The following is a 144,179-nucleotide window of genomic DNA, read 5'->3' on the forward strand; positions in this document are numbered from 1 at the left end:
TACTTCTGCTAAATTGTAGACCATGCTATAGTCACTCAGCTGATTATTAGATCTCTCTCTCTCTCTCTCTCTCTCTCTCTCTCTCTCTCTCTCTCTCTCTCCCATACCACCACAGAACAGCAGGTCATAACACAGAGAAGGTCTAAGGTCTTCATCATGGGCTGGGAGTCAGATGAAATCATATGATCTAAAGAATATAGGATTTAGAGCTGGTAGAAACCTTAAAGGTCATCTGGTCAAACCCTTTCATTTTACAAATAAAAAAAACTGGAACATACTAATATAATATAATATATAAGATTCCACCATGGAATAGTAATTGAGTCTTGGTTAAGAATGTGTGAGAAGAAAGGAGAAAAAGTAATGTTCAGAGACCCCAATAAGGTTGGCTTCACCTGCCCAGATTTCTCAATAAATAGTGGATCTTGGCCCCTAGCCCTTGAAACCTCTTCATCTCTTTTACTCTTATGAAAATACCCTCATTGGAAGTTTAAAATTGACATTCAGAATTAGCAAGAGGCTGATATTTCCCCCCCTTTATTTAAAAAAGAAAAATTAAACTGGGCTAACAGGGATGGAAATGATACAGCTGTGGTTGTGATTAACTCTGCTCAGGGTTGAAGTTAATATTGCTTCTCCCCTGCAGTATTTTTAATTACACTCTTGATTTTATATTTGGAGACGTCACAGCCCTGTTCTGGTAAGTTGTCAAGCAACCACAAGTCAAATATGTGTTAAATATGAGAAAATTCTGCCATTTTTATCTGATTTGTGGTTCATTCACGCTGTTATCTACTTTTAATTAAATACCATAAAATACACATGGTCAGCAGTTTGACTTTTCATTTCCTTACAATGTCAGTAATTCAGTATGATTGTTGCCACCTACCACAGAATTGCATTTTAAACATATTACCCTGGGATAGTACAGAGCCAATCACTGGACAAGTTAAGTCTGTGCTAAAAGTAGCTACTGCCACATCAAGTGACAACCTTACCTTGGATAATCACAGGAACTTCCTAACATACCTCCTACTGTTGCTGTCCGTCCGCCACCACTACCATCTGTCAATGTCTGAAATACAAGAGAGCACATGGTTGGTACAGGAGTAGTGGCCATAGCCTATTTCTGTTAGATTTCCTCTGTTAGGTTGCCTGCATAGTGTCATATCCTTTGTTGATTTATATCTTCTAAGTTCATTAATGATCAAGCTTAGCTCCTGCAGAACTGCCTGAGGCTCTAAAAGAAAGAACTTTCCTGATACTACAGGCTACTCAGAGTTCACCATTTCATTAATACTGTTCCTCAACTGGACATTTAAAAAATTGCTCTGTGATTTTTTTTAAAAAAAGCATTTGAATTCTTCTCTCCTCAAAGAAAGAGGAGGGTCTCACTTTCCAATAATATTTTTAGTTCTAAAATATAACAGATATTCTTTCAGAGGTTTTTATTTTCCCCTTTCAGGAACTATATCTTAGACATAATCTCTCCAAAGGAAACTTCAATCCAATATGGATCATGTACCATTTTCTTTGGTGGGTATGAAGTCCTTTCTAGGGAACGTATTCCTGACCACCTTAAGGGGAAAAATGAAAACATCTATTGAAGTTTGTTTTCCCAGGATAGTTCAGAAAAATACCCTAAAGAAGTGACTATTTCAAGAAGCAGAGGATCTATTTCTCACCCTAACTGGAGTAAAAGATGTTAAGTGATAATAATCAGTATGTTACCATGAAAGGACATTTTTCTTTATAAATCATCTTCATTTATTTACAATTATGTTTTTAAATTGGCAGAAAATCTGCTTGTTATTATTAATACTTATCACGTATATAGCTACTTTATATTGGCAAAGTGCTTAACAAATATTAACTAATTAATCATTAACAATACCCCAGTATGAAGATAAACATTATTCAAGTATTCTCTTGAAGGTTCAATTCTGGATTAAAGTGAATGGAGAGTGGGTTTTTAGTTGTTGGTTGTTGTGTGAGTGTGTGTATGTGCTTTCTATTTTACTCTTACTAAGTACAGGACTTTGGAGTGTATTATAAATAGAAAGAGGACTCATCTGACAAGTATTTGAAGTCTTCCTCAAACTATGGGCTTTGGAGTTTCCATATTTAGAAACAAATTCTATGAGGTACAGTAAATTTTCCAAATCCTATTCAGTTTCTGATATTGCTATCCACCACAATGTATCCTGCTACTGTATGGTGGACTCTATAACTAGTGAGCATGTGGTAACATTAAGAACTGGTCAATCTTCTTACCAAAAGTAAGCACTTTTTCCTTTGAGCAGAAACACCCAAAATGGAATTTCAAAGGAAGCAGGTAGCAATCAACTTTCTTAACACTGTGACATTTGTCTTTGTGAAACATCACTTGGATCTCATTTCTTCATTACTCAGAAACCTCCGAAGGACATATCTCTAATGTCTTTAATAATCTGACCCAACTCTGAAACTTCATCATAGCATGGAGGTGACCCTTGATTCTCAGAAATATAAATGAAATGAAGTGTAATATAAATACCAGGAAGTCCTACCAAGATAAAAATTCTTCTACCATTGACTGTTCCCTATTCTTGGAACATACTCCCCTTCTTACCTTGATCTCTTTAGATCTCTCTAATATCCTTCAGTTCTTAGCTCAAGTACCATCTTCTACATGAGATGTTTCATGATTTCCCCAAGAGATGATTCCTTCCCACCAAAATTACCTCGTATCTACTTTTTGAATATTTTGTATATCTATATGTGTATCTGTTGTATCCTTCAGTTAAACTATAAGTACTTTGAGGTCAGGGACACTTCACATTTGTCTTTGCAGTCTCCAGAGCTAAAGCACAGAGCCTACCACATGGTAGGTGTTCAAAATGTTTTGTTTATATACTATATGACTTTTATCTAAGGGTCAGTCTAGTTAAGATAGGAAGGACTCACCACAGAATTGTCCAACACATAACAAATTCTTTTCACCCAACAAAATATTAAGATGTCTCTGAAGGTATAAAAGAGATGGAGAGTACCTACAGTAGGGTTATCACAGAAAGTTTCCTTTTTCTTCTCTGATTGAATTATAAAATAGCAACAAATGTGTCTCATGTATCTTCATAATCCCCTTCATGACCAGAAGAGTTGTTTTCTGTTCTTGTTCTCTCTCCCTCCCCCCCCACACATACACATACATACACACACACACACACGTGTGTATGTGACAGGAAAAGCTCCCATTAAAATTTTTTAAAAATCAGCTGTGTTATCAATGCCTATTATTTTGGGGGAGTTTGGATGTGACAGTTACTATGAGTTCACTTACAGAGGCCAGGGAACAATATGTTGACCTGATCTCCAAGAACTATCCTTCCTTTTTATCCAGGAACCTGAAGAGCAAACCCTTAGTTTGCAACAAAGGGGAAATTACCCTTGAACTAGGGTCTCTGTAATGCCAGAGGCTTATAACTAGGATAAATGTCTCCCCTTCTTTAAATTGAGAATATCCAGGCCTCTTCAGTTCAAGTCTAAAATCATTCCCATGCCATACATAAACATGCTTTCTCTGAAGATTCCACCCAGCTTTTCCAAGTCTCCCCATAGGCTTAAAAGTAGGTTTTGAACTAATAATTTATTCCAGTCTTTGGTCTTCATTTGAAAAATTCCAGAATGACACTAGTATCACTGTAGAAATGAGCAAGGGAACTCAACTTATTTATTTATTGGGAAGAAAAGAACACAGGTAAATTCATGATTATAAAAAATGTTTTGAAATGCATTTGAGTGAATGAGATTAGCTTTGTACTACTAATGTCCACCAAACACTAAAATAATGATTAAACTAAAAAATGCAAATATCCAAGATGTTTCATGCTGCAGGGCAAGATGAGTTGATTCAAAAGAGCCTCACAAACATACTTAATGCTGTACTATGTACTAGAAACAGCAAAGAAGCCATATGGCCAATGCTGATAGTCCACAACCAAGAGGAAAAAAAAGGAAGGAAAGAGGGAGGGAGAAGAAGAAAGGAAGGAGGAAAAGAAGAAAAAGGAGGAAGAAGATATGGTGAGGGAATATGTTGCTCTTACTTTCTCTTACTCTAACATTTGCTCAATGAATTCAGAATGATTTGTGACTGTGCATAGGGCTGTATCTTAGAAATCAAATCTGGAGGCAGTTTGAAAGAGATCATACTTGAATTTTGAACAGAGCCTGGTGATTTTTGTCTAAATGGAGAATAATCATGTCACTGTAATTTCCAACACTTTTCTCTACTACTAGTCATACCAACTAGGGTTGAAATACCATGAGGCTATGCTAGTAATGATTTAAGAGAGATCTGGGACACAGGAGACATCTCAGACCTTAACTTTTTAGTAAATATTTCTACATTTCAAAGCCTGAATTTTAGTAACTACAGCTCACCTTCTCAAATTACCTTCCCAACCTACTACTTTGATATATTCCTCTCTTTCTCAGCTTTTATCTAATTGTTACTGCCCAATACTATTAGAATTCTTGTCTAATTGGAACCTTTTGTAATCTTAGAATTTCAAAGTTGGAAGGAACTTCAGATATTACCCCATTTCAACCCATGACTGAACAGGAATCCCCTCCACAAATTCCATGATAAGATTATTCAACTTCTCCTTGAAGAACTACAGTAATGGGGAAACAATTACCTATCAAGAGACTATATTCACTTTGGGGTACAGTTAACAGGAAGATTTTCCTTAAAAGAAACCTATATGTGCCTCTAAGTTCCTATTTCTTCCATCCATTACTCCTACTTATGACCACTTGGACCAATACTCTCCCACATGATACCTTCCCCTAAATAGTGGAAAACAGCTATCCAATCTCCCTCTCTACTAGGAATTTCCTTAAAACATTCTGCATATGACATGGTTTCAAGTTTCCTAATCATCAGGAATATCCTGCTCTGAATTTGGTTTAACTTGGAAATGTCCTTCCTGAAATGTGGCATGCAGAACTGAGAGACTCCAAATGTTATTTAATAATGACAACATATACTAGGACTATCCCTTTCCTAATCTTTAATATATTTACATTAGTTCAATTTTACAACATTATCTTTTTTTGATAGTTGTTTCATACTTTTTTACTCTTATTGAACACATTCTTTAAAAGTATTTTTCACATAAACAACTAAATGACACCAAATGCTATCTAACAATGGCAACATATAAATAGGATTATCCCTTTCCAAATTTTTGATATATTTTCATTAATGCAATTTTAGAATATTATAATTTTTGATAACTCTATCATACTTTTTAACTCTTATTGAACACGTACTTTTTCACATATACTATTGTCCAGTCCATTTTCAAGTCATTGATCCAGATAGAATGTATAGATATAGATAGACAGACAGATAGATGGATATACAACTTCTTTATATATAGTCTGATAAATCCTATGGACCACCTTTCTGAATAATATTTTAAGTACATAAAATAAAATCCATATATAGGATTATAAAGGAAACTATATTAAAGTACAGTTATCAAAACTTTTTTTAAAAGTTCTCAGATGGGGGGAGGGGGGCAGTTAGGTGGCACAGAGGATAGAGTACCAGTCCTAGAGACAGGAGGTCCTGAGTTCAAAACCAGCCTCAGACATTTAATAATTACCTAGCTGTGTGACCTTGGGCAAGTCACTTAACCCTATTGCCTTGCAAAAAACAAAACAAAAAAAAGTTCTCAGACCTCATTAGGAGCCTCCAGTGTGCTTTACATCCCCTTTACCCTTTACTTATACAATTGACTATTTGAATCTAAGTGAAAGATTTTACATTGGCCTCTGTAAATTTCATCTGGCTATATTTATTCGATCACTCTAATCTATGGATAACTTTTTGGATCACAATTCTTACCTAATACATTAATTGATTTCTCTCCTAGCTTTGCGCCATTTACAAATTTAATAACCTTTCCATTTATGCCTCCAAACTGGTCACTGATAAAAAAAAAGTGTTGTTCAGAGTCAAGAACAGAACCCTGAAGATGACCATTAAGGTCTATCTTCCAGATTCCAACTATCTTTGCATTCAGGCTAAACTTTAAAAACTAACTTCATAGGCAAGCACTGGACTTTTATTTCCTTTATTTCCATGGGATTCTCATGTATGAGATTCTCATGCATGATTTTAGGGAAATAGACATTATAATCAAATCTGATTATACTGGTTTTGAGAGGTAGAACATCTACCTTACAGGTGAGAAAGCTATACTATGTGTGAACATAACTTGTAAGACATAATGCGAGCTAAATAATTTAGAAAGGGAAGGGCTCTGTGGAGAAGGCTCTACTGTATTTCCAATTATTATTTATGAATGGAGCATCTAAACTTATTCAGATATCACTTCTATTCCTTTACACAACAAGCATGAACAGAAGAAAGTTAACAAGCCACATCATTCAATACACGCATACATATGTATAGATTCTACAAAAATATCAGGACTCTTCCATTTCATGAATATGGACACTATCGATTCAGATCAGAGTCTATGATGGAGTCTTTAGGAACTATTATGGCCAAAAACCAATTATTATCCAGCATCATAATAAAGAATGAGATCCCCACTTTTGCAGGATAGTCTTCAAACAATAGATTAGTCCAGTGGTTTGACACAACCCATGTGTCAAACTCAACATAAAATTAGGTTCTAGTCCATAACTCCACCTGCACTTAAAGTCTTTCCAGTTTGATAAAATTTCCTAGACACAGACAAAGCCTCAAAAACCCAAGTCTAACATTCCATTGAAACAGTTAAATTGTGTGTTAATTAAGAGTATTGGATTTAGAGTCAGGAAGACCTGAATCTGAATAATACCTCAAACATATTAGAGCTGTATGACCTGGATAAATCACTCAATCTCTCTCAGTTTGTTTCTTCATCTGTAAGATGGTAATAACAATGGAATCTACTTCACACAATAGTTGTGAAGATAACATGAGAAACCTACATATGAAAAACCTTTGCAAAGGAAAAATATATAAATCATTATTAATAGGCATCAAAGTAATACTTAGGTGAAATATATTTTTGTATTGTTTTCTCCAATTTATTTAGGAATAAAACTTTAGAGTTTGGCGTGAATACATGTGTCCATGCATGTACCCTAGAATTACAACTAGTAATTCTGCTCCCAAGGAAAATTCAGTTGAGGGGATCAAGGAAATGACAAGAGGAACATTCTTGAGAATAAATGGTACCCAAGAGAGGAGCAGATATTAGGACTGCTGGACAATGGATGAAACAGACCCTGGTGCAAAAGATGGCAGGGGACCACAAGATTTGGACTGAAGTTCAAAGTCAGCAAGTTAAATACTAAATCAAGGAGGAAACTGGCCCTGACACTTTGATACCTTTAAACAAAACTCTCATTATCCCACCCTAGCTGAATGACACATACTAAAAGTTATTAAGTGAGGTATCAGGATGGCTAATTTTAGTTCTTTCATGTCTGTTTGACTCAGGGTTCAGATTTCCAGGCTTGTGTTCAAATCTGCCTTGAGACTTTTATCAGTAGGTTGACCCTGTTTGCTTTAGTTTCCTCATCTATAAAATGGGATGAAGAAGAAAGTAGTAAACTACTTCAGTATCTTTGTCCAGAAATCCCTAAATGAAGAAGAATACACAATTGAAACAACTAGTCAACAAAAAACTCTCAAGACCAGAGTTCCAAAGGGCACATGCCCAAAGTTCATGAACCAGTTTTGGGTCCCTTTTCTTTGGTGGGGTATTCTAGCCTCAGAACCATAAATAGGCATAAAGAGTATGCTGATCCATCTGATAAACCCTCCAACTATGTCTATACCTAGAAATGCTTAGCATACCTGTTTTGAGAAGGGAAGAAAAGGTCTGTCAAGGTTTGAAGGTAGGTGTTGTGGTTGTTCTGGTTGTTTGTCTTTTGTTCTCAAAGAGGACCATGACATCAGGGGTATGATGCTATACCATGTAAATAAATTAGATTTATGTGAGGAAGAGCTTTGCAAAGTCATCAATCTCACTTTCTCCTCTGGAGCCATCTGGATCCAGTGGCCAGATAGAAGTCAGAACAATTGAAGATGGCCCTCGAAAGGTAGGGCAGGCTTTCCAGAATCACAGATATAAAATAGGAAGGAACTTTACAATTCATTCATCCAACCTCATAATTTTTTTAGTTGAAAAAACTGAGTTCCAGGGAGAGGACAAGGTTTGCCTAAAGTCACGCAGTAAGCCATCTGACTCCATATCTAACATGCTTTCTACTACTTCAGACTTCAGTTACCATTTCCAGTTGATTACAAAGACTCCCTGACTCTCAACTCAACCTCATTTTTTTACATTCTGGGAGAACAATAGTATCAACCAAGGCAAGATATTCAATCTTCCCAAAGGAAAGCAACCTCTAGTATTATATACAGCATTGTTGATGATGTTGATCCTCCATTCTGGAAAAGGAAAATGGCATTATAGGTAATGTCTTGACTGGGGTGAGAAGAATTGAGCAAAGTCATCAATTTCTTTCTTCCAGAGTCATCAAAATCCTGTGGCAAGACAAAAATCAGTATGACTGGCAACAGTCCAGGATGCAGTGGATGACCTTGGCAACTTTGATACCTGACCAAGCTCTAAGTGCTCCGTAGCACCTCCACAGCACAGCCGCCTTCATGACCACTGGAACCAATGTTTACAGGTCTAGAAAGAAAAACACAGGATCTGTATGCCAGAAGATATGATTTCTAATTCAGGCTCTGAAGTACACTTCAAATCATGAAGTTACAATCTCTCAACCATTAAATGGGGACAATGTTACTGCTTGCATTTAACTAGCTCAAAGGGTTTGGGGGAAGCATACAAAGAGATAGTCCAGGTGAAAGCACTCTTTAAGAAGTAAATGTGTCATATAGATGCCAGTATTCTTTTAATTAGTTTTGACACTTTCTTATGAAGGACTGGATAATGAAACAAACTCAGGACAACCAATTATCCCTTCATCCTTAAGTGATCTGAATACCCTCTGGGGAGGTTCCGAAAAGTACAGCTTGCATGTTTGTTCTTGTTCTTGCTCACCTACGTAAATAAGTCCTTAAAGCATGATCAGAGAACCTTTTCCCAGAAAGGATCAAGCCTATTGTTCAGTCATGCTTCTACCTTTCTCGTCCCTGGATCTGAACTCAATGATATCCATCTCAAACAGCTTCAATACAGCTAATTTGGAGCCACAACCTGGTCCTGTGGATTTAGAGTCAAGAGAATCTCAACTCTGACTGTGTGACCTTGGGCAAATAATGTGACCTCCAATTTTCTCATCTGTAAAATGAAGTTGGACTATGTAGCACAGTGGGCAGAAAGCCAGACCTAGACTCAAAAAGACTCAACTTTGTGAATTCAAAACTGACCTCAAACACTTATGAGCTGTGATATCCTGGACTCAGTTTCCTCATCTGTAAAAATGAGCTAGAGAAGGAAATGGCAAGCTCCTCCAATATCTTTGCCAAGAAAATCTCAAATGAAGTCACAAAGAGTTGTACACAACTGAAAATAACTGAATTGACATGGTCCCTTCCAGCTCTGAGCCTCTTTTTAGACTTAAGTCAAAGGAAGCACCTTAGGAGTATTTCCTGGTATTAATGCCAACATAATGATTGCTTGTATTAACTAACCTCTCACCTACTTATTCCGGTAGCCCAGATTCAAGTTGAGTTACCCAAAAGGCCCACTTGTGTAGAAATGTAGCATTATTTAAAACAATGATTCTTAGACAATTTTTGTCTCATGAACCATCACCCCTCTCACCCATATCCCCCACTCCCCACAGTCTGGTGAAACTTATGGACCCCTATTCCAATTAATGTTTTAAAATGCATAAAATAGAACTCACATTCAGGATTGTGAAGGAAACTAATCATATTAAAATAAAGTTATAAATATAGAACAGCAATATACTAGCAGCAGTAATTTTGAGTAGTAATGAAAATAAACAAAATTCTGACATATCTGAAACACCTGACATGTGATATGAAATTATCTATGATTTCTATTGATGACAAAATAGTTTCTCTTAACAGTATTTGTGATTTGTGACCCACATTCAAAATGGAAAGAAATACTAAAGTTAAGTTAGAGATTAGTGAAAATAAAAGTATAATTTTTTTTCTATCTAAGTTCATATACCCCCTTAAAATCCATATGGGGCTGTTGGATCTCCAAGTTAAAAATCCCTGTGAATTAAGTAATCTGGAATTTAATATGGTTGCCGTTACTAGCTGTGAATTCAGAGTCAAAAGCCCTTCAGGTTTGCCCCTTACTACCTATGTAAAAATCATTTCACCTCTCAGACTATTTCCTCATCTGCAAAATGAATAGTTTGAACCAGATGATCTTGGGCTCTTTCCAGATATAAAATTGTATGACTTCATGCAAGCCAAAAGGTTGTCTGACTTCCAGAACCTTCAATCAAGAGAGAATGTTAGTAGGATACCAGATTAGTTGAGGTGGGGCAAAGAAGGGGGGCAAAATTGTCTGAGGAGAACAGCTGTCCTTAGGATGGGGGATTCTTTGCCCCAGATGAGTGATGAAGCCAGTGTAAACTTAGGTGTATCCACCTGGTGCCCTAGATCCCATCAAGTTAGTTGTAAATGATAGCAGATAAAAAAGGGGGAAAATCAGAAAAAAAACCTGTCAAAACTAGAAGGAAATTTCAAGTTGAATTAGTTCAACTCTGTTGTTTAACATTTGAGAAAATTGAATCCCATAGAGGTAAAATATTTTATCCATGTCATACAATAATTAACTAGCAGAGTCAAAATTAGATCTGAGATCTGAGATCTATTCCAATAGACCAAGTTGTTCTCTTCCATGTCATTATTTCATTGCATTCTGAGATGATACGCAATTAACCTGATTCATATTATTTTTTAATCATTTGTCTGTTAATACCCAAAGCCAGGCTACCTCCAAATCTGTCAGTCAGCATTTATTTACTTGGACAGTATTGGGTCAGGGGGTAAAGAAAAGATCAGACAAGAATATAAAGGGATACAAGGCACAAGGGTGTTGGTGATTTAGTAAATTATTCCTTCCAAGGATATTCACATTTTAAAAGAGAACTATGATAAATAAGGTCCCAAATCCCAAAGAAATGAGTGAATTATGGGAGAATATAAAATTATGGTGGGGAAAACATATTGGCACTGTAGACCACTATCTACTCCAGGATACTTAGAGAGAGCCTTACATGAGAAATCTTATTCTGCCAAAAACATATCACCACAATACTCCAAAATCCTGGAAGTAGAACTATGGTCCCCACCAATTCATTACTCCAAAGAATCCTCTTTCATGGAATGGAGAGGAAGTCTGAAGACCTGGAAATAGCCAGTCATATAACCTGGGCCAAGTCCAGTCCGAAAACATTGGTAAAGCACATCATTTTTTTTGAAATTTAATAATTTATCTGTAAAATGAAGGAGATGGACTTCATGAGTGTCAGGAATTCTTTTCTCTTTGGGTCTTTCTTAGGTTTGAATCACAACCCTATGCCTACTTCCTTGTGCCTTGGGAAAGGGGTTCCAGATTTGGAGTCAGATAACCAGATCTGAATCCTAGCTGTTACACTGACCACTTGGATGATGGTGTGCCAATCACAACAGCAAATTGCACCTCAGTTTCATCATCTGTAGACTGAGGGTATTGAATTTGATCTCTCAGATACACATCCAAGGGACAAAAAAAATGGCAACAAAGGAAGACTAGAGAGGTCAGATCTGAGGAATTCATCAAGGGAGTCAATGAGAAAAAAAGAAAGAGAATCCAAGAGAAGTCAACTTGCCAGGGTGACTACAACTACAACTAACTGGGAGGAGAGTTGGGGAGAGTTGAGGAGCAGACTCCTCAACAAGGAATCTGAAATCAGAGCCCAATTTGTGCCCTTGCTTTACATTTACTGATAAAGTCTCTGGAAAGCTCTAGAAACTAGATGTCTCTTTACTTGGAAATAAACAGTCTAATGGCCTGTCATACTCCAAGGGAAATTCTGGAATGTGACTTTCTCCAACTGCAAACTAGAATTGTTGAAACCTCACCCCAACTCTGCCAGATAACCTTTGTTCAATAATGGTCAGTTGACATGTGCTATCAATGGATAGCTGCCAAAGCCTAAAACAATACTTAGACATCCAGTTCTCCCTTAAATTCCCCAAGAGCTAATTTCTTCCTTTTCATGGACTTTTGAGGGCAAATGAACCAAAGTTCTGATGTGGGAGACTGAGTACCATTCTAACTGCTATTAATATCTCTGGTTTTGGAGTTCAGATCTTCCCTCAGATACATGTTAGCCGTGTGATCCTAGACAAGTCACTTAATCTGTCTACCTTAATTTCTTCAGCTATAAAATGGGAATAATAACAATACCTATCTTCCAGCATTTTTGAAGATCAAATAAGATAATATATTAAAAAGCACTTTGCAAATGCTAAAGTTCTATGTAAATATTAGCTATCATTGTTGTTATTGGAGTTTTCTATGAAAAGTTGACTCTAATAAATCCCTAGCCTCTTGTTAATGCGATTCCATCCCTCTGTCTAAAATCTCAGGGTGAAGAGTGTGTGTGTGTGTGTGTGTGTGTGTGTGTGTTGTTGGTTGTTGGATTTTTTTTTTTGGAGTTACAGTCTGGCATAAAAGTGTCAGTTTGTTATGTGGGTGGGTAATGGTATGTTTTTAATTAGGTAGGTAGAGACTAAATTAAACCACATCAAATGGCTAGTGTTTCTTTAATTTCAGATTGTGGTGTCCCTCACCCTGTGCAAGAGGGGCTGGGCTTGATCTCGATTCCCCTTTAATGGTTCTTGCTAAAAACCTCCATCTCGTGACTGGCTCCATAATTGATTAAACACAACTGTGGACTCCCATTATCAGGAAGTGTAATTTTGCCAGTGTCGCTTCAAGTCTAAAATACCTCAAGGGTAATTACAGACTCAGATGCAACACAGAAGACTTTGAAGTGGGGAAAGAAAAAAAGATTAGGGGGAGTTGAGACTATCTGTGCCTGTTCATTTGTCCTTCATGGCGAAGTCTTTAAGCCTCTATGAAAAGATGCCCCTGTCTGTGGGGAGTTCCTGGGGCCTGGGTCTGGCTGCAGATGTGGGGAGGCAGGGGGGAGGCAGAGAAAGGGGGTGCCCCACTGGTCATGGTCAGCTTCAGGGGTCACTGAGGATTCCCCTAAGAGAGGCTGCCTTTTCCTGTCGGCCTCTAATGAAAGTTTCATGCGGCTTTGATTCTCTTTGCCTTGGATTTAGTATGCTTGACTGGTTGTGACTGGGGCTGTCCACTCCAAGCAGACAGAGGAGTACACTTTCTCTGACCAGCTAAATTATTTACCCTTAGAGCAATTATATACCTCTACAAGCTACATTTATAAGAGGCCTCTCAGCAGTTCAAGCAGAAAGGCTCTAAAACCTTCAACAGAAATGGAGAGAAGAGAGCTTTTTACCCCCTCCCTTGTAATTTTTTAATTAATAATAGGTTAGAAGTAAAAACCATTATTAGTGACAGTACATAATGGGAAAACTAGACCTGCATTGTTAAGAGGACTATTTAAAGAAATGTTAATGAATTGGATTTGAAGTTCTTCTTAGTCAACCTGGAGACAACTAATGGCTCCAAAGTGGGAAAGTGAAGAGTTATTAAATGTTGTGTATTTATTGCACTAATAATCAGATCGCCACAGGCTGGGAGAGATGCAAATATCAGTCTGAGTACCGTTTAACTATTTCACTGTAGGAAAGAAAGAACACCACAGAGGAAAGATGTCACAATCCAGCACCGTTTACCAGAGCTTTGGGAACAAATAGTGTGGATTAGGTAAATAATGTGCCACTGCCAGGCAAGTCCACATCAGCAGAGGATGGACCCATAATTTAATCTTTCATGGACACTTGAAGAAAAACAAAACTAGTATTTCTGGGAACTACTATTGTAGTTTGCTTTTCTTTATTTTTTTAAAACTTTCTCTACCTCCTAAATTTTCTACTTCTTCCAGAATGACTTAAAAGCCCCTCATGTTCTGACATGTTGGAGGGAAAAGGGTGTTTTCTATGACACAAAGGACCTAGACAAGAATCCTCTATGAGGCAAAATTCAAATTAGTAGCCAGATTTTTTTCCATTAAAATCTTCAGTTGAAAACAGGATACTCTGCTTTTAGGATTACTAAGAACTTCTTCCCTAGGCATATTTACACTAATTGATTTCTTTCTTTTAGGTTTTTGCAAGGCAATGGGGTTAAGTGGCTTGCCCAAGACCACACAGCTAGGTAATTATTAAGTGTCTGAGGCTGGATTTGAACTCAGATACTCCTGACTCCAGGGCTGGTGCTCTATCCACCATGCTACCTAGCGGCCCCTACTAATTGATATTTTAAAAACTATATTTTTAATTATTTCACTGAATATTTCCCAATTTCATATACAAAGTTAACATTTATTTTTTAAAATTATGAATTCTAAATTCTCTCCCTTCTTCCCATTCCCTCCTGCCCAACTTGAGAAGTCAAGAAATTTGATATCTGTTATGAATGTGAAGGGGCAGCTATGTGACGCAGTAGATAGAATGTCAGGCCTGGAGTCAAGAAAATTCGTCTTCCAGAGTTCAAATCTGGCCTAAGTCATTTACTAGCTATATGATCCTGGGCAAGTCATTTAACCTTGTTGGTCTCAGTTTCTTCATCTGTAAAATGAGTTGGAATGTCTTTCCCAAGAATGACCCAAAAAGGGATCATGAAGGCTCAGATATGACTAAAGACAACCAACAGTAATATATATAGATATATATATATAGATAGATAGATAGATAGATAGATAGATAGATAGATATAGATATAGATATAGATATAGATATAGATATAGATATATGAAGTCATGGAAAACATTTCCATATAAGTCATGCTGCAAAAAAAAAAACAGAACAAAAAAAGAAAAATTTACATATATATGCATGAAATATATTTTAATCTGTATTTAGAATTTATTATTTCTCTCTGTGCAGGTAGGTAGTCTTTGGGAATTGCCTTGCATTTCTCAGAGAAGCAAAGTTGATCTAGGTTCTCCTGGTTCTGATTGCTTCACTTTGCATCAGTTTCTTGAAGTCTTTCCAGGTGTTTCTGAAATCATCCTGCTCATCATTTCTTACAGCACAGCAATATTTCATCACAATTATAAACTACATCTTGTTCATTCTCCAGTTAATGTATATTCCCTTGATTTACAATTTTTGTTCCAAATTGTTCTAAAGAATAGTTGGACTGGTTCATAACTTTACCAACTGTGCTTTTGTGTCCTAATTTCTCTACATTCCTTTTAACATTTGTTATCTTCCTTATTTGTCATGTTAACCAATCCAACAGGAATGAGGGGATATCTCAAAATTGTTTTAATTTTTATTTCTTCAATAAGTGGTGGTTTAGAGAATATTTTTCATGTGACTATTTATAGCTTTGATTTCTTCTTCTGAAAACTGTCTGTTCATACCCTTTGGTTATTTATCAATTGAGGAATGTTTCCTTATTTTTATAAATTTGCTTTAACTATATATTTGAGAAAGAAAGCATTTATTAAAGAAACGTTATAATTTTTTCTCCAGTTTCTGGTTTCTTTTCTAATTTTTTTTAAATTTTTTAAGGTTTCTTTTTTTTTTTTTGCAAGGCAATGGGGTTAAGTGGCTTGTCCAAGGCCACACAGCTAGGTAATTATTAAGTGTCTGAGGTCAGATTTGAACTCAGGTACTCCTGCCTCCAGGGCCGGTGCTCTATCCACTGCACCACCTAGCTGCCCCTCTTTTCTAATTTTGACTACATTTGTTTTGTTTGGGCAAAAGTTTTTAATTTCATGGAATCAAATTATACATTTTATTTCCCCAAATCCCCCCTCTTATTAGTTATAAATTCTTCTCTTATTTAGATCTTATAGGTATATTTGTCCCATAGGTCCCCTTATTACTTATGATATTAGCCTTAAAATCTAAATCATGCATTTGACTTTATTTTGGTATGTATTTTGAAATGTTGGTTCATTCCTACTTCCTGCCAAATTGCTTTCCAGTTTTCCCAGAAATTTTTGTCAAATGGTGAGTTCTTCCTTCAAAGACTTGAATATTTGGATTCACCAACTGAGTTTTAATTAGAAGTCTTTAAATCAAAATAAGATTCGCTACTAGATGTATTAGGACAGTAGTATCAAATTCAAATGGAAACAGAAGCCACTATACCACATATTAGCATGATCTCTTTTTTATTGTATATTAAATTTTTGTCAAATATTTCCCAATTTCATTTTAATCTAGTTTGGGAAACACTTTGGCAGTGATTATTTGACACCTCTGCTTTAGGAGATTGTTTGTCCTTTGTGATTCAAAGCCATGCAAGTGAATTGGATTTACATGAGGGAGTCACTGTGCAAAGTTGTCAGCCTCACTCTTTCCTCTGGTCCAGTGGATCAGGGTATCTAGAGAGATATACTGGGAGACTTACTTAGGGAATGACAAGAAGTGAAAAATCAATTCCTGTTCTCAGATATCATTTATGGTCTCATTAGAAAAATATAATTTTAATTCCTCTAGACCCCAGTTTTCTCAACTAAAGGGTTGAGATTATTAGACTTTGGGGGCATTCTAAGACTGCAGTCCATTAACTCACTTTAAAAAATATTTTGATTACTATGTCAATATACTTGATTTCCTTTGTAGTACTATATATCTTAGTTTATGCATTTAAAATTATTTTGAGGAAAATATTCTGATAAAGGTTCACCAGAATGCCAGAGGGGTTTATGACACAAATGAGGTTAAGAACCACTGGACTTTAATTCTACTGTCCCCTCAAGCTATGACTCTTTCTTTCTCTTCCAGTTCATAGTCAAACTTGTGGAAAAAGTTACCCATATTTTTTTCTTCTTTCTCACATCCCACTCATTTCTCATTCCCCTTGGGATTTAACTTCTTTAACTATCAGTCTCTCCCAAATCAGCAATGACATGTTCATTGCTAATTTCAACAGCCATTTTTCACTTTTTATATTTGACTTTTCTACAGCATTTTGCACTGTGGATACCCCCATCCTCTGGACTGGAAGTATTTGGCAATATTTTCATGGTTCTCCTCTTGACTCATTCTTAGACTCCCTTGCAGGCTTAAGCAGGTTTCCCCTAAACTGAATTATGTCAAGAATCTGTCCTGACCTCTCTTATCTTTAAGTCTCTCAGAGATGTTCTTATACATCTCCTGAGTTCTAATCCTATATTTGCAACTGATACAACTAGTGCACCTGATGGACCTCTCCATCTCAATGAGCTATAGGCATCACAAATCTTTTATTCTTTTCTTTAAAATAACTCAGTTTTCCCCAAATTCTAACCAATTAGGAAGAACCTAAGAGCCCTATAACAGTTAAGGGTACCATGAATTTTCAAATGACCTCAATTCCCAAATTATGGGTTATCCTCAAATCTTCACTCTCACTCACTCCAGACCCTACCTCTCCAATATCCATTCAGTTACTGAGTTGTCAGTCCTACAGTTACCTTCATAAGTTTCTTGTGTGTATTGCCTTCTCTACATTCATTCTCCCTCTTCTCCCAAGCTCAGTCCATAACATTATCATTTCTCCCCTAGACTATGGGAGTCTCCTTACTGACCTTCTTGCCTCCAGTCTATGCTCTCTCCACCCTTTGTTCCTTATAGCTACCATATCAACATCCCTAAAGAAAAGATCTGATGAGTTTATTCCACACCCCACCAGCACCATTCCAGAGGTTACAGTGACTTTTTGTTCCCTCCAGGATAAAGTACAAACTCACAATCTAGCTCCAACCAATTATGCAGGGCTCATTTCACATTCACCTCATCTAGATTCTATGTTTCAGCCTGGATTGGTAATTTTTTTCTCCCACAGAAATAATCTACTTTTTTGCCCCCTACTTATTGTAATCAAGTCTCAGTTCAAGTACAAACTCCTTCAAAAGGCTATACATGATTCTCCCAGCTCCCAGAGATGTGGACTCACACACACATACACACACACACACACACACACACACAAACATACACATGCAAATATATATATATATATATATATATATATATATATATATATATATAGTGATAATATATTTACTTATCTTTAATGTGTCTACACCCAGTAGAAATTCAGCTACTTGAAAGAAGAAAATGTTTTGTTTCTAATCTCAGGGCTCAGCACATAAAAATGTTTAATATATATCTGCAAATTTATTCCTTTACACCAGATCCTCAGATATTCATTGAGTCATAGAAGATAGAACTAAAAGAAACCTTAGAATTTATCTGGTCAGGGGTGGCTAGGTGGCACAGTGGATAGAGGACTGACCCTGGAGTCAGGAGTACCTGAGTTCAAATCTGGCCTCAGACACTTAATAATTACCTAGCTGTGTGGTCTTGGGCAAGCCACTTAATCCCATTACCCTGTAAAAAATAAAAAAACAAAAAAGAATTTATCTGGTCAAATCCCACCTTTGTACAGATGTGAATATAGCCTAGAAAAGATAAGTGGATTTTATAAGGCCTTTCATCATAGGTTTCACATCCTGGGTTCCTAGATTTAAAGCTGGAGGGGACCCTCAAGGCATTTAGTCCAATCTCTTCATTTTAAAGTTAAGGAAACTGAGGTCTAAAGAGATTGGATCATTTGCAAAAAAATTCCCACAGATAGTACATAAAAAGTCAAGATTCAAATCCATGTCCTCTCTTAAATCCAATCTTCCTCCTTGGACCTACATTTTTAGGAAGGATGTCTAGGTCAATCACATCTTCATTCTGCTCTATTTCTCAGAAGTCTCTTATGTTAGAAGCTCACTACACCCTGCACTACTTCTTACATTAGAGAAGTATCCCTCAACCCAAAGGCCTCTCCTTCTGACATTTCTCTTAGAACTTCCAATTGAAGAAGATTTAGATAGCTATTCCTTCATTCCTCTTCAGGATACACAGTTGATTCACTTCCACATCATGCTTTCCATCATGGCTCTGACCTTAAACCCTTTTTCAGCTCCTTTTTATGTAGTTCCTCTCTACCATTATAAGTTCCTTGAGGGGTGGAACTATCTTTCTTTCTGTTTGTATTTGAATTCTCAGCATTTAATCCATATCTGGCAAGTAAAAAAAGGTTTAATATATATTTTTGACTTGACAACATATGGAGATGAAAAATGAATCACATAGGGGCGGCTAGGTGACGCAGTGGATAGAGCACAGGCCCTGGAGACAGGGGTACCTCAGTTCAAATCCGACCTCAGACACTTAATAATTACCTAGATGTGTGGCCTTGGGCAAGCTACTTAACCCATTTGCCTTGCAATAGCCTAAAACAAAAAAAAATGAATCACATAAAGAATACTAAATTGAAAATAGGACCAAGATGGTAGAGTAGAGATTGAAACCCAGCTGAACTCTCCCAATATTCTTCCAGAAAAAACTTTTTAAAAATGCCTTAAATTGAGTTCTGGAGAGGCAGAGTTAACAAAAGATTGGGTAACATTTTTTTCTGGCCTTAGACCATTAAGGAGGTCAGTAAGAGAAAACTGTGATACCAAAATGGTGTCATACAGTGACAGCACCAATAGTGGGACTTGTAAGGAGCTGCTTCCAAGGTGCTCAACTCAAAGATAGTAAGGGAGTCAGACAACTATTCAGAGATTACAGGAGACCCTTTGATAGCACTGGAAGCAAGACTTAGTAATATTTATTGTCTATATGAAGTTCTAGATCACAGTTCTGGAGTGAAGAGGACCTCGTGGTAGATCAAAAGGGACAAGGGGCCTTGGTCAGAGAGGAGCTCTACTAGCATTTGTGGCAGCAGGAGAACAGAAGACCTGGTCAGGGTTCCAGGACCAAGAGGAATACTAACACTTGTGGCTACAGGAACCCTTCCTGATTAAAGACCAGAGCACAAACCAGGAAAGCAGTGAACATTTCTCTCCCTAGATTACCACCCCTTAGAAGCATCAAAAATATGTAGAACCCCAGAAATAATTCTTAAAATAACAGCATGAAAAAGTCTGAAGATTGGGATAATGCCTCCTCAGTTCCAAGTAAACAGAGCCAAAATTTAACAGAAAGTTCAAAGTCAAAATATAGGCTGGAAAATGAGCAAACAACAACAAAAAGAACTTGACCATTAAATGCTACTATGGTGAAAGGGAAGATCTAGACACAAACTCAGAAGGCAACATGAAAACTTACAAATAAAGCCTCAAAGAAAAAATACAAATTGGATACAAATCCTACAAAAAATTCCTAGAACAAGTTAAAAGAGAGATGAGTAGTAGAGGAAAAATTGGGAAAAGAAATAAGGGTGATGCAAAACATATATAAAAGAAATAACAACTTGGTTAAAAAGCACAAAAATATTGAAGAAAAATAACACCTGAAGAAACAAAATTGAGCTAATGGCAAAAGAGCCACAAAAATTCAATGAAGGAAAAAACTTTAGAAAGCAGAATTAAATAAATGGAAAAAACTCACTGAAGAAAATAATTTATTAAAAATTAGGGCAAGTGGGGACTAATGACTTCATAAGATGTCAAGAAAAAATAAAACAAAGTCAAAAGTATTAAAAAAAAGAAGAAAATGTAGACTATATTATGGGAAAAATAACTGATCTGATAGTTTGAGGAGAGATAATTTAAGAATTATTGGAGTGCTTGAAAGTCATGATCAAAGAAAGAGCTTAGGCATATTTCAAGAAATAAGAAATAAAGGAAAATTGCCCCAATATCTTAGACCTGGAGTATAAAATAATTATTGAAAGAATCTGGAGATCACTTCCTGAAAGAGATATCAAAATGAAAATTTCTAAGAATATTTTAGAAATTTTATGTCAAGAACAAAATATTGAAAGTAGTCAGAAAAAGTTCATTCAAATATTGTACAGCCAGAGTCAGGATCACATATGATTTAATGGCTTCCACATTAAAGGAGTGGAAGGTTTAGAAGATGATATTCCAGAAGACAAATGAGCTAAGATTAAAATCAAGAATAACCTGCCCAAATTAGATTTCAGAAAAAACCTGGAAAGACTTAGATGAACTGATGCTGAGTGAAGTGAGCAGAACCAGGGGAACATGGTACCCAGTAAAAGCAACTATGATAGACTTAACTCCCTTCAACAATATGGTGATCAAGGCTTATGATGGAAAATATTATCCATGTTCAATGAAAGAACCACAGTGTCTGAATGAAGATTGAAGCAGACTATTTTCACTATTTTATTTAGGTTTTTTGTTTTTTCTTTCTCCTGGTTTTTATTTTTTATTCTGATTCTTCTTTCACAACTTTACCAATATGGAAATAAGTTTAACATGATTTTACATGTATAACTTAAAAAAAAAGAAGCTGCACAGCAAAACTGAATATACTCCTTGGGGGTAGGACATTTAATGAAAGACAGGACTTTCAATCATTCAAGTACAATATTCAAGAAAAGAATAATGTAAACATGAAAGAAAAATCATGAGGGAATCAATAAGATTCCATTACTTAGAATCTTATATGGAAAGATGATATGTTAGCTCCTAAGAACTTTATTATTATTATTAGAACAATTCAAAGGAATCTATATAAAGGGAATGCGTGTGAGTTGAATAGTTTGAGCTGATCAGAAAAAAAATGGGTGAGAAATAGGGTTGCCCTGGGAAGAAGAAGAAAAAAATAAAGTAGGAAAAATTATTTCACATAAAAGAGACTTAGAAGGAATAACTTTTACAATGGTAAGGGAAATGGGAAGGCAGGCAATGCCCTTCTCTCATAGAAATTGGTTCAAAGAGGAAAAAATATAGTTATATGATCAGTTGAATATAGACATCTATCGTATCGAACAGAGAAGTAGCAGGGGAAGGGAATGAGAAAAGAAGGGGGTATGATTTTAAAAAAAAAGTGAAGTGGATTAAGGGAGCCAGTGTGATAAATGCTGGGATACAAAAATAGACAGACAAAAGACAGTTCTTGCCCTCAAGAAGTTTACATTTTAATGGAGAAAAATAAGACATGGAAGGGAAGGGGAGATGCCAGGAAGTAATGGTGATAATTCAGATGCAGTGACAGGAAATGGAACAAGCAGACCAATTTGACTGGAACATAAATAAAAGGGAGCTAAATGTGTATAATTAGCCTAGAAAATAGGCTAGTACCATCTATAGTACTTAACTATAGACAGACTGTTCCTTAAAAAAAAAAAAGCCAGTTCCACAATCATAAAAACACTTCTTAAAGTCTAAAAGGTTTCAATATGACTAGACCTTTAGTTTATACATGAATAGTCTCAAAGTACTATTTAGTAATCCTAAAAAAACTTCACAGAGTATTTCTTCTCCTGGCAGAAGACCCTTATATAATACAATGACATATTATCTAATTAAAGTGTTAACTTTCTGTAGAGACTCTGATGTTTGCTCAGAAGAGGACTAAAGCTGGGATGTTTGCAGATATCATTTCAGTTGCACTGCTTCCAGGGACTGTTTTATTTGTGCAAATTTGAAATCCTTTTCTATCTCATGTAAAAAGTAGATTAGTCCCTTGGTAGCCCTGAAAGTTAAATCATTTGCAAGAAAATTAATAATGCATTACATTATATTTAAATTTTTAAAATTAGAGGAGGTAGCCTAATGGTTTGAAGACCACTATCCAGACTCAGTTTTCAATTGTATATCTGGCCTGGACTCCTTCAGTGACCCTAAAAGATTGGTGAAAATCACATCAAACAAGTTGGCTCATAACCTTCTTCAGTCATTCCAGTTGGTGATATACCAATCTCTAAAGTGATGAGGGTAAGACTTGTTGGAAGAAGAAATGAAAATATTCCTCAGTATCAATCTAAGGAGTCCTTTGGAAGCCCAAGTCAAAAGCCCAGTGTAATATGGACATCAATATTTCTCAGAAACACTAATACATTTTCTGTATATTGTTGCTAGTCATAGCAAAACTTTCACAGAAGACACTGTTTGTGTCCCATATGTGATCACTGTCAGTTTGACAAGTGTAGGTGTGGTTTGCCAATCAATGGGAGTGGTAACATAGGAAAATGTGAACAAAAGATACTATTCCCAGGTCTCTGGAATTTTTTAAACTTCCATGTTATACAAAGTGCCCATCAAATCTCTAAGATTTTTTTTTTGTCTTTGGACTTATGAGTTAGCCTACACATTATTACATATATATATATATATATATATATATATATATATATATATGTATGTATATATTCAAATGAGAACTTGCCCTCAAAAAGTCACTTTGTGAAACTGAGAAGATGCTATTTTGAAGATATCATTTTCAAAATATTTTTAGAATATCTTTGGAGAAAATATTAAGAGTTTATGGTATATCCTTTTGAATGTCCTCATTAGTGACCAATCTTCATTCTTTGAAGGTTTGGTTCATTAAAAACAAACTAACAAAAACAAGCAAAAATCTTGAGAATAAGGCAGGCTACTAAGCTAAATAATGTTTTGTTTTTTAAAATGCAACCCTGAGGTATAAGATGAAACCTTATACCCAACAAATTAGCAAAGATGACAAACACAGGAAGACTCCATATTGGAAAGGGTATAGAAAAGCACTAATACATTAGTGTTTGGAACTGTGAATTAGTAAAAACAACTATAGAAAGCAGTTTGGAATGGTGTATATAAAAAAGTAAAATATTCATATCCCAAGATTCTGCTACTGGACTTATATACCAAATAGACCATTGATTAAAAAAAAAACATGCAACACATCAAAATATTTATAGTTGTACTTTTTGGGGGTTTGTATTGTAGGGCAATAGGGTTAAATGACTTGCTTAAAGTCACACAGAGAATGGGAAACAAGTGTCTGAGACCATATTTGAACTCAGGTTCTCCTGACTCCAGGGCTGGTGCTCTATTCACTGAACCAATGAGTTGCCCCTATAGAAGTACTTATGGTGGGGGGAGGATAAGCAAAAACTGGAAATAAAGTTGATGACTTTAAAAAATTGTAGTAGCTGAATATAATAGAATAATACTGGGCCCTAAGGAATGACAAATATTATGAATACAGAAAAGCACAAAAATACTTAAATAAATTATTAGAAAATGAAGTATTCAGAGCCAGAAAACATTAAATGTGATTACAACAATGGAAATAACAATTACAAAACAATTGAAGATGTAGGTTGCAAAATGACAAAAAAAAAACAACTTAGATTTGCTTAGGACTCTATTGCAAACTGTTTTCTTTATTTTCCATATTTCCTTGGTGTTCATGTCATTTATTCTTTCACTCTGTAATAAATAAGCATCGGTTCCCACAATCCCATGGGTTCATTTATCACCTCTAAGAGAGACCTCATTCTCTCTTGGATTTCTAGTCCTATAGGTAGATGGATTACGTGCTTGATACTCCTTTCTGAATGTTCCAAAAGTGTCTTCAACTTAATATATCTAAAATCAGATTTTTTTTCTTCTTCCACCTAAACCCATACCTTCTCCAAATCCCTATATTTCTACTGAGGACATCACCATCTTTCTAATCACCCAGGTTCTCAATTTCTTTCCTCTACAACTTGTCCATGACATCTCTTATGTCTATTCTTTTATCTCTATACACAACCATCATTCTAGCTTAGATCTCATTTTCTGTTATCTAAACTACTACAATAGCCTTCTTATTGGTCTTTATTCCTATATTATCTTCTCCAATCCATCTTCCACAAAACCGCCAATCAATATTGCTGAATCCCAAGTATAACCATATCCTATTCTCCCACTTTATAAACTCCTTACTGATTCCTAATTCCTTCTGTATATGCATATATATATGTAAATTCCAATGATACTTTATTGTTCCTAAGATTTAAAAGTATAAATAAATGTATACATTAGGCATATATATATATATACATATATATATATATATATATATATATATATATATATATATAAAACTAACATATTTTTCTTGGTTACATACTACCTTTTCTGACACTTCACATTATTTCCCTCTTGCTCACTTTATGTTTCTAGACATCAATGTATGGCTCATTATTTCTTGTATTAAAAAAATCATCTCTTGACATCATGCCTTAGCTATCCCAAGCACAGAATGTGCTCCTTCCTACCTTCTGCCTCTTGGAATTCCTAGTTGCCTCTAAGGTTCAAGAAGGAGAGAGACAAAGGGAGAAAGGGAAGGGAAGAATTGTTTGTTTTTAGTTACCTGTGTACATGCTCTTCCTATCTAATAGAATGTAAGCTTCTTTAGAGCAGGACAATTCCTTATATATCTATATATTCCTAGATCAGGACTTTATACAAAGTTCACAAGTGCTTCCACATCTTTTTAAATGGAATTAAATGCTCACTGAAAGATCAATATTCTCACTTTTTTAAATTCATCTCTTATATATGGCAGAAGAAATATAAGCTTGTATAGAAATTTCAAGAAAATGTGACATAGTTAGGGATAATTAGGAAGAAACAGACAGAAGAAATTGTGGGATATGGACTCTGTGGATATTTTATTTTTTTATTTTATTTTTTAGGTTTTTGCAAGGCAAATGGGGTTAAGTGGCTTGCCCAAGGCCACACAGCTAGGTAATTGTTACATGTCTGAGACCGGATTTGAACCCAGGCACTCCCAACTCCAGGGTGGTGCTTCATCCACTGCACCACCTAGCCACCCTCCTCTGTGGATATTTTAGAGTTGAATTCATGGCTTACAATTAATGACTGATTTTCATGCCCTTTCTAGAATCCTTTTGATGACTTTCTTTCAGTTCTACATCAGTCATCAGCTTGCTTTGTAACCTTGGGAAAATCATTTGTCCTCTCTAGACTTCAGTTTCCTTAACTGTGAGCAAAGAGGTTAGAATTGATAATCTTGAATGTACCTTCTATTTCTAAGATTCTAGGATTCCATGATTTCTATGAATTACAGAATGGTATCCTTTCCAGTTCTAAAGTATTAAGGATGTTATCAAAAGTTTTCTTCACTCATCTCCTCCTCAATCTCTTTCCTTTAGCCCTGGCCTACATGCCATCTCAAAATATCCTCTGGCTTCTTCTACTTGCCCTTCCTGATCTTTGGAATAGTTTCTTCTATCCTTAGCCATCAAGTGGTTTTGATTCTGTTAACTTTCTCTGGAATACTCCTATCTTTGGGGAAATCCATCGTCAGCTCTTCCCTTCCATCCCCATACTTTCTTAGTTCTAAGATTCCATACTCAATGGGCTTCATGCCGCTCAGTTGCTTCATCTTATTTGGAACCATGACAGGCTAGGAAAGGGTCTCAGTTTGTTCTCAGCAAGTAAACTGTCAATATTTAACAAAGAAAAATATGGCTATAACATCACTCCATATTCCTCTAGCTATCATGTGACTGAAGCCAAAATTATTTCTTTTTCCACTTTGAATAAGTCTTACCTTTGTTTTTGTTTAGGGAAATGTTTAAGAAAAGTCGCACCAACATGTAGTGTTCCACAACCTTTACTGGTACACAGGGAATAATGCCAGGGGCATTCCTAAAAATGGTCAAGCTTTCAAGATCAAGTGAGAAAACAGTTTCTCTCTCCATTACCACCTGGTCTTGTTTTTCCTGATTAAAAGGGCATCAGACCACCATTGAAGATAATGAGGAGGGATTCAACCTAGATAATTAAGCTCTTAAATTTCCCTTCTAACCACTGTGTCAATATTGCACAAGGCAGGACTTTTGAAGCCATCCCATTAACCCCACCTCACCCCCTTTCATTAATAGAGGCTGGATTTGCACTAAATCCCTTAGTCCATCTTCCAAAAGAGTAGGTATTTAGCACTTGGAATGGAATTCTCACCTCTTTATAAATCCTTTTCTTAAACTTTTTACTTCTCTTTCTGAACAGCTTAACTATTGGAGGGGGTGCTCTTTATTTTTTTCAACATTTTTAAATTATATTTTGAGCATAAAACAGTGTTTAAATAGTGTTTTCCTCACCTCCCCACCATCCTTCCCTAAGTACATAGTGCTGCCTGATAGCAAATGAGGAGCCCATCCAAAGGGTAGTTACTTAGCTTCAACACTGTGTTTATATCATCAGGGAACTAGAACTAGTACCAGTGCAAAGAGCTCATCAAACAGCTTATTAAGACTAGCCTTTGCCAGGCACCTGATTTCTCCCCCAGGGAATGGTAGTCAGTGCCTTCCCAAGCTACTGTGGAACAAGGACATATGTGTGGCAAAAGGATTTCTATGAAAGCACAGAATGTTAGTGTTAGAAGAATTTAGTGATCATACAGTTCAAATCTCTCTTTTACAGATAAAGAGACTGAGGCTCAGAAAGTTGAAATGTCTTATCCAGAATAATAAATTAGTGGAGATAGGACGCAAACTCAGGTCTCCTAATTCTAGCTCTCTCTCCACCAGAGTTAGCCTCACACATGGAAAGAGTCATAGTACTACTATATACATATACATTATATATATATATATATATATATATATATATATGTGTGTGTGTGTGTGTGTGTGTGTGTGTGTGTGTATAATTTGAAATGTAAAAGAAAAAATACCTCCCCATATCTGCCTAACACTGCCTAAAATTCCTTCACAAAGAATATAGCTTTAAATTTCATATTGACAGAAAAGACTTTAAATGAATGAATGTATGAGTGAATGAATGAATGAAAATAACTCAAAAAGAGAGTTAATACCTAGATTTAAAAAAATCACCCTAAGGTGTAAATTTACATGACAGGAATTGGTATCAGTACTGTGTTAAGGATGAGTAGATTGCATTGAGGACAGAGGGTAAGAGTATAAAGACAGGAAGAATATTCATGTCTTCCTCCCAAACTTTGGGTGCCCTCTAAGGCTCCATCCAGGGACCTATTTTGAATCTATTCTCTTTCTCTTGATAATCTCATTGACTTTCATGGGTTCAATCAGTCAACCAACCAGCATTTCTTAGGGACCTACTGTGTTCCTTTTACTTCACTTGTTTTCAGACTATTTAGTGTCTAAGTCACAAAATAACAATAAACAACAAATAAAATAATAGACAGGAAAAATTTGAGATAATCAACAGAGGATAGGCATTAATATTAAGGAAAATGAAGAAAGACTTTTTTTGCAATTGATGGGACACACCTGAGATTTGAAAGAAGCCAGGGAGACCAAGAGGAAATGATCATCTCTAAGCAGATGATTATAGTGGCAAGTTTACATTTCCAATCTTCATCCTTCTCTTAACTTCTAGTCACTGTTAACTGCCTTTTAAACATTTCCACTCACATATCCAAAATATATATACCCAAGGTAATATCCACTATCTTTCCCACCTTCCTTTAAAAAAAGAATATAACCTTCCATCAACTTCCCTATTTCTATTGAGACCACTATCTTTTCAAATATTCAAGTGTATAACTTTGAACTAATTCTTGAAACTGTCCTCTTCTGTACCCCTCATGTCTAACCATTTGCCAAGTCTTATAAATACTACCTCCAAAACACCAAATAAATGATTCCCTTTTTTTCTACATTCACAATCTAGTTTAGACCCTCATCATCTCTTACCTCAACTATAGTACTAGGTCTCTTAATTTATCTCTCTGCTTCCAAAAGTCTCATTTTCTTCTCCAATACATTTTCCACATAACTGTCAAAACAAAAATCCAAAACTAACCACTTCATCCTCCTAATCCAGAAGTATTTCTCCAAGAACAAAGAGAAAATGCTAATTATGCAAAAAAAGATATCCTATCTAGCCCCCTTTGCCTGCTGAATTCCTAACTGTCCATTACACTCCCAACTTTTATGCCTCCTCCTCTATGAAGACATCCCTGACCTTTTCTCCCCCTCTTCCACTCCTGATTGATTGATGTTTGGTCCTTCATTCTCAAAGAACACCATGACCTCAGGGAGATGATGCCATGACATAGAAGTGAATTTGGATTTGAGGGAGGGAGGGTTGTGCTAAGTCACCAACTTCACTTTCTCTTCTGGAACCACCTGGATCCAGTAGTGAAATGTGGATCAGGATGACTAAAGATGAATCTTCTCTCTCAAATAGCATTCAGTATTAGTCTAATACCCTTACCAGATGATAACTATAATATTGTATTTTATCCCTTATAATCAACAATATTAATTTAGAGACCTACTACATCCCAAGCACTGTGCTAGGAGCTAGATATCCAAGTCTAAAGAAAGAAACAATCTCTTCTTATAAAGAATGGAAAGGACAACAAGTACATATAAAATATATGTAGCAGAAAGTAAATAAATACAAATAATTACAAAGTAGCTAAAGTAATTTGAGAAGTAGGGAAGGAGGATTAAAAAAAGGCTTTCTGCAAAAAAAAAAAAAACAGTACTCAAGCTGGATCTTAATGGAAAAGAGGGATTCTCTAAGGTAGCATATTCCAGCAGTGTATTCCACTTTGTGAGATGGACACACAATGTATAAAACTATAAGATCCATGAAGGTCAGAAGCCAAGACATATTTAACTTTTGTGTCTTGCAAAGAGGCTGGTATATAGCTGATATTTAGCTCCTTGATAAATCTTTTGCATTGATAACAAAACTTGTACAAATAAAACTATAAAATACATATAAGATAAGGACCCAAAAAGTAGAGCTAGGTGGCATGGTGATTAGGACATTGACCTTGGAGTAAGGAGGACCTGAGTTCAAATCCAGCCTGTGAGACTTACTAGCTGTGTGACCTAGGGCAAGTCACTCAACTCTGTTTGCCTCAGTTTCCTCACCTATAAAATGAACTGAAGAAGGAAATGGTAAACCACTCTAGTACCTTTGCCAAGAAAATCCTATATGGAGTCATGGAAAGTCAGGCACAACTGAAACTACTCAACAACAGCAATAAACCTAAAGAGTACTACAAATAAAAGACCTTAAGAGTTCAGGAGAAGAAGGGTTTACTTTCAGCTAGGCATCATTAGTTTTCATGTTCAGTTACTGCCTGAGTTAGCTGATAGGTTGAAGTCAATGAAATTATTAAAGCTATTAGTATATAGTTTCCATCTCCACCCCTAAGAGACAATAGGTTACGGGACAACATATTTGGGGTCCTTTCTAAGGAAAATGATATTAGATGAAATAAAACATTTATCTAGCACAAACTCTGTGCTAAGGCTAATTGATGGAAATGAAAATATGTATTTGTATATTTACAAATATGTAAAATGGAGATAATAGGAGCCCCTCCTCCCCTGCCTAATAATCCTAAAGCAATTGGAACAGTATTGGTTACTAAATAAGCACCATGTAAATGTTAATTGTTACTATTTTGTGACATGGATCTCTTTGGCAATAGTTTAGGAGATCCTTTCTTAGGGTAATGCTTCAAAATTCTTAAAATAAAATAAAATACATAGCATTAGAAAAGAAACCAATTACATCAATGTGGAATTATGGAAATATTCTAAAAAAAACATGGGGCAGCTAGATGGCACAGTGGATAGAACACTGGCCCTGGAGTCAGGAGTACCTGAGTTCAAATTCAACCTTAGACACTTAATAATTACCTAGCTGTGTGGCCTTAAGCAAGACACTTAACCCCATTTGCCTTGCAAAAACCTAAAAAGAAATAAAAAAGAAATATTCTAGGGAAAAAAAAACAGTGGATGGACCTCTGCTGAAGAGCTACCAGTGATGCACACAGATTTGGCCTCAGAGTCAGGAAGGGCCACTTTTGACACATAACAACTGGATGTCTGAACCTCTCCCACAACCACAATACAGGTAATGATCAGCATGAATGGAGAGTTTGCTCTTTGGGAGTTCCCTACAAAATGCAATCATAACTATGCACCCTTCCTTTCCCCCCAAATTCTGACACATGAAGCCCAAAGAGGACACAAAATAATTTATTCTATTTGTTTTCCTTTGGACTACAAACTTAATATCAGTGAAATATGAACTTAAAATACTGTACCCTCATTATGGCATAGCTGCTGGGGCAAAGTAATGAGCAATTGGATCCATCTTGAAACCTGCCTAAGGGTTTTGTTTTGTGTTTTCCTAAGAGACCTTATTATTACACTTTTACTTATGACATGACCCTACAGCATATCTCTGCCAAAGACAGTCTCTACCAAGAATCTAGTGAATTTATACCTTGAATCCAGAAGTTGGGGTATAATCAGTCATCTAACACTTATTAATCACCTGTTATTAATCACCAAGTACTGCCAAACATTGAGAATACAAAGAAAGGCTACAGGCATTCCCTGCTCTCATCGAATGGGGGGGGGGATAACATTCAAATTTTGGGCTAACAGCTCATATTTAGGATAATTTGGAGATAATCTCAGAAATTTGCACTAAGATTAAGAGGAATGGAAAAGGCTTCTTATAGACAATGGAATTTTAGCTGGGACTTGAAGGAAACCAGTGGTAAAAATAAGGAGAGCAGATTGTGCCAAACATAGAGGAGAGCTGATGAAAACACTCAAGCAAGGAGACAAAATATCCCATGCAAGGAAAAACAAGGAGAACAGAATCATTGAATCAGAGTAAGCAGGGAATGAAGAAGGGGTTGTTTAAGATAACAGAAATCTGGAAAAAGAGGAAGGAGCCAGATTATGGAAGACTTTAAAGTTGAACTCAATATTGTTCAGTCATTTTAGATGTGTTGGACTCTTTATGACCCCCTTGGGGTTTTCTTAGTAAAGATACTAGAATACCAAAATGCTTTTATGATGCCTGAAGGCTATTATGGGCCAAAGACCTATGATGCATCTCAGCTACTCAGTACTGATGGGGCCACCTTGATTAATGATAGGGACATGATCCTAGAGAGATGGGATGAACAATTTCATAGTGTTCTCAACAGACCATCATCAATCAATGCAGGAGCCATTGACCAATTTACCTCAAGTTGAAGTCAATCAGTCCCTAGCTGAAGTTCCAACTAGAGAAGAGGATTGGAATGCCATTAGACTTCTTTCAAGTTGCAAAGTACCTCATGCTGATTCCATTCCAGCTATGATCTATGAGATGATGGATCCATTGCTCATCCAAAAATTGAAATTTTCCAGATTATATAGCATGAAGAGATTATCCCCCAAGAATTCAAGGATGCCACCATCATCCATCGCTATAAAGGTAAAGGAAATAGATTGTCCTGTGACAATCACAGGGGTATTTCTCTTTTAGTCATTGCTGGCAGGATTCTTGCCAGAGTCCTTCTCAATGTGTTCACCTGGAAGATGGTCACCTCCCTGAGAGCAACTACAATGGGCTGTTCATGTTGTTAGAATGCCAGAAGTAGATTTGCCAAAAAGACTATTCTATGGAGAACTCACACAGGGCAAGCACTCACAAGGGGGTCAGAAGTGATACCAGATCACCCTGAAGGTCTCTCTCTTTTTTAATTTTTTTTAATTTTATTTAAGGCAATGGTGTTAAGTGACCTGCCCAAGGTCACACAGCTAGGCAATTATTATTAAGTGTCTGAGTCCTCCTGACTCCAGAGCTGATGCCCTATCCACTGCATCACCTAGCTGCCCCTTGAAGGTCATTCTTAAAAAACTTTGGAATTGATTGTGCAGCAGGCACAGGACCCTGCCCTCATCAGTGAGGGTGCTGCGTTCTCTGAGATGGGCAGAATTGAAGCAGCCCAAAAGAAACATGATATATATTAGATAGATAGACAGATAGATAGAATAGTTTAGAGTACCCATCCCAGGTGTTCACATGGACTATTTGTGCCCAACTTTGACAGAGCATTCTGAACTCATATTGGGCTAATCAGTCACAGTCAGACACACTGTAATTTGTCTCAAACATATTGATGTTATTTTGATCTTCCTCCTTAACAAAATACAAGAACCAACCCAGAATGGGTTTCTTCAGCAGATCATTTTATAGATAAGGAAATTGAGGTAAACAGGGTTAAGTGACTCACCCAAGGTCAAACAGCTGATAAGTGTTTGGGACCAGATTTGAACTGGCAAGGATGAGTCTACCTGATTCTGTGTCTGTATAAAGTCACCTAGAGTCTGCACTGTATCATCTAGCTGCCCCAAAAGCCCAACAGAAGACTTTATATTTGATTCTGGAGGTTATAATCTTAGGTTTTGAATTAATTTGGTCCAGGGGAAGGAGGGTCAGATTAAAAGTCAAAAGACTTTGTTTCAGTCTAGCTTCTGCTACTCACTACCCATCTGGCTTTGACACATTAATTTAACCTCTATAGGTCCCAGTTTCCTCAGCTGTTAAATAAAGAAGTTGGATTAAAAAAGCACTAAAGTCCCTTGCAGCTCTAAAACTGTGGTCCTAGTCATAACGTGTGTGACCTTAGCAAGTCAGTTCAATGTTTTAGGCTTCAGGTTCTTCACCTCTAAAATAGGGAGATTGTGTTTAGCTTTTCTCTAAAGTCTAGGAACCTTCAATTCTATGAATTAGGAATACTTACCACATTGAAAGAGCCCCCTCTTGCCTCTCTTCATTTCTGTTTTCCTGCAGCACATGATTTCAGGGGATATTTGAGAGTGTCAGACCTTATGGTGGCATAAGCATTTTTCAGACAACTGGTCTCAATATGCATTATCAAAATTAGATCTGTTCTCAACAGATAATAATTACGTATTGTGTGTTTAGACGCTCATGAATCTATGCCACCCTTTTGTTAGATTTTAGGGCATTGACTTTTAACAATATGTTACCTTATTATATTTGGTATCCTATTATGCCTGGATTGTAGCATTTGTCCTGTGGCCTCATTCATCCTTCAATTAATCTCTCAATAATTATAAAGTTATGTGGGGGGGGGGGAGCTGAAAGCCAGGGAGTTTTCTTTTGCAACTATCACCTCCCTGTTCTGCTACTAGCAATATCACTCCATTTTAGCTGTAGAGGGGTAGTCAGTGAAATAAGTTTTTATAAGGATGACATGCCATACCATACCACTGAGAGAAGGTTTTGGCAGTGATACCCTTGCTCTCTCCTTTGTTCCAAAGATGAAAATTGAGGTGGATAATCTGAAACTAAAAAAACTGAAATAAGCATATCCTTGTGCACAGAATGACCAACTTCTTCATATCTGTGCTCCAACCAAATGTGTCACAATCCTTCTATGAAGTTTTCAGAAAGGGGACAATTCTGCAAAAATGGATTCGGATGAAAAGGGAAACCCTATGCTATAAATGGCTCTTATGCTGATTTGATACTTTGTTTCTATATTTTTTAAACTGAATTCTATAAACTAGTATTAAATACATCATGATAAGTGCATTGTAATATAATTGGTTTCTTTTATAATGCTATGTAGTTTATTTTGTGAATTTAAAGGAATTATTTTGAGATTGTGTCTATAGGTTTTATAAGACTGAAAAAGGAGATCATGACCTCTACAAATTTTAAGAACCACTGATCCTACCTGAGAAAAGACCCCCTAAAGACAGTGAATGAACATAAATGACAGCTCATAAATATATATATATATGTATATTTATACATATATACCAAGATATTTTGTCAAATGCTTTCAAAAATATTCTAAATTGGAAATATGTTAAACATGATTGCACATTCATAACTATATCAGACTATTTGCTGTCATGGGAAGGGATACAGAAGGGAGGAAGGGAGAAAAATATGAAAGTCAAACTCTTACAAAAAGAAAATAGTTGAAAACTCTCTGCACGTAATTGGGAAAAAATAATATTTTGAAAAATACACTAAAAAACTCCTTCCCAATGTCTATTTTATCTTTACCTTCAACAACCTCAGAAGCTATGTGGGGATAAGTCTTCATTGAGTTTTGACCCCCTAAATGAGAGATTTTTTCATCATTCTTCCAGAAAACGGAAACCTTTTGCAGGAGCAAGAGGAAGAAAGATTACAAGGGAAACTTCTAATCTCATATTTCTGGGACTGAAATTCAAATCTAGGGAGACCTTTGGACACCTTTCGTGTCCACAGTGCCCAACCACTACCTTAGGCATAGAAGTCTGGAAGATAGCTTCACAATGCCTAAGTGTTGAAGATTAGACTGTCGGCAATAAAAACACAGTCTATGACCCAGAATCAACTACTTCCAAAGGAAAATCTAAATATTGTGTTACCCTTCCCTGGCCTACATAATCTTAGAAGATCATTGGGATCACTTAAATTGCCCTCAAAATGGAGCCAAATGGGTTTCTGATGTCTTCGAGTCAAAATATGACTGTGCCAACATGAAAAAATCAAGGCAAATATCTTCAAGTCATGTATAAAATGTTAATGCCATATTTAATAGGCACAGAGTTAGAAATAGTAAATATTCCTACCTCACACCTTGACTTATAAACCTGGTGATCCAGTCTCCAACAATTCTGTAATTTGATATCCCTTAATTTATTTGATTTCAGGTTAAATGTGTGCTCCGATAAGCCCATCCACTGAAAATTCTGATTGCAACATTAACACTGATTGCCATCATTTAAATAGTGCTCTATGGTTTGAAAACTGCTTTATATTCAGTATCTCTTTAGATCTTCACCACCTTTTCAATAAACCCTATAAAGAAGATAATCAGATACTAATATGTCAATTTATAAATGTGGAAACTAAATCTCTGAGAGGCTAAAAGATATATCAACCCAAGGACACATTTCCTAGTAGCAAAAGATTTGAACTCAAGTTCTCTCCTGAGTCTAAGTCTAGAGGGTTTGCCACAGCATCACTCTGCTTTTTCCCTAAGAGTGAGGGGAAAATAATTCATAAAACTCATATCCCTCATTCATTGAAAAAAGAAAAAATGAATAATACAATCACTAAGTTTATCCCTATAGTTCATGGTCATCAAATCAGTCCATTAGACTGTTAACTCCTTGAAAACAGAAACCCTCTTTGTATTCCCTAGTGCTTACTATAGTGCTTAATACATAATTTTTAAAAAATATATAATTTTTAAAGTACAATTTTTTAAAACGATGATTGCACATGAAACTGAAAATCTATTATATAAAACTTACTATTCCTTTTCAATATATAAGAGTTATCATGTAATTTTTTCTTTTTTTCTTCACTCCCCCTGCTTCCTCCCTGGAGATGGCTACAATTATACTCTGAATAAATGCTATTTAATTGATTTATAATAAGTATGAGAGATAGGACTTAAATTCAGTTCTCCTTTTCTGGAACATTTCCCTTTTAAACAATGTTCATCTACTTTGTATACATCCTGTATGTATTTAGCTATTTACAAGCAGTCTCTCCCATTAGATTGTGAGCTCCTCAGGGAAAGAGACTACTTTTACCTTTGCATCCACAGAATTTAGCGCATAGTAGGCACTAAACAAATGCTTATTGTTTAACTAACTGTATACAAGTTTATCACATTTTCAACACACCACTCTACATAGTAATAAGATGGTGACCATATGCCATCATACCTGTTTCCCTCATAAAGAGGACTCAAGCATTCAAAGATCATCAACTAAGTTCTCAATGAGTTAATGAGAACCAGCAGAGAAAATAATGTTGTACTCTTACCTCCACATCATTTTTGTTTTCTTCACCAACAGTGATTCCAGAGGCCCTTGGAAGAAGCCAAAAATAAGGTGACAAGAAAGGAGGAAGGAGGTAGGAGATAAAGGGCATCTCTCCATTTTTATGAGTACAAACTGGATGCTCCTGAAAGTTTTATACATGTTAAAAAGAGCTCAAGGTAGCCTGTTACTCTGCCATATATTTTTATAGGCTTTTCTGAATGGTTTCAAATTTGACATAGTAACTGACTGTTACTAGAAATAAACTGTAAGTCAATTCCATGCTTCCATAATTCACTACCCAGGGTTGTTCAAAAAGATTTAGTGATACTTTTGACAGACAAGCAAGTCTCTTGATGTTTTCATTTTCATTTAGTGCTGGTAACTCTTCCAACTTGCTTCTGACCTCTACAGAACTAAGGAAAAAAGTGTTCCCCAACTTTTCAGTGTTTATCCCCATTATTGAATCTCCATCTCATACTCCCCTCCCCACTTTGCTCTCCTCTTCCTCTTTTCCTCCCTGCCATTCTTCTCTTCGCCCCTCCTTTTCTCTAGAATCCCCAATCATTGACTTTGTATCAGTGACCTTGCTTCTGAAAGGCTAAACTAATCCAGAAGTTTAGGCTTGAAAAAAAGTGTTAATGTCCAAAGAGTAATAAAACTATTCATACCCTTTGACCCAACAATTCCAGTTCAAGGTCTATATCCAAAAGAAATTATAAAAAAAAGGAAAAGTCCAACATGTTCCAAAATATTTGTAACAGCCCTTTTATGTAGTGGCAAAGAATTAGAAATTGAGGGGATGCCCATCAATTGGGGAATGGCTAAATAAGTTATAATACATGAATACTATGGAATATTAGTTTTCTATAAGAAACCATAAATGGTTGGACTCTAGAGAAGCATGGAATGATTTACAGGATCTGATACTGAGAGAAGGGACTAGAACTAAGAGAACAAGGTATACATTAACAACAGCATTGTGAGGTGATCAACCTTGTGGGAAGCAGCTTCTCTCAGCAGTTCAGAGAACTGGGACAATTGTATTAGAATGGCTATGGACAATGTTATCCCCAACCAGAGGAAGCAAAACAAAATAAAACACACAGACACAAAAAACAACCCTTCAGAATCTGGTGAACACTTTATAAAAATTATCTCTTGGGGCAGCTAGGTGGTGCAGTGGATAAAAGCACCGGCCCTGGAGTCAGGAGTACCTAAGTTCAAATCCGGTCTCAGACACTTAAAAATTGCCTAGCTGTGTGGCCTTGGGCAAGCCACTTAACCCCATTTGCCTTGCAAAAATATAAAAAAAAATTAAATTGAATTAAAAAAAATATCTCTTAAATATCTCTTTTCCTTAATCCTAATGCCTCATATGGAAAATAACTAATGTGTAAACATGTCTATCAAATTATGTATGTACAATACTAACCTGACTATTCGCTGCTGAGGGGAGGGAAGTGGAAAGGGAGGGTAGTGGGAAGGAAGGGTGGAAGGAAATTTTGTAACAAAAATATGTGTGTGCATATGGATGAAAATAAAGAAAAAATTTTTTTTAAAAAAAGAAGTGTTATAGGGAATAGGGAGGGAATAGCAGAGACCCAGAAACAAGGCAAGTATCCATCAACTGGAAAATAAATGAACTGTGATATATAAGAATAATATGTTATTGTCCTACAAGAAATCATAAATATAGAGGATTCAGAGAGACATGAGATTTCTTTGATCTGATAAAGGTCAAACATAAACATACCTAAAAAAGCAATCAATATTAGGGTTATAATCAAATAAATGAACAACTCTAAATAGAAACCAAACTTTGAGTAATTACCTTCAACATTGGCATCAGTCAGTAGAATATTATCTCCTTCATCTTGGTGGAGGGGGGGGAGATTTAGGGGAGGAGAATCTAGCTATAGATACATATAGTATACACTCTATAAGGTGTCATTACTCTAACAATTTGTTGAATTTTTATTGGCTTTTTTTAATAAGGGAAGGTTCAATGTGGGGAGGAGATTATAAATGGAACTGATTGATGTTAAAACAAAAACAAAATCAGAAAAGAAGAAAAGCAGGAAAAATTTATCAAGCACCTACTGTGTGCCAGTTACTATATTTTTTTACAATTATTATTTCATTTGATTCTCATAATAATTCTGTAAGTCATTTATTATCCCCATTTTAAATTGGAGAAACTGAGGCAGAGAAAGGTTAAGAGAAGGAAACATAGCCCAAATTTAAATTCATATCTTCTTGACTCCAGAACCAGAAATTTCTATATTAGCTGACTCTGGAAAGGAGGAAGGGAAGGAGAGAGGAAAGGAGGGAAAAAAAGAAAGAAGGAGGAAGGGAGGGAAGAGTGGGATGTTGTTTCTTCTTTTTGCATGCAATCTGGCCAGTAACTACAGAATATCAATCACTTGTATAAAAAATTGACAAATATGGTCAGTGTTCTGGATGCTGGAGTCTATACAACATACGTGTACATGTAATGATGTGATACATGGACCAAGTCGTTTACCTTTCTATTGAATTTTTTTATGTCATAAGATTCAGAATGTTCTAGCACTTTTCAAGTGTAAAATATTCACAAAATTACACATTTTCAGATTTGGAGTGGATCTCGGTGCTCATCTAACCCAGCTTACATCTCAATAAATATCTCTTCTATTTCAGCATATCTATCATGCAAGCCTTTGCTTGAAGCCACCATTTTTTCAGGGCAATCCAATATAGCCTTGGATCCCTGTAATTAGTGGAAAGTTTGTGTTTCTTTCCCCCCACCTAACACTAAACCTCAATTGGTCACTTAGAGACATCTAATCATTGTGAAAGTTCCTCCCACAAGTTCATTTCTGACAATTCTGCATGGTACAATAGAAACTGTTGTAATAGGAGATGGTGACCTACCTCTTCTCTTTGCTAGCTTACAAGACTTTGGACAGGTCACAATCTCTCTGGGCCTCAGTTTCCTCATCTCTAAGATGAGATGGTTGGATGAGGCGACTTCAGGGTCCCTTCCACCTCTAAATCATTAATCCTTTATTTTCAAATCTCAAAATTTACTGTAAATTCTGCCACCTAGGGTCAAATGGAATAAGTTTAAGCATTCTCCTATGTGACAACCCCACTTCTAGTCTTCTCTTCTTCAGACTAGACTTTCCTAGCTAGGTTTTACATATAGCAGGAGTTCTTAACCTTCTTGTATGTCATGGACTTGTTGGTCAGTCTGGTGGAGCCTGTAGATATTTTCTGAGAATAAAGTTTTTAAATGAATAAAAATCCAAAAGGCTATAAAGGATAACATTTCTATTAAAACACAATTATCAAAATTTATTTTTAAGTTCATAGATCCCAGGCTATATGGCATAAGCTCAAAAACCTGAATCTAGGTTCATACCAGTCTACTGTTAAATTTTCAGTGTGATCACTTAAAGCTAGGAAAGCAGCAAATGCTACAGATCACAGCAGGTTTTATTTTTTATTTGGTTTTCTAGACTTAAAAAAAAAGTGATAGAAAATGTTAACAATAAAAATTAAACTTTAATACTCCAGCCTTTCATGATTCTGGTAGCCCTCATTTAGATGCTTTACAGTTTATTGAAGTTATAATAAATTATTATGGCTAAAACATTATTCTATCATTTTTAAGGGTTCCTTCCACCCCCCCCAAAAAAAAACAATATAATGGTTATTATGGTTCTTGCTTATTCCAAACAATGAACTAATGCTTAAGGGCAATTTTAAGTTGGACATAAAGTCCCAAAGAGCATCTCTAAGGGTATTAGGCATCTTTACATGCATCAGTATTATATCTTATATTGAAACCTCTATCTGCTCTTCTGGATTATTAGAAGTATATTTGTCAAGCATTTCCTAAGAAATATGTTCAGGTTGCAAGTGTAAATTATAAGAACTTGGTACCTTAGCTATATAGCAGGTCCCCATAAAAATGTATATTGGGGGGATATAACTGTTTCCCTATTATTATAATTAAAAATCTTAAATTTCTATCATGTTTCCCTCCCATGAGCCCATTTCTGATTCTTTCCTTAAAAAAGTGTACATTTCCTAGAACTCCCAATATCTGCAAAAAAAATTGCAATATGGGAACAATCCCAGCAACTTCATCTCTATTTGTGTTTTTCTAGCTAATTCAATGCAATTCTTTTTGCTTTTTCTCATGTATCATGAGGCAAAATACCAATATGCCAATGACCTGTGGTTCTAATATGTCAATGTCCAGTGGTTTTGTGAGAGAAAAAAACATCTTCCACTCATTCAGGTCACAAAAATCTGAAACTCTGAACCTCAGAGAGTTGCAAAAGAGTCATCAAGATTGAAAGAAATTTCCATGGTCTCATGCCAAGTAAGTAACCAAGTTGAAATATGAACCTAGGTCTTCCTGACTCTAAGTTTGGGGGCTTCTTAAACTAAAGTATGCTACATCTTTTGCATCTGGTCAAAAAAAATATAGACATATACAGATATCACATATAATTCCATATATATGTATAAGCATATACATTTATCTATGGGTCTGCATTTGCATTATGCATACACATCTTGTCTGTGTGTGTGTGTATATATAAACATACTCAGATCAGATGCTAAATGTGACATACAGATGAAGGGAAATTTCAAGTCAGTAAGTCATTTTTCCCCACTGTCTTTTTTGAGATATTACCTTCTTTTTACCCAAAGCAGCTGGGTTTTCCTCTAACCTACAGGGCATTCTGAGAATCTCTCGCTAGTCAAGAAAGGCCATTCCAACCAATTCTCTCCCAGTGGTTCTTATTGACTTAGAGCCCTTGAAGCAGGAGATGGTGGAGCCAACTTGTACAGCCAATGAAGCTTCCTCTAGCTTTCCTGGGGAGGAGAAGGATATTAGATCTTCAAGATATTAAGGGTGAAATGAGGTTCTAAAAGTTGGCCTTCAACAACAAAGTGCCTTGTACCCTTCCCTCCTCCACCCCCATCTAAGTACAGGAAACCCCCCCCTGCATACTTAAATGGTTTGAGCACTTTTTATGAATCAGACCCTTAGTTTTAATTGCTTCTAGCAGCATAGGCCAATTAAGGATGGGTCGGAGGGCAGGGATCATTCCCACAGCCTTTGAAGTTTAGGGAGGTGGAGTTTGTTTTGCCTGGGGCTCCCATTCACACATTTGTCCAAAAAAAAAAAAAAAAAAAGAAATGAACACCATTAAACACCTCTGGTTCTAATGCTTACTTTATATGGGTTGAAAGCAAAAACTCAAGACCAAAAGTTCCCCTTTGGCCCCATCTCTTGCTTTCAAATAAAATCAATTACAACGTCTCTACTTGTCTGAGCCTTGGAAAGCTAAATACCAATATATACAGACCCAGAACTGTACCTTGAGAAACTGCCAATAGGTTTCCTAGTCCTTTGAGATCTCCCCTCTTTTTATCTATAATTGATCCTCTGCACCTTTATGTAGTACTGAGGTTAAAGATTAAGAGGTTTTTTTTAAATATTATATGTAATGCCGAGTACATATGATACACATCTTAATGGACTGCCAGTTCCCACAATGCAGCTGCTCTATTGTGAATTACTGAAGTCAGTAGTAAAACTTAAGGAGAGGAATCATAAAGTATATTCTTAAGTGATATTTTAAAGAGATTCAATCTCTATCTTTTGCCTGTGTATGCACAATATTTTCTAATACTCCCTTGTGTACAAGTTCATGAAAGTACATTAAATATAGTTTATCTGAGAGTACCTTTTAATAAAAAAGTTTTTAAATAAAAGTTTATCTAAAACTGTGGGTAGAAGTGGGACTAGATGCAGTAGAACATCCCATCTATCAGCTCTAACCAAGTTTGAATGCTAATTTTGAGAAACCATTAGGAATGGGAAGAGGATCAGTTAGTTAATAAGCACTTATTATACTATATTATCATATTAAATTAATATATAATATTGTCATATATGCTGAATTCTGAGGATGCAAAGAGAAAGGCAAAAGACAATCATTATTATTAAGGAGCTAATAGGAGAGGCAACTTGCAAATAACAATGTACAAGTAAGATATATACAGTCTAAATTGGAGATGGCCAATAGTGGGAAGTTGGGATTTGGGGATATTAAGACTGGCAAGAACAAACAGAATTTCTTGTTTTTTAGGTCACTGGTTCAAATTCCTGCCTTACCAGCAGCCATCAAAAGCTATATGGGGGTCTGGGGAAATGGAGATAACTGTGCATTAACTCACATTCTTATAGAGCTTTAAAGTCTGCAAAAATGTTTTTCTTACTCATAGCACCTGTTTTATAAATAAGGAAACAAGTTTTAAATGACTTGCCCACAATGATTCAACTAATAAGTATCACAGGTAGGATTTGAACCTGGCTCTCTTGAAAGAGAGTACTCTTTCCATTACTTCTTGCTATTACCCATAAAAAGGTGAAAGAAGTGAAAGAAGTCTAATATCCATCAAGCCTAGACATACATTCAAAATAACTAAATTGTACTTCACTCTTATTTCTCTGAGTCTCTCCCCTCCAACTCCTACCCATACCTTATTCACATTTATCATAGAGTCCTTACTAAGGAAACCAAAATGACTAAGACAGGAAATATAAAACAAGTTCCCCTTTTCTCTGGCCAAGTTTGCTGTCATACTACCCAACAAAAATGGTGACTAGGCACATACATAGAGTTTCAGTTATCATTGATAATCTCTGGGGGCAAATCAACCTCAAATTACAAATGTCACTAATCCAGTACTAGTCATTATCACCAAATTAGCTTGCAATATTTTCTTAAATATTTACACTAGTAAACGCCCAATAACTGAATTGTATAAAAATATTTTCTCTATGATAAACATTACAATGAAGCTTCCTCATTTTTCTAATGAAGAAACTAAGCATTAAAACAAAAGGAAAATGATTTATTAGATTTTTTTTCAGGAACCATTGAAATAAAGTAGTAAATCATCTGAATAGTGGGTCGTACAGTTCAGATTGCACTCGTTAACTTTTGGCAGCAGTAACAGTGGTTTTAAGGGCCCCATTTTAATTCCATAATCCAGCCCATAATCCAGTTCTAAACAACAATTAGTTTGGACTTGTTAAACAGCAGTTGAAGCCTTTCTTCCATCATTCCAAAATGTGCTCATATGGCCAACAAGGTCTTTGACAAAAGGAAAGATGGGTTGGAGAATGGATGGGAAGATGAACAGGGAGAGTTCATACTTTTTTTAACTATAGAAAAAGAATGCCTCTCCTGCCTGATAGCCATCAAAGGATTTAGCCATTATTTCCAAGCCCACACAGGTCCTTTTTGAATCCCTCTGCCTATTTCCCATTGACCATTGTGTGTAAGTTTTTGCTTCACTAATAGCTTCCTCCCTCTGCACTAAACCCCCTCCCTCTTCTCTTTTGCATTGTTGTAAGGACCAAATGTTGGACAATTTTCTTCCCTTCTCTAATGTAGTTTAAACCCTTTCCTGCTAATGGTTCTTTTCATCCCATGCATCAAGGTTCGTTTAAAATCAACAATGAATGAAGACCTCTGGCCCCATGTATTTTCCGTGGGCGCTGTTTATTGTCCAATTGTGTATTTAGATAAACAAGAGGAGACATTGACCACATTTACTAGATAAGTACTAAATGTGCCAATCTGACAGAGGAAACCATGGGCTATAAACCGTGGGTATGAGTTTTAAAAAGGAAAAAAAAAAAACTACACACGTAGAAATAATGGCTTACCAATCATTGTCCCTTTACTTTGGGTTTTCATTTTGATTGTGAATTTCAAAGTTACTTTGAGGGAAGCACAAAGAACAGTGGACCAGAGTTCAAATCTGACACTTTTGGTGCAATTTATTTCAATCTCTCAGAGCCTCAGTTTCCTCCTCATAAAATGGAGGTAATCATGCTAAGGGAAGGTGGATGACCATTAGGGAGGGTTTATAGATGCAATTCCTCATCTGATTAGGTGTTAACTAGATTACTGCTGTAATACTACTATTTTGTAATTCTTCAGTTCTACAAGTATGCCAACACCTGCCCTGCCCACTCCCAGGCTTGTTACAAAGATGGAATGAGATAATATGTGTGGAAGCACTCTGTAACCAGAGAGCAATCTATAACCATCAACTAGTATTATTCTCCCTCTGGTATCTCATGACAAATAAAGTTGGAATCAAAGCCTCACTGTTCTCTTAAAATCTACCAACACATAACCTTTTCAGTTCCACCAGAACTGCTTATGTACCCAGGACTCATAAACTGAGCTGCTGGGAGGCTTCCTACTTATTCTCCACCTCTCCCACCTCCACCCCCCCACCCCCCAAGCACAGTGCACCTGTGAAAATGAACAAAGCTAAGGAGCATGGGAATTCGACTTTCATATAACAACCAGCAAATCCTATTTCACAAACACAGGCAAATAAAATGGAGGTCAATTAGAGTTAACTTCAAGAATCATTTATTTATAGTGTATCTACAGTGGGTCTAGAACTGGTAGAAATACAGATAAAGAGAGTCAGCAGAACCTAAAAGTTAAAATACAAATAGATAATAAATATCTAAGGCAGGATTTGAACCTGGGTTCTCCCATCTTTAGATCTGAAGACAGAAGATTGTAGGTTTAACTCTTCCTTTGTGACCAAGGGCAAGTTACTTAACCATCCCACATAAGAAATACTTAACTTCACTCACTTTTGTCATCCATAAAATAAAGATGAAAATATTTGCATTAGTGTAAACATAAGAGGAAAGCACTTTGTAGACTTTAAAAAGAAAGCATTATAAAATTGGGTAAGGAAAGTGCTTTGCAAATTTTAAGGCATCGTATAAATGTGTGTTACTATTACATATGTTCCTTACCCTTGGGGACTTTATAGTATAGTCAAAGACAAAGTATTAACATATAGGCAGAGCAAAATTCAAAAGAGTACAAAAAAAGGAAATAGTTATTTGTTTAATAAATGCAATAGGAATTCAGAGAAGAGAGAGATTTTTGAGCTCTAGAGTATTCAGAAAAGGTTTTAGGAAGGAAATAGATTATTAAACAGGTCTTAAATGATAGTCAGAACTTGGAGATGTAGAATGGAAAAAGGCAAAGTTTCAGAATCAAAAACTAAGAATTCTCCTCCTTTCCATGACTAACTTCTCCATCTAAACCTTCAGTCTAACCACCTTCCATATGATCTGGGAGTTTGTCTCCTTAGAAGACCTAAATACTTATTTTGATTTAAGACACATTCACAAGATTCATTCATACTCCCTCTGGACTGCCAGCACTGCACCAGAAATTCTCAAGATGATAGTTAATGAGAAAACATGAGTTACTGAAAGTCATACTGGATTTGGAGGTAGAAGACACAAGTTTGAATCCCATATCTTCTGTTTCTACTTATAGAACTCCAATCAAGTCACTTAGCATTGTTGGATCATCTGAAAAAAATGAAGGGTTTTGGACCAGATGATCTCTGAAGTCAGTTCTAAAGCTCTGATCCTATAATGTTTTTGGGGGGGAGGGTTAGGCACTGTCTCCAGAAGGTCATTGTTAATATGGGAAATATAGCACTTGAAACAGTAATGAGTTTATTTATTTAGACTAAAAGGAGTGAGGATTGAACTTGGAAACAAAGGCTTAGTATACAACCCTTCCGAAGGGGTATATTGTGACTGATAGGAAGAAAGGAATTATCTGGATTATTGGGTGCCCCCTCAATGAAAGTCTGCAACATCGTGGAGCTATGGATGCCCAGAGAAGTGGAGCGAAAAGAGGAACAAGAGATTCTAATCAGAGAAGATGCCAAAGATAAAGTCTGTCTACATAACAGTTTGGCTAAAGACCAAGGGTTCTAGGTTGGTCTCCTGATGTATTTAAGGTGTAAAGTCTAAACTCAAGTGTGAAGGAATTAAGTGCTTCTACTACAGTAAACCACAGATTTCACAGCTCAAACTATAGCAGTACAAATGAAGCTAAAAAAATTAACAGTATATTGTTAGACTAAGATCTCTCTTAAAGAAAGAATACTATTACAGAAATCACCAAGAATTAGACTAGTCTGGCCTCTATTCCTGGCTAGGTCATTTTTCCTCTCTGGGTCTTTTCCCCTCATCTACAAAATTATGGGGAGCACATACAGCTCTAAAATTCTATTATTACATGATTAGAATTTAACATGAAATCCATAAGGAAAAACTCAGCCATGAATCATGGCAAGCTTTTAGTTTGAAAGGAGAAAACATATGAAGGCTAACAGTCTGCATCAGACCTTCATGGGGAAGATAGGTGGTGGGAATTTGGTTGAATTTATGATAGGAAATATTGGTTGAATTTAAGGTGGAAAAATGTGGTTGAATGTAAGGTGGGAAATATTGAGTATCATGAATTGTTGGTAAGTACACCTACAATTTAAATAAAAGTAAATCACAGGGCTGGGTTGCTCCTCAAAAACAAAATCAACTAGCCCAATCATCCTGAAAGAGGGCTGAATTTTCAACTCAGTCTCTTTTATTGTAAGTATAGTTTTTATTTGCAATTAGGTCTTTTATTCCTCAATATAAGGGTCAGCCAGTTAATTGTGCATACAAATGGCTAATTGCTTTGACAAAAGATAATAGTTGCACACTCTTTCTGTATACCCATGTGACTTTTGCACATGAAACCTACACACATTGGAATAAAATTAAATGGTCTTTGTGAGACATTACAAATGAGCTAGTGGAGCCAAAAGGCAATGCAGAGAGATCTGGAAATGTGATAATTCCTGAGGTCAGGCACAGAAACTATCAGAGGAAAGAACCAAAAGAACTGTTGCCATCCTCATGTTTCAGATGTAGTATTTGTGAATAAATGGAGAAAAGTTTTCAGGGTTAAGTTGGAATGGTAATAAACAAGGAGAATGAGAATAAGGAAAATAGCAGCCAACAGGTCTAACATTTCAGTCTCTAGAGGTAGACCTTCCCCAGTACTATACAAATGCCACCAAGGATTGGCATGAATGGAATTCTGTTTGAGATTTAGCTGAGCTTGCAAACATGAGCAGCTCCAAAACAGAAACAAACACACCCATACCTGTAAAGTAATCTACAGAATCTCATGGTGCCAGGCCATAGTGAAGAAGTTACAGGATCTCCCTCCTTCCCCAAAATGTGAAATATAAAGGTCCTCCCTCAAACTAATAAACTTCCTTTGGAGGAGGGTTGAACAAATTTATACTCTTGCAAATACTGGACTTATATAAAGACTGGATACCCATAATATCAGATGTAGCAGGCCAAATTTAGAAGACAAAGCATTTCCACTATCTCTCTAATTCCCCCCTTAGATACCATATTTTAACAGTATTGAATATTCGTTTCATAAATATGTACATCTTGGATAAGTCTTGCAGGTGATCAATGAATTGGCTCACAATGGAGAAAACTGCACATACCTTTCCAATAATCTCAAATTGCCCTCCACCCCATGACACATTTCCATACCACTTATATCCTCCCAGTGATACACAATGACTAAGAATCTTGGGATATTATGATCTCAGAAGAATGAAAATTACAAATGACCCAAAGGATAATTCAAAAATGGGCATAATTAAGCCACTGTATTATTCCTAACAACTTAAGTATGAGAAGTGAAGATAATGTGACACAATGAAATCACATATTCACTGTCCTATCAAAGTAAGAAAATTCACTCCTTAGCACAGTACCTTCAGACACTTGCTGATTGGATGATTAATGTCTAAAGATAAGGTCAATTGGTCTTCCCAAATGTCATGATGGGGGGGGGGAGTACCAGGAGGTGATACTTCTGGGCAGAGGATCTCTGAATTTACCTTACCAAACTTACTTACCAAACAAGGGCAAATTGTGAAATCAGATTCTCATTTGAGTTTTCCAATCCTTCCCTGCCCCCATGCCAGTGACCTTCCTGGTATTCAGATGCCCCCTATTTCTGCCTTTTATTTAGTTCTACTCTCTACCAGGAAGCTCTTAGCCAATGCTTCCCTTACCCTCATCAAAACTGGCCTAATATCCCATTCCCTCAGAATCTTTGATCCAGCCAGCTTCCATCCCTAATAGGCTAATTGTTACCAGGATGTAGATACCTGATAATGCCTTTTTAAATTATCTGTCCTGAAGCATTTGCATTTGAACTGAAATGTCTTAATGCTTTAACCCAAAGCAATGATTGGATCTCCAATAGTGGGTATTTTAGACATTGAAAAAATTTGGTACAAATTGTCATCCCTTGAAGCCTCCTCAGAAATAACTTACTCTTCAGGATATAATCAGGAAGTACCTGGGATCACTAAGGACCTGGAACTTGATAAAAAGCTACCAAAGCTTCCTTCTCATCCCCCTGCTTCTTCCCCCAGGCCCTGCATGCACACAGGAAAGCTTCCTGCTAATCTGTGAAACACTAGGCAATCCTACCTATTCCAGGGCTCTCTGCCCCGCTTAGGCAGGATGGTGACTTGGGTTGTTTCCCCTACTTTGGTTCACTGAATTCAACACCCCCCCCAAACCATTACCTTACCATCAGGGGTTTCTTATTACCATTTAATTTTTCTTCCTCACTCACCAAGGTCTTAATCTGCATCACACCAACAGTGGGAACATTTTTAAGAATCATTTCCCAAGACAGTTTTAATACATTTCCAGTAAATTGTACCTCAACCTGTCCAGCTGGCTGGGTCATTTAGCAACTGACACACCCACTGCGTACATGATGCCCCTAGAGATTTACCTCTGTGCTTTCCAAAACAAAAAAAGCTAGCCGCCATGATGGGATAAAGCTTTTCTAATGTGCCAGGGCTATGGGGAATACAATGATAACTGCCCACTAGGGAGTGGCAGGATCTTTTAAAGTTTCGTTATGGGAAAGCTTATACACAGGATTAGACAAAAGGGGTTTTGAAGATCAGCATTGAAATTACACCAGCTTTAAGAAAAGCAGCATTCAAAAAAAAAAAAAAAGCTGGGTGATTATTTAAAGCCCTTTAAAACAGACGGTATAGTTTATCGAGTATTTTTAGCCAAATTCACTGCTGCTTCCAGGGACTTAAAAGCACATTGCCAAATGTAAACAAAGTTCTCACAGGATAGAAGCCAGTGAACAATCTCCCCAGAATCTGCAAAGTCAGAAGGAAAATCTAATTAATCACAACTCACTACTAGATAGGTAGTTGAAGGATTTCAAATGAGAAAAAGTTAATGATGGGTTTGTAATGTGAGGAGGGGGCACTGAACTAGAGGATGAGGACAGAGTTTCTATGGTAGGGGGTATTTCTTAGTTTCTACTTGATTTTTGTATTTATATTCATGCTGTTGTGGACTCCAGCCCATGAAATAAGCAGCTCGCTCTTTTTTGTGGAATTAGATTTTCATTTTTGTCATGATCCACTTGATTTGACTTTTATTTTTCAGATAATGAAGGGTGGGGGGAAATGTGGCAAAGATAGATTCCTCAGAACTATAATGGGTGAGGCCAAAGACTGTTCTGTCCATAATGCAACTGACCCCAAGGGAGAGTCCTTGTTTAGTTCTTCTATTTCACTTTTTAAGCTGACTTTTTGAAAAATCCCTCCTTTCAGTGATGGGGGAAGGACAATGAATTAATTAATTAATTGTTTGAATGAAGCAAAGAAATGCTCTTCTAAATACAATCCCTAGTAGGAAAGTTCCTGAGATCAGGGTCTCTTTCTCTATTTTTTCTAGAAAAAAAAATGAATATTACATTTATTTTCACAAATAATAGTGAGAATCCATTTGAGGAAAGTAATCTTAACATCTCACAGGTAAACTCATCAGCAGTGCATTAACTGGAGCTTTGAAGTTCCACACAGCATGTGTGGAAGCCATGTCCTCTTTCAAGAGCTACCCCAAATGCACATATTTACCCAGAAGGCAAAGAATAGGGAGATAGTCAGTTAAAGCCAGATCCTCCTCCGAAATCAGCAACCTACTCCCATCTTATTCGATTCATAAAAGTTTAGAAATTCTGACATCTTTGTGACTTTTCATCAACGCCATCCAAGCGAATTTGGAAAAAATAATTTTATTAAAATGTTTTAGATGCCATATCTCCAATCCATAAAATTTATTGTACCTTTATGCAGAATTATACTGGAGTTGAAACATATAAATCAATTTATAAGGTCTAATGACATACAAACGCTTAAAAACTAAAGGCGATGTAGTAAATTCAAATTACCATTACAAATGTAAGCTTTGTAGTCAGTGTGTGACCCGCTAAGGATTATATTTAACTCCCCTGAGAGTGGTTTATCATAAAACTTTATACTTTTATTACGGTGAATTATTAACTCCTCCATGATATGAGTCATTCTCTGCTCTGACTATAGCTTTTTTAATGACACTATAATAGACATCTTGCTAATAGCAGGAGGATTGCTACCTCTGAGGTAAGGGGGTTGAGGAAGAAAAAAGAAGGAAAAAAAAACAGGAGGACAAATGCATGGAAATAGCACATTTCCCCAGGGTATCAAAACAACCATTCATAGGAAGAATTGTTTGAGGCTCTGGAATGCCAAAACCTCTACATTGTCCTCCTGTAGTTTGAGAGTGGCCCACTGGGGTGCTAAGAGAAATTCTATTTAAAAATCACTCCATATGGAAGGAAAACAATGTAGACTTCATGGAGCAATTTTTTTCACAAAAAATTTTAAATCCATCTTATTTCTACTGTCACACATGCTTCTATATTCAACCTATTGATCTTGTCCACTACTCAATGAACCAGAACAGATTTTTAGTACACTGAATAAACCATCATTCATTAATATAGAATCATAGAATAAAAGAATGTTCAAACTGGGAGGGATATTAAGGACCAACCCCTTCCTGTTAGAGTGGAGAGTAGAATGATTTACCAAAATCACATAGCAAATAAGCAACACAGTCACTGCTCCTATTTTTTGGTGGGGGTGTTTTTTTCAGGGCCAAAAAATGTTTCCACCAGTGAAAATTCTGGTGTGGGAATTTTCTCTGGATATTCAAATATTCCCATGTGGAGAAAAGGCTCAAAAACAAAATGTTCCCCTACCTATGGACTGTTAAGAAGAAGTCAATGAATATCCTCAGCAATTTGCAAGGATAAGATTAACTGATGCCACATTGTCTATTCATTCAGGGACACAGGATCCTAAGGAAAGAGATGTATTCCATGTGGATATGGAACAATGAAGGGTTAGATAGGGTGAATGCCTACACATTCAGACAGAAAGATATAAATATGTGATGATTAATTTTAAAATATTTGGGAACATACTCATGTCTGATCACACCACATATCCATATGCATACACATGTGTATATATGCTCATATATATGTAGATTGTATATTTTATTGTAGACACATTATACAAATATAAAATATATATTATATTTCCTTGTGAATGGTTTCCTTTGTAATCCCATGTCTTTTATCCTATTAAAAATATTATTCTGGGGCAGCTAGGTGGCGCAGTGGATAAAGCACGGGCCTGGAGTAAGGAGTACCTGGGTTCAAATCCAATCTCAGACACTTAATAATTACCTAGCTGTGTGGCCTTGGGCAAGCCACTTAACCTCATTTGCCTTGAAAAAAAAAACCCTAAAAAAAGTATTATTCTGTGAAGAGGTCCATAGACTTTATTTACTCTGCCAGCAAAAAACAAACAAAAAAAAAAGGTTAAGAACTCTTGATTCACTCTAGGATTCAGCCATACTAGCCTATTTGTTAGGAAGAGAGTCAGGTGATGATTCAATGGATTGAATCCTGGGCCAAGATTCAGGAAGATCTGAGTTCAAATATGACTCCAGATTCTTACTAACTGTGTGACCCTGAGCAAATCACTTCACCTCTGCCTCAGCTTTATGAATTGTAAAATGAGGATAGTAGCATACCTCATAGGGTTGTTGTGAGGCTCAAATGAAACAATTTGGTTTAAAAAATCTCTTTTTTATAGAACATCATATGTGCTTTCTAAATGATTATTCCCCTTCTTTCTCCCTTGTCATTCCTCCCACCCACAATACACACACCATGTTCTCTTTGTGTCTTTGCTCTGGCTGCTCCCTAAGCTTGGAATATTCTTGCTCTTTTCCATTGTTTCTTAGAAGTCTTGATTTTCTTCTAAGACTTCCACACACATGAATGTACAAATGATGATGATCATGTTTGTCTTTCATTCTTGAAGAAGACCAGGACATCAGGGAGGTGATGCCATGGCAAGCTCATGAATTGGATTTGAGTGGGGGGGGGGGTGCTATTCTAAGTCACTGGCCTCACTTTCTCCTCTAGAGCCATCTGAGTCCAGTAACCAGATATGAGACAGGACAACTGGAGATGGCCCTGGATATGAGGCAGTAAAGGGTTAGGTGACTTGCCCAAGGTCACAAAGTTAATAAGTGTTAAATGTCTGAAGCTAGATTTGACCTCAGGTCCTCCTGTATCTGTGGCTGGCCCTTTTCCCACTGTACCACCTAGATGCACATGCACACACCTTAGCCAGAGAAACAATAGTATATGATTGTATCTGATTGAACCCCAAAATGAATGGCATCAGAATACCATAGGGCTATTAGAATTTATAAAAGAAAAATATTCTTGAAAAAGGTTTTTTTTTTTTGAAGGAGGTGGGACAAAATTATCTAATTTCAGATGTGGAAGGGACTTCAGAAAGTGAGTAGTCAGTAGATATAAGCACAAGAATCACAATCTCTGTTCTTTTCTCTTAACACCCATCAACTCTGTATAAAATCTTTTCTAGCCTCAGTTTCTTCTTGGCCACAATTTACAGGATCATAGACTTTGTCCCCAGAGGAAATGTATATAAGAGAATCTTATAAAGGAATTACTAGGAACTGAGTTTGAATTTCTCAATCTGGTGTTTTGGGGGTTTTTTTGTGGTTGCTACTGTGTTTTTCTTTTAAGCAATCAGGTTAAATCAGTTGGCAAGTGTCAGGGGCCAGATTTCACCTCAGGTCCTCCTGAATCCAGGAACAGTGCTCTATCCATTATGCCACCTATAGCTGCCCCTCTCAACCTGTTTTTAATGATTCTGATAATAACAATAGCTAATGCTAATGTCTATGTGACACTTTAAGATTTGTAAATTGCTTCACTTATGTGATTCAGTTCGATCTTTTCCACCCTATAAAGAAGAGGCAATTATTTTCCCTATTTTACAGATGAAGAACCTGAAGCAAGGAAAGAGTGCGTGACTAACCCAAGGCCACATACATAGCTACTAAGTATCTGAGACAGGACTGGAACACAGGTCAGCCTGCTCTAAGTCTAGTCTAGCTACCAAAACACTATAGTCTCTTAGAGTTAGAGATGGGAGGGATTCCAAATCACTCAATTTACAGCAAAGGAAACCAAAGCTTAGAAGTTAACTGGCTTGGCCAACATCGATTTCACTATACTGCTCTGACTCCAAATCCAGCCTTCTTCCCTTTGTACCACTTTACCTCCTATTAACTAATGATTGTTGTCCTGATGTTTAAGGTTTTGAGTTCTCCCAGCAGTACAGAATTTGACCTCAACATAGGGAAAGGATTTAGATAGTCAAGTTCCTGACTCTGGTCTCTTATCTCTACCATAACTCAACTGTTTAATCTCCCTGGAAGATGACTCCTCCCCAGGGACCTTCTCCTGGACAATCATTCTGCTTTTGCAGCTCCTTCCTCTAAAAATATCCAGGACAGACATATGGATCCTTCCTTCTTCTTTGTGTTCTTTCTATTCTTTCTCTCCTCTGCCCTGGCATGTATCTATGCTTGCCTCTGCCCTTCTTCCCTTTGCAGTTCCTTTTATTTGAGGACTTTCCCAATTAGAATGCAAGTTCCTTGAGGGCAGGAATTGTCTTTATTTTTTGCCCAAGCATTAACATACTACTTGTAATTTGACATACTCAGTCTTAGTCACTTAATACCCCTTAATATAGATCCATAAACATTGTAGGTATTAAATAACTGTTGATTGAATCAAACAGAACTCCTACCAGGAATTACACAACCAGAAAACCCATGGATGTGAAAATGAGCATAGAGAACATGGGGAATCCTGAGAAGGCCAGTCTGACTTTGCAAACTGTGTGAGAAGATAGTGGAAGAGAGTAGTCATGTGACCTATTTAAAAGAATACTGGAGTCAAGTAACCTAGGCTCTAATCTCAATTCTGTATGACCTTAGGCAAGTTATTTAACTTTCTGGGTCTCAGTTTCCTTATCTGTCAAGTGAGAGGTTTCGACTAAATAAGGTCCCTTTTGACTCTAAATCTATGATCTTATGGGCTTAAAAAAATCTGAGAAGTTCAGGTTTAATCTTTTATAATATTACCTATATAATGATGCTCCTTGAGACTTTAAGAATGTCAAGGTCCGCCTGCTAACTAGGCCTTGGAAAAAGAAGGGCTGGGGCTAGGAGCTGGAGGCCTCTATAGTACTCTGAAGTTACCAAATTTTAGAAAGCAACACTGTCTATTCATTAAAATTTAAAAGGCAAGAGCCACAGCATCTCCTTGTGATCATGGTGATAAATCGGGCCCCCCTATCCATTATAAACACACACAAGAGGATTGGAAGAAGTTAAGGGGAATAAATGAAAAAACCTGCACATTGCCCCAGGCAAATCTGAGTTTGTTGTTGCTACTCATCTCAATGCATCTCCATGGCTTGGCCAGTTGCTGGGACTTAGAGGGGAAGAAAGGGAATTTTTTAAGAACAGAAAACCAGAACCCACTTTATGTTACTGGGGCAGGGTCATGTTTGAACGTGAAAGAGCGCGTGATCAGAGCCTGCTCAGACATCAAACCTGCCAGATGCTGATTTATTTGGTTACGATTTGAGTTCAGAGTAACAAAAGTTAGCTTTGTTGTAAGAGGAGGATTCACGTTTCTTATTCATAAGGATCCTGGGAGCCAGAGCTGTCTGAGCTCCTGAAGGATGACTGCCCTCAGCCAGATTTCTCTTCCACGACTTCTTTGCTCTGAGACAGCAGCAACTGCCAAAGTAAAAAGGGAAGAGGGAAAAAAGGAAGAAGGGCCAAATGACATTCAGGCAGTTCACAGTACTTCCCTCAGGAACCTCAGTAGCAGGAAGGAAGGAAGAAGGGAGGAAGGAAGGAAGGAAGGAAGGAAGGAAGGAAGGAAGGAAGGAAGGAAGGAAGGAAGGAAGGAAGGAAGGAAGGAAGGAAGGAAGGAAGAGAAGGAAGGAAGAAAAGGAAGAGAGGGAGGAAGGAAGGAGGGGAGGGAGGGAGGAAAGAAGGAAGGAAAAATGAGAGGGAGGAAGGAAGGGAGCAAGGGAGTGAGGAAGGGAGTGAGGAAGAGAGGAAGGTAGGGAAGAGGGAAGGGAAAAGGGAATGGAAGGGGAGGAGGGAAGAAAAGAAGGGAGGGGGGAAGGGAAGGAAGAAGAAAAGATTTATTAAGTGTCTACTATGTATCAGGCACTAACTTTATCCCATTTGATCTCCACAACTACCCTGGGAGGAAATTATTTTATCCCCATTGTACATTTGATGAAACCAGGGTAAACAGAAGTTAGATGACTTGCCCAGGGTCATGCAGTCTTCTTGACTCAGTCCTAGTGCTCTAGTTCATAGAGCTACCTATTTTGCAAGAACATGAGGATGAGAACCAGAATCTAGGACAATCGACCCAACCCAATGGTGCTAAAGCTGAATGTGATCAAAAGCATCCTCAGTTACCAGATACTTTTGAATCAGTTCATGGGCCAATAGGTACTCCTTTTCTATCTTCAGGTTATAATTCTTCCTATAGAATTCCTTGAAAGCAGGAACTGCTGCTTCCTTTTTTTCAATTTTGTTTTCTCATTACCTCACAGTGCCTTTATTTAATAAATATTCATTGAATTTAATAATAAGGGACTTTTGGGACCAGATTAGTCTCCCAGGGTCATGTGACCTCAGGTATCTTCAAGGGTACCTTAGGCAGAGGTCCAGAGAGGAAGGACTGGAGAGGGGAGGAGAGACAAGATGTGATGTGAGCGAGTCCAAGGTGAAAAGGCAGATTCTAGGAGACTGAGAGTAATGGGATGTCAACCTGGTCTGGTCTTGTCTTTTCCATAGACAGCACAGAGTAATGGACAGTCTCTGGAGTAGAAGTCAAGAGATTTAAGATAAACTATTGTTCTTTGTACCTCTGCCTTTTGAGGAGAATTGTAGATCCAATTGAAGTAATTCCAAGATGTACTCAATGTACTCTGAATTATTCAAGAAAATTTGCATCCTATACCTGACCTTGCCATTTTTTAGCCATGTAACTTTGGACAAATCACTGCATCCTTCTAAATTTCCATTTTTGTCATCGTAAAGAAAGGGGATTGACTTCCATGTTCTCTAAAGCCCCTTCCCCATGGGATTCCATAATTATCTGTTGAAGAGATTGCTGCTGGAATCACAACTCAGACCTTGAGTGGATCCAGAGTCTTTCAACGTGACAGACAATACCTAGTCTATGGCAACAAAGGAGCAGTGCTACTGGTGATTAGGTACTGGAGAGAGAAGAAGGAAACTTGGGGAGGCCTCTTAGGAGGGCTACCAGTAGGACAGCAATTAAGCCGCTGAAATCTCCAATTATGTTTTTCATAATCGCCCTGGATAGAAATGATCACTTCTTATTCTAAACTTCTTTGATATTTTACATTTGTATTAAAATTTCTATTTAAAATTACCTTTTATTACCATTATTTATATACATGTCACTTTTTTGTTTTTTTGCAAGGCAATGGGGTTTAGTGACTTGCCCAAGGTCACACAGCTAGGTAATTATTAAGTGTCTAAAATCAAATTTGAACTCAGGTCCTCCTGATTCTAGGGCCAGTATTGTAACCACTGTGCCACCTAACTGCCCCCTACATATGTCTTATTTTCTATACTAGGTTATAAGCACTTTGTGAGACTTTTTCTTTTCTTTTTGTTTTTTTATTCCCCACAATGCTTGGCACAGCAGATATTTGGGAATGAGGGAAGAAGAAAAGGAGGGAAGGGAAGAAAGGAAAGAAAAAGGGGGAAGAAGACAGAAGAGGGAAATCTGGGAGTAGCTAAAGACAAGTTCTATCCTATATGGTCATTCAAAGTGGGACTTAAGACTTTGGGTACTGTTCAGACGTTAAATAGATGAAGACACAAAGAACATCATTTCTTGCTATTTCTCAGGACAAGGAAAGTTATATTCAATGGGACCTGAGTTCAAGACTGTTCTCAGACACTTACTACCTGTGTGACCTTGGTCGAGTCACTTAACCCTGATTGCCTAGCATCCAGGGCCATATCCTGTCATTGTTCTTTATATCTGGCTATTGGACTCAAATGACTCTAAAAAAGAAAATGAGATAGGTGCCTTAGCACAGCACCCCCTCACTCAAATTCAGTTCATGTGCTTGTCATGGCTTCATCTCACTGATGTCGTGATCTTCAAGAATGAAAGGCAAACATCATTATCACTATGGCTCTTATTTTTTCATACTCCATTTTAACCATTCCAAAGAACTGGAAATATGGTACTAGAAAAGATACTCCTGTACCAGAAGTCTCAGAGATTATTCTCTCCTTGATTATACCTCCCTCTCATTAGAGTGGGTATCATCCCACCCTAATCACCATCAGTGAAACTCCCCTCAATTCTTGCTCAAGAGCTACTGGGAAAATCCAATTGTAATGACACCATTTCTTCAGTTCCTAGACTAATTGAATTCTTTTTTTTTGTACTTAAAGATTTTATTTATTTTGAGTTTTACAATTTTCCCCCTAATCTTACTTCTCTCCCCCCACCCCTCCAGAAGGCAATTTGCCAGTCTTTACATTGTTTCCATGGTATACAATTGATCCAAATTGAGTGTGATGAGAGAGAAATCATATCCTTAAGGAAGAAACATAAAGTATAAGAGATAACAAAATCAGACAATAACAGGTTTTTTTTTCTAAATTAAAGGTAATAGTCCTTGGTCTTTGTTCAAACTCCCCAGTTCTTTCTCTGGATAGAGATAGTATACTCTATTGCAGAGAGCCCCAAATTGCCCCTTATTGTTGCACTGATGGAATGAGCTAGTCCTTCAAGGTTGATTATCACCCCCATGTTGCTGTTAGGGTGTACAGTATTCTTCTGGTTCTGCTCATCTTGCTCAGCATCATTTCATGCAAATTCCTCTAGGCTTCCCTGAATTCCCATCCCTCCTGGTTTCTAATAGAACAATAGTGTTCCATGACATACATATACCACAGTTTGCTAAGCCATTCCCCAATTGAAGGACATTTACTTAATTTCCAATTCTTTGCCACCACAAACAGGGCTGCTATGAATATTTTTGTACAAGTGATGTTTTTACCCTTTTTTATCATCACTTCAGGATATAGACCCAGTATTGGTATTGCTGGATCAAAGGGTATGCACATTTTTGTTGCCCTTTGGGCATAGTTCCAAATTACTCTCTAGAAAGGTTAGATGAGTTCATAGCTCCACCAACAATATAATAGTGTCACAGATTTCCTAGAACCCTTCCAACAATGATTGTTGTCCTTTCTGGTCATATTGGCCAGTCTGAGAGGTGTGAAGTAGTATGTCAGAGAAGTTTTAATTTGCATTTCTCTAATAAGTAATGATTTAGAGCAATTTTTCATATGACTAGATTGCTTTGATCTCCTCAGCTGTAAATTACCTTTGCATATCCTTTAACTATTTGTCAATTGGGGAATGGCTTCTTTTTTAAAATTTGATTCAGTTCTCTGTATATTTTAGAAATGATAGACTCATGGAATTCTGAAACTTGAGGAATCCTGGAAGAGTGTATAGACCAAGTTATTTGTTTTACAGATGAAGAAACTGAGGCTCATAGAACTAAGGTAATATTTATGAGTCCATCCAGATCATTAGATTATTAGACCTCACATCTCTTAATTCCCTGTCTGATGTTTTCTACTATGAAAAACTGCCTCTGGTTTTTTTTTTTTTAATGTTTGCTACTGGATTAATCTCTCCCAGTCTCTGTCTTTGATTTATTCAACTATGACATCTCCATCATGGCTGAACTTTGGTGACCCTGGCTTCTGATTCAAATGGGGTCTGGTAAATTTAAAAGATTCCCCTTGAATTGGAGATCCAATTGAAGTAATTCCAAAGTAAACATTCCTAAGCAATGGGAATCTCCCAACTAGGCCTCTGAGATCTACCAAGAGAGTAATATAATGTGTGTAAGGCAAAAATATATAAACATGTGTGTATATATATATATATATATGTATATATATGTACACATACATACATATTGCATATATGTATGCTGGGTATATGCATTATTTTTCCCTCTATTCATAGGAGAAGCATTTTTAATAGTGTTGAATTGGGCAGGGTACCATGTGCCTGTAATTTCACCTACTGGAGAGGCTGAAGTTGGTAGACCTCTTGAGCTTAGAAGTTTTGAGTTGGAATAGGCTATACCTAATAGGTGTCCTCAATAAATCTTCAAGAACAGGTTGCCTAAGTTCAACTGAACCAGACCAAGTTGGAAACAGAAGAGGTCAAAGTTCCCATTCTAATCAGAAGTAGAATCCGACCTATGAATAACCTCTAAAATTGCAGACTAGGTAAGATGGGGATGGCCTATCTTTAAAAAAAAAAAAAGTGTTGTTGGCAGGTTTCCTCTGTTCTCCATCAGACCTTTTATGCTCAAAAGTCTGAGTTTCATTTATTTATTCAAGTGCAAACCAATCTACTCACTTTGAGTATACAGTGGAGATTCTCAAAACAATAGGTAACAAGATCAAACAGCACATGGACTGATCACTTAGGTCACTTCAACTTGCGACTCAGAATCTCTAAATTGGAAGGGATGTATGAAGTCATATGGTTCAGTTTAGGACTTAAAACATAAAATCTCTTTGCATATCTCCAACAAGTAGTCACCCAAAACTTCTGATAATGGACTGCTCACTCCTTCATAAGGCTCCCCATTCCATTTTTAAACAACTCGAATTAATAAGGAAGTTTTGTGGGGTTTTTTCCCTTATAATGATCTAAAATCTTACTCCCCATAACTGTCAACCATTGGTCCTAGTTCCGTCAGTCAAGCAAAACAAATATAAGCCTTATTCCATATGACAATCCTTCAATATTTATATACAGATGGTGGCATATCCTGCCTGGCTCCACAAAATCTCAGGGTTGAAAAGAACCCCAGAGGCCATCTAGTTCATCTCTCTCTTTTTTTAAAGGTTTTTGGCAAGGCAATGGGGTTAAGTGGTTTGTCCAAGGCCACACAGATAGGTAATTATTAAGTGAGAGAGGTCGAATTTGAACTCAGGTACTCCTGATTCCAGGGCCGGTGCTGTAGTCATTGTGCCACCTAGCCTCCCCCCATCTAATTCATCTCTTACCTGAAAAAGAATCCCTTCTTTAGGATGTCAGATAAATAATCATCTTGATAATCTCCAATGTGAATGAACCCACTACCTCCAGAGGAATCCTTCTTTTCTCCAAGCCAATTATCTTTTTCCTCCTTTTATCAGTCCTTATAGGAATGATTTGAAATCCTCTCATCAATTTCTCCAGTATGCAAAAAGGAAGATCTGAAGGAAAAACCTTCAAACCCAGAAAGATGAGCTTGATAGACATTTCTACAGCATTTAGACACCAAGTCATCCCTGTTTCCCCAGAACAACAAAATGGACATTTTTTTCCTCTCAAAGACCTAACTTGAGCAGTTTCACCTTACCAGTAATCACTTGGGCCAAGCTGAAAGCAATAACCCATTTGTCAATGACTAGAATCCCAATCCTTCCCCAGATTCTTAGATTTTTTTGTGTGCCAAAGCTCTTTCTGAGTCTCCTGGGTGTAAATCTCCTTCACGTAAACCTGTGCCCTACACCATTGGAATGAGGTGGTAAAGTCAGGGAGAGAGTTGAAGAAGTAAGAAGGAGGTGATCTAAAAATAGGTGGCACCTCATCAAGACTTACTGCTCTCTATTATTGCTTGAAAAATATTTCAAAAAGGATGCATTCAAAATGTGTTATTCCTAATAACTTAATCTGCTTTTTCTAATTGCCATATGTGACGTGTCTTCCTAACACATGGATGTGTGTTTGACATGCTGGAATCATAAAGTACCTTTCCCAAGTCCTCTAAGAGAGAATCTGGGCCAACAGACGAGGTGGCAAAGAAATTGCTGGATGGATGCTTAGACTGTAATTCATTTTCACAACTGAACTGAGAACAGGATGAATTTGGCTTTCAGGCTAATAGCTAAGCTAAATGGTTTTTTTTTTTTAAATAAATGTTTTGAGAGTTATCACGATATTGCAGAATTATGGGAGAGCAGTGCCCTGGGCATATTTTCAGGAGGACCACTTTAGGTCCACTTTGGATACAGACATCAGGGAAGCAGGATTCCAGGCAACCATCTAACTTGGAAGAAAAACTCATCCCCTATGCCATCTCTAACAGGAAACTGATCACTATTCCCTTGCTGTTGCCACACTCTAACAATATCAACATGCTGATGGCAGAGCAGAGAACATCACCATTTTCTGTCTCCTGCACATAAACATATCCCCATGTATACATTGTGCTTCTAGATGTGGGGGCTCTTCTTCTTAGACATCAAACTTCATAAAGACTGTTTACCCACCTCTAGTCCCATGATGTTACTTGAGGATCCTCCTGCCACCCATGTCAATTGTGGACATCATTCCTTGCAATACTTGGATGTCCTCATCCATTCCCATGACGTTACTTGATCATCCTGCCACCCATCCCAATTCCCTACATTATTCTTTTCAATATGGTTTAAGTCTTATTTCTTTTTCTCATTCCTCTTCTTACACACACACACACACACACACACACACACACCTGAAAGATAGGAAAATGGATATTAACCAACAACTCTCACTCTAAAAAATTACGAACATAAGAACAATAGCAGTAATATTGATAATAATAAAGATTCTTAGGGAATACCCATCAATTGGGGATATGATATATGAATGTTATGGCTAACTAATGTTCTGTAAGAAATCATGAGCAATCAGACTTCGAAAAAGCATGAAAAATCTTTCATGAACTGATGTTGAGTGACATGAGAAGAACCAGGAGAACATTGCACACATTAACAGCAACATTGTGAGATGATCAATTATGATGGATGCAATTCCTTTCAGTAGTTCAGTGATCAAGAACAATCCTGATAGATTTATGAAGGAAAATTCCATTCACATTCAGAGAAAAATTATGGATTCTGAACGGAGCAAAGCATACTATGCTCACTTTTTTGAAACTTCTTTTGTTTTAACTTTCTTTTTCAGGTTTTTCCTTAGTTCTAATTCTTCTTTCACGATATGAATAATATGGAAATATGTTAAACAGTCTGTACATGTACAACCCCTACCAGATTGTTTGCTATCATAGGGAGGGGGACGGGAAAAATGTGGAATTCAAAAGTATGTAAGAGGATGAATTTTGAAAACTATCTTTGCATGTAATTGAGGAAAAATGTTTGGAGGCATTAAAAAAGAAAAGGAAAAAATAAAAATTCTTTAAGCATAGTGCTATCACATAGTTTATACAGGATCACAAAGTATTTCATATAGATATATTCATATGATGCTGTTGTGTTTCAGTCATATCTGGTTCCCTTCTATTTAGTGTCTTCTTAGCAAAGATAGTGGGTCATCTGCCATTTTCTTCTTCAACTCATTTTGCAGATGAAGAAACTGAGTCAAACAGGGTTAAGTGACTTGCCCAGGGACACACACCTAATAAGTATTTGAGGTTTGATTTGAACTCATGAAGCTGAGTCTTCCTGATTCCAGGCACCCTATCCACAGAGCCATCTAAATAGATCACTACACATGCACACACATATGGATATATAGATATTGATGTGTGTAAAGTTATACTCACATAAAGACATGGACATATGCACACATACATTTATTACATTATAAGCTCTTTAAGAAAGGGAGTTTTGCCTCTTTTTTTCCCCCCCTGATATTTAGCACAGTCAACACCTGGAACATAATAGGCTTTTATTAAATGTAGATTGAATGATTGAGAGGGAGAGATACTGGTGAAGACTATGATAATGTAAAAAAATACAGAAGACATAAATAAAAAATTTATTTTAATTTTTAAAAGTTTTTTTATTTTAAATTTTTTAAATTTAAAAGCATATTAGGTATGTACATATGTATGATTTAATTTAACTTTCCCAACAACCCTGTGAGTTAGTTGATATCATTGTCCCCATTTTATTATGAAGAAAATGAGGCTGAGAGAAATTCAGTGACTGCCAGCCCATAGGGCTGGTAAATGACTCAGGCAGAATTTGAATTTGAGTCTTCCTGTCTTGGAGTCTAACATTATGACTTTAGTCTTTTCTACTACACTGACTATCTCATCTCCCATACTGAACATGTTTGAATTTTCCTTTTCCTAAGGAAAAAAAAAAAGAAAGCCTTCATTTGGTCCTTCAACCCTCTACCTACCTTTCTTTTCCCCTTCACTCCTAATTTTTTTGAAAAATAAATCTTTGACATTTCCACTTCCTCCCTAGACACATTTTTTTTAATTTTTGGCAATATGGTTTCCTACTCCTCCACATTACTAAAATATATATTCTTTTCCCCCTCCAAAATCATTAAATTCATTGACCTTCAAAGGTTATCAATATTTGTAACAAAAAATTCAAGCTAGCAATAAGCATATGAAAGATTGCTCCAAGTCAGGAAAGAAGAAATGCAAGTTAAAAAAAACCTCTGAAATTTTATCTTATACTAACAAATTAGCAAAGATGACTAAAAACAGAAATAGACACTTGTTGAGATTTCAGGGAGACAACATACTAACACACTGTTGGTGGAACTGTGAATTGGCTCAAGCCTTCTAGAAAACCATTTTAATTATGTGAGAAAAGTAAGCTAACCTGTTTGTAGTCTTTTTGCCCAGTGATCTCACTATTGAGTATATAGACTTCCAAAGAGGTTTAAAAACAAAAACACCTAAAAAGATTCACAGTAGCGATTGGGAGAAGGTAAAAAGAAATAAACACCTGGAAATAAAGTATGTGCCCAACAACTGGGAAATAGTTGATCAAATTGTAGTAGTGAATGTCATAGAATGTCAGTGTTATTGTGCCATGAGAAGTGGTTAATATGAGAAATTCAGAGAAACATGGGAAAATTTGTATGAAAATACTCAAGAGTGAACCAAGTAAAACCTGGAAAATTATACTGACAATAATAATTGCATAAATGGAAAGAACAGTAAAAGTAGGAAGCTGAATCATTTTGATGCTGGAACCAAGTACAATTCCAGAGGATTCATTGATATATTAACCATCTCCAAATAGAGAAGTGATAGATGCAGAGTATAGATCAAAGGATTTTCTTTGGACATGGCTAATATGGAAAACTATTTCACTTGACTCTACATATTTATGGGGAAACTAGTTGGCACAGTAGACAGAATGTCAGTTCCAGAGTCAGAAAGGCTCATCTTCCTGAGTTCAAATCTGGCCTCAGCCACTTATTAGCTGTGCAACCCTAGGCAAGTCATTTTACCCTGTTTGCCTCAGTTTAGTCATCTGTAAAATGAGCTGGAGAAAGAAATGTCAAACCGCTCAAGGCCAAGAAAATCCCAAATGTGGTCACACATGACTGAAATATACATATATATATATATATATATATATATATATATATATTTATAAAGAGTTTTGGTTTTCATGCTTTCAGTGGGTGAGGGAGAGAGAAGTAGGAGGGAGAAAATTTAGAACTGAAAATAAAATATATAATTAGTAATTTAAAAATATTTTAGTAATTTCAATGATCCTTCTTGTCCCTGAGGAAGAGGTGAAGAAATAAACCTTTGGTTGTGAAATGGGGATATTGGTATGAGTATGAAATATTGTATATACTATCAGACATAGTCGCTGACTCAATTGAATTTGCTTCACTATTTTTCCTTCTTATGAGTCCTCCCTCTTTGGGGTGTATTATTTATACTTTATTATATTTTTCTTAATTTTGTTAACTATTTCCCAATTACATATTAATCTAGTTCAGGAAGCATTTGGGAGTGTGGTTGGCTGCAGAGAAGGGGTATGTTTGATCCTGCTGACTTTGAGAACTGAGAAGCAATTTGCCTAGGGATACACAGGCAATGTAGATAAAAGGTAAAATTTGAATCTAAATCTTCTTGGCTTTGAGGTCCACTCTCTATTTTTGAAATTAAACTACTTTTCTGCAAATAGAAGACACCAATAAAATGTTTTTTGCTTGGTGCTTTTTTTTTAACTCAATGATCTTTTTTTTTTTAGTCCTCTTCCTTAACATGCCCATGGCATTTAACACTATTTGACCCCTTTTTATTGGTTACTTTCTCTTCCATAGTCTTTTTTCTTTTAGGTTTTTGCAAGGCAAATGGGGTTAAGTGGCTTGCCCAAGGCCACACAGCTACGTAATTATTAAGTGTTTGAGACCGGATTTGAACCCAGGTACTCCTGACTCCAGGGCCTGTGCTTTATCCACTGCACCACCTAGCTGCCCCTCTCCTCTATAGTCTTAAGAGATGTCCCATCCTATGTCTCTTCTGACTCCTTTTCTATCTCCTTGGCTGATTTTTCATCCTCTTCCCAGGTTGTCAACATGGATGATTCCCTGGACCCTGACCTTCTCATTTCTCTCTTCCTTGAGAAACTCACTCCTCATCAAGACATCACCTCTAAGCTAGTGACTCCTAAATTTTTATCTTCAATCCTGATGGCTTACCTCAGCACCAATACTTCATTTATGATTATCTAAGGAGTATCCTTATTTAGATGTACTGCTGGTTATACTAAGTGAACATGTTTCCTATAAAATTATTTAAATGTATTTAATTAGAAAAAGTAGTATTCTTACTATACTTGTTTTTCCTTCTGCCTTCACTGTAGTATTTGTGGTAACATAGTTACATAATCTCCTATATCCAAAAATCTCAACCATATTTTTTACTTCTCTTTCTCATATCTATTTAACTACCAATTCCTAACTCCAAAGCTCTTTTGAAACTATTCCTTCCTCTCTATTCTTACTACCAGCATCCCAGAATAGGTCACTATTGTTATTATAGAATTGCTTCAGTTTTGTCCAACTTTCTGTGACTCTATTTAGGGTTTTCTGGGAAAAGATACTGGAATAGTTTACCATTTCCTTCTCCAGCTCATTTTATAGATGAGAGAACTGAGGCAAACTGTGTCCAGGTTCACAGAGCTAGTGTTTGAAGCCAGAGTTAAACTGAGGTCCTCCTAACTCTGAGGCTAGTGCTCTATCCACTGTGCCACCCAGCTGCCCATACAGGTCCTTATTTATTCATTACCTAAACAACTGCCTTATTTTTCTAAAAAAAAAAAAGTCTTTCTACCTCTATGCCCATTTGTCTACGAACTGTATCACCTTGCTCTCTGAAAATTTTTGTGATTTGCCCCAAGGCCTCATGCAGAGTAACAAAGGAACAAAGGAGGCAGATCTCACTGAGAATGGATCTCATTCCACAAACTCTTAAGCCTGTTCTGAATAAAATTAATTAAGCTGCTAAAAGCTCTCAAGAAGTTCATGTTCAAATGAAGAAGACAGTGCACATGGAAGTGTTCACCAGTTAGATGGAAAGGACCCATGATCCTTAAGCTTCAAAGGCAAAACATACCAGATCTAAAATTATAAATCATCAGTCATCAATACTAAGACAGTGGTGGATCAATGGAAAAGACTAGATGCAAAAGAAACAATAGTAAATAACTATAGTGATCTGTTTGATAAGGCCAAAGATTCCAACTTCTGGGAAAATAATTTACTCTTTCATAAAAACTTCTGGGAAAATTGGAAGATAGTGTGACAGAAATTAGGCATAGACCAACATCTCACACCCTTAATTCAAGATAAGGTTGAAATAGGTATGCTATTTAGATATAAAGGGTGACATAGTAAGTCAAATAGGAGAACAAGGAATAGTGTGTCAGATCTATGGAAAGGGGAGCAATTTATGATCAAAGAAAAGATAGAGAACATTATAAAATGTAAAACAGATAATTTTGATTATATTAAATGGAAAGTTTTTGCACAAATAAAACAAATGCAACCAAGATTTAAAGGAAGGTAAGTTGGGGAATAATATTTATAACTACTATTTCTGACAAAGAACTCACTTCTAAAATATATAGGGAACTGAGTCCAATTTATAAAAATAGAATCATTCCTCAATTCATAAATGGTCAAGGGATATGAACAAGCAGTTCTCAGATGAAGAAATTAAAACTATCTATAGTCATATGAAAAAATGACCTAAATCATTATTGATTAGAGAAATGAAAATTAAAACAACTCTGAGGTACCTATCAGATTGATCAATATGATGAAAAAGGAAAATAAACAATGTTGGAGTGGATGGACAAAAACTGGAATAATAATGCATTGTTAGTGGAGTTGTTAACAGATCCAGATTTTCTGGAAAGTAATTTGGAATTATACCCAAAGGGCAATAAAATTGTGCAAACCCTTTGATCCAGCAATACCATTCCTACATCTGTATCCAAAGAGATCATAAGAAAGAGTAAAAATCCCACATGTACAAAAATATTTATAGCCTCTCTTTTCATAGTTGCTAAGAATTGGAAAATAAGGGGATGCCCATCAATTGGAGAATGGTTGAACAATTTGTGGTATATGAATGTGATAGAACACTATTGTTCTATAAGAAATCATGAGGGACAGGACTTCAGAATAGCCTAGAAAGACTTTCATGAACTGATGTTGAATGGTGAACAAAATCAGAACATTGTACTCACCACCAGCAACATTGGGTGATGATCAACTGTGATGGACTTGCTCATTTCAGCAGAACAATAAACAAAGACAATTCTAAAAGATTTGTGATGGAAAAACACCATCCATATCCAGAGAAGAAACTGTGGAGTTTAAATGCAGACCAAAGCTTACTGTCTCCAACTTTTAAACATTGTCTTATTTATTTTGCTTGTTTTTTCTTCTATTTGGGTTCGATTCTTCTTTCACAACATGATTAATATGAATTTATATTTAGCATGGTTGTACATGTATAGTCTATGTTATATTGCTTTCTGACAAGGGAGGGGGATAGTAATGGAGGGAGGGAGAAAAATCTAAAGCTCAAAACTTAGTAAAAAATGATTAGTGAAAACTACAGTTGCATGTAGTTGGGAAAAGAATAATATATATATATACATATATATATGTATATATATATATATATGATAGGAGGGGGAAAATGATTCTTCATAGGCAAAGGTCTGAGGGGAGATAGAATTGTCTGGCAGAAGCTCTCTACTGTTTTTCCTTCAGGATAGTCAGTTGATTCAGCTAGCTTTGCTTATTAGCTTGGTTGGCATTTGGTGGTGGGTAACTGGTCCCATTCTCTAAAAGGAACCACCTCAGTGGATGATGACTGTGAAAGCTAGGCTAAAGAGTGGTTTCTTTTGCTATTTTGTCTATTGGTAGCAGCTGGTTAGGAGTTGTGGTTGGTAGTGATGAGAAAGGTGGGGATTATTCTCTATGATTTTTTTTCTTTCAATGGTGACTTTAGAGGCTGAACTGGAAGCAGGTTAGGGTGATCTCAGGGACCCCAATATTCTCAAGACTCTTGGGTTCAAGGTCCTAGACTGCCTCCATCAGTCTCTGAATGGAGATGGTGGTCAAGGTGGTAGTTTGACTTACCTGCCATTTTACTCTTTTTTCTCTCTCTCAGGTGCTCTGCTACTTCAGAGAGATTAATTTGACTAGCCTAAAGATAAATATTTCATGTATATGTATGTTTGTTTAATATGTAAATATTTCAAGACCAGATTCAAGAGAATACTAAATAAATTGATTATAATCATTTAAATGAAAAGATAACTAAGAGGAAATTGAATCTGAGTAACTCAAAAACCAGTGAGAGTCCCAAAGAAATGATAATGAAAGATGCCTTCTCTTTTTTTCTCAGAGAGGTAGATGACTATATGAATAGAATATGGTATATATATATTTTAGACAAGATTTCTGTATCAAACTTTTTTGCATAATTTTTGGGTATATTGGTGAGGGGGGACAATTTTCAATAAATTTAGGGAAGGGGTTCACAAGAGAAGATTCATTACAGAGGGAGATAGGAAATGTCTGGCTAAGGACAAAAGGCATCAATAAAGCCTATTTAAAAAACCATGAGACATCTACTAGTCCTTTAATGTAATTTTCATGGTCTCAAACTCAGTGGTCTAGAGTGTGTGAAAGGAAGGTGTTGTACTATGAAATGACCAGTTGATTGATAGATGTCCCAGCAAGAGAGGCAAGGGGTGGGGGGAGAGGGGGCTCATTGTCTCCCCTTGGGTAATTAGATACCTTCATCCTTTTATGTTCTTAACCCAAATGCTTTCTGATGTTTTTCAAATGGGCTATTTTTCCACTGAGGAAGGTGAAAATCTTATCAGCCCTTCCCTCAAGAAACCAAATATTTCATTAAAATCTGATGCTAAACAAAGGAAGATGGGTAGTAAATTAGGTGAAGGTACACATTCCACAAAGCCACTAGAGAACATCAGAGCGATTGAAACACTTCATGACTTCTCAAACTTTCTTACTTTCAAGAAATAACCTCATTAACTTGTTATGTTATGGGCAAAATATTAGAAAAAATTCAAAATATATGAGTTCTAGTTCTGACTCACCATAGAATTTCAGGTTCCTCACTTCTATATGTTTCAGTTTCTTCCCATGCATAAAATAAGAATACTGTCTATTCCACTTAATTCTTAGATATCATCATAAATTCAATTCTAGATATATATAAAAGCTTTTTTAGATCATTATGCAGATGTAAGGATATTATTATGCAGGATATATTCATTAGTATAAACAGCATATTTGCTGTTTATTTATTTATAAGATAAAATAAGTTCATATTTACAAAGTATTTTGTGAACCTTAAACTATATAAATGTTAGCTATTATTAAAGAAATGTTTTTTACTAGCACTCCAGAGACATTTGAACTTCTTAGTCTATATATATTTTTTCTCTGTCTCGTTTTCTCTCTCTCTCTCTCTCTCTCTCTCTCTCTCTCTCTCCCCTCCCCCCTCCCTCAATCACACTGCTTTTTCCTAAGATTTTGAGAAATACAAAATATTCCTACACATATACACATAAACATACTCTTATACACATATTAGTAGGTATACTTACATGCACATACATATAGATATTTGTATGTACATATATACATTTGGATACACATTCATACATAGTCAAGCAACTTTCTTTCTCTCCTCTTTCTCTCCCCACTCCTGTCTTTCCCCTCTACCCTCTCTTCTTTTTTTCCCTTTCCTCGTCTTTCCCTCCCCCTCTCTTCTCACCTCTCTCCTCCTCCTCCTCCTCTTCTTTTCTATTTTTCTATCACTCCCTCCTCCTCACTCTCCTTTTTCCTCTCTTTCACCTTCTCTCCTCCTGTCCTCTTCTTTTCTCTCTTCTTTTATCTTTCTCTACCTCTCTTTTCCCTTTTTTCTCTTCTCTCTCTCTCTCTCTCTCTCTCGCTCTCTCTCTCTCTCTCCCCCTCCACACACACACACATATGTACATATATATGAACTTGAAAGAGATCTACAAATATGAAGAGGAGAAAACATAGAGCAATTACACTTTCAAACAAATATGCTACTTCAGAAAATTAGAAGTGCCTGAAATAGAATTTATAATGAAAATGCTTTCTCAACCATCCCAGTAGCATCCCTATTATGCTGCTATGACACCATAAACTACCCTATTAAATTTAAGTCATAGATTTAATAGGATAAGGTAGTATATTAAATAAATGCCAACTGATTATTTGAAAATCTTATTATTTCATATTAACAACTTTGTCATCAAATAACTGAGTTGTGTTCAGGTGTACTAAAACCCTAGATTAGAAACTTGATTTGGTTATCCACAGAATCAAAAACATGATTACAAAAGGGCTATGAAACTTAGGGGAAAAGATCCTTTGGAAAGCAAAGGTTGCTTGTCCCAACTGTTGTCAGAAAGAAAAAAAAGGAAAAATAACCCAAATGGCAGCTGGCATATGAAAGGCTTAAGAAGATAATGCTCCATAGTCCTCTGAAATTTTCGGGCAATGTTTAAAAAAAAGGCAGTAGCAAGTCCATGTAACACCCCCTCCCCCGATCCCTTAGAATTATTTAGTAGGTCATAAGAAACCTTTATTTTTTTTTCTCATTTTGATTTTTTAAGCCTATCTTTGAAGTTCCTACAATAGAACTGCCTTTCTAGCTTCCTGGGTGATAGTATTAGTTCTTGAGTCTGCCACTAAAATTTGCTAAGGGGTTTGGCCATGGGACTTAACTTTATGAGTTTATTTCTTCATATCTCAAATGATAGGATTCAGTTGACAATCTCTGAAGTCGTTTATTCATGCACATGCAACAAATGTTTATTAAGCATCTGTAATATATAAGGAACAAGAAAGATTTATAAAAATAAAGAAGATTCCATTCTCACACATAAGATATTCATAATCTAGTAGAGATCCCTTCCTAAATATTAACTAAAACAAGTCAAACTGGAATTTCAAACAAAAAAAAAAGCAAGCTTATGGAATAATGATGACAGTGGCCTTTATTTGGAAAGCATATTGTGATATTTTCTAAACTCCACAATCATCACCTCACAAAATCCCAAACATAGACAAGGAAGTTTCTATTAAACTCATTTTATTTTAATAATTTTTTAAAAATTAATAAACATTTATTTTCTTTCACTCCTATCACTTGCTAAAGAGAGGAAAAAAAGAAAAAGCCCAACATTTTTATGACTAATATGCATAGGCAAGCAAATTGAATTCCCATATTGTCCATATCTTAAAATGTGTTTCATTTTGTATCATTTAATACTTCTCTGTCAGGAGGTGGGAAACACTCTTTATCACTGGCCCTCTGGACTCTATGAAACTCAAGAAAGTAGTGATTCCTCTAAATATACACAACTGTTAAGCATCTGTTCATTCTCCCTGACCCCAAATTCAATTTTTATTCTGCTAATCCACACTAGTAGTCATTGCCAATTCACCATATTAGAAGACAACTTTTGGGATACCATCCCTGAAATACTCCAAAAATCATATCCAGATGCATGGCATAGCCTGGAACACCAATCTCAAAGGTACCAGGTGACCCTGAATAAAAGTCTGATCAGGGCTTTTGAGCATACAGCTTCTCTGTAGTGTCTGTCTGTAAAAAGCAGAGAAGAGGTTACAGGCGGCAAGCAAAAAAAAAAAAAATGCACTATTGACAAATGACTCCATTTATAGTCCAGATTTCGGACACCTTGTCCTTAGTCACAAGTGACATCTAATTTGTCCCTAAAAAACTAGCCCTTACATCTTTGTTACTTGAGGCTTTAGGTTAAGACATGTGGATGTCCCTCATAAATCTGATCTCCTACTGGGCCTGTCTGGCTCCCCCCAGTAGCCACCCAGGAGCAAAAGCAGATACTCCCTTTCAATCCCCCAAAGTATTGTATATATTTTTTAATCTAACCAAATATAAACATGGTAACTAAAGTTAGAAATCAGTGTTTCTAGGAAAGAGTTTATCTATTCTAAGAGGGAAAAACCCCAGAAAATTCCAAAAGCAAATTAAGGAGAGGTAAAATAATTATATAAATGCATAAACATGCATATATATATGTATAGACACATGCACACACATACACACATATGTTTATATAGAAATATTTATATGTCTCTACTGGACTTCACTAGCCAGGATCACTGTGGCTGTATACTGTACAGGGACATCCGTCAACACTAATCAATATGTGGGGTGTTAGTCATGGATGATAAATTTGAAAGGGATTATAACTGTAAACAGTGATCAATAGAGGCTTGCTGGAGGAGACAGAGAGGAAAAAACAACCTTAAAATGTTACACGGTTAATAAAGTAGGGGGGTCAGTCTTAAACAAAACTCCACAGAGACCCACTTCTTTTTAAGCATTTTCTTCTGGGAAAGATTTGGAGGTGGGGGTGGCAAAGAGGAGAAGAAAGGAAGGACTAATCCACCAGCCCTTCATACAAGGCAATTGCTACTAAAAGGCAGCATTATTAATTTAAGGTGTATTTGTTGATCGCTCTGGTTGGAAGTCACATTCTCTATTAGCATTTGGTTGGAGATGTTTTGCTGGATAGAAGTTGGCATCTCACAGACCCCCAGAGTATAACTTGCCCTTTTCCCTCCCTCCTCTTTTTCTTTTTCCCTTTCTCCTTTCTCCTTTCTACTCCTCTGTCACCCTCCCCACTTCATCATGGGCACATGACTGATCAGAGCATTCACAAGTGCTACATCCCTCTCTGCAAAAAAAAAAAAAATACATCCTGAATTCAAAAAAAAAAAATTACAGGAAGTCTCTGCTGTTCACCCATAGATGAATGGAACTATCCGTCTTGTCACTGGGGGTCATAGCAAGAGGTTATTGTGAGTCTATACCTTGGCTTCTCTGCTGACGTTTGCAAGCAACTTCCTTAAAAATAAAATAAAGAGGGGAAAAAAATCCTGCCACTTCAAACACTTAGCCAGTCCCTCTAGAACCCTTCTCAGATCATGTCTTCCTACCACCTTTGGAGTCGCAGCTCCAGGCCTGACATATAAATTTTTTTTCTGCTGACCTTTTAGTGTCCTTTCTGCCAGAGTGTGTAAACCATAAGCTGATATATGAAGGCAATTTTTAGTGGTGCCACTTGTATCTGAGTGATTGCACACACTTTACGTTTCTGGCCTGCCACCCCTTCCACCTTTTGAAGATCTCTCTATTTCTTTTAAAAGAACTGCAACAAAGGTGAAAGGAAGTTTAACTGCTTCAAGACTTTGATGGCCCAGAAGCACCTGTTCAGCTGATTCCTAACTGACCAGGACCTGGCTTCAAAAACAAAATCGTTCTTTCTCCTTTCAGTGAGCAATAAGTGATGGGGAGAGGGATTAGCAGTTGGATGGGGGGGCTCTAGGGATGTTGGGGTTGGGGACATTAGATAACATTGGGGAGCTTTGAGAAGTGGGGATGCTGGAGAAAACAATTTTAAAAATTCTCTTACTCTAGAAATTAAAGGTGCCTGAGACGGATGCTCTGAGAATCATGGATGAGCTCTGAAGTAACCGAGTTAGCTGTCCCAGAGATTAAAAAAACTTGGGTCCTTGGGTCCCTGCTAGTAACTAAACAAAAGAATCTTCCCCATCCCCCCACCACCTCCCTATCATTCCCCACACACCCCCTTCTCTCTGTCAAACTCTTTTTGGGGGGGGGAGCTATTACAAGGCAATGGGATTCAATGACTTGCCCAAGGTCACACAGCTAGGTAATTATTAAGTATCTGAGGTCACATTTGAACTCAGACCCTCCTGACTCCAGGGCCTCCACTATACCACCTAGCTGCCCCCTTAAACTCTTAAAAATCATCTTTAAACATAATTTTCTCACTCCCTCTCCAGCCCCAGACAACCCCCTAACTCATCCTCAAGTACAGTCCCAGGCTAGCCCATGCAAGCTCTGGGGTCCCTGTCTTGGCAAAATGAAGCAACCTAAGTCAGATTTTGCATCATCAATTTTCTATGACAATTGCCTAATACCTAATACATTCACCTTGAAATGCCTGTTTGCCAGGATTACAAACCTTTAACTCTTTTGGGTTAAACCACGACTGTGGTTTCTTAGCCTGCTGACTCTTTCTGAGCCCTGCTAACTATGGGGCCCTTTGCTTTCCCTGATCTACCTGGAATCCTGCTCTTTTAACTGTTTTTGACCTCTGACAATTGAGACTTCAAACTATTTTCAATCTCTTTTTTTTTAGAAGTTCCATCATCAGTTTTGCAATTTATTTTCTCTGACTACTCAAGGATCTGTCATGATCCACATGGTCCCTGGAACTAGAATTGTCTAAAGAGTATCCAATTGTGGTAAAGCAATAATTCCACCTACAATTCATCATGGATTGTGTTATCCCTGATTTTCTGTATTAGAGGCAAAATAAAAGTGACCTGATGATTTTATATACATACATATATATATATATGTATATATATATATATATATATATATATATATATATATATATATATATATGGTTTTTAATTATGGTGATACTTGCTTTGGACAGCTAGGAAGACTTGAAAAGCCATGATGTATGTGACATAGCTGACATCACCCTAATATACGTACATATGATGCATGTTCACAAAGTACACATGGTATATATGTACTTTTAAGAAATAGAATGAATCCTTCCATCATAGAGATAGAGCTGGAAGGGACTTCAGAGTTATCCAGTTATTTTATAGATGAAGGAAACTTTGACCTTTATTCCTAGTAACATAGAGAGCAGATGACTGAGGTGGGAGTGTGGACAGCATCCGTGGCTCCACCTTGAAGAGGACATTTCATCTTCATCTTACACACTAGAAAAAGCAAAATCTATCATCCTATGAGAGTCTGCTAGTGAAAGGCTCTGATTTCATTTTGTGCTCTTGACCTCTCACCTCATAAACATTGGTTTATCCCTCATCCTAATTTTTGGCCCATTCTCTCCTCTTTCACGCTTTGCTCTATCACAACCCATTCTCCAAACTGATGTCACAGTTTGGACCCTTAAATTTTTGCCCTTGTATTCTCTCCATTGCAAACTCCAACAATGAGTTCCTTCATACTGCAGAGCAAAGCATGACTGTTCCTGTCAATCATGGACCTTTGTCTAACTGTTAACTAACTCCAAAGAAGGAAGGAACTAGATTCCAACCATGTCTCTGATACTGATCACTTGTGAAACTTCATGTAGGTCATTTTATTTTCCCAGTCCAAGGTTTTTTACCTTTAAAATGAGAAGGTTGGCATTAGCTCCTCCTTCCAGTCCCCAAAACCATGAACTAAAGGCCTGCAGGTGACCCATGTGGACTGGGGACCTGATGCTAGGTGAATAGAATTTTAAAGAAGAAATAGGAACTTGTGCGAGATGCAATTCAGGTTAATTAATACTCATCTGGGGCAACTACCAAGAAACCTTGAGAAGTCATGATATGTGTCTCACCAGTTGACATCACCAATTTTAGAATCCAGGTGACAGATAGAGTATAGAGTGGCATGATTTAATTCCAACCAGATGGCTAAGAGAAAAGCAAAGAGAGATGTTGGATAATAAATGGAGAGAGAGAGAGAGAGAGAGAGAGAGAGAGAGAGAGAGAGAGAGAGAGAGAGAGAGAGAGAGAGCACACTAGGATGACCTGGATTCAAATTTCCCTCTGAACTTGTGTGACCCCAGGCGATTTCTAGGGCAATTTGTTGAAGATGGTCTAAGATTATAAAGTATAGAGAAGATGCTTAACTGTAATGGTAAAAGGGAGTTCTTTACCTGATTTCCCCCTCTATCTTCATGCCTTCCTCTATCATTTATCACCAGTTGATCACAGATATATATGTGTGTGTGTGTGTGTGTATATATATATATATACACATTTACATCTTGTTTGTATATAGATGTCTGTATATAATTAACTCTCTCATTAAGCCATAAGCTCCCTGAGACCAAAGACTATCTTTTCCTTTCTTTGTATCTCTAAAGCTTAGTATGTTATCTATAATGTAGCAGGTGTTTAATAAATGTTGTTTGAGGGCGTTTTCTTTACTCATAAAATTACTATTTCTATCCATATGCCTAAAGGAAATATCCATTATAGAAAAAGGATATTTGGGAGCACAGTGGGCAAGGAAAGGGAACAAACATTTAATAAACACTGTCTATATACCAGGAATCATTTTGAGGTCTTTTGCAAGTATCTCATTTGATCCTCAAAACAATCCTGTTTACCCATTTTACAACTGAGAAAACTGAGGCAGGCAGAGATTAAGTGACTTGTCCAGAGTCACAGAGCTATTTAGTATTTGCAGTCAAATTTGAACTCAGGTCTTCCTGACTTCAGGTCTAGCTGTCTATTCACAATGCCACAATGGAATCTGAACCTGAGGAATGACCAAAAAAAAAAAAAATCACAGATTAAAAACAAGAGAAAAGACTCTAGATTGGCCTGGGGACAGAAAGAAAATCAAAACTGAGAATTGAGACTGGGGAACTTTATGATCAGCTTTGGCTGAGGAAATCACAATGTAAGTTTGAGAGATAGCTAGCTAGCTAGCTAGATAGATAGATAGATAGACAGACAGACAGACAAACAGACAGACAGAAGCAGAGACAGAGAGAGAGGAGAGTGAAAAGGGGAGAGAAAAGAGAGAAGAGAGTTGAGACTGAAAGAGAGAAAGGGAGGAGAGAGTGAGAGGAGAGAGAGAAGAGAAAACAGAGAGGAGAGAGAGAAGAGTGAAAGGGAGAGAAAGGAGAGAGAAAAAGAAAAGAGTGAGGAAAAACTGAAAGATAAAAGGAGGAGAGTGAGAAAGAGTGAAAGGGAGAGAGAAAAGAAAGATAAAGAAGAGGGTGTGAGAAAGACTGAAAGAGAGAAAGGGAGAATAGAGTGTGAGAGAGAAAGGGAGGAGAGAGAGATAGAGGAGAGTGAAATGGAGAGAGTAAGGAGAGAGAAGAGAGTGAGAAAAACTGAGAGAAAAGGAGGAGAGAGTGAGAGAGAAAGAGAGGAGAGTGAAAGGGAGAGAGAAAAGAAAGAGAAAGAAAAGAGTGTGAGAAAGACTAAAAGAGTGAAAGGGAGAAGAGAGAGTGAGAGAGAAAGAGGAGAGGGGGAGGAGAATGGAAGAAAGAAAGAGAAAGAAAGAAAGAAAGAAAGAGGAGACAGCGAAAAAGACTGAAAGAGAGAGGAGAGAGAATGTCAGAATGAGAGAGTGTGTGTGAGAATGAGTGAGGGGGGAGAGAGAGAGAGAGAGAGAGAGAGAGAGAGAGAGAGAGAGAGAGAGAGAGAGAGAGAGAGAGAGAGCACAACAGAGATGAGACAGGACAGACAGAGTGAACTTGAAACTTTTCTTCATTGAAGTATGAATAATAAAAGCACAACTCTAAAGGAGTTTCACAAACTAGCTAAACAGAAAAGGTGTTTGAGGATGGAATCACTGATCTGACCATAGAGATCACCTGTAATACAAGAACCTTCCTTCCCCTCCCTCCCACCAGCAAACTTGTCTCCTCTCTCCCCTCAACTCCCTCCCTTCAGCTTCTCTGCCCCTCAGTTCCTTCCTGTCATTATTTTACAGCTGAAGAAAGGGGGCAGTAGACCCTACAAAGCAGAGACCAGAGAAAACCAAATAAATAAAAGCAGAGAGCTCCAATTCTTTAGTGTTCCTTCTCCAGCTAATTCCCCTCAATGGTGGTCCAAAAAGCTGAACTCTCTCAGGGAGACTGACCTTGGCCTGTGTGCCAGAAAGAAACCACAATCCTGAGCCCCAGAAGGGAAGCTGAGCCAAAGCTTCCCTTAGGAAGTGGGTGAAAAGGACTTGCCTTGTTGGAGCCAGGTTCTGCCCCATTCTATCTGCCTGGGGACAAGAGACTAGACAGTCTGACCTCTTGGTGCTCCTAATAGTTTTAGAATGACCTGATTCTCTGAAATAGGACAATGGATCTCTTCAAGTTACAGGGGTTTCCACTAAGTTGAAAAGACCCCAATGCTTTGCAGAAGGAAAAATCTGTGAAACTTTCTTTTGGGTGGGTTGGGAGGTAGGCAGTGGAAGTGGGTTTTTTTCTGACACCATACTTATTTACAAAGTCTCCATTTAATTCAAATTCACCGTACAAATTAAACACAAAATCAAATACCGCTCAGAATAAGAAGATCTTGAGAGGGATTTCCCCATTCATCCCCATGGAACAGTATGGAGTAATGGATTAGAATATTGAGGAAGACTAGGACTCAAATCTGTCTCATCCACTAGCTGTAAGAGCACAGGTAAATCACTTAACTACTTTCAGTCTCAGTTTTCCAGTCTGAAAAATGGATACATTAGCAATTCTAACATCTCTGGGTTGTTGCAAAGATCAAGAAATAATATGTACCAAGCATTTTGCAAATGTTAGGGTACCATAAAAATACAAGCTATTATTATACAGTCCAATTTTCCTAAAGCTTCTTAAGGTTCTAAAGTGACCCTTGGGAGAAAAAAAAATAATCTGGGTGAGAAAGAGGTGATATTTAATAATCTCCACTCCAATTCAACTCAGTTCAATTCGACAAACATTTGTTAAGCGAGCCCTTTCTGTTTGCAGAGGCCCTGGCCACCCAGGGCTCCCCAACAGACAGCAGCCTGCCAATGCACAACACAGTTAGTAGAGGAAATGTGGAGCCTGGCATGGGAGCTCCAGCACAAAAGGCAGGCATGGCTCAATCTGACCCAAATTGTCTCTGCAGCAGAGGGTCTTGAAGACACCCACCTTCCAGGTCCTGCCACCTGCAAGAGAACCCACTGGGGAGCAGGCTTATTCATCCAGCCTCCCTTTCCTGCCTCCCAGGCAGGACTGGGTTAGCCAAGGGGCAAACCCCAAGAGGGTGGGAGGAGTGGGGGAAAGGAAGGGAGGAGGATGGATGGGAGCTGCTGCTGGGTAGGGGAGAGTGGGGAGGAGGTGGCAGATCTGCACTAGTGGTCTGGGGACCCTGATGATATTAATGACAATTAGACAGAAATCAAAATGGAAATAAAGAGATGTGCCTGTCACCTGATCCATCAGTAGCAATCTACCCCCAGGCCATGGTCCCATGCTGGGTTTTGTGTTGTTGTTATTCCTTTGTTCAATTCAGTTGACTTTAGTGGTTCCTTAATTTTTTTTTTTAACTAAAGTCTTTTTTTAAAAAAGTCATAAAATGAATTTTTGTTGTGGTGGTGGTTGATAACCTCAGTACAAAATATGCCAACTGCCTGTATTTCTGTTTATAGCTGTCAGTTGGCATATTCCAGGAGGTTTCTGATCTTGGTTCTTACTTTTGGGGGGGACCCCAATTCGTCACCCTCCAAATCTCCCTTTCCAATACATATATACCTCGCTGACCTAATGACTTGGATGAGAAGGATATACCAGACTCCTGTGGAAAAATGGCATCTGGAGATGGATTAGAAAGAAAATGTACTAATAAAATCCAGGAACAGAGAAGATTAATTGATTGGAGAATGGGGGAAGTGCTAGAGAAGAAAACCAGTAGGGGTTAACCCTAAATAAAATGCATTTTGATAATGAACATTTTTTCAATAGTGCAACAGATCCCTTGGATATGTAGTGAGTATCCTAAAGTTGTCTGTATGACCACCTGTTTGGGAAATGATAGGAGTAGTCTGGCAAGAGGAAGGAGATTGCACTAATGCCCCCTCCAACTCAAAGATCCTATGAAAAAATCCAAACGTTTCAAAATCATTGCAGATACCACAAAGGACATGGAAACCACTAGTCTTGTCTCCTAAGAGCCTTAAGGTTTACTAAGCAGTATCATGAATACTTGGCAAGCAATTAGGAGACAACTTCAATTCCTGGTTTGGTTAAGCAAAGCTTATGTGACCTTACCCTTTCTGGGTCTCAGCTTCATTATTTGTGAAATGAAAGAGTCATATTATATAATCTATAATGTCCCTTCTAGCTATAAATTTTATATTCTGTGGTCTAAAGAGTTAAAAAATGGGGGAGGCAGAGCCAAGATGGTGACAAGAAAGGATCCTCTCTTAGGCGCTCTCCCATAAAACTTCTAAACTAAGGACTCTAACTAAACTTTCGAGAGACAGAACCCACAGAGGTATCCAGTGAGGCAGTTCTCCAACTCAAGGTAACCTGGAAGAGCTGAAAGGCTCTGCTCCCCGGGGTCGGAGGGGGGGCCAGAGGGGTGGCCTGCCAGAGTGAAAGAACTTCAGCCTCCCGGAGGCAGTCCCAGGGTGCTGGGAGCCAAAGCTCACAGCAATGGGGGAGTTTCCTGATCTGTGCTCAGGGGGAGCACCAGGCACAAATTGGGGGAACAGTGGGGAGGGGACCTCTGCCAGAGCAAGCATGTGAACCCAACCCCAACCCTCAAGGCACACAGGGAGCAAAGTGGCCAAGGCAGTCCAAATCCAGGAATAGAAGCAGGTGGAGCTGGTAAGCAGGAGCCCCCAGGGCATGAGCCCATTGAACCTAGGGAGGGGAGTGAAGAGGGAGACTGCCGAGCTCTGTCCTCTGCCCCTGGAACAGGACTCTGGGGCTCTGACCACATTCAGATCCTGATCCCAGTCTAGGCCCTCCCATAGAATAGCAGGGCCCCCCCACCTCAGCCCCTGGGCTGAGGGGGGAGCTTATGTTCATGCACAGATCAGGAGGGAGGACAGAGCCTCACAGAACGAGACCCTTGTGGGAGTGTCCCAAAAGCTCAGAAAGCACCCCCCAAACAGGCTAAGGCTGGGAAAATGAGCAAGCAGAGAAACAAGGGGAACACCATTGAGAAATATTTTGCCTATGAGCCCAAGAAGGATCAAAACACTCAGTCTGAAGATGAGGAAACACAAGCTCCTGCATCTAAAGACTCCAAGAAAAACAGAAATTGGGCTCAGGCTATGGCAGAGCTCAAAAAGGACTTTGAAGATCAAATGAGGGAGTTAGAAGGAAAACGGGGAAAAGATGCAGGAAAAACATGAAAATGAAGTCAGCAGCTTAGTCAAGGAAATCCAAAAACATGCTGAAGAAAATAGCATGCTAAAAACCAGCTTAGGTCAAATGGATAAAACAGTTCAAAAAGTTATTGAGGAGAAGAATGCTTTAAAAAGCAGAATTGGCCAGATGGAAAAAAAGAGATAAGAAAGCTCTCTGAGGAAAACAAATCCTTGAAATAAAGAATAGAACTCAGGGAGGTTGATGAATTTATGAGAAATCAGGAATCAATATTTCAAAACCAAAAGAATGAAAAATTAGAAGAAAATGTGAAACATCTCATTGAAAAAACAACTGATATGGAAAACAGATTTAGGAAAGATAATTTAAAAATTATTGGAATGGAATACCTGAAAGTCATGATCAGGAAAAGAGCCTTGACATCATTTCCAAAGAATTACTACAAGAAAATTTCCCTGATATCCTAGCAGCAGAGGGCAAAATAGAAATGGAGAGAATCCACTGATCCCCCCTTAGAGAGATTCCCAAAAAACCAACACCCAGAAATATTATAGCCAAGTTGCAGAACTCCCAAGTCAAAGAGAAAATTTCATAAGCGGCCACAAGGACACAATTCAAATATTGTAGAGCTGCAATCAGGATCTCACAGGACTTAGCAGCTCATAGGACTTGGAATATAATATTCCGGAAGGCAAAAGAGCTTAGAATGCAATCGAGAATCAACTACCCAGCAAAACTGAATGTCCTCTTTCAGGGAAAAAAATGGACTTTCAATGAACCAGGGGAATTTCAAATGTTCCTGTTGGAATGGCCAGAGGTGAACAGAAGGTTTGATCTTCACATACAGGACTCAGGTGAAGCATAGAGATTGGAGGAGGAGAAAATATGAGGGACTTAATGATGATGAACTACATGTATTCCTGTATAGAAAAATGACACTGATAATACTCATATGAACCTTCTCAGTTAATAAAGCAGGTAGAAGGAGATTTTATAGATGAAGCACAAGAGAAAGCTGAATTTGAAGATAAAATATGGTGTAAAAATGGAGTCAATATAAAAAAGGGAAATGTAATAGGAGAAAGAAAAAGGAGAGGGGGAATAGGCCAAGATATTTCATATAATACGATTTTTCTGTATTACAATAAGTTATTGCAATGATATGGAAGGGGGGGAAGGCAAGGGGGAATGAGGGAATCTTGGATCTCATCAGAGGTGGCTAGGAGAGGAAACAGCATATATACTCAGTGTGGTATAGGCATCTGGAGTAAGAAAGGGGGGAACAAGAAGAAGGGGGGGTGTGAATGAAGGAGGAGAGGATGGACCATGGGGGGAGAGTGGTCAGATATTATACATTTTCTCTTTTACTTCTTGCAAGGGGCTGGGATTGGATGGCCTGTCCAGGACCATAGGGCCAGGTACATGCTAAGGGGTGGTATGGGGGCTTGGGGCCTCTTGGCCCCAGGGCCAGGGATCTGTCTGCTGCACTACTCTGATACCCTACAGCAGAGTCTGTGAAAGGAGAGAGAAAATATAGTAAATGGTAGTGGAGAAATATGAAAGGAGGGAGTTGCAATCAGTAATGGATAGGTGGAAAAATATGGAAGTAACTTTTGTGATGGACTTATCATAAAGAATGTGATCCACCCGCGACAGAGTTGGTGGTGTTGGAATACAGACTGAAGCATATTTTTATTATTATTATTATTATTTTGGGGAGGTGCAGGGCAATTGGGGCTGGGTGGCCTGCCTGGGGCCACATAGCAGGGTGATCTTTGGGTGTCTGAGGCCAGATATGGACCGGGTGCTCCTGGCTCAAGGGCCAGTGCTCTGTTATCCACCCAGCTGCCCCTACTATTATTACTATTTTGTTTTATTTTTAGGGTTTTTTTTTCTTTTTTATGGTTTTTGCAGGGCAGTGGGGTTGGGGTGGCTTGCATGTCACACAGCTGGGTAACTGTTGGGTGTCCAGGGCCAGATATGGGCTCAGGTGCTCCTGGCTCCAGGGCTGGTGCTCCATCCACTGCACCACCTGGCCATGCCTACAATTATTACTATTATTTTTTTAATTTTAATTTCAATTTTTTTCTCTCCCCTTTACTGCTCAAGTGAGTCTATATTTTTGGGGGAGGGGTATTTTGCTTACTCTTAAACAGGAATATTTTATTAATGTATAAAAACATTATTTGTACAAAATGAGAATAAATAAATTTTAAATAAATAAAAAATAGATGGTTCTCTGAGAGGGGATGATATAAGGAGAAATATAGGTAATATAAAAACAAGCTATGAATAAAAATTTAATTTAAAAAAGGAAGTAACATAGAATTGTATCAGATTCTTTAAAAAAAATCAAATTATAGAATAAGAGATTCATGCTTTTGGGGGCTGCTATCTGGCGCAGTAAATAGAACGCCATCCCTAGAGTCAGGAGGACCTGAGTTCAACTATGGCTTCAAACACTTAATAATTGCCTAGCTGTGTGACCTTGGGCAAATCACTTAACCCCATTGCCTTAATTAAATTTTTAAAAAAAGAAAAAGAAAAAAAGAGTTAAAAATGGTGGCCATTTGAAAATGTGACTCAACCTTGGACTTCCTTCCAATGAATATCAATTCAATTAACATTTATTAAGTGCCTACTGTTTATTAAATGAAATATATATATATATGTATATATATATACACACATATGGTGCTAAAAAGAAAGGTAAACTGTCAACTTCAAGCAGTATCTAGATGGCAAAGTGGAGACCCAGGAAGACCCAGGAAGACCCAGGAAAACCCAGGTCAAGTCTGACCTCAGATACCTATTAGCTATATGATCCTGGGCAAAACACTAAGATTCTGTTTGCCCCAGTTTCCTATTCTGTAAAATGTGGATCATAACCCCCACCCCCAGCTTTAAGAATGGCTATAGGGATCAAATAATATAGTATTTATAAAATACTTTGCAAAAGTTAAAGTGCTATGTAAATGCTAGCTGTTTTATTATTATTATTATTATTATTATTATTATTGCATAGAAACACATCAACAGATCAAATAGATAAAAAATAATTTCAAGAGGGGAGTCATTAAGAACTAAGAATACACTAAGGAGAATTAGAAGAGACTTCATGTGGGTCTATGACACCTTAGTTAACTCTTAAAGAAAGATGAGGACACTAAGATGGAGGAGGTGGTAAGGAAACATTCCAAACAAAAAGGTGGGTAGATGGATGAATTTAAGTAATAGCGAGAAAGTCAATTGGAATATAGACTACATGAAAAGGAATTTAGCAAGGTAACTGGAGTCAGATGGTGAAGGACTTTATATGCCAACCTGGGAAGTTTATGTTTTATCTTGGATGCAATTGAAAGCCTTCTTGTGGAGGGAATCAGAGAAAATTACTTTCAGCTGGTAGGATCAATCAGGGCTTCAGGGAGGAGGAGGTGGCACCTGAGATGGGCCTTAATAGAAGAAGATTTCAACAGATGAAAATTAGGAAGGAGTGGTCCCAAGTGTGGGGAATGAACTAGTACAGCTTCTCATTGCCTCACATGTGAACTATTGCTTTAGCCTTTTAGTTGGGCTCTCCTCAGGCCAGTCTATCCTTCACTTAACTTGTCAAATTAATCTTCCTAAAGTGCAGGTCTGACTATGTCATTCCCCCTCCCCTTCCCTTGTCAATAAACTCTAGTAGCTTCCTTTCACTTCCAGGATCAAATATAAAATCCTCTGGCTTTCAAAGACCTTCCTAACCAGCCCCCCTCCTACTTATCCAGTTTTCTTACACTGTACTCAGTCTCACAGACTTTCTGATCCAGTAATTCTGGCCTCCTTCCTATTCCTTGAACAAGATACTCCATATTCCACCTTGGGGCGTTTTCACTGGCTGTCCCTCATGCCTAGAATTCTCTTCTTGGAGAGGAAGGGAAAGATACAAGAGATATTTTGGAGGCAAATTTAGCAGAATGTTTCAAATGATTGAATGTTTGGATGAGAGAAAAAGAATGGTCAAAGATTGACTCTAAGGTTTGAATCTGACTCACCAACGTGTATGAGACTGGTGAGTTATTCTCAACCTGGTTTATCCAGACTGCTGAGATGGTTTTACCAGGGTGTGGCCACTGGGCATGCTACAGCTTCTTGGGGACAGCTTCAGGCAAAGATTGTGATATACTCATCAATAAATGGAATAATTCCCCAAATCAAATGAACATCCAGTTGACCAAAAGAAAGATCAGAGACTTGGTGGTGGTGGTGGTTCTTTCATTGTCCTCATTATTCAATTATTAAGGCTCATTCAAGCAATGTTTTGTTTTCTTTTTCTTTGTTTAAATTGTTCCACATTTCCAACATCTCAACACAACTCAGTGATTACAGCTTGCTGTTCATGTGTCACTGATACATACTCCATTTGTTAAAATTTATCCATAGTTTGAATACTCTACAAAAAAAAGAAGAGGGAGAAATGATCCTTACTAGAAAAATAGAGGAAAATATAGGTAGGGAAAAGCATGGGAAGGGCACAGAGACTACACCAATAGGGCTATATTCTCTTATTCTGCTGTATCTAGTGTCTGACAGGATCCAGGATGATGTTGGAGTGGCCAAAAGGTGAATTTCCCAAGAAGCCTCAAAAACCATGCAAACAGACTTCTGATCAACTGGGGACTGAGGATGGAGAGAAGTAGGGAAAGGGAAGAAAATTCTCACTTAGCCCAGAAGAAAATGCTCAATCTTCTCCAAAATCCAAATTTCCATCTTTCACTTTCAAAGAAGAGCTACAGGGAACAGGTAAAATATATATTTTTAAAATTACATATTAAGTTCTAATGAAGATTTTGGTAGTCAAATCAATAGAAATCAGCTTGAGGGAGTTAATTTATGAGTTTTCAACAATTAACTCTTAAGTGATCACCAATCCACTTTGATTTCATTGCACTGGGATAATGTCACCATTGGCAGAAATGGTTTCCAATTCTGGGTGAATAATGATAAAGTCATTCATGGTGGCCCACCTCTGCCATATGGCAGAAACACACACACACACACACACACACACACACACACACAGTCTGCTTTCTTTCTTCAGACATGACTTTTTGACTTTTTGTTGTAAGGTTCTACTGATGGATCAAAAAGCCAGGGGTGATCCACTAGCCCTAGTTTCTCTCCAAATGTCTTCTCCCATTCTCCCTCTCCCATTCTCCCACCAAGAAGTCATTTGTACCTCTACTGAAGCCCATTTAAACAGCTATCATTTATGTGTAGCTTTGTAAATTTTCCAAGGGCCACTATATTTTCTGGGAAACAGCAGTTTTTACATGGATATTATGTAATTTTCTCCACAGATTTCACAGTAGAAATAAAGGATGCTGGACCCCCTTCTTCCATTTGAGGCCAAAAAAACCTTTCTTGTCCTTCTCCAAGAGCAGATAGTTAAGAAAAGGACAAAGGGGAATAGAAAAGGCATTAGATTTTAAATTAATTTTAAAGAAACTCTGCCTGAGGTAAGAATCTCTTTATTACTACTACTACTACTACTACTACTACTACTACTACTACTACTACTACTACTACTACTACCACTACTATTATTATGATTATTATGATTATTATTAAAGATGGGCTAAACTCTAGTTATCTCTTTTGTATATATCTTTTTTCTTCAGCGAATTTTTAGCTCCATCTTTACCCCGGGGTTCCTGAAAAATACCAAGAGAAGTATTTCTAGGCTGTGAGAAGAAGCAAGAACAGATTGTGTCAAAATTCATTCATGTCCTTCAAGGGGGGGGGGGGAGGAAACTAGTTATTATTATTGTGGGATGGTTTCTGGACCACCCTTAAAAGGTATTGTTCTAAGTACATTCCTCATCCTTATGGTGTGGGGAAAGAAATCATGGCTGGAGATCTAACCCACACATTTTCAACATGTCAGGGGAGAACATCTGGCCTTGAGTTCCTTCCAAATTCATAAAAATAAGATACCATTGCCCCTAGGTACCTTGGCATGAAAACACAAAGCAAAACCAGACACTCACCACTCCCAAGATTTTCTGCCATTTTTATGAATACATGTACTGATGAACTTGGCAGAATTATGGAGCCACACCGAGCTGAAATAATTCATTGGGAGATTCCATCAGCCTTGACTTACAGGGTAACTGCTTACTCTGGACCTGGGAAGAAAGTGACTTTCAAGTGAAGAGTAGATGAACAAAATATTAAGAATCATTTTGTAGCTGGCATCCTCATGGGTAAAACATTTGGCTTTGCTGGCCTTATACTCTGACAGACACTTTGTCTATACCACATTTAGAAATTTGGATTGACTCTACAAATTTGCTTTTTCAAAGGACATGAAGTTAAAATAGGTTAAGCCATTTGATTTATGAAATCAGTCCACAGAATACAAGATTCCATTGGGCAGTCAAGTCAATCAAAATAGTTTGGAGGGGTGTCTGAATATGTGTGTCAATGTATATGTCTGAATATGTTCATAGGTGTGCATATGTGTGTGGGTGTATGTGGGTGTGGGTATATACATCACCTGTCAGAATACTCAAAGTTCTCAGCCTTAGATTTATACATTTTAGTTTAAATCACCATCTCTAGCTGGTCCTTTCAAAATAAACATATTTCCTGGAAGGGAAAGACATTTACTAAACAAAAAATACACAATAGGAGATCAGCTTAGCTAGCATGGGAAGGAATCTTGAGTAACTAGGCATAGCAATAAGTTGCATGGGTCTAGAGTATAAGGTATTCCCAAGAGAGCTAATATTCAGGCTTGGAGTTCTAATTTTACCTCAGAAACTTAATAACTGCATAATCCAGATCACATCAATTTACCTTTCTCAATCTGAGTGGCTTCATCTGTAAAATGATGATACTAACCACATCTGCCTTACAACTTATTAAAGGTTCAAATGAGATAACATGCAAAAAGCCTCTTTCAAACATTACAATATAATTTCACATATATGTACATATAAAATGTGATATGTGATATGTATATCATATAGCCTTATATGCAATGCTATATAAATATGAGCCATCATTATAAGAATTATTGTTGTTATCATTCAATGGAAGACCCTGTATTAAAGTCTGAGGTTAGAATGTCACTTGGTCAGCAATTTAAACTGTAAAACATTAAAAACAGGAGCTATTATTAATATTACTTTATATATGTTTTAATGCTGAAAGTTCTATTTTCTCTATTTAATGATATTTATTTTGTGATAAATGTTTCTAAGTATCATGATCCAACCTTACCAAGTCCACTGCTCAAAGTTGAGGGCTGGGGGAGCGTGATGAGGAATATAAATCCAAATTAAAATCTGGGGGAGCATGATGAGGGACATAAATCCAAATTAAAATCTGCCAGAAAAGTCAAGGAAGAAAATACAGGTGAGAAGAACTGAGGAAAGAAAAATCTCACCAACTTAAAGCTGTGGTCTTTTACAGAACTCTTACAATATGCATCATGGGAGGGAGAGGGAGGAAGGACACTAGAGAAATTGCCAAGAAATGATCAGACCAGGAGCACCATTCAATTAGCCAAGCCAGACCCAAGGAAACACGGGAAATTAAATGGGGCCAGGATAGATTCTATGGACCATGCAAACAGCAGTGTTATGATTTGTTTACTCAAAGTCTACTGGGAACTGTCTGCTTTTTAAGTCTGCCTCACCCACACAAGACTGATGAGCATCAGCTGGCACTGACAATAAGTCAAATCATGTGTTACAAAGGAGGCTCCAAGTATCAAGTGGTCAGTAACACATTTATGGGGGTGTACAGTGATGAAAGAAAACCAATTTTTTCTCTATCAAATTCCCCCTAATAAGAATAATGATTTTTAAGCACTTCCATAAATTATATTTTATAGATAGAATGGAAAAAATATAACTGTAGTATTTTGTATGGTTGAGTAGGTAGTACAGTAGAAAGGGTGCCAGGCCTGGAGTCAGGAAGACTCATCTCCATGAATTCAAACATCTACTTGCTGTATGACCCTGGGCAAGTCACTTAATTCTGTTGCCTCAGATTTTTCATCTGTAAAATGAACTAGAGAGGGAAATAGCAAACCCTTCCAGTATCTTTTCAAGAAAACTCTAAATAGTGTCACAAAGAGTCAGATATGATTGAGCAACAAATGGTTAATATGAACCTTGTGCTATTTCCAACCTAACTCATCTCTTATAGGTAAAATATTCGGTAAGCTCCCCACTCCATTTATCTTGTTTACTCAAAGACTCCCCCTTGGTGACTTTTCTGTTTGTGGCTGTGTTTTGGACAATGAAATTTGCCTGGTTTAGGTGATTTTCAGATAAGTGAGGTGCCCAATAACTACTTTATAAAAGCTTGATAGATATGTGCATTCTCATGAGATAGTTTCAAAGATACTGTCAAAGAATGAATAGAATTTCTGTCCACTATCTGTGGAAGTTAACCAATGAAGAAGCTTTCATCAGGGTGAATTGTGTTGATCTGAAGTTGTCACACTTTTAAGAAGTAACATTATTTTCATATTATCTTGGGAGTGAGAGATTCATCATCTTAGCCAGAGTACAGTCTCATGCCAGTCCATTTTGAATTATCAAGGTCCTAGTGAGGTGAACACTCTGGGAACCTGATAGGAAGTGAGAGGATAAAACTCCAAGGAGGAAGGACAAGTATCTCTTAACTAGATTCACAATTTGATTTTGGGCCAGCTTTAATGTCCCTGTGATCATGTAAGTTCAGCCTGGTCCTCTAATATCAACAACTTAGAAAGTGGCTTATTTCCTACAACCCTTCTCAGAAGCCAATACTCTCCACCTCTACCTGCTCATCATCCTATAAGGACTGTATTTTTTTTTCTCTTTGCTGCTGGTTTGATTGCTGCTAGAGATTGAAGATAATGATATCTAATGATCTGAAAAGTTGCAGTTTTGGGAGCTCCCCCAATTAGAAGATATATATAACAAATATATTTATCAAATACACTGAGTCTAACTTTGTCCCATTCAACAATAGGGGAAATCCCATTTCAATCAATGTCCCTATTTAGAAAACAGAACTTGTTTTGAGAAAAAGGAAATTTCTGACTTCAGATCCAATGTGACCACCATTTAAGTCCTGACTCAAAATATGTGGGAATGAAAGATAGGACAACAAAAGCCTTGTCATAGTCTGGCCCTAAGGGGCAGACAAGTTCACCAGACAGCTATAAGATTTCCTTTCCTAGGAAATCAAAGGTAAGGCAGTATCTGTTCTCAAAACAGATAAGTAGATTTTCAATGATCATAAGATTCATTATTTTGAATTAATTTTGAAACAAGATTCAGAAACCAGGTCAGGCCTTCATCTTTTGACCCTAGTACCAGACCCAACCTGGCCAATTCCCACAACTTTGGGATGAGGTCAAATTATGGGACTAGAACCAGGACCCACAATTGATCTAGGGAGTGGAGAATGGAAGGCAGGAGTTTATTCTTATACCTGATCTAAAGAAAGAGATTTAGAGTAGGAATCTGGGTCAAGGCCTAGCTATGTCCTGCTGGAAAGTCCAGTAAGAGAAAACAAAACAAGCACCCTATTAAATACAAAATAAGAAGCCCCCTTGAGGGAAACAGCTGAAAATCTAAGATGATACAAAAGTGGAACCTTATCACCATGGCCAAAGAGAACAGAAAGAAACAGGATCAACAGCTTTCAGAGCAAAACAGCATACAAATTGGAACAATCAATATGATTAACAAGAAAACCCAAAGCTACACTCAAAATCTAAACCACGCTGGCTAACTCTTAAAGCAACCCACTTACGTCCCTGAATACAGGAACAATGTGACTCCTCTAAGAGAAATCATTGACACTAATTATCTGCAAAGATTTAGTGAAAACAGGGCCTTCGCTCTGTTAAGGAGCAAGGTATTTTTTCTAAAAGATATTTAAGCCAGACTGAGTGTTCTTTGCTAGCATCTTTTCTTTAATCCTGTTCTAAGACCAAAGCAAAATGCTTCTAAATTGGCTAGCAACCTCTTTGACATCCTGTTGATTGGGGAGTACCTGCTATACAGGCCACTGCCCCTTCTTTGTTCACAAGCAGAGACAAGACAAACAGACCATGTAGCAGAGAGGCACAGGAAGGGCTAGCCTCACCTGTCTCTGGTCATGGGAACAAAGGAACAACCACCTGAGGTCAGACCAACGGTTCACTGTCTCTGAATCTGGCAGGTAATGTCCCTGAAATGGATGTGCTTTGGAAAGGCACAGTCACCCTCCATGACTCAACCTCCAAAGGTTAGCCAGGGGTGTCCCTCAAACATCCCTCACTTCCCTTAATGTTCTGCTATGGCTCTAATAGTCGTGAATTTGTCTAAACTCTTCTTGAACCTTGCGCTATTTCCAACCTGACTCATCTCTTATAGGTAAAATATTCGGTAAGCTCCCCACTCCTTTTATTTCGGTTACTCAGAGACTCCCTCTTGGTGACTTTTCTGTTTGTGGCTGTGTTTTTGGACAATGAAATTTGCCTGGTTTAGGTGATTTTCAGATAAGTGAGGTGCTGCAGGATACACATGCCCAACAACTACTTTATAAAAGCTTGATAGATATGTACATTCTCATGACATAGTTTCAAGAACATTCAGCCAGTTAGATACTGTTTTCATAACATTTATTGACAGGTGTCAGAGACAACCTTCACCAACACAATTGGCTTTACACCTAGACAACTTTTGGAGTGGAATCTGAAAAGTCACAAAGAGTCAGTCAGCACCAATTTAGGAAGCACCCTAAAGAGTAGCCACTCCCCAAATTTATCCCCAGCTCATCCTGGCAAAATGTTGCTTGATACAATGGAAAACAAGTTCAGTTTGGGATCAAAAGATGATTTCAAAATCTGGTTCTACTTCTTCCAACCTATGTGACCCTGGACGAGTCATTTAACTTCTAAGAGTTAACTTCTAAGTCTCCTGATTTGTAAAATAAAAGAGTTAGATAAGATAATCATTGCATTTCCCTTCCAGTACTGAGATGTTCCTATGATAAAAATTCTATGATTAGTATTCATTATTTCATTCAGGCATACCTGGAAATCTCTGGAGTTCCCTGGTAAAATATAAGTATATCTGAGGTAGATGTGAATGTGTTGATCAGATTAAAGTTAATCTAACAAGTACCTGAAGAAGTGGGGCACAGGTTGGATAAGTTTAGAATAGTTGGGGGAAGGAGAGGAAGCATCAGTCAGCTAGAAAATAATCATTTTGTAAAGCACCTGAAAAATCCCAGACCCAAGTAAGTGTTAGAGATACTGCCATCAAAACAAACAACAACAAACACCCAAACTAAAAATTAGTCCCTGATCCCAAGGAACTCAATCTGATGGATCAGCTAAAATACAAGACTACACACGTGAGTCAGATACCAAGCTGGGGGACAATGTAAAGCCACCGAGTTCTTAGGAGATTCTGCCTCTGTCCCAATCATCCTTTTAGTTTACAATTCAGCAATTGTTCAAGTTGTTAAGCCACTCATCTAATGGCAAGAGAATGATGGATAAATTTGTATAGGCTTCCTGGTGTTACAGTTTTCAGCAATTGCTCCTCCTGTAAAAGAGAGGTGAAATGTGTATGCAGACACCCAGACATAGTTTGGAGTGCAAAAACTCATATTCTAATGGCAGTAAATCTTCCTCCCCAAAGAAACTACCAATTGTCAGTGACTCAGTGTCCCTATCACAATTGTAGGAGAAGTCTTCTGAATAATCTAGAGTTTTACTGAGTCTTAGCTAACAAATGTTGGTGGAGTTCTGTTGTCCTTTAGGCTGCACCCTAAAGTCATCTAGACAGATAGTAGGAGAGGAGGGGAAGCTGAAATCTAAGGCCTAGAATCAGATGTGTCAGATGAACACACACACAGAAGCAATGTCAAGTCATCTCCCCATTCAGACTGCTTGCGTGCTCAGGTTTTGTGAGCCCACAGGATAATGAAATACAGCATAACCTTGTCATAGCCAACCCTGGTTAACTGAAGGGCAGTCATGTTCTTGACAAAATGATTTCCTCCTCTGTTTATCTAAGTGCTTCAGATGTCCCTGAAACATTTCAGAATAAACAGGTTGCAATGTCTGTAGAAACCTTGCTCCCCAACTACTTTAGGAGGGGGAGATGTGGGGAATATTTCTAAGTCCTGCCACTGACTCTCCTGGGAACCATTCCAAGAAGAAATTCACTTCCATTGGGCCAGATTCTCTAAGATTTCCCCTTGTTCACCAAATGGAGTCCACACTCCTCAGTTCTCATTAATATTACCCCACCCTCACTTCCAAGTCTATCAAAACCCAGGCACATCCAACCTTTCTGTTTCTTAAATAAGTCCAGTTTCCTCCCACTTTTGTACCTTCTCAACACCCTTCTTCAAGCTGTCTCCACTGCCCTGGAATGTTCTCCTTTTCTTACCTGTTGAAATATCCATATTTCTACCCACGTTTAAAAGCCTATCTCAAATACCACTCCTGTCATGAAGTCTTCCCCATCCCCTCTATGACATGATTTTCTATTCCTGAATCCACATAGCACCTTTTTGATTACATTTAAATTTGTCTTATGCCTGAGCTATCTATAGATTTGTCTTCTCTCTATTACAACTCCAGCTTTCCTAAACATTGCATCCTCTTATGGTTTTGCTAGGGTAAATGGCATGTATTCTTCACTTCAGTCAAACTGTGGTACTAGCTCTTTCCTACCTATGACATTTTGGTTAATTGGTCCCTCATATCTTGAATTCATTCATTTCCTTACCATTATCTCTTAAAATTCAGGTATCACCTCCAATGTAAAACCTTTCTAGATCCTCCTCTTGTTATTTCTTTTTCCTTACTGAAATTATTTTGTATTACTTTGTTTAAACTTTATACTTTCTTATCTGGGAATCTTAGTTGGAACCAGAGTCAAGAATACTTCAGTTTGAATCCTATCTCAAATACTAACTTAATTATTTGATTTTAGGCAAGTCACTTAATTTGTCTAGCTCAAGTTCCTCATCTGCAAAATGAGGATAACATCAATTATTTCACAGGTCTGTTCTGAGGATCAAATGAGGTAAGATAGAAAGTGTTTTGCAAATCCTAAAACACTACATAAATTTTGACTGCCCATAAGCTCTTTGACAGAGGAGTTTCTCATTTTCATCCTGGTGGCAAATTGGCTTGACCATAGTCTCTTAATAAATATTGTTGAATTAAATTGAAATCAATTGAAGCTGACACATTTTAATAGGCAATAATGGCTTTGTGTGCTATGTAATGTATTTGAATTTTGGAGAATCTCCTAGCACAGTTCCTTCACCTAAAATGGTGACATAGTGTTGGCATTTCAGATACTAAGCCCAGGTAGATATTTTGTGCTAAGGGATAGTTTTGAAATATCCCAAGTCACATGATTTCAATGGATATCTCCTCCATCTCTCTGTAAGACTGTCTCTGCCCAATTCTATAAGATAAAGAGAGAAGACAAGGAACTATGCAGAATAGTAAGCTCTATCTGCAGAAGTCTCATGAATGTTCCTTTCTAAACATCATAGGAATTTGGAAGCAAGTCACTAGGTTCTATATTAAACAATCACTACTCTTCGGCAGCAAAATTCACCAATCCTACTGGATTTATGAACCAGAGGCAGAGGAAGAAAGTTTATTTCAACTGTGTCTTAAATAGTTTACTCTTGCTTAACTGGTTTATCCTCACTGCAATAAAAAAGAAAACGGAGGAAAACTAGAAGGCTGAGAAAGGTGGGAAATTAATCATAGCTGAAATTTTTTAAATTCTATGCAACATCAAAGATCTATCACATATACTATGCTAGATCCTTGACACTACAAAGATGGAAATCAAGGATCTTACCCTTAAAGAGCTTACAATCTAGAGGACAAAACAAAAATCATTAGCAACAAGAAAACACACCAATTAAAACTCATTTTTTTCTGAGTTTCCTTCCATCTCTAGAGCATAGAAAATAAATCTTACAAATTCTTCATTCCTGAGGTTCAGGATAGTTTCATCTCTGAAGGTGGAATTTTTATTTTTTATGGAAATATCACTGGAATCTACTGCAAACTTATTCTTTCATGCCTCTTTAGGCTGGTAGTTACAGGTAAGCTTGCTGTTCATACCTTAATGTAGAATACTTTTCAATGAATAAAACACATACACAACTATAAGATCATTCGATTTTGACAATATTCCCAACCCATAGAATAAATATAATTGCTTTCATTTTATTTACCAATGAGGATCAGAGATGTTAAATGATCTTCCCAAGGTCACACAGATAGTTCAGAGCTAGAACTGGTACAAGTGTCAGTTTTCTGTAAAAATCAGGAATTAAACAAGATGAATTCTAAGTGGGTACATTATAGATACCAATCCATCATCCTATTGTTCTGTGAATTCTGGTCTTCTGAATCTCAGTCGTGAGTTCTATAATTTCCATTTTTATCTGAACAGTCTCTCTTTCTGCACTGGAAATCAATGTATTATTAAGGGGATTCCATTTCACATACTCTTCAAAAACTACTCTCCTCCTCTACTCTTTGGTTCACAGAAAGATTTTAGCTGGCAAGACAAGAAAAATGAACCTGAGCAGTACTTCTCTTATTTCTCTTCCCTTCCCAAACAGATTCAGGGTGGTTACAACTTTTCCCTTTTCCAAAGAATTTTCTTCTTTTTTTCCTTGACATGGTGATTGCAAAGTTAAAACAAACAGAGAAGCAGTGGCAATCGATCTCCCTATTAAATCATTCTGGTAAACATTTTGACTAGCCTCACACACTTAATACAGATGTTACAGCTGTAGAGATTACTCCCTACAGCTGATGCAACGGGTAGTACAGTTTCTGACAGAAATAAGAGTAAAAAGAAAAAAAGAAAGAGTTAGGGAGTAGAAGCACAGAGAAAAAGACAAAAAGACAGACAGAAAGGATCTGAAGCTAAAAAAAGTAAATTCAAAACCAAAACATCCTTCTGACAGTTCAGAGGAAACTTAAGTCATTATAGTTTGGATTCCTGCCGGGTACTCTTGCTGAGTTAGAAAGAAAACAGATTTGAAATCAGATTGACCCAAGTAGCACCTTCTTCCCCACCCTCCCCCTCACACCCTAATAAATATCCTGCTAAAAACAAACAGAAACACCTCAAGATGTAGTGATGACCAGTAGAGCTGAACTTGAGAGCTCCCAGTTTTAGGAATCATAGTGTCAGAGATGAAGGAACCTTCATGATCATTTAACCCAACTTTTTGATTGAATATTATAGAAATAAGATCTAAGGAAAGAGAAAGTGATTTGCCCAAGGATTCACAAATAGCAAATGTGAGAGACCGAATTTAAACTCAGTTCTTTTCTTGTTGCCATGGTACTTCTTGCTCCCTGGTTCTATGACTGTCCCCTCTTCTCCCTGTGTCCCTCAATGGATTTCAATCAAGATGTCCTAACAAGACCAGAATGAACAGTGACCAGGATGATTCACCCTGTTGATAAAGGGAAAACATGAGGTTTGGATTTCCAGCTGTCCTATCTGCTGAATGAGGTAATGCAGCTGGCACACCCATAGCCCTGGGCAGATGCTGATCCTGAAGGAGTAGAAACAGGTATTGCTCTTTGAGGATATGTAAGGATCCTATTTCTCCTATGTGTATAGCTGTTAAGCTATAAACAAAGGGAATTAAGTCTCACAAGGCACCCCTTCTAGCTTGATATTTTGTCATTAGAATTAAAGACCCTGAAGAGCTAGAATCCTTGGTCATATCTGCAGTAGAAATTTGAGGCTGCCCTTCTTAGACCTAAGATACCCCTGGTTGGTTGAAAGGACATGGGCTAGATACACCAGCAGAGGGCAGTGCAACAGATGATGGGGGGAGCAATTCACTGAGGCATTGGAAGATATTCCAACTAGAGATGATTTGGCATTGGGAATATTCTTTGAATGGAAAATTGTAGGATATTAATAAGTTACTCTGGGTTTTTTGTTGCAGAATACATAGAGAGAATATATCATAAATTAGGCAACTAAATTTATTGTTTTATTAATATGTTAATATTAACACAATATATTATAAATTATTTTCTATATAGAATATTATACATGTTAATATAGTAATGTTAATATATTCTTTGAATGCATACATATCTAAATAATATTCTTTTAATATATTTGAAAGACAGCATGACATAGTGGGTAGAGGGCTGACCATGACATAAGCAAGATTTGGATTCAAATTTGACTTCTAAACATCTTGGTTTTGTGACCTTAGAAAATCACTTAGCTTCTTAGGCTACAGTTCAACAGGTGCTCATCTATCCTGGTAGATTCTCTCCAGTGATTTATTATGCTAATGAAATCAAAGATATGACAGATAAAGAAAGAAAAATAGAGACAGAGACAGGGAGAGTCAAATAGAGACATGGACACAGAGACAGAGAGAAAGAGACAAGGAAACAGAGATGGAAAGGTAGCAACAGAGTGCCAGACAGATGCATAGATAGAAAGATAGATTAGAAAGATAGAAAGATAAATGATAGATAGATAGATAGAGAACACATAGACATATATAGATAGAAGAAAACATACTGAGACCCATAGACATATATAGAAATAAATATAAACTAGATGATAGAGATAAATAGATGATAGATAAAGACAAATGGACATATATAGAAATAGAAGAAAACATATAGAGGCACATATATATAGATAAATATATAATGATGATAGAAAGATAAAAAGATAATAGATGGATAGATAGTTATATGAATGATAGATAAAGGACACAAAGACATATAGGGATAAAAGAAAACATTCAGAGGCACAGACATATAGAAATAAAAATATATAGCTAGATGATGGAAATATGGATTGGTAGATGAATGAGAGAGAGAGATAAAGGACACACACACATATATGTGTGTGTGTATATATATTAATATATATATATATATATATATAGAGAGAGAGAGAGAGAGAGAGAGAGAGAGAGAACATACAGAGGCCCATAGATGTATATAGAAATAAATATATAACTAAATCATAGATAAAGGACACATAGACATATAGACAGAAGAAAACATACTGAGACCCATAGACATATATAGAAATAAATAAAACTAGATGATAGAGAGATAAACAGATGACAGATAAAGATACATGGTCATATATAGAGATAAATATATAGCTAGATGATAGATAGAAAGATGGACAGGTAGATAGATACATAGATAGATAGATAGATAGATAGATAGATAGATAGATAGATAGATAGATAGATAGATAATGGATAGATGATAGATAAAGGACACAGAGTTTGAAGAAAACATTCAGAGACAAATAGACATATTTAGAGATAAATAACTAGATGATAGGTCAATTTAAATATACACAGACGATATCTACACACATAGATTGAAAGATAAATATATATGTAATACAATCTATGTCTATGTATTTATCTATAAATAAGTAGCTAGATAAACAGATACATTTCTTTTTGATACATTGTAGGATATATAAAAAAAAGAGTAAAGTAAAAACCTTTCTCTTTGTATATTTGGCTGTTCCAAGAAGATGCACGTAGGAGAAAAGAGCACTCAGCAGGTATTCCTAGTGACCATGTGTTCTCCCAGGAATACGGGGAAATGAAGGACTGCTGCCTTGTGAGCCTCACTACTTGCGTTAGGGCTCAAGGCAGCAGGAATTTGATTATGGAAGGTCGGAGGCCCCACGAATGCCTGAGATTCTGTGGTTTGGCATCTAGACTCTAAACCTGCTTCTCGAAGGTAACCCTAAGCTCCCCGTAACACTTTCTTCATAAACACAGCCCATCATCCCTTTTCTTAAATATCTCTCTTTGGTTCCAAGCCCCTACTGTTGCCTCTCGGACCCTTTTATGCAAGACTTCCCAGCAGAATGAAACCCTGCTTGCTGGCTGCTGACTCACAGTCTCCAAAGCACACACACAATCAGGGAACAGGACAAACACATTTGTCAATGAACTTGTCAGTTCACGTTTCAGGACAGACATTTCCGGACTGTGTGTCATTTTTTTTCCAACCAGGTGGGTCAAGATCCCTTTGCTGCAAGCCTCAACAAGAGTTCCAGCAAGCAGCCAAATGGATCTGTTCTTCACCCTGCCCATGGCCTGCCCAGTTGGACACAACTCACCGAGAAACAATGGTGGCCGGGGCCCCAAGGAAGTGGGAACAACAATAAGGTTCATTGTTCACCTGGAGAGATGGGAGATGGCGATCAAAAGGTGTACTTGCTCTTGCCACTGCTGGAGAAACAGTCTACCTGGACAAGGGGATCATGCTACAGGCATTTCATTTAGAAAAACACCCCACCCTTTCCTTTCATGACTTCTGACTGGTATGAATATTTTGTTGGTTTACATGCCCAAGTCACTTCTAAGAAGCAAAGTGGTCTGGAGAATAGAATGCTGAATTTGGGAATCAGGAAGACCTGAGTTCACAGCCTACTTCAGATATTTACTAGTTGTGTGACCTTGGACAAGTCATTTAACCTCTGTCTGCCTCAGTTTCTTCTTCTGTAAAATGGAAATAATAACAGCATTTACTTCACAAGATTGCTATAAGGAACAAATAGCTTAATAAAAACACTATATGAATGCTATTATTATTTTCATTATCAAAGAAAGCCTCTCTCTCAGTCCCAGTTTCCTCATCTGTAAATATGGGGATAATAATATGATCTACCTCCAAGGGTTGTGTGTAGATCAAATGAATTTACAAATACAAAGCACTTTGCAGACTTCAAAGCGTTATAATTACATCAGGATCCCTTATCTTCTTTTCCTGCCTATAAACATGAATATCAAACAACTTCCAGATTAAAGGTTCAGTCCTGTCCCAGAACAGAATCCCTGAGTGCCAGTTGGGTGAATGGAATAATCTCTGTGTTTCAGAAAGATGGGACTACCATACTAAAAGTCATGCTGAAGGTTCAAGGACAAGATCATCAGTGGATGCTTTGCCTAGGCTATAGGGACAAGTCAGCTTCGTGGAGTTGATAAAGGTTGATTTGAAAATGACAGAAACCCAAAAGAATTTGAGAGTTTTAAGAAACCTCATCAGTCATCTAGTATACCCCATCCAAAAAAGAATCTTACTATTCCAAACTAGACAAGTAGCTATTCAGCTTCTGATTAAAGACCATCAAGGATGAGAAAATCCATTTTCCAAGGCAACCCAATCTATTTCTGGTCAGCTCTCATGTTCAAGAATTTTTCATTGTTTTGTTTTCTGACTTCAAACCCAAAATTTCTACCTTGTTTTGACTTTGAAGACCAAACACAGGTTAATCCTTCCACATAACAACCCTTGAGGAAAGTGGTTGTCTTTCATATCCTCTACCCTCAACCCAGACCTGAAGTCTCAGTTATAGAAACAGAAGGATTCTCAAAGGTCATCTAGTTGAAACCCTTTGCAACCATGAAGAGATGGAATCTCAAAGAAGTTAAATGATATTTTAGAGTCATCCGGTTCTAGTTGAGTTTGCTACTCATTTTCTTTTTAAACTTCCTGAATCCTTTTACCATCCTGGGTCTTAATTTCCTCAAATACCCAGAGGCACCATAATGATGTACATTTTCCTCCCACATTTTAAGCTACATAATAGAAGTACAACAGTCAAACCATTCAAAAACTCAGCATGGAGGATGTTTTCAAAAAGAGCTTCATACTAGTGGCTTGTTGCTGAATCTGACAGTGATCATGGGAATCCAAACATTTGGAGGCAAAGAAGACTCCAGGTTTTGCCAGGGAAGCAAGGAACTCACTGAATACCCACCTGGTTTAGACTTCTACTAAGGTCAGTCCTAGTCTTTGAACTGCCTCCCCATCTTGAAGGTCCCCAGCAATAGGAAAACAGCCAGTTGTTTGCATCCACTTATTGATGGTTAGAAATCTTGGCCTTGTGTTTGACTACAGTCCCCCCTACTGAAATTCTCACCTCCCCATACACTGCTCCTAGTTCCACCTTCTGGAGTCAGGTAAATCAAGTCTTATCTCTCTTCCACATCTTAGTGCCAAACTTCTCTTTGCAGTGGCTTAAACAATAGATCTGGCTTGAATCTATATCCTATATGGGATACTCTGAGGAAGCTTGGAAATATGTTTTCATACTCAAAGAGTTTATAATCTATTTCAGGGGGTAAAGAAACATTACCAACAATAGTAAATATAGATAATAAAAAGAATATTAGATTTGTTCTTTTGATCCCAGATTGCAGAACTAGAATCAAGGGGTAGAACTTTCGAAAAGGAAAACTAAGGAATCTGTTGCTGTTTAGTCCTTTTAGTGTTTCCTGACTCTTTGCAACACCAATTAGGGTTGTCTTGGCAAATATGCTGAAGTAGTTTGCCATTTGCTTCTCCAACTCATTTTATAGATGAGGAAACTGAGGCCATAAGGGTTAAGTGACTTGCCCGGGGTCACAAAGCTAATAAGGATCTAAGACTAGATTTGAACTCACGTCTTCCTGACTCTAAGTCTGGTGATCTATCCACTGTACTATCTAGCTGCCCCAATTAAGAGATTACATAAGGAAAAAAACTTCCTAACCTTTAGAACTCCCATATCTGAGAATTTCCACTGGCATTTTTGATTTGGTCTCATGCTTTCCTCCTGTTGATTATCTCCCATTTATCTTATAGGTAGCTTGTTTGGACATCATTGTTTTCATATGATCTCCCCTCATTAGACTATGAGCTCCTTTAGAGCACGAATTTTCTTTTTTTTGTGTGTGTTTCTTTGTATTCCCAGCACTTGGCACATTATTGGCTGCTTAGCTCTCTAAAAGTGGAAAAGTTACCTCCAGAGATCTCAGATTGCTTCTCACTGGAACTGTTCAAACTGGGCACTCATCATATAGGGGACATTCTTTTTCAGTTATGTATCGTCAATTTTCACTAATTTCACTGTCAAATTTAAATAGGAATAAGTTCACTACATCACAGGTAAGGATACCTGCAAGCTATGTATTAACAAAACCTCTTGTTTTTAATGTGTGCATGTGTGAGTATGTAGGTATGTATTTGAACATATATGAATGTATATACACACATGTATGTAGTGATAGATATTGAAATATCAACACATTAAAATCACATAAGAACTATATTTTAATATTTCAGAGGTATTGTAGGCTTCATGCAGGCTGCAACTCAGATTTCTTATCTCTCTGATGGCAATGATCTGAAGTCCTTTGCCTTTAGTGGAGCTGGATTGTACAGTGAATGACGAGTCTGACAGACATGAAATCAAATCAAATCAAATCTGGCCTCAGATACTTACTAGATGAGTAACCCTAGACAAATTACTTAACTGATTCTTACCTCATTTTCTCCATTTGCAAAATTGGGTGAGAAGTCGCAGTAATAATAGCACCAGGGTTTTTGTGGAGATAAAATCAAGTAAATATTAAAACACTATATACATACAATTGTTATTAATAATTCTGAGATCCTATAAAGAATATAATTTTCATCTATATAGTAACTAACAGTTCTAAAGGCACTTTTATTATCTCATGTGGTTCTTATAGTTAACATTATGTGCATTTTACCAGATGACAAAACTAATATTCAAAGCATAAATTATTTGCTTTAAGTTGTAATGTCAAGAATCCAAATCTGCTTATTCCTAGTCTCAAACTCTTACAATATTGGAAAGTATTCTCAGAGGTCATCTAGTTCAATCTTTATGTGAACTGGAATCTCTTTTATAATACTTGAGTAAGTGATCATCCTTTCCCCACTTTCCCCTCCAGTGAAGGGAATTCAACACCTGCAACAAGCTCATTCCATTCTGGGACAGTTCTAATTGTAGGAACTTTTTTGTTGTTATTTTGTTTTGTTTTCTTGACATCAATCTTAAAACTGCTTTTTGTGTCTTATAGTAATCACTTCTAGTTCTGTCTTTGCAGGCTGAGTAGAACTGGTCAAAACTACCTTTCATATAGTGGTCCTTCAAGTACTAAAGACAGGAATCATGGTCCCTCTGTCCCAGTCTTTTCTAAACTAAGCCTCTTCAAGTCTTTCAATTTCCTAATATGGTTTGGCATCTAGCCCCCTTGCCATTATGTTACCCTTCTCTAGAATTATAATCAATATCTGAATTAAACAGAATTGAATTCTTGAGGTGATCTGCCCAGAGCAGAGAACACCAGGACTATTCCCTCTCTTGATTTACATATTGCGTCTCTATCCAGATTGAATTCACATTATTTTTTTGACTATAGATCACATATTGACTCCAGATAATTGTCACACAAATTAGCCCTGTCTCCTCATCTGATACATATGCAATTTATTATTTTAGCCCCAATATAGAACCTTATATTTATTTCTATCAGAATCTAGCTTATTGTCTTTCTGGTTCACTGTTTCAGCCTGAACCCAAGTCATACAATGGAAATAATCCCTCCAAATTTTGTGTCATTTGCAAACTCAAAAAGTGTGCTTTTGTTCAAAACAGTGATAAAATGTTAGCAAAGGATTCAAGATAGATCCCTGGGGTACTTCTCTAGAAACCCTTTTCAGTTTATATTGATCCATTAGAGACTATTCTTGACTCATAGTCATTAAACCAATATGAATTCACTTAACTAGTCTTATCTAAGCATATATCTCCCTATACTATTCACAATGAGAGCACAAGAGTCCAACTCAAAGACTTTGTTGAAATTCAGGTATACATGTCTATGGCATTCCATTGATATAGCAGTCTAGTAACCCTGTCAAAAAAAGGAAATGAGGTTAATCTAGCATGACGTGTTCTTAATGAATCTGAGCTGGCTCTTAGTGATCACTGCTTCTCTTTTGAAATGCTCAGAAACTATCACTTTAATAATGCCTCCTGGATTTTTCCCCAAGTAATCAAAGTCATGCTCACTGCCATGCCTATGGAATATAAACTCTACCCTCCTATTTTTCTAGGAAAACTCTTCTTTTGCTTGTTCCAGTCCTACTACTCATCTCCCCTTCACATATATATGTGTGTTTGTATGTATGTGTATATGTGTATGTATGAATAAGTGTGTGTATATATATATGTATATACATACACACACATATATATATATGTGTGTGTATATATATGTATATATATATATATATATATTTAATATGCCAGACAATCACTCATAGCTTTCACTTGAATTTGAGGTAAGTTAAATTTTCCTCATATCTTCACTCACCTGGGAGTTTCAATTCCCCATTAAACAACTTTGTTTCATTCTTTACATTTTGAAAAATTCTATTTTGGCAGGAGAAACAGAAGCATGATAATTAAGCATCTCTGCCTTATTTCTAGTCTTCATTAAAATTATCTTATTCACCTCAAACAGCACTTCTATCTCTTATTTTAATTTCCTCTCATTTCCAACAAAACCCTGTTTGTTAAATTTCCAGTGATTGCCAACTTCAGTTCTCATTTAACTCTTGTTATTCTGACACTATTCTTAGAGAAACTTGTTTCTCTGATATTCCTTCTCTTTTGCAAAAATTTTGATGGGGAGACAATTAGAGTTAAGTGACTTGTTCAGGATCACATAGTAAGGGTCACATTTGAACTCTGGTCTTTCTGACTTCAGAGCTGGTGCACTATGCACTTCACCACGTAACTGTCCCTATGTTTTCCAGGAGGGAGAGACTGTTGCCTGGAGAATACCAAACCAACCACCTTTGTATCAGAGGACATGATATGAGTTCAAGTAATCTTGCCCAAGATCCTGGCCAAATTATTGAACTTCTCCCAAATAACTCCCTAAATCTAGAAATTTACAACTGACAATATGCCTTGATAGGAGGGAGTTTCTTTACCAGAAGTATATACCAATGCAATCACAGGTCCAATACAATTTTTTTTAGGTTTTTGCAAGGCAATGGAGTTAAGTGGCTTGCCCAAGGCCACACAGCTAGGTAATTATTAAGTGTCTGAGACCCAATACAATTTTTTAAAAAAATTTCCTGTTTGTCCACATTTGATTGTTCAAGATAGCTCTTACTCTTCTTTATGAGCATCACTTCTATTTGTTTTCAGAATTAAATTTGTGAGAGCTTCCCATCACTTGGGCCAATTTTCCCTGAAGAATTTTTGTCTATGAGCTCCCACCTATTATTTCTTTGAAACTAATCTCCCTAAATTTGTATATTATTATTCCCAGCTTTTCCTTCTTTATCACAAATTTTAAGATAATATAGTTGCTTCCATTCAAAGTTCTCAACTTTTCTACCTTCACAACTAACTCTCCTTACTAAACAAAATTACTTCTAGAATATCACTTCTCCTAGTTACTTTTTTCATCTGCTGAGAAATTAAATTACCCTTAAGGCAAGTCAAGAATATATATGCTACTCCACATTCAGCAGAAAAAAAAGAGACTTCCAGAAGATATCTAGTTAGTCCTCCATCTCCAAGGTATTATGGCTCTAGGACAATTTAATGGTCTCTCCAGAACTCATCTTTCATTTCTTTCTTCTGGAGAGGTGATATAGACCCACCACAATACAGAATATGGGTCTTCCTCCTTTGCACCTGAACCAGAAAGACATTACTGTTTTCTATGACTTTTTGCTAAATGCTCAGCAAACTGGCTATTTGCTGCTTCTATCATTATTTCATGAGACTCTACAACCAAACATTTCTCCCAGCATGTTCTCACTTTTTCTGAGAATTTTCTCATGTGATCTACAATTTGAGATTCCTGCCAATACCCAAATGTAAATGGTTTAATTGCATTTGATTTTTACCCTCAAGAAGCTATTCTGATAAAATTTAAATTCAAACTACTTCTCACCTTATCCTTTTTTCCCCTCTCTCATCATTGCTAATCAGGTTACTGCCAAATTAATTCCTATCTGTTCTTTATACCACCATCTTCTGTCCACAGTGCATCTTAGAGGGTCTGCAACCAAATGTAACTTTCTCATGTGGGATTTGGCTATTTGTTACCAGTATGAACCTGGACACACCAATGATATTCTCTGTACCTCAGTTTCCTCATAGGAGTGAATTGGGCTACCTGTCTCTCTAGATTTCCATTATAAATCTTAAAATTCCTGGTAGAGATTAGGAACCTGAAGCAAATTTAGGAAAAACAAGGGGAATTAACTTCTTGTGTTCATGCTTCAAAGAACACAGCTATTTCCACCATTGAAAGTAGTATTTATATGTGAACTCTCTTTTTTTTTTAAGAAATCTTCTGGACACATGATCTTCTTTGAATTTGTCCCTAATTTGGGACATTCTTTTCTGATTTCAGCACCCATCCTTTTTGTTCTAAACATCCAGCCTCTAATTTCTGGTGCCTAAAAATGTCTAGGTTTAGACTAAAGGATTTTTGTCTATGAGTTCCTATTATTTCTTTGAGAACATTCTCCCCAAATTTGTATAACATGTATACAAAATACCACACACTAGCCAGGTTACTCCATCCTCCAGTACTGTATATCTGGACACTAACCAACAGCATGAGCCACCTTTGGCTACAGCTATCAATCAACCATATCACTGACCCTCTGCTTTGGCAAGGCCAAAGGAAGTGGCACACAACAGAAATAGATCTTAAACTATCACCAAAAGCATTATTAGGAATTAGATAAATATGAGTCAAGTACTCACATTTTTTTCCTCAGGGGACAGGGAATGAAGTGGAATGCAAGTAAAAATAGAGAGGTAGAAATAATCATATTCTACTCCTGAGACACCTAAAGAGACTGATCTACCCAGAGGAGATTATATGAAGAACATGAAATAAAGGTAAAGTATGAAATAAAGTTAAATAGAAAAGAGGGAAAGGAGAGAAGGAGAAAGGAAGGAAGGCAAGAATGAAAGAAAGGAAGGAAAGGAGTAAAGAAGGAAGCACTTAGTGTCTATTATGTGCCAGATATTGTTCTATGTGCTTTACAAATACTCATTTGTTTCTCCCAATAATCCTGGAATGGGATGCTATTTTAAATTTCATTTTACAGTTGAGAAAACTGAGACAGAAGTTATATATAACTTGCCCTGGGTCACACAGCTAGCAAGTGTCTGAGGCAGGATTTGAACTCAGATTTTCTTGATTCTGAATCCAGAGCTCTACTTACTTCACTCCCTAGCTACTTAAATAATTAGTTGACTCTTCCACATCTGGGTAAAGATGCTCCCTGTCAAATAAAAAAGAAAGACAGGGTATTAGGGAAAAGTTGGGCCAAACTTGACAGTAAGCCTATGGATCTGCCAAGCTAAAAGATACCTTTGTCAGGCCAACTCCAAATGAATAAAGTTCATCATCAGTAATTGTGAATATCAAGGTGATTCAGATTGCACACCCCCATAGCTCAAGTTCTAGCCTATATCCAAATTAATTGCTTTATGAATTTTTTTCAGTAAGGGTAAAATGCATATGAAAATGATTCAAGGTCTGAATTCAATGAGAGCAAAAGCTTCTGAATGATAGCAGACACTTTGTACTTAACTGACCCTATTATGAGTAGCTATTGAAGAATTTTCAGGATAATGAGCAATCTCATCTACCATATAACAGTCTATGGGTGGATTGCTCAGATATTATGGTCATCAGAAAAGCACATCTATCAGTATTTTTCATATTAAAAACCATAATTTAGATGCAGGTCTCTTACTCCACAAGTTAGTTATACCAATTTCCCTTGTGCTAATAGTTTGGTATGGCCTTTCTCACCCCCCCCCCCACAAGGTATAACTTTCCTTTCTTGACCAGATCATTCTATATTTCCTCAATCAGAATCAGGAAAGTTCCCAAGTGCTTCCCTCTTTCTGCAATCCTGATTGCTAGTTATATTAGTGACTCACTATCTCCAGGACTGGATCCCAACCACACTTTATTTCCCTCTCCACCTATTTTCATCACCAGCTGGGATGTCATCAGGACCAGGAACCTAGGCCAGAAGGACTGAAGCTTTTACTCCCAAGAACTCTCACCCTGTGATCTTGCTATGTTGATTGGTGCTTGCCCACCACCTTCAGCTCTGCTTCATTACTCAGAAAACACCTCACCAACCATCAGACTCCAGAGCACCTACCTCTCTCTTCTCCCCTAACCTTCTCCTCCCCACCTTCATAGTTCTGCAACAGTAAGCAAATGAACTTTGTCATTTTTCTTGGAAAGAGTATGTCAATCTTCTTCTTCCCTGTTACTTCAAAATCTGTACTTGTTTGATTCCATAAATTAAAAAAGTAATCTTTTAAAAGATACTAAAGACAGCATGGTTTAGCAAAAGGAAAAAAAATCTCTCCCTCATCAATACTTACCCAATGTGGGTTGTATGGATACTGTGTATGTAAGTCCTACTTCTTCACTAGAATCTTCATGATCTTGGGTTCAACTAAGGACCATCCTATGCCCAGACAGGTTCATCACAAGAAGGTCAGCTAATAGGGGATGATTTTTTTTCAGTCATATTAATTGAAATGGAGATCACTAATGGGCATGGATAATCCTCATCCTTGTATTCATATGCCCTGGCACTGGCAAACTGTAAGCATTTAATAGATGCTTTTCCATTTATTTATTCATTGATTCAGTCTCTAAGATTCTGTGATCATCTTGGGCTTAGTGGACTTGTGCAAGATGTGTACATGCATATGAAAGATGTATGTCCATATATGTTGTCTAAATCTCACTCCTGTATTCATGGATAGTTGTGTTTGGAATTAGGATGGCCCCCTTTAGGTCTTCAGTGAAGCTGGAGAAGGGCCATGGCTGGATCCTTGCTCCTTTTTGTCTATCTCTGAAAGGAATGTAGATGCTATTTTAGAATAATATCTTTATGCCGCACCCCTTTAATACTGCTGACCTAAGGTACATCTCTCATTCAGAACAAAAGCTAACTTTCTGTTTGCTAATCCATGATTTACACTCATCAGTTTGATTCTTTTCCATCAAATGTTCATCACACAAAAAGTCAAAACAAAATGATTAATAATTTAACCCATTTATCCAAGCAAATAGCACAAAAAGGAAGTCAAATATATCAGTGAATATAGCTCTTTGCCAGGACCAAGATGAGGCTGCAGTTCAAACCAAAAAAGAAGGTCCATCCTTACAAAGAGAAAGTCTCTGAAGTCTCTAGGGAAGCAAAATGAAGATCAGGAACACACTGAGAACTCCAGCTCCTCTCAAATTTCTGTAACTTCCAAATCTGTCTTTTTCTCTCAAGGAATGTATACTATTGTAAGTATTCTTCTTTTCTGTACAAGCTGGAGTAAATGGTCTTTGAGGTCTCCAAGAATAAAGATCTGTGATGCTGGGAGGAAAGGCAAGTTTAGGAATAAGGTATTTTTATTGTTGTTTTTATTATTGCTCTTATCATTATTATAGCTAATCTTTATATAGCACTTTAAGGTTTGCAAAGTAATTTTTTATATTTATTATTTAATTTGCTCCTTACTATAACCCTGTGACCTTTTTTTGTTCTTTCATTTTATTTATGAGAATGGAGGCCAAAAGAATTAAGTGTATGTGCAGGATTACATCGTTATTAAGTTTCAGGGGGCAAGTTTAAAGGGAAACTGAAAGAATATTACCTATTTTAGTTGTATATTTGGGTATTAACCCAAACTTACTAAGCCATATTCTTTAAGTAATGTTGCCTAGACTTCCATAGGCCCCATGAGTCTCCAGGGGCACTCATCACCATGATGTCTCTGCTCTGACCTAGATACAAATGACACTATTTGTATCAGAAAAGAATTATTCATCTTCTCAGGTTGAAGGCTATACCAGTTTTTGTTTGGTTGCTTTTTAATTAATTAACTTGTTTCTCTAACATGATAAGACAGTTTTCAATAATCATTTTTTGTAAGGCTTTGAGGTATCATATTTTTCTCCTTCACTCTCCCCTCCTCCTGATGGAGAACAATCTAATATAGGTTAAACATGTATAACTTGTTAAAGTACTTCCATGTTGACCATATCATAAAAGAATCAGAGCAAAAAGGAGAAAATAACAATGACAGGGAAAAATTATAAAACATAAAACAAATTTTAAAAATAGTAAGCTTGGGTCTGCATTCAGATTCCATAGTATCTTTTCTGGATGTGGATTGTATTTTTCATTACAAGTCCTTTAGAATTCTCTTTGATTATTGTACTGCTGAAAGGAGCAAATGCATCATGACTGATCATCATATAATGTTGCTGCTAATGTGTACAATGTTCTGGTTCTGCTCGCTCTGTTCAGCATCAGTTCATGCAAGTTTTTCCAGGTTTTTCTGAAATCCCCAGTGTTGCACCAGTTTTTCCAAAGACTATAACTAACTCAGTCTCCTGTTGTTCAGTGTAGGGACATGAATTGGTATGTCAAGTTCTTTTGGACTCCATGAATGTTCTGTCTCAAGAGTGGAAGGGGGGGTGCACAGAGCCAAGATGGCAGCATGAGAACAGACTTTTCTAGTAGCTCTCTTAGAAATGTTTCACAAGCCTTGAAATTATGGTCCTAACTAAATTTTTTGGAGACAGAACCTCCAGAAGTTCCAGTCAGGCAATTCTCCAGTCCAAGGTAGCCTGGAAAATCATGGGAAAACTCTCCATGGGGGTGGAGGAAGCAGCAGAACAACCAGAATTATTGCACCAGAGCGAAGGAGCTCCAGTCTTCCTGGAAAAGCCCACTGGGCACCTAGACACCTGGGTCATGGGGAATGCTGGCTCCCAGCAGCAGAAGCCATTTCCTGACCTCATAGCCCAGGGAGCACCAAGCACAACTTCAAAGATCAATGGGGAAACCTCTGCCAGAGTGAGTAGGAGGAGACAGTATGTCCCTCAGTACAGCCGAGGACAACAGCATTGCTGCAGCCTTCAGCTCAGTCCAGATTCCAGGAAACAGAAACAGGTGCACAAAGCAGCCCAGAAGCTGCCACCAGAGTGATCAGCCCACTAAAGTTAAAGGGTATAGGAGGAGACTTTAGAGGTCTCTCCTCTGGCCCTGGGACAGGACTCTTGTGCTTTGTCCATATTCAGATCCTGGTTGCATTCTGGGAGCCCCCCCCCCATTGCCATCCACAGACCAGAGCACAGGTAGGAGAGCAGTCAAAGCCTCACATCCTGAGGTCCTTGTGGGGGTCTCAAAAGCTTGGCAAGTACCCCAAAGCAGACACAGATTGGGGAAATGAGTAAACAGAAAAAACGGAACCTGACCACAATTACTTTGGTTCCATGGAAGACCAAAACACTCAATCTGAAGATGAGAAAGTCCAAGCTTCTGCATCTAAATCCTCCAAGAAATACAGAAATACAGAAATTGGTCTCAAGCTATTTCAGAGCTCAAAAAAGATTTTGAAAATCAAGTGAGGGAAGTAGAGGAAAAATTGGGAAGAGAAATGAGGGAGATGCAGGAAAAACATGAAAACCAAGTCAATAGCTTAGTCAAGAAGATCAAAAAAAAATGCTGAAGAAAAAAAGCAGAATTGAACAGATGGAAAAGGAGATAAGAAAGCTCTCTGAAGAACACAAATCCTTGAAATGTAGAATGGAGCTAAAGGAAGCTGATTACTTTGCAAGGAATCAAGACACAATAAAGCAACATCAAAAGAATGAAAAACTAGAAGAAAACGTAAAATATCTTATGGAAAAAACAACAGATCTAGGAAACAGATCCAGAAGAGACAATTTAAAAATAATCAGGCTACCTGAAAGTCATGATCAGGAAAAGAGCCTTTACTTCATTTTGAAAGAATTTCTACAGGAAAATTGTTCTGCTATTCTAGAAGCAGAGGGCAAAATAGAAAATGAGAGAAATCCACCAGTCTCCTACCAAAAAAATAGCTCCCAGGAATGTTATAGCCAAGTTCCAGAACTCTCAAGTCAAAGAGAAAATATTACAAGCAGCCAGAACAAAACAATTCAAATACTGTGGGGAAAATATGGACTTTCAATGGAACAGCGGAATTTCAAATGTTCCTGTTGAAATGTACAGACCTGAACAGAAAGTTTGATTTTCAAGTACGGGACTCAGGTGAGGCATAGAGAGTGGGCGAGAATGACAAATTATGAGGGATTTAATGATGATGAACTGTGTGTATTCCTGCATAGGAAGATGATACTGATGACACTTATATGAATCTTCTCATTTAATAGGGCAGTTAGAAGGAGTTTTGTAGTCAAAACTCAGGAGAGAGTTAAAGTTGAAGGTATAATATATTTTGAAATGGAGTCAATGGGTGAAAAGGAAATGTACTGGGAGAAAGGAAAAAAGAGGTAGAATAAGATATTTCACATAAGAGACAAGAAATAGCTTTTGCAATGGTATGGAAGGAGGAAAGGTGAGGGGGAAATGAGGGAGCTTCATTCTCATCAGAAATGGTTCATAAAGAAAACAACATATACATATATATACATATATATATATATATATATATATACATATATATATAAAAGATAAGAGGATAGGAGAAAGGGACAGGGGGAAGGGAGGGAGGAAGTAGGGGATAGAAGAGAGGGTAGATCATGGGAGAGGACAGTCAGATATAATACATTTCCTTTTTTATTTTTTGCAAGGTGGTGGGATTGGATGGCCTGTCCAGGATTACAGGAATAAGTGGGTGCTGTGTCTCTGGGGTGGGTTGTTGACTTGGGATCTCTTGAGCCCAGGGCTGATGCTCTATCTACTATGCTATTTGGCTGTCCCACAGCACACTTTGGATGAGGGACAGAGTGGAAGGAGAGAGAAAATGTAATAATTGGTAGTTGGGGAAAATGGATGGAGGGAATTACAAACATCAACACCAACTGTGGAAGTAAGTTCTCTGATGGACTTATGATCAAGAATGTGATCCACCACAGAGACAGCTGATGGTATCGGAACTCAGACTGATATACTTTCACTTTATTTCTCATGAGATTTTTTTTCATTTTTGTGGGGGAAGGGGGGGTTATGTTTACTCTTACAACAAGACTATTTTAATAATGTATAAATAAATAAGTAAATTTAAAAAGAGTCAAATAAAATATCTATCTCTCCCCCCCTCTAAAACAAACAAACAAAAAGAGTGGAATGAGGATATTTCCAATCCTAATGCCTAAATTGGAGGACCTGGGATGGGGAGAGAAATTTAGTAGAAGACATTGGTGATATCAATAGTGCAAAATGAAGAAAAATATTTCAATAGCACTTGGAATCTCTTGAGTCTTTGAAGATACTTCTAGAAACAAGCTCACTTTTAGGTTTCTCTTCCCCTTGGCCCCTCTCCCTACTAATTTCATAGAACTATAATGTGAGACTCAGGGAGGAAGATGTAGGGAGAAGATTAACAGTCAAAATAATCAACTTTCATGTTTTGGGAGAAACTTTGAAACAACTTTGTTGCTATACCTTCCAGAAGCTACCGAGTCAACCAGTACCATGACTAGAAATAGTGTCAGCCTGGAAAGAAAGGCATCAGTGACCAACCAAGTTATTCCAGACCATTACCTCTAATCCACAAGGGTGACTCACAAGTCAGGAGATGAAATCATTACAGAAAAGGAAAGTGGCAGGCCTACTTTGCAAGTACTTTTGACACTTATACATAAGTGGAATTGTTTGCCAATGGATTAGAAACAGAATTTTAATGATGAGATTTTTTTTTGTTTAGATTGTTTCTTTTTTGTTTTTGCTGGGGTGGGGGGGGGGGGGTTTGGTCAAGGGAGGAAAAGGGAAATGAGTTTCACTTTATAAAGAAACTACTAACCCCAAGCTTAACTTTACCTTTATCCTTTTCTTACATTTTCCCTGAGGCTCCAAAAGGGAAACTTTTTTTAAATTCAATGTGTATTAAATATCTACAGTATGAAAAATACCATACTATGCAACTATAAAAAAAGTCTAAGATTTCTTCTTCATATGTGTTGAGTGAAAGAAGGAATTAAAGAACATTTGACTTAACTGAAATAAAGCACCATGGTAAATAAGTACTAAGAACACAAATCAGAAAAAAACAAAACAAATTCCGATTTTTATGGAACTCCCATTCTAATGGAGTAGAAAACAATAGAGGATGTTTCAGCAACAAGTCCAGTAGAAAGGCCTAGGGATCCTTAGGGTTCAGTGACAAGGAAGATAGTTATCCATCTTCTTTAGTGTTATTTTTATCAATGAAACTGTACCCAATTCATTTGATGGTGCCAAGGATTTTGGTGGTTAGAATTTTCTTTTTTCCAGGTCTTCAGTAGCTATGACTGCTGAGGAGGCAGGGGCTATACCATCTGTAGAGTCACTTGCCAGGTGGCATCTCCACAGGGATGACTTGCCTAGACTGTTATGTCTTCAGGGGCCAAGCTGGAAACAGAACTGGTAGCCTGGGTGGGAGGGGGAGGAGAAAGGGAGGGACAAGAAGAGAAGATTTCTATTCCCAGGGCTCTTGGGTGGAGGATCCTACCCTGTTGGTTAAAGTGGTGGTGATGGTTTGACTTTCCTGGCCCATGTCACTCCTCCCATCTCTTCCTTTGGGCACCTGGTCAGTTCAGCTCAGCCAACTTGCCTATTCTGATTCTTAGCAAATTCTTAGCAATTCTTAGTTGCTGGGACAGGAGAAATGGAGTCAACATATCTCATCAAGAAGATAAGACTTACACATAAGACAAATTACAGTACAGATTATCAAGAGGAAAAAAAAGGGTGCATATAATAACAATGAGCAGCTATTAAAAGCAGAGTTTCTTGAGGACAGCAATTACTTAGGAAGCATAAATGAAGAAGGCAGAACTTGTTACAGGCCTTGACTCAGTCTTATTTCAAGTCCTCCTTACCTTTCAATGAGCTATTATAATCTCCTAACTAGTCTTTACTTCCAATCTTTAAATTTTCCAAAATCTATCCTACATACAACTGTAAAATGAATAGTCCTTAAATATATATCTGACTATGTCACCCCTCACTCCAAAATCTTCAACGGCTCCCAATTACTGAGTATAGAACCTTCAGCCTGGCATTTAAAATCCTCTAAAACATGTTCTACCTTTCTAGTTTTATTTCATAGCAATTTCCTTTAGGCAATATCCATTCAAACTGGCTTGATCTCTGTTATTGTAACAAAGATTTCCCAAGTCTTAGTGGTATTTAACTACAGAAACTTTAAATTGCACTAATAAAAAAAGGTATTTTGGAACACCTTGAATATGACATTCCATCTCCTGTCTTTGTGCCTTTACAAAAGAATGCATCCTCCATGCCTGGAAAATATTCCCTCCTATCTCAAACCCTTATTCTTATACCACCTTCTTTCAAATCATAGTCTAGATGAAACCACTTATCCCAATTTTTTCCACAGTTATTAATTCTCCTCTCCTCTCTTGAAATTACTTCATTATATCTTTTATATCTGTACACACACACACACACACACACACACACACACACCAATAAAATATAAGCTCTTTGAGGTCTAAGACTACTTGATTTTTATCTTTTGACATATATTCCCAGTGGAGCCTAGCCCATAGTAGGCATTTAATGATATTTATTGAACTGAATCAATTTTTTTTTGCAAGGCAATGGGGTTAAGTGACTTGCCCAAGGTCACACAGCTAGGTAATTATTAAATGTCTGAGGTCAGATTTGAACTCAAGTCCTCCTGACTCCAGGAGTCAGTACTCTATCTACTGTGCCACCAAGCTGCCCCCCCCCAAGTTTTAATAGGACAGATAAAGCACTAGACTTTGGGGTGGTTGGTTCCAAGGAAATGGTAGCAATAGCATGAAGTTCTTTAATGTAAATAATCAATCCTCCCAGGTTGTTTCAGTGTCTAAGAAAAAGTAGGAATTTTCTAATCTAAATCATGGGTTTTCTTCTCTCTGGCACCTCATATAATGAATCGTTATGCCTGTTCTTTTTGGCTACAATGGCAATCCAAGTCTGGTTGTTTTTCCATTCCACTACCGGATGGGCCATTTGGTCTGAATCAACTGGTCATTCACTGGGTTGACTGATTCTTTCAATAAATTGGCTGCTTGTTTGACTGAATTGACCAAATCAACTCATTGTTTGGGTATCCTGCAGCTATAGAGCCAAAAACGCTTTTAGTCACCATTTACTTAAGTGTTGTTTGCATGTGATAATAGAGCCACAGTGAGGATTTGTATTCTCTGGACCTAGAAATAAACGAATGAATTTTTTTCATCAATATAAATGTCATAGCACAAGTGTATTATGATTTCATAACCAAAGCTTATGTTCAATAACTTGTTCAATAGAAAATGAAACACAACCTGATAAGTTTGCCCGTTGGGCAGAAATGTGCACAATGAGATTGTTTAGTGGATGGCTGCAAACTTTCTTAGTTTCCTCATCTGCAAAATAATGGGGGTTGGGCTAGATGATTTTGAAGTTTTAAGATGAGAGAATTAGGATTTTTAAGAGAATTCTTCAGAGCATCTAGATTTGATTTCAATTTTAGAATATTCTGTTTCCTGCCTTTTTGCCTTGACAGAATTGATCCCTCATGTCTAGATTGTATTTCCTGATTTCTTTCAAAGACCAGCCCCACATGAGGACTTTTCTAACCCCCACTCATGTTTGTTAACATTCATCTTCTCCCCAACCCCACCAAACTTGGGGGGCAGTGCTTGAGACCATGCTATTGAATGAATCATTCTCACCACAATAACAATTACCTTGGAATTGTATAAAATATCAAGATTAATCACAAACACCAGCCTGCAACCTTCCCCTCCACCATAGAATGTAAACTCATTGAGGACAAGAATTAATTCTATTGTATAGATTCAGCAGCTAGCACAGTAGTGCTCTGCAGAAAGTGGATGCTTAATAACTGTTCATTAACTTCACCTGAGTTTTCATTCTCCTTCCCTTAATTTCCAGTGATTTTGAGTACTTTTACCATTTAGGAAATATTAAATCATTCTGGATGATTCAACATCTTTGGGATTTTCAGGAAGAAAATCTTCCCTGAGGCCAAAGGTTATTGAGAGTGCTCCCACACACAGGAATTGTACTGATCTTTCTGAACTGACCAGGTGAGCATCAAAAAGAGAGATGTACCTTTTTTCTTTCTTTTTTTTTAACACTATCCAGGACCAAATCAAGGCTTTCACTGACCATGCCATCCAACCAGAGGAGGGAAGAGTTCCCCTCTGTTTCATAGGTTAAATGAATATTCTGTGACTATTGATTCTTACATTCCTCCAGTGGAGGATGAATGTGATCAGCTTCATTAATCAGAAAAATATCTCCCACATACCTCTCCGGTGCAGAAGGTAGCTGTTCAATACCACTCGGCAGCAGTTTACTCCTATGACAGGAAAATCTCTTCTGCTATTGAGGATTAAGAAAGGCCGCTGTTATATTGGTGTTTTGTTTCTAATAGTTTCCATTCTGGGAAGAAAAATAGCTGGTTACACATTTCTGTGAGTGGCATTAAAATTTACCGTTGAAATCTCACTTGATAATCACAAAGCCTCGGCAAGAGTCCTCACCAACCTCCCAGACTTCAAATTAAAGAATAACTTTATTGTTGTTTAGGTAAGCATGGATCTCTTTGCATTAGGGCTGGATGAACAATAAATAAAATTCCAGGAGAGGTCCCCTAAGCTGATATGCATTCAAGGTATTATCTTTGCTCTGTACAGTATGCGCTTCTGGGTGAAAAAATTCTAATTGCACTCCCATTCAAAAATCAACCGTGGGAATAAGGAATCATGCTCATTTTATGCACAGAAGCCTGAAGGCCTTATCCTTAAAACAAATTATAGCACCTCCTATGCAATTCACACTCTGGAGCTAATTCTAACCCTAAAGCAAAACTCCAAAATTAAACTTTAATCTGTGATCTAAACAATTTGGTGTTTGTGATCAATCTTGGTATTTTTATAAAATGCCAAGGTAATTGTTATCGTGATGAGAATGATTCATTCAATAGAATGGTCTCAAACACCCCCCCTCCCAAGTTGTAGTTCATCCATGTGTGTTTGGACAGAGGGATTGGACGCTGGGCTGGCCCCTCGATCAAGCAAAGTCAAGGGGCCCCTCTTTGAGCTACAGCAAAAAAAATCCGACCACATGGATCATATTACTGCACCCTGCCAAAGAGGCAGGCAGGCTGCCATGCTATTAGAGCAATCACTCTGGCCCTATTAGCTACATTAGAAATTAAATTTGGTCTCTTGAAATCGTACACTCCAAGGCAAGTGGGATGAAAGCAAAAACCTAAGTGGAATCTCAAAAAAAAAAAAAAAAAAAAAGACAAGAATGGGTGGGTGGGGGGACTTGGGAGGAGGAGCAGGGGCAAAGGGGCAAGAGAAGTAGGCTTCCTTGTGGAAACCCACCACATGGCAAAGAGTTAAAAAGAGTTCAAAGTGGACAGTCTGTCTCTTCCCAACTTGATGCAGTGATTCCGCATCCTGCAGGAACCTGCTCAGATGCTCTGATAAGTCAGACAGAATTCATGGGAGATTACCACACAGCTCCTGCCAAGCTGTGCTGCAGCGTGGGTAATAGATACGCTCCAGTACTAAATCCTAAAAGGCCCTGCTACATCTGTCAAGCATGCCCTGGAAAAGCACCCTCAGTTCAGATGTTATCACTGCTCTGCCTGCATCAGAAGATTTACTGTCCACCCTGGAGGTTGCTTTTGCCGCACAGTTTTCAGGGGCAAAACAACAAGGAAGAAAGATGAGAGGAAAAAAGGCAAATTATTCTTGCTTAAAGCAAAAGGAATAAAGTGATGTGCTTGCAGACTAGTTCAGCTCCTCGCCCTGCATCCAGAAGGTCCCAAATCCCACATTAAGGAGGTACTGATGTTCTAAGCTGATTAGCTAGGACGAGTTAGATTCCCTGGACTGTGACACCATGTAGATGATCGTCTACCGCACGGCTCTTTCCCAAGGAAAGCTAAACAACAAACCCAGCAGGGATCCATAGACAGGAGATAGAAGATGCAAGCCTCTGATAATTAACTTTAAAACAGGTTCGAGAAAAAGCTGCTCTGATATAAAATGAACTTTTCAGAGCATTGCTTACAGAAAAAAAAAAAAGTGAAAAAACACACCAAACAGATATCCTCACCATTAACCATGTTTCCAGATGCAGCTTCTATTTGTTCAAAATTTATTTTAAGCACTACTTGGACATTTTGTTCATTATGAGCAAAGCAGCACATTACATTTATATATATTTTTAAAGCCTGCAGGGAAAAAATATACACTCTCAAGGTTTTAAGCACAGGAGCTGTACATTTTAACCATCTGTCTTCTTGCCAGACTCTATAATGAATCAGAGAGAAGGGCAGAAAGGTTTAATAACCAGAGCCACCATCTTGGTTTTCTGGAAGAAGGCAATCATACTCATGGCCAGCCATAATCCACATGCTTCAGGGAACTGAGACTGGTGTCTGTGTTTCCTGGAGTGAATCCAAGCCCAAGGGATGTATTTAGAGGAGGGATGACTGGTGTTGTCCCTAATTCCAATAGGATGGAGAAGCATTGTGCAAAGTAAACAATGCTGATCTGAAGTCAGCAAACTAAGTTCAGATTCTGATTCCACCCTTGGATGATCCTGAGCAAGTCACCTGCTTTTGAACAAGTCACTTCCTAGCTACTCAAGGCCACATATTTCTCATAGATAAGATGAAGGGGATTGGACTAACTAGGTACTTTTAAAGTATACTTCTATTTCTAAATATCAATAAATCAATAAGCATTGATTAAGCTCTTCCTATGTACCAGACATTGTACTAATTGCTGGAGATAAAAATACGAAGAATGATATTACTATCAAGGAGTCAAATGTGTACCTGAAACAATATCTAGCTTAATCTGCAAGAGAGATGGTCCTGGGAAAAGTGTACTAGATTTGAAGTCCTCTTTGAGTTTGAATCCTATTTCTACCATTTTGCAAATCCCCCTGTTCTGGGACTTGTTTCCTTATCTGTAAATTGGGAGAGTTGAGCATTGGAATAGATGACCTCCAAGCTTTCTTCCAGAAGTTAATCTATGAGACTGAGGTCCTATGAGTGTATGAGAAGCCATATAGGGCAGATTCCTGTGTAGGAATAAAATAAGAGGTATTACAACAGGCATTACAAGCTCAGTCACATTGAGAGACTGAACTGAGCCTAGAGAAGACTGAGGCAATCTCTAGACCCAAATATTTAATGACAGAGGGCCAATAGAATAAATTAAAGGAGTCATGTATAACAGTCCCAAAAGAACAATCACAAGATAGGTCAGAAATCTGATTACACATGAAAACAAGAGCTTCTTGAAAATAATGGGTTTGACAGAGGCAGACAAGGAGGTAAATGAAATTACCTTGCATAGTGCCTTCATGCAAATTGTAAAATTGTGCCCCTTACTCTTGTTTTTGTTCAGAAAGACAAATAGACTATCAAAAGACCTTGGTGCATTTGCCCAACCCCATTTCCCCATTCCCCATTTCCTTGGGATTTCTCATTGAATTCTGACAAATAGTTCAATTTTCAGAGAACATCCAAAAGATTAAATAATGACCTGATTTGAAGGGTATTTTGCAAAAACCAAGGGTTTTCCCCTCTACCTAGTCTTCAATGCATGAGATTTTTCATAGATCACTAATCTTTCTGCCTCAGTTTCTTATCCATAGCCCTGTTTCCTGCCCCTGGAAGATAAAGAAAAGAAGGATAGAGGAAGGAGTTTTAAAAACTTGCAAATGAAAGGAAAAAAAGACACCCCTTTAATTCACCCTTACTCAGGGCACATCTTTGACATTCAACAAACACCAAATTGATTTGAGTATACATACATTGTCCATGCCTTAAATGAAATCTCTCTTAAAGGAGAAAAAATGTATGCGTATATACACTGAAAATCAATCAATCAAGAAATATGTATTAAGACCACCTAGGTTTGCAGACACTGTGAAATATTGAGCATACCAAGAGACCAAAAGACAGACCCTTAGAGTCTACCCTAAGAAATTTGAAGAGGTAGGTATAAAAGCAGAGCTTCTATTTAGAACTTAGAGATTGTTGGATTGGTGTGCTCTTGATATTCCCAAACTCTATCTTCCTGTTCAGTATTCTCCAATAATATTTAACTGAAAATTAGAAAACATTTAGCCAAACAGTCATCTGGATCTGCAGTATTAATTGCATTCAAGATGACAGTCCCCCCCCCTCCCCGCCTCCCTCCCTCAACTTGAGGCCTCTGATGACCCCTCCATTCACTGAGAAACAGCAGAGATAGGTGTGCCAAAGTGGAGCACCTGCTTCAAATCAAGGATGAGGTCATGGCTCCTTCTGATCTTCTTTTCCTACACCTTCTGGACACCATCATTTCCCAGGACAGCTCCATCCATGATTTTCGTCTACATAGAATCTTGTCTGAATTCCTGTTTCTGGATTTTTTAGGTTCCCAGAAAGCAAAAGATTAAATGTCTCAAAATTTATGAACTAGTTAGAGTATTGTTTTGTTTTAGGAGGAGAGGTTATTAGGGTTTTTGGAATAACCTAAAGCAACAGTAACATTAGTAAATCCTATAGACCTTTCTTCCTCTGAAGGCATCAAAGCAGAATTATAAGTCCCTTGAACTGTTCATCAGATGCCAGAATGTTCAGTGACCATTCAGTTCTTCTCTTCTAGCATCTATATTTGCCTCATGTCCTTATTTTCCTCAGTCCCTAATATGGAATTCTATATACTACAAAATGCTTAGTGTATCATCCTTCATAAAGGAGATGACACTCCTGACCAACTACCAGGAAGAGATCTGTTATGATTGCTTTTCCAGGAACAATGATGGATTTGCCCTGACTGTCTGACCCGTGTCACCTGGGCCACTTTGTGACCAAGAGCATGTGCAGTGAGACAGATGGACAGGGCTTAGGGGAAGGAGTTTTCCCTCTTTTTGAAGCCAACTAGCCCCTATAGGAATTGAACTTGTCATCTTGGCCTCATTAGCACCATATTCCAATCAACTAATCTAACTGGCTACAGATGCTCAAAAATATACAAAAAAAAAAAACATTGTCAAATGACTGAGTAGAAAAGACAATTTGCCCTGGCCTCTTTGAAACAGTCAATCTGAACTTTCTGCACTCAAAAATTATAATGACCTTGGCCTCATTAACTTCATGCTCCCATCTTTCTTTATTCCCAATATGATTATAAATTTCAGGAGGGCCTCTGCCACGGTGCTGGGCAATAGCAGGTGCTCAATAAATATTTATTAAATAAATTAATCAATGTTCTAACCAACTAAACTAATTGGTCATCATTTCTACTGACCTCTCCTACAATAATGCCCTGTCCAGAAGGATATGAAAACTCATAACTTAATATAAAAGTTGCTAATTTTTAATTGTTCAAAAGATATAATTTAATACTTTTATCTATATAAATGGTAGCCAGGTGGCGCAGTGGAGTCAGAAAGATTCCATCTTCCTGAGTTCAAATTCAGACAAAGAAACTTAGTAGCTTTGTGACCCTGCTGGGCAAATCATTTAACCCTGCTTGTCTCTGTTTCCTCATATGTAAAATGAGTTGGAGAAGGAGATGGCAAACTGTTCCAGTACCTTTGTTTGCCAAGAAAATCCCAAATGGGGTCATGAAGAGTCAGACATATAATTATGTTACATATAACATTCTTATTCACTTTTTGCTTCATGTCTGTAAAACCTGTTGCTCAAACTATGTTATGGTCCTTTCAAGGCATAACTTGGGAAAATTACTTTTTACATCATTTGTACAAAAATATTCATAGCAGCCCTATTTTCAGTAGCAAAAAATTGGAAGTCAAGTGACTGTTCATCAATTGGGAAATGACTGAACAAATTGTGGTATATGTATGTTATGGAATACTTTTGTTCTATTAGAAACCAAGAGGGATGGGATTTCAGAGAAGCCTAGAAAGACTTGTATGAACTGATGTTAATCAAGATGAGCAGAACCAGAAAAACATTGTAAACCCTAACAGCAACATGGGGTTGATGATCAACTTTAATGCACTTGCTCATTCCATCAAGGCAATAATAAAGGACAATTTTTAGAGTACTTGCAATCCAGAGAAAGAGCTGAGGAATTTAAACAAACATCAAAGTCTATTATCTTCAATTTTTAAAAATTATCTTATGTACAATATAATTTTGCTATCTCTAATATTTTATTTTCTCCTCAAGGATATGATTTCTCTCTCAACACACTCAATTTAGATCAATGTATAGCATGGAAACAATGTAAAGATTATCAGAATACCTTCTGTGAGGGATGGGGGGGAGAAAGGAGGGTGGGGGAAAATTGTAAAATTCAAAACCTTACAAAAAATGATAGGTAGAAACTACTATTGTATATATTGGAAAACTAACAAAATATTACTTTTTAGAATTATGAATTTAACAAACATCAAAAAACCTGGCAAATTTCCAAATACAAAGAAAGTTAAAAAATGACTTATATATAAAGTATTTGTGGTGGTGGTGGTTGGTTTGTTGAGATTTTTTTCTTTTGTTTGTTTATTTAGTTTTGTTTTTCCAAGGCAGAAGTTTCCAATTGCATTCCACAGCCTTAACCTTTAGCTAGGTATAGGATGAGTATTCAGTAAATACTTGTCATTTAATTGGTTGACTCCACTTCTAAGTGGAAATGGGGATGAGGGGTTACTAGGGTTTAGGGGCTTGAGAAATCAGGTTTCTCCATCATCAACATAGCTATTATATATATATATATATATATATATATATATATATATCAAGTACATGTCAAAAAATTTAACATTATATTAAACAACTGACATTTAAATTTGTAAAAGCATTTTATAATTATTATTTTATTTTATCCTCACAATAACCCTGGGAATTAACATCCTCAATTTACAGATTAGGCAGGAAGAGATTAAGTGACTTGCCCAAAGTTAAGTATCTGTGACAGGATTTGAACTCCTGTATTATTATCTCTAGGTCCAGCATTTTTATACCACCTAATTCAGTAATTCCTTCTATTTTGAAATCAATGACCCTGAAATACTTTGATTTCAAAATCAAGGTGAAGAAATATGAATTTATTAATTGTGTTCAAGGGCTTACTTTGCCTAAAATACAGGGATGTACTAGCAAATGCTTAACAACAGTCTCTCTGGAAGGGGGTGAAAACATGAAACACATTTAAGTTTAAAATACACTAAACATTTTCTCCATCACTTTCTAAACTTTATTCAACCAACAAAACAAGAAATCAAGTTCTGATTTTAATGATTTGCCAATTTTCAATAAATTAAAAACTCATGCTAAAAAAGTAACAATCAGCACCTCTGAGCCATTTAAACTCACCAAACACACCCGTGCATCCATGGGACCCCTCATATTTTGCTCTTCTAGTCATCTATATAAAAAGACAGTTGCCAAAAAAGTGAATTACTTATTTCATAAGAGAAACAGAAACATAATGTCTTCATTTGCTTCTTACAGAATGAGAGTTTTTTGACACTTTTGCAAAGTCCTCCAATCAGTTTCAGGACTTGGAAGTTGCATCCTAGAGCCAACAGTGAACTGTCAAGAGAATATGAGACCCTTGGTTCAACATCAAAGGGGAAAGTATTCAAACGTGTCAGAGATAGTGTGCAAAGAGGTATTGTGTATCTCTAAAGCTAGACTCAAGTCTACAGGTGGAAAGCATTTTTCACCATTTGTCATCTTCCAAATGTCTCTGCATTTAATGGCAAGTATGAAAATGGGGAGTTAAAAAACAATGACCCAGCCTTCTTCAATGATTTCTGCGTGTTTGCTACATTTGATGCTGACATATATCTTACAATGGTTGAAAAAGGACTTTGATTCTGACCTTCTCCTGTCAAAAACAGCTACTGTCAAGAATAATCTAAAACAGCTTCATAAGGGATGCTTTTACTGATTAATCTCTGAAGGTCACACAATCTGTTTAGACTCTCACATTGGTGCCACTTGCAGAATATCTAAACTTGTAAAGGCCCTGATAAGCTCACTCTGGGAAACTGAGATCCCAAGGGTAGTTTGAGATAATTAGCACAGTTAAAAGTTCATCTACTCCAGGTAGTTTTGCATTCTCATTTTATCTTGTGCAAAATGGCTCCATCTCATTGCCAATCCCATCCTCAACAATTGAATGCATTTTCTCCATTCCAACTTGTTTCTTATGAGGGAATTGAAAAAATACAAAGTAGCCACTTCTCTGGAAGCTTCCAAAGCAGACTATAGTACCCTTTGAAAAATTATACACTGTCTTACAAGGAAGGGTTATTTCATATCAGTATCTTCCCCCTCTAAAAAGCAAATGAATCCAGTCAAATGTGGGTGAAAAAGTAAATGACCTTAAACAAAGGTTAATAAGAGTGACCAAAGTGGTGCTTTTTAAGGTTTATTTGCAGATAGAGAGTACTTCCCAAGAGAAGCTGAACCAGTTGGAACTTAGCAGCAAGTCCTTGAGAAGAGGAAATGATTCTTCCCCAGGCAATGAGATTAAGATTCTCCACTTCTGGAGGTGGGCAAGATGGTGCTGGTCTCAACGGAATAAGACTTGCTAACTTGGGATGCTTTCCAATATGGAAATGCTTCTTTTTTTTTTGAATAAATGGTCTTATGCACACTTAAGCAATGTTTTCCACTTCCTGTTTTCTTTGCTTGGTCCTTTGGAAATTAGTGGTGAGAATGTAAATCCTAGGCCTAAAAAGACATAGGTTCACTTCCATCAAGGCTGGCATCAGAAAACCACACAGTCACATAACCCCATCACAGTTCCACCAAGCAAGTCCCCCAGTTCCACCATATACAGTTACATCCAGTCATGGCTGAAGATCAAAGATCATGACTTAAATCTGAGCTATGCCATAAGACATGGAAAGTCAAGAGATAGAACCATCTTGCCACTGCCTGCTTCACTTAGAGATGATAAGAGAACATTATCACGTTATTTTTAAGGTAAATCCAGTATTTCCAGAGCTGATTGAGGCAAGAATTAGACAGTGTTTAGGGGATTATGAAAAACAGCTTCCTCTACAGGTCAACAGCTAATCAGAATTCTCATGAGATTTGCCAAAGATTTTTTTTCCTTATGAATAATTTCACCAAAGGCACAAAAATGGGCACATTATTTAGAGAGAGTCTTTTGATGTATTTTCTCTGAATAAGCATGGGTATTCGAGGATTTCTGCTAGTTCAGAGCAACGGGGACCAACTTATTAAATGTTCCTGCCGTAATGCCTGCAAGCTAGCTGAGATTAATATCAGCATAACCTGTTACTTAATTCATTATGGGGATACAGGCTAATTTGATTTGATATTATTTTAATAAAGTTCTGTGATATATAAGATTGTTTCAGGCTATCAAAATAATTTTCCAGTTATTACAGTTATTCAAGCAAGTCCTTTGATAGCAGCAGTTGGTCCTCATCTGTTGTGAATACATTAGCACTGATGATTCATAGCAGCTGAGAAATGTTAAGCCTGTGAAGCATTGTGTTGATGCTCAAATTTATTCTGCAGGCCATTAAAAAAAAAAGAAAAAATATTTTGTATGCATCAAGCTTACACGTGTCATTAACACAGTTCATTTTTTAAAACCAGTCTTTCATAGAAGACAAGGTTTTGCAAAGAAAAAAAAATCTGCTGCTCGCTTTGAAATTCATTGACGCTGTTTTACATGTTTTTTATATACAGTTTGCATCAGCCTGTATATTAAGTGAATCAAATAGTTCTAAAAATGATGCATTCTCTCATTGCAGGGGGTATTGTAAGCCATTACAATATAAACTGTTCCAGTCCACAACACTATATGTTCATTTTGCTGTCACGCAGACAAAAGCTTTTAATGTTGTTAATGTGCTCTGTTTAAAAATGCCATTTCTGCTTTTATGCCATTTGCAGATATTTCAGTTGGTCTTTACCCTTCTTCCAAAGGGGGAAGAAAACAAAAATCCCTCCTCTGATGATACAAAGAGAAGCTATCCCCCACCCTCTTTCAGGCACTTCCACCCCTCCCTGTTATCCTGCCCCTTCCACCCTGCCCCCAGCACCACCCCACTCTGCTCCTGCTCCAAGCTGGTGGGCAGGGGAGACATGTCCGCCAGCTGACTCTGAGAAGGAAGCAGGGGGAGTGGAAATCAAAAATGTATACCATTTGGCAGACTTTCAAAAGCCTGATCTGAAAAATATTGACAGGACTCCATGAAGATCCTCCCTCATCCAGCTCTCAATCTTGGGTACAAGTATGTTTGCCTCACCAAAGTTAGGCTTAGTAATAAGCACTTTATTTTTGACAGGAATTTTAGAAATGATTTTGCTTCCCTATTTGCTGTGCTTTTGATATTGCTACATTCTTGTGTAGGTAGGGCTGCATGCACTGGCCATTTTTCCTGTTCCTCCTATATGAAGGTGCTATATATATCATGTCTCATTGCCTTTCCATTGGCTCTCCTCCAAGCTTGGACAACACTGGCTCCTCACCTCTGTTTCTCACCATCCCTCATCTCCTTCAAGATTTAGCCCCAGCACAAGTATCTTCATGAAGCTTTTCCTGATGTCCTCATCTTCGAGTCCCCTGCTCTGATAGAATGTAAACCACATGAGGGTAAGCACCAATTCATTTTTTTTTGTCAGCACAGTAAAGTTTCTGGCACATAGAGGGCACTTATTAATTTCTTTGAATGACTGGCTGATAGGGAAGTAAGCAAAAGATAAAGGGATGAGACAGAGCATGAGTCAAAATCAAAGACAATTCTTTTAAGAAAGTTAAAAAAAAAACAACCAAAAACCTATCCATACTTAACAGGGAAGATGGAAAATGCCTAGAGCAATGACTAAACCTGTGCTTTGTGCTACTTTCTATCCACAGTGAGCTTCAGTAAAATCTATATTTCTAGTTTAAGCTCCCCAAGGGTAAAACTCTTGTATTTTTAGTTTGTTTTATATTGCAAGTATACCATTGACTGAATATTGGGGATTCCTTTCATGTATGGGTTGGTCTAGATCAAAGGTTCTTAAACTGGATCACTGAACTTGTTTTTAAAAAATGTTTTGAGAATCTCATTGCAAAATTTGGATTCCTTTATTTTATTCATTTTTTTCTAAGAAAGGGTCCATAGGTTTCACTAGACTATCAGTGGAATCTATAACACACACACAAAAGGGTTAAGAACTACTGGACCAATCTTTTTTTCCTTTGCAAAACCTTGTCTTCTATGAAAGATGTGTAAGCTTGATGCATACAAAATATTTTTTTCTTTTTTTTAATGGCCTGCAGAATAAATTTAAGCATCAACACAATTCTTCACAGGCTTAACATTTCTCATAGATTCAATTATCAATTAATAAACCTCTATAATGTGCTTACTATGTATCAGCTAATATGTGCTAAGTTCAAGCTGAAAAGGGTTGTAGAAATCATCAAATTCAGTCCTCTTATTTCATAAGTGAGGAAACTGAGATTCATGGAGGCTGAGACTTACTAGGTGACATAGGGTTACCTTGCTAACAAATATCTGAGGAAGGACTTGAATTTTTATCTTCCTGACTGCTGAAGTCCTTCAGATTCTATATTTCTAGGATTCTACTTTGCTGGTATCCAATTCAGGGGTCTTGTATAACTGAACCCTAAATAAAAATTTGAACTGAATTAAATGAAAAGTGATGAAAAAGAATTGAATTCCTGGTTCCAAATTATTTGAATTTCACTCAGTGATCAAGACATTAGTATTTTCCAGAGATGTTTTCTCTTTTTTTTCCTTTTTTGTTTTTGTTTTTTGGGGGGAAGGGTAATTGGGGAAGAGGAAAGTAACTTCATAGTATGGATGTTTTTGACATAGATATTCAAGTTTTGTAAACCACCTTATGGATTGGTAGAAATGCCTTGAAGAATCCTTTCAAATCCCATCACAAAAAAAGTAACCCCTTCCTGACAAGTAAACAGGAATCATCTCTAAAGGTCAAGCTTCTCCTTCATGCCTCTCATAGAATCATAGGTCTTTACTCAGATCAATTTCTTTTACCTCATTTATACACATGGAGTACCTAGCATCTAAAAGAACTCATTAAACATGTCCAGAATACTTTTGCTAATTCACTGATTCTTTCCTTTTCCATGGAATTGGAAAGGAGAACAGAGAGGAAAGAGTAGCAAAATTTACATTTAATGACAACAGTTGTTTTATTGTTCACTACTGGATTTTATTTGGGGTGTTAGTTTTTATTCATCCCCAGATTGTAAATTCCTTGAGGGCAGGGATTATATCTTATACTCTTGTATTAATAGTCCCACAATATCTATCACTTATGTCATAAGTATTATTGATTATTGTTTAAATGGATGGATAAAAGGATGGATGGTTAGGTAAATGGAAGGGTGGATGGAATTGTGTAAGGAGTGCTAAAAGAATTACTTTAGAGAGTTTGTGTTCAAAATTTTGACAGAGATAGACAAGGAAGAGATGGGAATACTTAAAGGAGTTAAGAGAATTGAGAGCAGAAAAAAGAGACAAAGTAAAAGAGTCAGGTAAGAAAAGGAGAAGTCACAAAAATAAGAATATTTCATGGGGGTGGGGATGAGGTAAACAACAATTTCTTTCCTTTTTTTCTCTCTCTCCTTTCTGTAAGCTTGCAAATTAGAGAGCATCTCATAAACATATGTGTTTCCTAAATATGCCTATAACATGTTTTCAAAGGAAAGAGGAAAAGCAAGGTTCATATTGGTCAACTCCAAAACCGGAGACTAAAAAGTACATCCTTGGATGACTTCTAAGCAAGTAGAGGGGAGGTAACTGGATCTGGAGGCAGAGGACTTGGGTTCAATTCCAAAGCATATTAATATTTAATTAAGCATATTTATATATTAATATACTAAATATATTAATTAAATTATATATATTTGCCTTGTGTGAGACTTTGTGCCTTTCACCAAGTATTTATTAAATGTCTACTAGCTGCAAATTTAAATGCCAAACTGAACTGCTGGTATTTTATCCACAATCCCTAGTGAATCAGGAGATTTTTGAGGAGGAGTGTCATGGTTAGATTTGTGTTTTTGATAGATTATTTGGTTCACTTTGTAAAGAACTGGTAGAAGAAGAGAGAGGCTGGAAGTTTTGTAGGCAAGTTAATAAGAAGGCTATTTTAGCAGTTCATGGAACTGCTAAGGAAAGTTTCTATTATGGTAGTGATAGTGTAAATCAAGAGTTGGGGATAAAGAAATCCTGTTACTTCTTTTGGACTCAGTTTCTCATCTACAAAATAAAATCGCTATCATGTTCTTGGTAAGGTTGTAATAGATAATTAGAATAAATAATCTCTGGACTTCCTTTTAGTCCTAAATCAAAGATTCTATGATCCCATCTCCAATTTCCAAATCCTCAAGTTAACTCAACTTCCTCAAGACACACATCCTCTTTGTTTTTCCCCCAATCTGGAAGTAAATGAGAAAAAACATTTCAACCAATCTTCTTGAATAGCAAGAACAGGATTAGAGTGCCATCATGAACTTTGGAATACTAAATTTTTGTGTTTTTTTAAGTATCTGAGAGATACTAGTAGATTGCCATGGTATTTAGGCTATATTCTATTATGATGGCATCTAAGCCAGCAGTCCAAAAGTAAGTGTCTTAGCTAGAAGTCAGAAGCCATGGATCGAGTCCTCTCTCTGCTACTAACCTGTTGCTGTATCAACCTACACAATCACTTCACCCCTTCATTTCAACACAATTCTCTGGAAATGGGAGAAATACCAGTCTTCTATCTATCATAGTGCTTTTGAAAATTTCAGATGAATTAACACTTGTAACCAGTATCCTGGAAAGTCCCAATAGATTGACTCCTGTATCTGTCCATAGAGAAGGCCCTGGCCCTCTACCTTAGTTTCTTTACAAGGAACCCAAACTGTGCATACTGCCTTGGGGGTAAGAAGGATCACTCTTGTCTTCCAAAAGGCCATATGTTGTAAGCCCTGATTATAGACTTATTGCTGTGCTGTTTTTCCATATGGTTTTCCCGAACAAAGAATCCGGCACATCCGATCTCAGCTCTCCCCACGTGAGTGTTGAACAGCAGGGGTATGAGAAGTTGGCTTTAATGGTATTTAATCTAAGATTCCCAGCAGTCCTCTAAATCTGCATCACCATCAGGCACCCCAGTATAATACACACTACTTCAATTAGCGTCAAAACCCTCTCTACCCCCTTGAAATGGGCCTAAAATTCAGCTTCATGGAGGCAACAAAAAACTTTAAGAAAAAAAGAAGTCTTGCAGTGGGGGATGGGGATGAGAGTGGAGGAGAACTGGTACCCTGTAGGACCTTGAAAGAAAAATCTCTGACAATTATATTTAGTGAGAGAAAGAATTGTGACTTTTTTAAAATGACCATTTTGGGGGTGAAACTATAAGCCCAGGGGTTGTAAGACTGAGAGCCAAAGTCAGGACATCCCAGATAGAAGTATTTAACACCATTTCAGTCCAAGCCAGATGGAAAGGTGAAAACAAGATGAAAAGGCATTTTAAATTGAAAAATAAAAGGAAAAAAAACCAAATATCAACATAGGGAATAAATAAGTCTCTCAGTCCTTCTTCTGAGTCAGAGCCAAGCAGAGCTAGATACATCTCAGAACCCTTGAGGGCTGAGGGAGAATTCGTGTGTGTCTTTCTGAGGACACTTTAAAGTCATGGCCTTTACATTTGTCAAAACCATCCCAAATTCCAAGGAACTGGAAGGAGACACAGCTGAGTTCTCTTTATTGATCTCCAGGCTAGGACTTGGAGAATATGATAGATTAGGTCAAGGTTTCTCAGGGAGAGACTGCAAAAACTATATTCAGCTGGCTACTCACTCATCTGGTGATGATAGGCAGAAGGAAGGCTAAATAAAAGAGAAAGATTTGACTAGTCTAAAAAAAATAATAATTATAAAGATGACCATGGTCCAAGACACCTTTTCAGAGGGAACCAAAGAACTGTTCTCTCATTTCACAAAGGTCTTAGCAGCATTTGTAATATACTGACAAAGAGCATATTTTACTCTCAATTAGACGTGAGAGGTGGAATAATAATAATAGCAACTACCACTATGTCCGTAAATATATATTATATGTGAATATATAATTGCTACCACTTATGTAACATTTTAAGATTTGCACTTTACATATATTATTTCATTTAATGTTCACAACAGCCCTGTCAAAGAAGTGCTATTATCATTACCATTTTGCAGATAAGGAAAATGAGTCTGAGAAAGTTTAAGCTTTGCATAGTTGAGTGTCTAAGATGGGATTTAAACTCCCATATTCCTGGATCCAACTTCAGTGATCTACCCACTATTACCTTAAAGTTTACAAAGCAAAAGAATAGGAACAGTGATGCCCCCCCCCAAAAAAAAAAACTAAATAGATTTTAGGGTGGATCTCATGGCTAAACTGACTAAGCAAACTTTCATAATCCCAAACTGTGCTTCTTAGGAATTGTACCATTGCTGCTCCCCACCACCACCACCACTGCTACCAAAGTGTGACAAAATCAAGGCAGCAGATGAATTTATGACTTGCTTTAATGATAATTCCTTCCTTTCAAAGAAGAAGGAAATGACAAGAGGAAAATGTCATTCTGGACCTGAATCTGACAAACAAGGAGGAATAGCTGCTGAAGTAGAAATGACAGGAGCCTTGGGGCTAAGTCACCACTCCATCTTGGAACCTGAGATAGCGTAGAGAAGAAAGCCAGGCTTGTGTCCCTAGGTTTGGGGAGGATAGTTTTCAAAAGGTTCAGAGAAAGGACTAAAGAAACTGGGAATGTATAACTTGCAGAAGGTGGGAGTTTGAGGGGAACCTGATGGCTATCTTCAAGTAATTTAAGGGTCCTTGTGATGAAAAATTATATATAAATTTCGGTCTCAGCAAGTAGAAAAGAAGTTGTGGGTACAAATTGTAAGGAGACATTTTTGGCTTGGTGTAAATTAACAACTTCCTAGTAATTAGACATAGTCAAAAGGGGAATCAACTACTTTGGGAGGAAATAATGATAGTGAGCACTTCAAGTTTGCACATAACTTATCTCATTTTATCTTCACAACCCCTAGAGGGTAGATGTTATTATCTCTACTTTATCAATGAAGAAACTGAAGAAGACAGGATTAAATGATTCCCAGGGTCATATAACCAGCAAGTATCTGACATAGAATTTTGACTCAGGTCTTCCCTGACTCCAAGTTCAATACTCTACCTCTCAGTCATCTAGTTTCCTCTCAGGGCGTCGATTTCCCCTCAGCAGAGGGGATGATGATTTGTAGGAGGTCTTATTGATAGGATGCCTACTCACATATGAGTCGGGCTAAGTAGTCTCTTTTATCCTTTCCAGTTCTTGGCTTCTGTGATCATGTAATAAGGGTGCAAACAGCAGGCAGTCTTAATGAGTTGATTAAACAAATGTCCATCTGTCCACCCTTGAGGAAGCCCACAAAAAAATTCTGATCTGAGTGGTGCTGTGGGGGGAAGTATTACCCCACACTTCCCTAGTACCTGATTTACAACCCTCACATATTTACTCAAATCAGATTTTCTTGGTGGGGGGGAGGTTGAAGAGAGGGATAAGGCTGAAAGGGAGAAAAGTAAGGTAGAAAAAGGAGAGTAGAAAAAAGACAAAAGAGGGAAGCAAAGTGTCCCAATAAAATTGGAACCCTGTCACAAAACCAGTGGCAATAGAGAATAGAAAGGCAAATGTCATTGGATGTGCCAAAGGCCACATCAAGGTCAAAGCTATGACCTGATAAGGTGTCTCACTTTATTATGTAGCACCTACACAAATCTGAGAGGAAAGAACCAACTATCAGGCAACAGTTCCAAGTAAAACTGATTCCCTCATTTAAAGAGTGTCAACCTGAAGCCAATCAAGCTAAGTGGGTTTGCATTTGGTTGTTCAGATTTCAGAATGTATCTTAGGTAATATTCAGGTTTTCATTCCAATTAGTCTGAAATCTATACAACAGTCAATGTCTAACAAACCTGGTAATTCCCAAGAAGGACATTCCCTTCCAAAATGTTTCTAATCTATAGCTACAAGAATTCTAGTCACCAGCATATCTAAGTGTTGATTATGTGCCATGGCAGAGATATAAATTCAAACACAAAGAAAGACATTCCTGTCCTCAATTTGCTTACATTCTAATAGGAGAAAACAACATTTATAAGGGAGCAGGGATGGTGTGGGCAAGGGGGAAATGAGGAGCAGGTACCCACAGGGAATGGAGCAAAGAATCAGAAGTTTAACTGGAAAAGGAATGAAGCATAACTGACAGTCCAAAATCCAAATGAAGACCCCAAAAAGACCTCCAATGAAACAAGAGATAATCGTGGCAGAAGGATGTTTGAGAGTAAGAAGGACCCACATACTAAATAAAGTTCCAAGGTAAGTAGACAGCTGAATCACAGTGGCAGAAGTCAGGTTTTGATGATGAATTTTGATGATTAAGGTTTAATGGTGAATCCCCCTCACCTAAAAAAACCATCTAACCCTGCCTATATCCACTAGATGGAATGAAAACTCAATACTTCAACTTCTCTCTGGTCCACTCCCCTCCTCACCAGCTGCCTGGATGAATTCATCCTGAGACCAACTCATAGAATATCCTTATCTTATGGAGCAACAGTCAACCTACCCACTCCATTTCTTTCTCACTCTCTTGGTCTGCTTTAATTTTCTGCCTGGACCAACTTAGCAAACTTACTCTCCCCTGACCCTCCTTCCATCATTTCTTGATGTTCTTTTTGTCTTCCCCTACTAGCAAGTAAACTCCTATAAAGTAGATGCCATCTTGCTTTCTTGTTTTTGTATTCTCAGCATTTAACATAGTGCCTGGTAAACAGTAGGTGTTGAATAAATGTTTTTAACCTCTATGTTTTTCACTCTTACATTTCATTATCTCCAATCAGCAGATAACCCTGTCGCTTCTTGTGTTTAAACATATCTGGGGAAAAAGAGAAAGACCTGGCCTGACCTGGGTCAGCTCCCTGTTCATTTATTCCCTTTGAAGATAACATATCTGGTCAATTTAAAGGGGCCATAGGTAAGGTGAGAAGCCAATAAACTCCTTAAAGTTTGGATGCCTAACTAATCAGTGAATTATGCACTCATCAATGAATCACAGAAATTAGAGACAGCAGAGCCCTACTAGGTCACAGCTCCCATCCCCCTACCAGTGTGCCACTTGGCTCTGCAGGATTTTCCAAGTGTGCTTTCTCCAGTCTAATTATAAATGACCAAGCAATGGGGTTCCCACCATTGCCTCTTGGGGAACTATTCTGCCGTCTAAGAGACCTAATTATTAGGAAATTGATCATTATATTCATACTAAATTCTTCTCCACTCAGTTTTATCACATCGCTCTTAATTGTTCTCCTTTTGACCCTCCCCCTAAACAATTCTTCTTAAGCACTTCAATTACTTTTTTCCCTTCCTCTATTCCCCAGCTGGCCTACTCCAGACTAGAGTGAAAGGAGAAAGAAAAAAGCCGTACAGGAGGGAGGAGGGAGCAGAGATCAGGGAGGAGGGAGGGAGAGCTTCAATCTAAGACACTGAGCTGAAACCCCGGACAGCTCTCCAAGGCAGCCCCAGCTGGAAGGCTGAGAAGATATAGGGCATCTCCAAGCACTGCAGCTTCCTTATCTTGCCATCCCCCCCACCTTGGATCACAAATTGTACCCACATGCCCATTTCATCGTATACAGACCCTAGGAGATATAATAGCTACCTATTACAAAGTTTGCAAAGTATCTTCTTCACAATACCCTTGGATACTGTACCAGGACTAATAATATTTATTGTTGTTGTTGTTATAACATTCAATTAATACTTTAAGGTTCACAAAATCCTTTTTAAAACTTTTCTCACTTCATTCTCATAATAATCCTGGCAAAGTACTATCACTTTATAAATAAAAAAATTAAGAAGTTAATTGACTTGTCTGGGGTCCCAGAACTAGCAAGTATCTAAGATGAGATTTGAACTCAGGTTTTCCTGCCTCCAGATGCAGGGTGCTGTTCATTGTGCTAGCTAATCGTCTGGATATCATCTCCATTTCACATAAGAAAGAGGTTCCAACTTAATGAATTTATCCACATTCCAGCAACTAATAAAAGATGGAGGAAGCACTTGAACCCCAATCTCCAGACTTTACATCCAATAATCATGCTACTATATTACACCCATTGGCTCCCATGAACCAAATTAAAAAAAGGAGGCTGACAGACTAAGCTTCACAGACAAAGAAAACTGAGACTTCATGGAATGAGAGGCTCTGGTACAATCCCCAATAACAAACCTCCTCCCTTTGTTCATGAAGATTGTCTTAGAGTCACTAAATCAAAAGTTTTAGGAAGGAAATAAAGAAAATTCCTGAACACTTACTTGAACTGTGTCTCTTTGCATTTTGTCTGACATCTTGTTCACTGAATCAATTCTCTGGAAACATTCATTCTAACTATCCTTTCCCAAGTGGTTAATTTGGAGGTTTGGGAAACAAAGAGTATTTCTATGGGATTCATAGAAAAGCTAAGAGATGATCCATCAATTTTAAACAGGCTGATGTATTTTCCTATACTACTTCCAGTTCTCTATACATGTACATCCCCTGCTTCCATGATTTTGAACAAATTGATCCCCAACCCTAGAATGTTCTCCTTCCTGACTGAACTTTTGTAAATCCCATCTCCATTTAAGGTTTAACTTCCACAAAAGAAAAACATTTTGGATTCCCCTAGTTGTTTCTTTTTTGTTCTGCTTCCCACCTCTGAAAAAAATAACTTCAAATTTATTTGGTGTATAATCTACATTTACTTAGCATTGACAGTGTGATTACCCTTGATAGAAGGTAAGTCACTTAAAGACTGCTCTTTTTTGTTTTCCAATCACCTAGTACAATGACTGGCATACAGTAGATATTAATCAATGCTGTTGAAAGGTACTGAATTGATTGAACCAAGCAGACACTTGGGGAATGTCCCACAGTGGACACTGAAGGGATATAAAGCTGAAATATACTAGGCTTTACTTTCCCACCTTGCTACCTCTGCTCACAGGTGTTGCTTAGCTCTCTCTTCTTCTTTCCTCTCCTCTCTTCTGCTTTCTTCTCCTTTCCTCTCTCTCTTTTTCCCTAACCACTAGATCATCTCTAAGAAGGTTTAGGACTCTAAAATTTATGGACATTTAAGTCTTCCCCCCTTCCCCAGAATCCCTATCAGCTTTCAGATTTACATGCATTTCAAAATCCATGAAAATACCTACAACCAACTCATGAGGCTTTAAAGGATGCCAACAAGCTGCCAGGCCTCTTAAGTCCCTTCAGCAGAGCTGGAAAGGTGCTGACAACTGAGTCAAGGCCCTGAGGGCATTTTTCTAAACCTGTCAGTCTACTAGTAGGGACCAAATCATAGTCATTCTCAGGTGCTCTGAAAGTAAAATCAATCGAGTAGATTAAGTACATAGAGATCCCTCTCTTACACAGAGGGTTTGGAGGGCTTCCTAGATCAACTGTGATGTTATTAAATGTATTTATGTATAGATGACTACAATAATACAATGAATTTCCTTACCACTTAACAATGTGATCTATCCATTGAGTTTCTATAAGGAATAAAATTCTTTTGTGGTCCTAAATCTCTGAACCATGGGAACTTTTTTCTTTGTGCTATTGGAAAGCCTCTAAATAGGTGGAAAAAATAGCTGATATTTCCTGATCTTGTTGCACTAGGGGAAAAATGTCTTCATAAGTACTGAGCTTCTTCTAAAGGCCCTTCAGTTAAAGCTTTAAATAACACTTAGTTGTTTAATGAATAAAGAAAACCATCTGGTCTAGCAGGACTTGACTTGAGAAAGATAACAGGTCATTTCTGACCATTTTTATTGGAATAAAAATAAAGTGTAGTATTTAAAGGCCTGAAATATGTTTAGTCTGAAGTAAACACACTTGACCCAAGACATGGAGATGAGAGGTCAATTCATGTCATTTTTATTTGATGGTGACCCAACCAAAGTTAATGAAAGCTTTTTACAAGATTTTATTACAGAGCTTGTCTAGGCTCATGCCAATATAGGCCTTGCTTTCTTATGGCTCTTGTGATCTGGGAAAACTGAGAACATCTGCATCTACTTCAATAGATGCTTGGTCAATCTTATGAAGCCCTCACTGAGGGCTCATACTACTACCCAACACAGGTACAGTGATGGATAAAGTTGCCTCTACTAGCACCAGATGGAAGCCATTACAATTTTGTTAAGTTGCTAAATTGTCCCTTGCTCAGTGGGAATGCATATACAAAGGAGATGGATGATCAATTCACTCTGACAATACCTCTATTAAGCACCCACTTTGTAAAAGACACTGTATTAAGTGTTAGAAGTACAACAGACAAAAGCACAAGAGCACTTTCCCTCAAGGGTTTACTTCTGACTTCTGATGGACTCGATCATTGATTCTTACATTTAATGTCATCCCATTAAATATTAGCATGTCTCTAAGGTCTCCCACCAGTGCTTCCTGAAACTAGAGAACTGACTGCAATCAAATTGTCATTACATGAAGGTGTTCCATGTAGTCTGTTCAAGCACATGGTTCACTCTTAAAAAAAGATGTCTTTGCTGTATATACCTTTTGATTTAGCTATACCACTACTAGGTACATACCCCAAGGAGATAAAAGATAAAAGGAAATGACCATATGAAATTATGGGAATGTTTATAGCATTTTTTGGTCATACAGCTCAAAGAAAAATATGTATCTGTTGAGTAAGAAATGCCAAAAACGTTAATATGAAATAATGGAATATTATATTATGCCTTAGGAAATGATCAATTTGAAGAATTCAGAGAAATCTGACAAGACTTATAGAAGATAATTAATTGTGATGACTATAACAATGCAAAGGAAAATAACATAAGATTTCAGGATTCTGATCAATGTAGTGACCAGTGATGACCTTAGAATATGGCTGATGGAGAATCCTTCTTCCTGCTTCTTGGTAATGAGATATTGAGTCATTGTTCTTTCATGTCCAACTCTTTGTCCCTGCATGTGGGGTTTTCTTGACAAGGATACTAGAGTAGTTTGACCTTTCCTTCTCCAGCTAGTAGTGAGATAGTGAACTAAATATGTGACACTAAGCACATATTTTTTGATATGCCAAAATAATTGGTATATGCCAAAGAACATCAATAAAACATTTAAAATTGTATAAAAGAGCTGCCACTGACTAGGTCTACACACCTGCAGCAGAGTTGGAAAAGACCCCAAAATCTATTAAGTCAAATTTACCATGACAAAAAAAAATACTCTACTTAGTAGACAAACCTGTTCTTTGATACACAGAAGTGAGTATTCAAAAGGTGCAGGAAATTGGACTCACCGGGTAGATATAGTAGGAAAGCTCTTATTGTTCCCAGGGATGAAGAGACTGACTGACCTGAATAGAACCTGGTTGTACCAGTATTCAGTGGGGTCCACAGCACTCTGTATGTATATAGTAGGAATGGGGCTGATACCTCTTAGATCAGACCAGCCTATATGTGGTGATAAGTGGAGAAGGTATCAAGAATGTCTGATGAGGAGGGGAGGCAGAGAGACCAAGAAAAGTAGAAGGTGCAGTGCCATTATAATATCAGAAGTGTTGGGTCTTGGGTATCTTTCACCTCATGCTCTTGTTTAGGTAAGCAGGAGACACCAGATGTTTCTGTTGGTTCAGAGCCATAGCTTGTGCTGCTCAGAGTCCACACATAGCATATACCATAATGAGAACAGGAACTGAAACCTGCTAATTCAAGAACCAGCCTACAGAAGCCTATTTGAATTGAACCAATCATTCCTTATACATTTGTTCCAGCTTATCTAAATTCTCCCCATACTTTATGGACCAGGTCAAATCCTAAGTATCTAGTATGATTCAGCACTTACCATAGTTGCTGGAAGATAGCAAGTGATTAATATATGCTGATTGATTGATTGATTGATTGAACTAGAAATGAAATCAATGTCAAGCTGAATTCTAATACTTTAAATGTAGCCATGGTTAGTGACCTTAAAAGCCAAAATAACTAGTGATATAGGTCCCCTTTGTATGGAGGAGAAGCAAGGGCATGTAGACTGAAATAGCCAGTGACTGATGAGAGCCCATGATATAAAGGGATACTGGAGAGAAGAAAGGAAGTACCAGTCACTGGAATAGTGTTGAGGTGATTGGAAAGTAGCATGGAAGCCTGATTCAAGACAAGATAAAGTTTGTTGATGGTTTCATCAACAAAAAGTCAAAGTCCCCTAGAAAATCTGATAGATTAATATATTCCTTTTTAAGCTAAAATTTCTACAAAGAAATTAGCATTTATTTTGAACCTTCTGTTTGACAAATAAAAACCCATTTTAAAGGAAAAATCTTTTGTGAGTGAGATTGATTTGGTCAAATTTGTCCAGATAGTTATGGCCAAGGTAAAAAAATCTGTGGTTCATGATATTTTCATTCTACTGGAGAATTCTGTGGAGTCAATTTGTCAATACTACCCCCTCCATGATACTTTCCCCAATCTCAACAACCCCCCCCATTATCTTCCTCTTCTGAGTTCATATAAACCTCACTGATTCATTCAATTTAACTCTGAATTGTATATGCTGTCTGTTTTTTTCCTATCTTCATAGGTTTTAGTCTTGTCTGCTCAATGAAAATGTAGGCTATTTGAGGATAGGAAGTATATTCTAGTCTTTATATTCTCCTAATGTAGGAATTTTATGCTGCATTCCTTTATATAAAATTCCCTAGTACCTGGCCAAGTACTTCTATAAATGTTTAACTGAAAAAATAGATGAATGAACTTAAATGAAACCATGCCAAGAAAACCCCAAATGGAGGTGAAAGAAAAATAGACATGACCTGAAACAGCTCAACAGCAACAACAATAATTGGAGAGATAATTAGAAATCATCTCAAGATGAAGAAACTGAGGTCTGAAGAAATTTGCCCCAGTCCCAGGTTTTTCCTGTAACACATTTCTGTCCATAAATGGTTTCATATCGGGGAGAGTCATGTAAGTATAGTATTAGACTTGGAATTCAAGGAGAACTGGGTTCAAATCCTGCTTCAGATCCTTAAGAAAATAACTTCTTTGGATCACAGTTTACTCATCTGTAAAATGGGAGAAAGGGGTAATAATAGTACCTTCCTCTCAAACATTGTTGTTAGGATCACATAAGAAAACCTAGACAAAGTGCTTTAGAAATCAAAAGGTGTTATTATAAATATCAACTATTCCATCTTCATTCTTTAAGGATATAAATTCCAGCTTAGCTCTGCATTTATGTGAATGACATAAATTCCTCCATGCTTTGACCCAACAAGCGATCTTTTCTAAGGGCAAAATGAGAAGGAATGTGGTCCAGCAAGTCAGGTACCCCAGAAGTTGAAGAATAAAGTATACTGTCAGGTATAAACTCATCCTATATTAGTTCAAACTCACATTTGACTACTATCAGTTCATTCAATGACAAAAACCAACATCCTATTTTGTTTGTTGTATGTATTTTTCCCCTGGAAAAAAAAAAAGAAACTTGACTCAAGATTTGGTTGAGAGCCAGCAAAAATGAATAGTAATGAGGCTATTTCAATAGAAATAGCTTCATTACCATGCCAGTGACTGATAAAACCAAATGCTCAGTTCTCTCTAGTAAGCAAGGTGCTAAAAGCAGTGTCCTTCCGCTTGTCTGAAGGAAATAATCCAGGGTTTAACAATTAAAATTATCTTCTTAATTAGGTTCATTCTTAATTTAACCAAACTTGTGGGAAGAGGGGTGTCAGACCATTTCTTTAGCACAACTTTAAAATTGATTAAAGTGATATTAAAGGTTATCAGGGTCTTCAAAAGACAGTTTATTTGCATATTTTAATACTCTAGAAAATAATGTAATAATAATGTCCAAATTCTGGTGAAAGATGGTTTGGGGAACCATGAAGCAGCACTGGCCAAGAACCAAGCTTTGGGAGTCATCAAAGACTATCAGAAACCTCCCTGATGGTTTGTTTTTTGTTTTCTCACATTCTGGGACAATAAAGACTGTTCATTAAACTTGTTAACAAAATAAAGTCATTCAGATGAACTTCTTTGCTGCCCTGATGCAGCCATTGCATTTGGAATGAGAGCAGCAGGCAGGATCAGCTTCCCCTCATCTGTAAAATGAGAGGCTTAGACTAAATGAACCAAGGTCCCTTCTAGTTCAAGCATTCTGGGATTCTAGAGTTCAAAAAAGGGGGCCCGAGGCTGAGCATTCATCTTCCTTTCTTGATTATAACTTGCTCTCAAGCTGGAGGAAGAGAGAAAAGAAATAATCATGAAAGATGGATAAAGGAAAGTCTAATTCTGATCCAGTCTTGCACTCCACATGGCTTCCTTTTAATAGGGTAATATTTATTTCCTTAAAAAACCTAATAGTAATAATTAATAAAAGTAAACAGCTAACATCTAGATAACTAGATACCCCTTTAAGGTTTGCAAAATACTCTACATGTTAGTATCTTGTTTGATTCTCTCAACAACCCTATGAAGTAATCGTTATTACTATTCCTGTTTACACATGAGGAAACTGAGACTGAAGGGATGGTTCGCTCAAGGCCGCACAGCTATCTAAAATAGAATACACACTCAGGGCTCGCTGACTTCCCTAGACAAAACTTCAGTTGATCATTCCTCACTGATCCCACTTTGTAACCTTCATCTTATTTATCTCTGAAGTCAAGACTAAGGCATCTCTCTTTCTGCCTCTTAGTGAGGTCTGACTCTCTTCTCTGGCAAGTCACCTCCACTCACCTACCCCCCAACTATTTTCCAGTTCACCATCAAATCTTTCCCCTTTGTCAGTTGGCCAGTTTCACCTCTTTCCTCTCACCATGCTAAGCATTTCATCCAGAAAACTATAAGCAAACTGAGTGTGGAGCAAGCACACTCCTGGCTCAGGCAGGGGGGGTCTGGAGATGGGGAGGGAGGGTCTTTCTATGCCATTGCAATCAAGCCTTTTAATACCAAGCAATGCACATTGTCCACTAGGGACAG

This window comes from Macrotis lagotis, chromosome 1 (genome assembly GCF_037893015.1).
Source record: "Macrotis lagotis isolate mMagLag1 chromosome 1, bilby.v1.9.chrom.fasta, whole genome shotgun sequence".
NCBI classification, from domain to species: domain Eukaryota; kingdom Metazoa; phylum Chordata; class Mammalia; order Peramelemorphia; family Peramelidae; genus Macrotis; species Macrotis lagotis.